The 144,179-nt window shown below is 30.5% G+C and overlaps 14 protein-coding genes, 1 long non-coding RNA gene and 1 other non-coding gene across 26 annotated transcripts; 6 read left to right on the forward strand and 10 right to left on the reverse strand.

Annotated features, from left to right (window-relative positions):
• Positions 1 to 4,518: 4,518 nt before the first annotated feature.
• LOC112712463 (protein S-acyltransferase 8) lies at positions 4,519 to 9,464 on the reverse strand. Its single transcript, XM_025765358.3, has 5 exons — positions 8,911 to 9,464; positions 6,513 to 6,698; positions 6,044 to 6,343; positions 5,677 to 5,910; positions 4,519 to 5,415 (listed from the first exon to the last, which is right to left on the reverse strand). The coding sequence occupies exons 1-5, from the start codon at positions 8,953 to 8,955 to the stop codon at positions 4,888 to 4,890; spliced, it is 1,293 nt and encodes a 430-aa protein (XP_025621143.1). The 5' UTR covers positions 8,956 to 9,464; the 3' UTR covers positions 4,519 to 4,887.
• Positions 9,465 to 13,703: 4,239 nt separating this feature from the next.
• Positions 13,704 to 18,234, forward strand: LOC112712464 (histone-lysine N-methyltransferase ASHH1). Of its 2 annotated transcripts, none has more exons than XM_072203965.1 (11): positions 13,704 to 13,905; positions 14,509 to 14,538; positions 14,655 to 14,740; positions 14,903 to 15,059; positions 15,324 to 15,410; positions 15,514 to 15,598; positions 15,694 to 15,787; positions 15,920 to 16,118; positions 16,571 to 16,605; positions 17,217 to 17,703; positions 17,834 to 18,234. In XM_072203965.1, exons 2-11 carry the CDS (start codon positions 14,536 to 14,538, stop codon positions 18,092 to 18,094), a joined length of 1,494 nt encoding a protein of 497 aa, XP_072060066.1. In that variant the 5' UTR covers positions 13,704 to 13,905; positions 14,509 to 14,535; the 3' UTR covers positions 18,095 to 18,234. The 2 variants fall into 2 exon arrangements, with proteins under 2 accessions (XP_072060066.1, XP_025621144.1); XM_025765359.3 differs by having other exon boundaries at positions 13,713 to 13,905; positions 14,673 to 14,740.
• An 82-nt stretch (positions 18,235 to 18,316) lies between these two features.
• On the forward strand, positions 18,317 to 20,307 carry LOC112712466 (phytosulfokine receptor 2). The gene has a single exon (XM_025765360.3). The coding sequence runs from the start codon at positions 18,930 to 18,932 to the stop codon at positions 20,160 to 20,162; it is 1,233 nt and encodes a 410-aa protein (XP_025621145.1). The 5' UTR covers positions 18,317 to 18,929; the 3' UTR covers positions 20,163 to 20,307.
• A 12,215-nt stretch (positions 20,308 to 32,522) lies between these two features.
• On the forward strand, positions 32,523 to 32,595 carry TRNAR-UCU (transfer RNA arginine (anticodon UCU)). Its single transcript has one exon. It is a non-coding gene; the product is annotated as a tRNA-Arg (tRNA).
• Positions 32,596 to 38,135: 5,540 nt separating this feature from the next.
• Positions 38,136 to 41,823, reverse strand: LOC112712468 (probable serine/threonine-protein kinase At1g54610). Its single transcript, XM_025765362.3, has 7 exons — positions 40,956 to 41,823; positions 40,216 to 40,500; positions 39,803 to 40,120; positions 39,496 to 39,717; positions 39,176 to 39,270; positions 38,968 to 39,067; positions 38,136 to 38,666 (listed from the first exon to the last, which is right to left on the reverse strand). The coding sequence occupies exons 1-7, from the start codon at positions 41,397 to 41,399 to the stop codon at positions 38,343 to 38,345; spliced, it is 1,788 nt and encodes a 595-aa protein (XP_025621147.1). The 5' UTR covers positions 41,400 to 41,823; the 3' UTR covers positions 38,136 to 38,342.
• A 1,417-nt stretch (positions 41,824 to 43,240) lies between these two features.
• Positions 43,241 to 46,451, reverse strand: LOC112712469 (light-harvesting complex-like protein OHP2, chloroplastic). Its single transcript, XM_025765363.3, has 2 exons — positions 45,120 to 46,451; positions 43,241 to 43,632 (listed from the first exon to the last, which is right to left on the reverse strand). The coding sequence occupies exons 1-2, from the start codon at positions 45,578 to 45,580 to the stop codon at positions 43,518 to 43,520; spliced, it is 576 nt and encodes a 191-aa protein (XP_025621148.1). The 5' UTR covers positions 45,581 to 46,451; the 3' UTR covers positions 43,241 to 43,517.
• Positions 46,452 to 46,572: 121 nt separating this feature from the next.
• Positions 46,573 to 51,224, reverse strand: LOC112712470 (uncharacterized). 2 transcript variants are annotated; one of them, XM_025765364.3, is made up of 3 exons: positions 50,812 to 51,224; positions 49,183 to 49,806; positions 46,573 to 47,286 (listed from the first exon to the last, which is right to left on the reverse strand). In XM_025765364.3, exons 2-3 carry the CDS (start codon positions 49,728 to 49,730, stop codon positions 47,217 to 47,219), a joined length of 618 nt encoding a protein of 205 aa, XP_025621149.1. In that variant the 5' UTR covers positions 49,731 to 49,806; positions 50,812 to 51,224; the 3' UTR covers positions 46,573 to 47,216. The 2 variants fall into 2 exon arrangements, with proteins under 2 accessions (XP_025621149.1, XP_025621150.1); XM_025765365.3 differs by having other exon boundaries at positions 49,183 to 49,782; positions 50,812 to 51,186.
• Positions 51,225 to 59,475: 8,251 nt separating this feature from the next.
• Positions 59,476 to 63,058, reverse strand: LOC112712471 (uncharacterized). Its single transcript, XM_025765366.3, has 3 exons — positions 62,586 to 63,058; positions 61,294 to 61,374; positions 59,476 to 60,268 (listed from the first exon to the last, which is right to left on the reverse strand). The coding sequence occupies exons 1-3, from the start codon at positions 62,742 to 62,744 to the stop codon at positions 59,885 to 59,887; spliced, it is 624 nt and encodes a 207-aa protein (XP_025621151.1). The 5' UTR covers positions 62,745 to 63,058; the 3' UTR covers positions 59,476 to 59,884.
• Positions 63,059 to 65,237: 2,179 nt separating this feature from the next.
• On the forward strand, positions 65,238 to 68,063 carry LOC112712473 (UDP-rhamnose/UDP-galactose transporter 5). Its single transcript, XM_025765367.3, has 6 exons — positions 65,238 to 65,560; positions 65,912 to 66,155; positions 66,355 to 66,539; positions 66,620 to 66,820; positions 67,027 to 67,188; positions 67,494 to 68,063. Exons 2-6 carry the CDS (start codon positions 66,026 to 66,028, stop codon positions 67,782 to 67,784), a joined length of 969 nt encoding a protein of 322 aa, XP_025621152.1. The 5' UTR covers positions 65,238 to 65,560; positions 65,912 to 66,025; the 3' UTR covers positions 67,785 to 68,063.
• A 979-nt stretch (positions 68,064 to 69,042) lies between these two features.
• Positions 69,043 to 71,452, reverse strand: LOC112712474 (small ribosomal subunit protein uS13z/uS13y/uS13x). Its single transcript, XM_025765368.3, has 4 exons — positions 70,727 to 71,452; positions 70,382 to 70,542; positions 69,975 to 70,163; positions 69,043 to 69,358 (listed from the first exon to the last, which is right to left on the reverse strand). Exons 1-4 carry the CDS (start codon positions 70,727 to 70,729, stop codon positions 69,253 to 69,255), a joined length of 459 nt encoding a protein of 152 aa, XP_025621153.1. The 5' UTR covers positions 70,730 to 71,452; the 3' UTR covers positions 69,043 to 69,252.
• A 759-nt stretch (positions 71,453 to 72,211) lies between these two features.
• On the reverse strand, positions 72,212 to 82,863 carry LOC112712475 (protein GIGANTEA). Of its 8 annotated transcripts, none has more exons than XM_025765371.3 (16): positions 82,435 to 82,764; positions 81,893 to 81,985; positions 81,654 to 81,789; positions 79,322 to 79,393; positions 79,108 to 79,162; positions 78,808 to 78,950; positions 78,331 to 78,605; positions 77,477 to 77,532; positions 76,988 to 77,228; positions 76,752 to 76,902; positions 76,307 to 76,516; positions 74,657 to 76,204; positions 74,269 to 74,337; positions 73,812 to 74,030; positions 73,117 to 73,209; positions 72,212 to 72,967 (listed from the first exon to the last, which is right to left on the reverse strand). In XM_025765371.3, the coding sequence occupies exons 3-16, from the start codon at positions 81,753 to 81,755 to the stop codon at positions 72,668 to 72,670; spliced, it is 3,534 nt and encodes a 1,177-aa protein (XP_025621156.1). In that variant the 5' UTR covers positions 81,756 to 81,789; positions 81,893 to 81,985; positions 82,435 to 82,764; the 3' UTR covers positions 72,212 to 72,667. The 8 variants fall into 8 exon arrangements, with proteins under 8 accessions (XP_025621156.1, XP_072060070.1, XP_025621154.1 ...); XM_072203969.1 differs by having other exon boundaries at positions 79,088 to 79,162; positions 82,435 to 82,716; XM_025765369.3 differs by lacking the exon at positions 81,893 to 81,985 and having other exon boundaries at positions 81,654 to 81,870; positions 82,435 to 82,863.
• Positions 82,864 to 100,546: 17,683 nt separating this feature from the next.
• On the forward strand, positions 100,547 to 106,475 carry LOC112712476 (carboxypeptidase SOL1). 2 transcript variants are annotated; one of them, XM_025765373.3, is made up of 15 exons: positions 100,547 to 100,945; positions 101,492 to 101,564; positions 101,684 to 101,779; positions 101,951 to 101,981; positions 102,077 to 102,133; positions 102,523 to 102,618; positions 103,138 to 103,260; positions 103,471 to 103,575; positions 104,098 to 104,144; positions 104,377 to 104,502; positions 104,601 to 104,703; positions 104,930 to 104,992; positions 105,321 to 105,404; positions 105,674 to 105,737; positions 105,975 to 106,475. In XM_025765373.3, exons 1-15 carry the CDS (start codon positions 100,813 to 100,815, stop codon positions 106,286 to 106,288), a joined length of 1,515 nt encoding a protein of 504 aa, XP_025621158.1. In that variant the 5' UTR covers positions 100,547 to 100,812; the 3' UTR covers positions 106,289 to 106,475. The 2 variants fall into 2 exon arrangements, with proteins under 2 accessions (XP_025621158.1, XP_072060072.1); XM_072203971.1 differs by lacking the exon at positions 100,547 to 100,945 and adding an exon at positions 100,950 to 101,348.
• Positions 106,476 to 107,152: 677 nt separating this feature from the next.
• On the reverse strand, positions 107,153 to 111,142 carry LOC112712478 (S-adenosylmethionine carrier 1, chloroplastic/mitochondrial). The gene is made up of 12 exons (XM_025765374.3): positions 110,932 to 111,142; positions 110,433 to 110,537; positions 110,254 to 110,336; positions 110,080 to 110,156; positions 109,587 to 109,677; positions 109,034 to 109,087; positions 108,863 to 108,958; positions 108,663 to 108,752; positions 108,472 to 108,523; positions 108,145 to 108,206; positions 107,971 to 108,051; positions 107,153 to 107,794 (listed from the first exon to the last, which is right to left on the reverse strand). The coding sequence occupies exons 1-12, from the start codon at positions 110,963 to 110,965 to the stop codon at positions 107,690 to 107,692; spliced, it is 930 nt and encodes a 309-aa protein (XP_025621159.1). The 5' UTR covers positions 110,966 to 111,142; the 3' UTR covers positions 107,153 to 107,689.
• Positions 111,143 to 117,278: 6,136 nt separating this feature from the next.
• Positions 117,279 to 121,861, forward strand: LOC112712479 (probable choline kinase 1). Its single transcript, XM_025765375.2, has 8 exons — positions 117,279 to 117,607; positions 117,804 to 118,216; positions 120,395 to 120,516; positions 120,611 to 120,806; positions 120,909 to 121,026; positions 121,126 to 121,173; positions 121,289 to 121,389; positions 121,493 to 121,861. Exons 2-8 carry the CDS (start codon positions 117,860 to 117,862, stop codon positions 121,628 to 121,630), a joined length of 1,080 nt encoding a protein of 359 aa, XP_025621160.1. The 5' UTR covers positions 117,279 to 117,607; positions 117,804 to 117,859; the 3' UTR covers positions 121,631 to 121,861.
• Positions 121,862 to 123,412: 1,551 nt separating this feature from the next.
• LOC140175441 (uncharacterized) lies at positions 123,413 to 124,819 on the reverse strand. The gene is made up of 2 exons (XR_011866242.1): positions 124,498 to 124,819; positions 123,413 to 123,656 (listed from the first exon to the last, which is right to left on the reverse strand). It is a non-coding gene; the product is annotated as an uncharacterized lncRNA (long non-coding RNA).
• A 1,955-nt stretch (positions 124,820 to 126,774) lies between these two features.
• Positions 126,775 to 137,121, reverse strand: LOC112712480 (probable aquaporin NIP5-1). Its single transcript, XM_025765376.3, has 3 exons — positions 136,368 to 137,121; positions 128,206 to 128,690; positions 126,775 to 127,323 (listed from the first exon to the last, which is right to left on the reverse strand). The coding sequence occupies exons 1-3, from the start codon at positions 136,599 to 136,601 to the stop codon at positions 127,119 to 127,121; spliced, it is 924 nt and encodes a 307-aa protein (XP_025621161.1). The 5' UTR covers positions 136,602 to 137,121; the 3' UTR covers positions 126,775 to 127,118.
• Positions 137,122 to 144,179: the final 7,058 nt, after the last annotated feature.

Consider the following 144,179-nt stretch of genomic DNA (forward strand, 5'->3'; position numbering starts at 1 on the left):
AGCCACTATGTAATACTTAGAATTTATATTTTTGACTGAGATTTGATATTCTAACGAAGAAATAATAATAATAATAATAATAATAATAATAATAATAATAATAATAATTGAAGGTTCTTAATAGTTTAGAGAAAGAGTTGTATCTATGGTTTTTTTTTTAATTTGATTAATTAATTTTTAAATCAGAAAATAAAATTTTACTTCTATTCAGATTACAAAATAGATTATGTAGAAAAAAGTTTTGTTTTATTTCAAAACAAGTAAAAGTAGAAGAAGAAAATGACGTAGCTATATATCATAATTCAGCTACTTTAAGCATGACGTAGTTATATATTGTATTTTGTTTTCAAATATTACATGTATCATTTCTCAATGATTCAATATATAATTCTATTAGAGACAAACTAAGTTTCTTCCTAAGCTTGATTTTGCTAGCTTCATTCTCTAAACTCACAACACACTAAGTGCTCACACAACTTAGTAAGGAATATCTCTCAGGTACATGATACAAAACGGAAATATAATCAAAAGATACTTGACATAAATCTTGACTTTTCTCTTCAAGTACATTTCTTTATCTTCTCTCTCAATGGATTTTTCTTGATGCCTTACATATATGCCTTTTACCAGTGAATAAAATTCAAGAAAGATAAAACATACAAACAAAATATTCAATAATAAACTACGAGAGAGATGATGTTGAACAACTTTGAAGTTATAAGATAAGTCGGATTCAGCTCTTCTCATATGCAGCTCTTCATCTTAATTAGCGGAATGTTTCTTTAATATAGAGAAATACTATCCAAAATGTTGAATTAAAACAATAGAAAAACTCTCAATAAAACTTAGATTTTGTTAGTTCATTCTCCTTTTTCAAATTGAAGTTGATTTCTCCTTTTTTTTATTGAGTTCTTTTTCCAAAGCTAGGGCTTGTTTTCCCTAAGTCAACTCTTTGAATATCGAACCAATTGAAGTCTTTCTTTTCTTTTCTTCAATCAAATCAGAAAATTAAAAATTTAAAATTAGAATTAAACAATGCAGAATACATTGGCAGCTACAACTTCATTGGTAACAAATTCTTAATGAATTTGATAAATCAAAACTATTAACCTTGTGTTTTTGTCCTAAACAATAATATTAATCATTGATTTACAATAAAAAAGATAGACTCCATTTTTCTTTTACTACCCAAAATTACATGTGCAAAGGAAAGAAAGATTTAACAAATATTTAACTAGTATGTTAATGAAAATATTTCACTTCTTTTTTCTAATTTAGCTTAACTTTAGCAAATCACTTTTGGCTTCCGTTTGACTTGGCACCTTCAAGATTTACTTTTCTTTTTTTTTAATTTGGTGTTTAATGAAAAAGTGAAGCACTTTTTTTTAGTTAATTGCTTCACCTGAATTGCAGAACTCCACTTCTTTCATAGTTTCATGAGTATAATGGGCTAGACCAAGAGTTTAGTCTAAATAGTTAAGGTTTAGATACTTGGTTCTATTATTTGGCCTGCACATTAATACTTGAACTTGCAACACTAAATAATATATCAAAAATACTTTTGGGTATCAATCTAATTAAAATTATATTTGTTATTACCAAAAATATTATTATTATTTACTAAATTCAATAATAATAATAACAACAACAACAAAATTTGTGTAACTTATAAACTAACAAATTTTTTTTAAAAATTTAGACATTAATAAAAATATTTTTAAAAAATTAAGACGATATAAATACTCCAAAAGATTTTAAAATTTAACAAATTTATCTAAACACTTTTTATTACCATGTCCAAGATTTTTCCTTGACTAATTTAGAAATAAATTAGGTCGGGGCAGTGGTTATGATAGGCGATTCTCCTGCATAATAATAGTCTTCCTATATTTTCAAGTTTTTTTTGTAACACTTTTAAGTTTTTTTAGTAATTAAATTTAATTAAGTTGATTTAAAAATTATGAGAAGGTACTAAGTTGGTTTAAGAATGATGAGAAGGTAAATTAAAAAAAGAGGAGAAAGAGTTGTTTGTGTGTCGTTATTATTAAATAATTTCGGTGTGTTTTAAATTTAAAATAGAATCTCGCTAGGGAACCAATAGAATATCTGTACAATATGTATAATTGGCTGTTTATTTGGCCTAATATGAGTTAAAAAATAAACATCGAGAATAACTATTCAGATATCAGGGATAATAAACATTTGTTATCTTACTGAATTAAACATCTTTAAATCTTATTGTACACATTGTATATATACTCCATTAATTTTCTATACTTCTTCTTTAAAATAAGGTGTACTTGTTTCAAGAGGAGGAAGAGGAGGAAAATAAGATAAAAAAAAGTCAAATGAAAAAAAAAAAGGAAAATGAAGAGATAAAAAAAGATGGTGTGGTAATGATAACGATGACGATAATTAAAAAAAAATAAAAAACTTCTGACGTGAAAAATAGTTATATATTCCATAAATAATTATTTCATACGGTCTCAAATTCAGTTTCTTACTTAAGTTATACCCAAAAACTATGGCATCATTCCAACCAATTTTACGTTGATTAAATACTATATGATATCTATTATCTAATACAATGATAATCTTTTGAAAAATTTTTTATCTTTAGTAAAAAAAAGGTCAAAATTAACTACTTTATTAGTTTTGAAATTTTAAATAATTTTTAATTAATCCACCAATCTTTTTAAATGCCAATTCTAGAAGTTTCATGCATGTATCCCATTAAATTAACTACTTTTGGTTTATTAAATATATAAATGATTCATTATATATATTTATTGTGTGTGTGAAAACAAAATAAAAATTACATGATTTGTCATGTAAATAATTATGTGCAAAAAAAAATACAATTACAATAAAGACACTCAATTATAAACAGAAGAAATAATAGTTAGTTAGGAGAATATAATATTAAAGAGTATTATTGAATGAAGTTTAATTTTGATCCACTGAATTGTAATTCAGTTGTATAATTACATTCGTTCATTTATGCGATTAATATAAAAAAGAGTTATTTTTGCTGATATGATATTACATAATTAAAGAACTATGTTACGTGCATACTAAAACCAGCTACTAATATAAAATATATGTTGAAATAAAATAAATTAAACTACATGTATGTGTATTTATATATAAATATATTAGTAGTTGATTTTAATGTACAAATATTTAAATATACGTGTAAAATTGACATTACATGAAAATTAAATTCTTTGGTGATTAATAGGAAAATGAAATCAATCATAGGTCAAATGCAATAGAAAGCATTCGATGAAACAACTTAACTTCATGGATGATAGAGTTAACAAGATGATCAACAATGTGATCATCAGCCAAGGTTGTCTCACAATAATGGAGTTGATCACCTGCAATGGCAATATCCATGCTTGTATCTTGAAGGTCTATCTCTTGACCTTCGCTCCTTATCCTTGAAACCGCACTTTCAAAATGATCAACCGCGCTATGCACATACTTAGCACATGCTTTTAGAGCCTCAGGGTACTTAGCTGATCTTAGTTGGTTACCTAGCAGAATTGTATTCGTTGCTTTTGCCATCTTCTCCAGGGAGATCCATGCTTTCGTGCCCTTCTTGATTGCGAGATCAAGAAGGAGCACTCTTAGCATTCCGGAGTCTTTCTCGGACGAGATCTTGGGGTCTGAAAGCATCTCTTGCGTGCATCTTGCTCTATCCTCCTTGTCTATTCCATTGCTCTTACAAACTAGACCAACCAAGGCAGAAACTCTTTTGCTTGGAGCAGAAGCCATTGGTTTCTTGGCATGTGCTACATGAGAGGTGATAAGGATCAAGCCAAGTACTGCGAATAATGATAATGTTGAGGAACTCATTTTGTTTAATGATGATAGTGATGAAGATTAGAGTGAGTTTTTGTTGAGGTTTTTAATTTTTGTGGAGAGGGGAGTCATTTATACTACACTATTTAACTATGAAACTCTAATTTAGGCTAATCAGTTTTTTCCGGCTTAACTTAGTTCGCTTTTTATAACAAAGTCATGATTTGATGCCTATATTAGCATTCGATTTTCAAGTCTAGTTGTCATTGTGGATTTGCTTCGTTTAACAAAATCCAATCATGTTAGATCATTGAAAGGTGAAAAACTGAAATCATAAATTAAACATTCAAATAACAAAATAACTAAATATTATATAGTTAGTTAACATAAGAATGTCAATAGTCTTGGTTTGTCCTATACAATTATTTCAAGAATAATTTATCCTGTGTTCCAAATCTCATTTTGCAAAGGTAAAAATTTATATGCAGTTGTGAAATTAGTTGTTGAAAGTCATTGATGATAATTTAGTCAAATTTGTCAAATTATCTAATACCTCTCAGCTGTCAACTTCATATAAAAACAACTACCCGGAGATTTTCACCTTTAGAAAGAATATTATAACAATTAACAAAGATGGTTTCACATAAACATCAAAGAAATGAAAAGCACTTGAAAAAAAATGAGCAGTTTTCCCAGGCCTAAAACACAGCATTTGTAGGGCAACTTCTTAAGTATTCTCAACTGGTTATTTACACAAAGAATAAAAGCCAACTAAGATAAGAATATAAGATGCAGTGATCCACAACATATTGATCTATTGAAAATTTTGAAAAATAAAATAAAACAAAATTAACCATAAAAACAAGACACTACTTTCTTTGTCCTCTCAAACAATTACGAACAAACATTTCTATGCTTTCCCAAAGAGCTAAAGTAATCACAAAAAAAGGTCAAAGTTTTTATACCAAAAGTGCCAACTAATTCAACTCCCATTTGTGTTATGGCAACTCTGGACAAGGACCATTTCCTTTGCTATCTTTTGTCTCCAAGTAATCCCACAATCTTGATGCTATGCAAATATCATAAAGACCGGCCGGCCCTGGTCGGCACATTTCCGGAGGTTGTTAGATAGCTTCTGCTTTCGGTGACATTTGAATCGGCAAGAACCTGCTGTGCAATTTCCAAGCTTTCATTCTTTTCCCAACTCGAACGCCTAGCATCCGACCGAATCGTGGGAGCTCGATGATCTAATGACAAAATGGAGTCAGGTTCAGATGTATTATGAGGTGGTCCATTGCTCCCTCTGCTCCGAATGTCCTCGTCAAGCTCTTCAATATTCCTACGCTGCGATATCTTCAATAGGTCTTCACCAATATCTAGATCATCTTCAACTTTGGGACGGCGATCTCCGTCCAAATCATCCAGTTCATGTTCCCGAGGAGTGACCGGAACAGGTGGCCTCCTTACCTCCTCTTGAACAAAGGCCCTGAAATTGTTCCTAGAGGGCTTTACTTTTGTGCAAAACACTTCTAGAAAGTTACCTAAACATCCCTGATTAAAAACATTGTTCCTGCTGTCAGCTCTATACCGGAAGTTTTCGTAGGTAGTCTGCAAAACAATAACTTCAGAATCAATTTCTTGATAAACAAGGCATTATGACATTATGTACAGCACCCAGAAGCAAGTACTTGCATTTCCCTTCTAAGATTACATAGGTGGTCCATTGTTACATCAACAATGACAAATTATGTCACTCCTTTTAGAAGCTTCCCAAATAAAATGGATATCACTCCTTTCGATTTTCTATATTCACGTTGAAAAAGCCTTATAAGGTATCAAAACAAGAAATGTAAAAAGATTTAAACTCACCTGGTTTGTGCCTATAAGGTACAAATGAAAACCAGTTAGTCCACCAACAAACCACAGAGAGATGAAACAATAAGCCATGAGTATCACAGATGCAGGGGATTCTTTCATGGCCTTCCAAACTGTGCCATCGTAGTTATCCACCCGAACCTTGATGTAGTAAGCTGAGATGGAAAAGACATAGATGCAGAGTAGAGTTGCTGAAGAAACAAATAGAAAGAAGTAACGGTAGTTCCTCTGCGCAGACGAAAAAAATAAATGAAAAACTGATAAGAACAAAGCAAAACTAGTAAGAAATAGAACATAAATGAAGAACAACACATTTCACATGAAAAAAAATAAATTAAGTCATGAATGTCAACTATCATACCAGACCAATACATTGTCCCACCCAAGGACAATGGTGGTCGAAACGCTCAACACAGTTGTTGCAAATGGAGCAATGCGAGCAACGCGGAGGTCGATACAGCATACACGTTTCACAGTACTTCACCCTTATAGTATGGCCATTGACTATTACATCTTTTGTTCGGGGAAACTGAAGGCTAGGCGTTTGTCGGCCACCCCCACCATCAACAGATTCGTAGCGAAACTCTTCCTCTGGTGGATGTGAATTCCTTGGAATAATGCCCGGATCACGTGAGGAAGTAAGGAAGAGAAGCATCAACACCTAGAGACAAAGACTGTGGTATTAAACTGTAGAAAGCAGTCTCATGATAACATATGATAACCTTTTTTAAATTTGGACCATTGAAATTAGAAATGAACAAGTTTTGACAACATAGATAAGGATAGAATCATCAACCAATAAACTAAGGGAAGAAGGCAATGATACTTACAAGAAAAGTAAATAGAATTGCCACCACTAGAATAGCATATCCTGAATCATATGAAGAAAATTGATGCCGAAGATGCCTCGCTACAAATACGCAAAAGATGATAACTGGAACAAGAATCAATAACAAGGTGATGAGAAGCGACCTAGCATCAGGCCCAAATATCAGCCTCCCTCCAAATATGAATTTCTGCAAAAATATTTGGAGAAGTTGAGAGTAAAATATGAGCTAAAAATCAGCAGAATATAGTTCACAGGACACTAACAGTTACCGAAAGAGACAGAATAATACAATACTAGTAGAATGCTACATATTTTCAAGAGGATGGGATCAGAAATTAGAAACAGTTCTAACAGAAGCTGCAGAATACAAACAATTTCCAGCAAAACTTTCCATAAATACACAAACACCCACAAAATATAATATGTCATTAGTAAAAAAATTATAAGAAGACTTTAATTTTGATGCACTAACAGGGTAAAACGTTTTACACAGCCGTCCAATCACATCTGTTCTTTCGAACGCTCAATGTAAAAGTAGTTATTTTTGTAGATGTAGCGTTACATGATTGGATGTACGTATAAAACTTCTTTACACTTTCAGTGCATCAAAATTAACTTTTTAAAGGAAAGAATATACATGCGGTGGAAGATAATAAATACTCTTATCATAAACAGAATGTATCCTACAACCAAATGCACCAAGCAACCACATGAACTGCAAAATGCCATAAAAACTAAATTCTTTTTTCACTCCAAAACCTTTGAAAAGGAGAGAACATATGATGCATGAGAAGACAAACAAAATCTTGACCAAGAACCACAAAACAATTCACCAAGTGCACCATAGAAATGGCCAATTTATATTCTATGGTATTAATATTTGCTTATTTTAGCAGTTTTTGCTAACAGTTAAACTATAGTCTGATGAACATACCCAAAATCGTATCATGCATTATATCATTTGGACCTTTTCACTGGGTAAGCATCTTATATATGGAAATAAAGCAAAGATGAGACAACAAAAACCACATGGAACAAATCAACAATAATCATTCATCGTTTCTCAACCATTGGACCACCACTGGAATCCTGTACATTGGAATTGTCAACAAGATTCTAGTTACAAACTTACAATCAAACATGTATGACGTAGCATTAATCATCCAACAAACACCAACAGCAAACATTGCCTATCATTATCAATTTCCACAAAAAGTAATTTAGCAAGCAGATAGTGAAGACCACTATCACATGCTAGTACCAATCTACCACTACCACACATCTTCAAAAGCAATCACACTATTATAATAAAGAAGATATAATATTCTGCTTGCTCTAATTCATTAATCATCCTAAGCTCACACTTTAAGTTTCTCATTCTTTTAGAGTTTATTCTACAAGAAGCCACTTAACATCATACCAAACATAGCAACAACATGGACCCACATATGTTACTAAAGTGCTCCAATCATTCCACGTTAAGCCAATATAATCCAACCTGTAACCAAATCTAAATCTCACCTCACTCAATTATCTACTAATAAACTTTAACTTAGCCAGGAGTCATTTCACCAAGAAAAGAGAATACAAAAATCTAACATGAAAGCCTATTCCAAAAAATTGAGTCTGCTAAATGTAAAACATGGATATCATCTTTGTTTCCAAAAAAAAAAAAACACACACACACACACATTAAATTAAACAAAAAACAAATAAAAAGAAGCAGCAGCAGCAACTCACCAATTATTGTAAACCTCACTAACATGATCTGTTGAACTACACAAAAACTATAATCCAAAAATTCAAACCAATAACTGAAACATACACTACACTGGATTCCAACTCCTTTCACTTACACAACTTGAGCAGCAGATATAGCAGAACCAGAACAATAAAATTTCAAATGCCACATCGACATATCTTATTTTCTCAGAAGTTTACCAACACTTAAATCAATTCAGAAGATACAAGACCAAGCTATTACTTCAGATACCACTCCAATATAACAAAGACCATACTTCATAGCTTACCACATAACCAACTGAAATCAAGAATGGAATCCTAAGAGCTCAATCAAATCAGTAGAATTCCCCCCAAAAAAGTATAACCTCACTCCACTGCCAGCTAAAAAATTCATCGAGCACACACAACCTACTTGTAATTTCAAAAAATCAAACTCAAGTAAAAGCTTTTTCCCACTTAGTTTCCACAGCTCAAGCAACCAGAAGTTCAGAACTGCCCCAGAAATTCAAAGGCACCCACTAGAACCCACCCTTAAGAAGCCTTCATCACCAAGCAAATCAAACACATACCCACAAATCTACATCATACCTAGATAGCATATCAAGCATAAAAAATCTAAATTTGAAGCTAATAATGGATAAAAAATTGAAGTTTACATTGCTTCCTTTCCAAACTTGGTACACGCGCTGCTTCGGTGCCATGAAGATACTACCCTCCCTCTTCCTACTTGAGTGCTAGAACCAGCAAGCTTTCTTCATCTCATTCTCCAACACCATTCTTCCAAACACAGTCACAGTGAATCGAAGTGTTGGATTCAGGGTCAAAAATTGTAGGCTTCGTTATAGAAAAAGCTTCATAGACAAAGAAAAAAGAAATAGGAGAGAGAAAAGGGGTGGTGTGTGATCCTAGAGAGAGAGAGAGAGAGAGAGAGAGAGAGGGAGATGGCGGTTTTCTTGAGTTTGGAATTTTTGGAAGTTTGGATTTTTTTTATTTTGTTGAGGAGTGTTTTGGTACAGAAAAAAAAATGTAGTGTGTGCACTGCAGATACAGCTAGAAAAGTGAAGAAAGATTGAATTTTTGAAGTTGAAGTAGGTATGAGAAGAAGAAGAATAAGAATAAGCCCTTTACTAACACCTTACTATTATTATTTTAATCTTTATCGCTGTCTTTATGACAGTAAAATATCTATTTAATTATTCTGAAATTTCACAATCTCAAAAAATAAACCTACTATTTCACAAAAATGGGGTCTGTGGTGGCTGAGTAAGCATGATCCAACGGTGGTGATGGAGATTGTCCATTCTCTGTCACCAGGTTTATGTCCCTTTTTATAAACAGGACAAAATATGTTACCGAAAAAACAAATCAAAAGAAAACAAGTTTTCATGGCGAGTAAAACACAATGAAATGTATCAGCATAGATTTTATGTTCGCAGAGTTTTAGTCAGATATGCAGATTAAAAAATTCAGATATGGACGTGTGGAAATATTAATTAAAGAGAATAATTTCATATATTTTATTTTAAAAGAGTGCTAGAAACAAATAGAATTTATAATTTATAATTATCAATTCGCTATTATGTATTTTTAATAGTATAAAATTAATTAATTGCTGATCAAATATTAATAAAAATGCTGACCTTCTATACTTTTATTTTATTTTATTAGTAAGATTAGGTAAATAAATATTCAAAAATATTATATACACAAAAAAATTATTATCAAATCAGTACATAAATATATATTATGTAATTTATTTTAAATATATATTTTATATTTTAACATATATTATATACGAATAGTTGATTTGGTAAATAATAAATATTTTTTATTTGTTGTAAGTTATTTTTTGATAAAAATTGTGATATATATACTTGTTATTTTTCATATATAAAATTAACTAATTTCTTTTCACCATTTAGATAAGATATATAGGACCTAAATCAATGAGTTTCAAATTAAATTTAAAGATAAAAAATTAATATTTGAATAAAAAGTTATTACTGAAAAATATTAAAGAGAAAGCATATTTTTCTTTGACACATCATTAAATAGTGAATTATTTTGATAGTGAATGTTATGGTACTTTTAAAACTATGTCTAACTTACTAAAAAAGGTAAATAGATAATATTTAATAAATTTTAAATATTTTATTTTTTATTTTAAACTTTTTATTTTTTATCTTTAAAAACAAGTTAGACAATTTAGACACTATAGAATTTACCTATTTTGATATGTATGAGAGATGATATTGTTAATGCCAATTATGTAAAATTGTGTGCACTTAAAAACAAATTTTTTATTTGAATGTTATTCTCTTTTTGGTATATATCATTCTCTTTACATCAAATCCCACACTTCTTTTAAAAGAAAGAAAATAACAGTTTTCAGAATGGCAAATGGGAAATGGTGCATGGGTCCAAAAAAGTGTAGGGAAGCAAATTGACAAAAGAGAAGTTCCAACCTGGCTTTGTTGGTCTAAGCCTTGACCATATGGCATAGATTCAGATGCTTTAGCATCCTTCACTTACCAAAATTGTAGCTTTATTATTATTAGTATTATCTAGTAATAAAATATAATGATGAATAATATTGTTCCATGACTAAGTGTTTGTTCTTTAAAGTTTTAAAGGCATTACCGAAATCTAGATATTCTCTTTAATTTGCAAAAGTCAGCTTTATAAGCATAGGCCATATGGTCCTTGATTCTTAACTGTGCCTTTCTTGTTTGCAAATTGGTCACAACACAGTAGTTTTTGGATAATGAGAGATGAAGAATAGTCTTCCTTTGCATAGTTTTTGTTTGCGTCAAAAAAAAGAATTGCCGTGACAAAAAAAAATGCAAAAATAAAAAAATTGGAATAACTTATTCCTCTTTTTCTTATATAATATAAATAAATAATACATATTTGGTTTGTTGCTTGAGTTTTTAGTTCTACAAAAGGTAAACATTTTTAGTATAAAAAAGATTGATTAATATTAGTTTAAAAATAAGATAAAAATAAAAAAATTGGTCAAATTTTGAGAAAAATATATACGTACTTAAATATTAAAAAGTGTTCTTGTAAAATAAAATAAAGTTGTATTTAAATTTTCATGGCTCTTAGTTCGTTTTTATTATATCACGCAGATATCTGAATATTAAAACTTTTAAAATAAAAAGGTTGATAAAATAATAAAATAGAAAGTTAATCATTTTTTAATTGAGATAGTGTGATATATTTAATAAAAATTTTAAAATTAACAATAATTAATTTTTCACTTTTTTTTACTTTATCAACTTTTTAATTTAAAAAAAATCTAAATTCAAATGGTAAATAATAAATATCTAAACCATGTGGAGTTTATTAGTATTTGTATTCTAAGGTGTAACAATAAATAGGGATCATGAGTTCTGGAATGGGCTGGAGTGAATATGAAATTTTCATTGGAGAAGGGTACTATTCTAATAGGAGTTAGAATTAGTTAACCAACTTTATGAAGTTCTACAATCTGTCAGGTTAACAAGTGAGAAGGAGGACAGAATAGTATGAAAATTTGATAGATCAGAAGTTTACTCTACTAACTCCTTTGTGTAGGTTTTGCAGGCTGAGACTCTCCCGGAGGATTATATGGAGAGAACTAGTACCACCAAGATTGATTAAATTGTGCATTATTGATTAAATTGTGCATTATTGATTATAGGGATATGATTTGTGTTTTATGTAAAAAAGAAATTGAGAATGATTTCCACTTATTCATTGGCTGTGAGTTTCACGTGGCAGGTGTTATGTGCTTTGATATACGCCTATAATAAATTTGGGTCTATTTCAGGAACCATTAAGCAACACTTTGAGAGTTGGACAGGAGCTCCTGTAAGAAAAGTCGAACGTAACAGGTGGCTGATTGATTTTTTTGCTATTATTTGAAATACGTGGTTGGAAAGGAATGCTAGGATTTTCAATAATCAAGAAACATGCGTTGCGGAAGTTATTACCAAGTCGATTAGGAGCTACAAAGAGTGGGTTGGCTTTGTTCAGTCTAGTTGTTGATGGCAATGTCGGAGATAACTTAGTTTTTTTGTTTAGTGTTTGTATTGTAACTCTGGACTTTGTAAATGCTCCACCTTACTATGTTGAACTTCTTATTTCAAAAAAAAAAGTCGTAACTCTACATAAACGTTTTTTTACTCTCTCATGTCCATGTGATCATTCTTTATTTCTCTCTGATCTTTTGTACTAGAGCTGCACACAGATTGATCGAATCGGATATAGTCTATAATTCTATTCGATTCGCATTGCATTTATTGGATTGGATACAATATCCGTATTTTTTTAAGTTGGATTCGATCTGATCCGCATACTTACGGATCGGATTGGATCGGATATCGGTTATATCCGCATAATTCAAAAAATTTGTTTTAAGGCCCATTTTTTCCTGTAAAAAATCTATTTTTTCACCGGTTGAAGCCTATTACTCCTAAAATATTATCAATAAAAGTTCTCTTGAATAACAAAAAAAAATAATAACACAAGATCTATGTTTAATTATTCTAAGTTAAAGTACAACACAAAATTAAAAACAAGATATCATAAAATTCATAAAACAACATACTAAAATTCATATCAAATTAGAGTTTACTTTCTTAAACTATGCTATTTATATGAGACGTGCGGATATGCAGATCTGTGAATCGAATTCACGGATATCACTGCCAAATCTGCAATCCGATCCTACCATAGTGCGGATCGGATAATATAGGTAAAATTTGGATCGAATTCGAATAACTATCACGAATATGCGGATATTATTCGATCCATGTACAGCCTACTTTTTAGTTTTTACATTGCACATCTAAAATTGTTTAAACAATTAAATTGCACATTTAGATAAGTTTAATTTATTGGATTGGTTTATAAATATTAAAAGTAAGAAAATGTAAATATTTATTTTGATTATAACACATAATTTTAAAATTCATGAAATTGATTTTTTATATTTTTTAAAATACAGTGTGAAAGTGAAAGTACATTAATAAGGGAATACACATAATATTATAATATATTTAATAATAATAATAATATTTAAATCTATTTTATTATATTAGGTTAGATAAAAATTTTATTATTTAAAAAATAATTTGATATTTAAAAGTTAAATATTATTAAAATATTTTTACGGAAAATATTTTTTATATCATAATTATGTAATTATGAGAAAGAATTATTTTTTTAGACAATATACAATTTTGTTGTTAATAACTTAATATATAAATAAAGAATTTAATTTTAATATATTAAAAATATAAAATATATAATTATATAATTATATTATTTTTTAATGACTATTCGTACAGTCGAAATAAAAAATAGTCATATAATTATGTCATTAAATACACATTTAAAATAAAATAATTTAATCGAATATCAAAATTAAATTCTAAATATAATTGCAAAAGAAAAATACAACTTTGATATATCGTAAGTTCGTAACATCTTCAGACTTGAGTCATCTTCGTCACCGCAACCACAGCACTTCGACCCAATACCTACGCTACGGTCACAGTTCACCGGAAAACCTCTTATCCGGCGCCGGAGAGGGGCTTCTCTTCCAACAGGAAACTGATATTAATAGCATTGGAGGATCTTCTGTCCCGTTTGTGCTGCCACAGGTTTGAACCTTTTAACAGTGTTCTAGGTTTCTACACCATTGTTTTTTCTTCTTCGTGCAAAGATTTGACCTTTGGAGGTGAATCTGTCTCTAACGTTGTTATTTTCATGTTATTCCTCAAAAACTGCGACCAAATTTCTTTGCCGGAGTTCTTAATCACTGCTTGTATTTAAGGCTAGCTTGACCTGAGTATCAGTACTGGAATTGTGAATTTTCAATTTTTGTAACTCCATGAAGTGTGAATGTGAGCTTAGGTTAGGGTCACTCTCTAGTACTTTGTGCCCCTTACTTTGATCTAGAATGTGGTGGGAAAATAACATCCTATCTAATTGACTAATTGTAAAGAGTGAATGAAACAGAAGGGGGAGGCCAAGACATGGTAGCACTTGAGTTCCTTCTATTAACCATGTCTTGTTTTCAGTGGAATTTTATTCTGATTGGTAAACTGAAGAGGAAAAGCTGAGACTAGTTTATCTACAGTGTCATCTTGCAAGATGCTGAGTTTGATTATCTTCTATTAGTTTGGATAAAGTAATTAGTTTATTGCTATCTGTGTATCAAAGATGAGTTGTGAACATAAGTTTCTTTTCTTAAATTTTCTCAGGTTGTAAGCATTTCAGCAGTTACTCGGATGGTAATTTCCTTCCACTCACTTCATCACTCTGTATCTAGTTTTCTCTTATTACTTTCCATGTTATTTTTTCAATAAACAAATGCTCCATTTTATGGCGTGCTGGAGTCAAGTAACAGATACTTTATCATTTGAAGGATCCTAATGTAGAAGAAGAGTTGCCCCAATACATACATATAAATCAGAATGAATTTTTTATACGAAGGTTAGTAATTTCATTGATGGTACATGTTTTTATTTTCCTTTCTCTTTGTTCTGACACCAGTTCCTGTGTTCATTATTTTGATATGCAAGTCTTTTTGTGCTTATACTAGATTTTAATTCCATTTATAAATAATTAACTTCTTGTATAATTTATCCTGCCCAGGCATAAGAAGCAGAAGGAGGAGGATATTGCTATATGTGATTGCAAATATAATGTTGACGACCCTGATAGTGCATGTGGGGACGGCTGCCTCAATGTTTTAACCAGCACCGAATGCACTCCTGGATATTGCCCATGTGGTGACCTCTGCAAAAATCAGGTTAATTCATGTTTATGTCTCTCGATGATGATATTTTGTTATGTATTAGTAATACCAATTTATAATTTAATTGCGAAAGATACCTGCTGGATCATAAGAATCTATTATTTACTGGTTATCAACCTGTCTATCAGGGGTGCTTGTCATAACTAGTTGCATATTGAACATTCTTGAACTGATTTTCCTATCTATTTTGAGACTTTGACAAACTTGGACCAAGATTCATATTTTTCTGTCCTTGTGTAATGAATACACTGAATACAGAGATTTCAGAAGTGTGAATATGCAAAAACAAAGTTGTTTAAAACTGAAGGCCGTGGTTGGGGTCTTTTGGCTGATGAGAACATTAAGGTAACATTACAGCGAATTACTTTTAAACAAAGTGATGTATGTCTACAATCTCTGGCTATTTAGTGTAGTAGTGTTGACGCTTCAATTTATTTGTATCATTCAGGCGGGACAATTTGTCATTGAATACTGTGGAGAAGTAATATCATGGAAAGAAGCCAAACGTAGATCCCAGGCTTATGAAATTCAAGGTCAAATGTTGACTAGTTCAATGTTTGTTACTTTCTGTTTGATGATTAAGTTTGTAACCTCATTTTCTTATCATTTTTTGGTTCTTGCTTTGCAGGTCTAACAGATGCATTTATCATTTGCCTTAATGCCTCTGAATCTATTGATGCAACAAGAAAGGGAAGTCTTGGCAGATTTATAAATCATTCCTGGTATATCAATCAAACAATATACTAAGATTAAATAAAACTACGTTGACTTGCAAATTATAGTAGCCACTAGTTATTCTCCTTGTTTCCCATTGCCTCAGGTTTGACATCAACTTACTACTTTTAAGTTTGCAGTCAACCAAACTGTGAGACAAGAAAATGGAATGTCTTGGGCGAAATAAGAGTTGGAATATTTGCGAAATATGATATTCCTTTTGGAGCTGAATTGGCATATGACTATAATTTTGAATGGTTTGGGGGCACAAAGGTTCGCTGCCTCTGCGGTGCAGCTAGATGTTCTGGATTCCTTGGAGCAAAATCTCGTGGTTTCCAAGTAAGCTTTTTCTATTAGCCACCTCAGAAAATAGTTAATGAATTGAAAATTTTATTTGTTCCTGAGGTTCTACTGCAACTCTTTAGCCATGATTCATGTAATCACCATATAAGTCATTAATTAACTTCTTTGGTGGACATTGTCGGGTGTATTTTTGCCTTTTAAAATTCTTCCTAAGGCATAATATTGTTGTGATCAGATCTTAAACATAATTAACACTGGACTTTTCGTGTTGGCAAGGCAGTGAGGTCCTCCGTTTAATTTGGTTATATACATTTTAATACAGTTGAATGTCTGCTCAACTGAGTTTATTGTTCTGGACAACTTTTTCAGTTGTAGTGAAGTACTAAAAAGAAAAAGGCATCTTGCTCTGCCTTTGTTTAGGTATATGTGTATATATCTCATTTCTCTTGATTCTTTGTTTTTTTTTTTTTTGGGAAAATTCTGAGCAGGAAGATACTTATCTATGGGAAGATGATGATGACAGGTAACCTATATTTTATGCGTTCGTTTATGATGTGGACTAAACAACAGTTTTCTTTTCTTTTTCAAATTAGTTATTGGCCACAGATAACACTTGCAATAAGAAATCTAATAAAATAATTCCGTTGAGTGCCTAAATCCAATCTTTTAGGTTTAGGGCAAAGTACAGTCTGGTTAGAGGTTGAATAACTAGTGCTGTAGCTATTGTGATATGTCACTAATGGGGAACTTGCAACTTAGTTGACTCAGTTGCCCGGCATGGAGAAATGCCCTTTATGCAACTTGGATAATATTCCCCATTTCCCCCTCCCCGTGCCCATACTTATAGTGAAAGCGAAAGTATAGGGAACCAATTTTTAGTTAGTTAATATTGGCCAATCTTTTTTTTGAAATTCTAATAATACTCATTTTTTGGAGAATATAGGATTTATGATTTATAATTTAGGGTGTAGGGTTAAAAGTTTATGATTTAGAGTCTAGAATTTAAGATAAACAAAATTTTTAAAAAGTTGGTTAATGTTGGGTGAAAAAATTTGGTTTCCTGGCATTTGTGTGAAAGTTAAGTCTCTTCTACTTTTTATATGAAACCGGCAACTTAAGTCTTGTTGGATACAGGTACTCTGTTGAGAAAATTCCTGTATATGACTCCGCGGAGGATGAATTGGGGACAGAAGTTCTTAAACGTATGAACTCAGACAGCTCTGGAAATGATTTTAATGGAAGAATAGGATCCTCCGTGGATAATACACTGAAAGCTGAGCAGCTACCAGAGTCCGGTGCTTTCAGTATTCCCCTTAATTTGGCTCAGATGAAGGATTTAGATGTCAAGAAGATTAAAACTGAAGTAGTAAGCGAGGATATGAAATTGGATTCTGAAGATACTGAACAGGCCTTCTCCCAAAAGAATGCAATGATCTCGCGTATCCGAAGTAATAGTGCTGCCAGAAACTATCACCTTGGACCTGGGTCCATGTCTACTAAACGATCCAAGGCATATCGTGGCAGAAAGTTAAAGAATCTTGTTCAGAAGAAAGTTGATGCCAAGTTTGCCGCTGGACTCTTGGCTTCAAAGGAAGCACAAGAGGAGATTCTAAAATATGAGGTTTGTCTTACATTAATATTTTCTTGTATGCTGAATACTGTTTCAAGAAAAATGTTTTTTGATTTGATGGAACACTTAACATGTGAAACTTTTGAAAAACGCTCAAACTAATCCTATGGTTTCAATGCAGGAAGTCAAGAATAATGCTACTTCTGGTCTCGATTCCTTATACGATGAAATAAGGCCAGCCATTGAAGAACATGAGAGGGATAGCCAAGACAGTGTATCTACCTCTGTAGCAGAGAAGTGGATTCAAGCTTGCTGCCTAAAATTGAAGGCAGAGTTTGATCTTTACTCCTCAATTGTCAAAAACGTGGCTTGCACTGCTCAAAGGTCTAAACCTCCCCCAGAAGCTGATAATGAAAACGAAATTAGGCTGTTGATGGGTTGAAATGAAGACATTTTAAACTTAATTTAGTATTTAGAAGGATATTTTGAATCTTACTCTCGTTACTCGTTTTTTATCCTTCAACAATTTCTTCATTATTTCACAAAATATATGGGAAGCTGGCAGGAATTTTTCTCTTGAAATTCAAACCCGTATAAGTTATCATCAATCTTTTCTTTTTTCGTTTAGCTTTTGAAAGCTTTATTGGGCTGTGTATCTCCATTGAAGTTATACTTTCTCCTTTATAAATTTTAAAACTCACGGATTCACTCTCTCTTGATTAAGCAAAAGAGCATACGAAATAACCTCTTAACAAGCATAATACAACTCGAAAGGGGTTTATTTCCTTTTAAACAAAAGTCCATAGATCAACCCTTTTCATGAACATGGTCAGCCCTCAGCTGTTTCTTTCGTTAAAGTGTCAAAAGTCATTGCAAAATCAGTCATTGTAGTCCACAATTGAGTACTATGTTATTTGAAATAAAAGTTGAGATACGAAATATTTGTGGCACATGTTGCTTTCGAGTTGAGTTGGTGACTCGGTGCTGCTACAATAAACAATAAAACCGAACGGGAATCAGGATCTCCCAAAGGGAGGTGGTAGCAGATAACATCAGCAATCAGCATGATAGTGTTATATATATATAACTGAACGGTCTTTTTCACCAAAGCCGGTTGCCATCCATTCAAAGTATTGTTTCTTACTCGCCGAGATTGGAAAGCAAAAGACAGTGATGACTGGTGAGTGGAGTCTACAGCACGGAAATCGTTGACTGAGTCTAAGAAAAACACACCACACTTTCTTAGAAACAACGCCGCCCCCAGTCCCCACCTTTCCATGGCCATACCCATTTCTTTCTCTCTCTCTCTCTCTTACCCCGTCAGTATCTCACTTTCTCTCTTCATACACCCTTTCTCTCTCATGGAAAAGGCACTCCAAGCCGTCTTGGCCGCCGCCGGCACCTTCTTTGCCGTCACCCTCCTCTTGGCCATCGTCATCCTCGCCTGCCAGCGCCGCAAGGCCAAGACCTCCATGCTTCTAACCCGCCACGACAACCGCGCTACCAACCCAACCCGAACCCGAACCCGACCCCTCCCAAACACTGACCAATCGTCCGTCTCCGTCGTAGATGCCAGCTGGTCCTCCGATCCCAACCTCAAGATCTCCCTTACCGAGCTCGCACGCGCCACTGAAAACTTCTCTCCAAATCTCATCGTCGGCGACGGCAGCTTTGGCCTCGTCTATAAGGCCCGCCTCAACGACGGCACCGTCGTCGCCGTCAAGAAGCTCTCCCCGGACGCTTTCCAAGGCTTCCGCGAGTTCCAGGCCGAGATGGAAACTCTAAGCAAGCTCGATCACCCAAACATCGTCAAGATCCTCGGCTACTGGTCCTCCGGGCCCGAACGCTTACTCGTCTACGAGTTCATCGAACGGGGAAACCTCGATCAGTGGCTCCACGAGCCCACCACTGGGCCCAACGACCACATCTCCCTCAGCGACCTCCGTTTACCTCTGTCATGGGAAACCAGGGTCAACATCATTAGAGGCGTGGCCCACGGGCTTTACTATCTCCACGGGCTTGATAAGCCCATCATACACAGGGACATCAAAGCCAGTAACGTGTTATTGGACTCCGAGTTCAAGGCCCATATAGCTGATTTCGGGCTTGCTCGGAGGATTGACACGTCCAAATATTCACACGTGTCAACGCAGTTTGCTGGGACCATGGGCTACATGCCCCCGGAGTATGTTGCTGGGGCCAATGTGGCCAACCAGAAGGTGGATGTGTATAGCTTTGGGATTTTGATGCTTGAGACGGGCTCAGGGCGCAGGACTAATTTGCCAGTGAAGTTAGGGGAGGAAGATATTGGGCTGGTCCAGTGGGCCCGGAAGATGAAGGAGCGAAATGCTGAGATGAATATTGTTGATGTGAATATTTCAAGGGAAGGTTTAAGGGAAGAGTGTGTTAAAGAGTATGTGAGGATTGCTTGCATGTGCACTGCTGAGTTGCAGAAGGAAAGGCCTGAGATGCCTGAGGTTGTTCGCTTGTTGGATTCCATGCCGCTCTGAGCCTCCGCCGCCAATGCCGGAACTAATTCGCTTGTCCAGTTCAGGTCAGATCATAAGAGATATGTACATAGCTAATACAGTGTATTAGTAGAACTATAGATATATTTCTTTGAATGATTGATTAATAAATAGTTTTGTGGCTCTACCCTTGCTTGAAACATATTCATTCATTTGTTTGTTTCCTTAATTCTTTGTTGTTCTAATGTTCTTCTTGCCATATGTCAATTGAGTTTCCACAAGGAAGTGAGAATTTGAAAAGAAAACAGGAAAAAGGAAAGGTTCAAGCCATGGCATTTCTCTCCAATTCTCAATAGAATTTATATATTCATTTTAAGTGTGAATACTATGTTATATCCAACTTTTTCCATGACAAAATATAATGATCAAGGGATTGTTTGTGAGTTAGAAACTTAGAATTTAGGTGGAAGGAAAAGTGGAAAACGTTTGAAGAATATATAAGATTGATCAGCTTTTAAATTTAGCTTGTTTTATTTTGTTAAACATTTGTAATATTTTTCAATTATCTAGTAAGCTATCTATAACTATTATATTTATTCCATTAACGTTTTGATATTACACTTATATCAAATATAATATTTTTAACAAAGATACTATTAAACTCTTTTGATAAGCCAATGTTCCACAAGTTTAGATTTTTATTATTGTTAAGTGGGAAAAATATTTCGATCGACTTACAGATACATGTTAAAATTAACTTTGGATTGGAGCCAATTACATATTCCGTTAAATACTCTCTATTAATCAATTGAGCTCAGCTATGTCGAAGAAGAGGTCAACCGTATCGATGATGATGGTCAAAAAACCGAATCGAAGACAAAGTTTTAATCTCTAAAGAACAAACAGTTATTTAACTAAATTAACCGCCAGAATAACGTGTCAACAAATAATTGGACGAATTGGCCTATAAATTGACAAGAAGCAGATGAAAAAAGGATTGAAATCTTTTTAGAGAAAACACTCACACTCATTCACATTTTCTAACAACTTAGTAAAAGAATTTTTTTTAAAGGTTCTTTCCATATCTTTCAATTGTACTTTACTATTTTTGCATTTTTTTCATGCAATTTATCTTCTTTGCAATGTCATTTCGTTTTTTTTTAAATTCAACAACTTTTATTCTTTTTCGACTTCATTTTAATTTGTCTTTTACTTTTTTAAATATTTTTATTTTTTGTAATTTAATTTCATTTTTATTCAAGTCATTTAAGTTTTATTATTCATTTTGAATTTTTGCAAAGTTTAATTCTTTTTTCTTTGTCATAGTCAAAGTCATAGATTTTAATGCAAACGAGAGTCTAACCACCCTAAAAAATAAAAAGTAGGTTGTAACCTTAGAGTAACTCCAATAAAATATTTTTAGAATATTATTTTTGATATTTTTAAAAAATAAATTAATTTAAAACTAAAATTTGTATTAACATTGATAGATAAAATAAAACCAATTTTACTTTAGAAAAATAATATCACTCTAATAAAAATTAATAAAATTTTGTCATTTGTATAGCTATTTTAATGAAATAATTAAAAATAATATAAAATTATAATTGAACTGAAACCAAACATTAGAATAACAAATTTTATTTTTAATTTTAAATTACTATTCATAACATATAATCTCATAAATATTATGTGTTATTTTGTGACACCTAAAATAAATTGAACTTAAAACTGATATCAAAGATATTCTTAAGAATATCCAAACTTTTATAAAGTCAATTATAAATTTATAATCACATTTTAAAAGAATTAGCTAATAAATATTCTTAGAATATTATTTTTTGAACTTTTTTATGTATTTAATAGCTAGATTGAAAGTGTATAAAAAACATAAGATTTTGATTAATAAAAAATTTTATTTTATTACTTTCTTAAGTTAGCAAAGCGCTATCTTCAATTTATGTAGGACTTTTAATATCAGTTAGGGAGATGAAGCTCTGCCATATTCAATAAGAAAGACTGCATTGACCTCAGATACTAGCGGCGGCACTTCACCTCTGACCAAGGCCTTACAAGAGACGACCAACGTACGGCAGTGTCATTGGTTTTGCTGTGAACCAGAGCTTGTTCTCTGTCCGGTTTATGGCTGGATTGACCAAACTCAAGGGGAGATTCATGCCAATTGCTGTGAGTAGTAGCAATAACAAACTAGTCCTTTTCGTTGGCTTCTGTGGTTAAGGAGCCGATGTATATTTTGTTTTTATAGAAATCAAATATACTTAGGAAGAAAATGAGAATTAAAATAATGGTATTTTAATTTTTTAAAATCAAATTTATTTAAAAATAAGTTTTTAAATTTTAAACCAAATATATAAATACGATATTTTTATCTTAAAATTTTTAAAAATTATTTATAATTTTTCTAACCACACCGCACGCTAACAGAAATAGAGATGTTTGTAGCCGGACTAGATTTAATTAGATTTAGACACAACTCCAATAGTCTATTGAGTTTATTTTGACTTAATCTAATATAAAATTAGTATATATAAATTTATATAATAAATTAATACAATTTTATTTTTAAAAATTAAATTTAATAAAATATTGTATCATATAATATAAAAAATTTAATTAAAATATAAAAATATAATATTTTATTATTAATTTTACTCTAAATTGTATATTTTACTTATAAAAAAATAATAATTTCAAATTGGATCGGACCACCCGAAATATAATTCGAATCCAGCTCTAAAATAGCAATGGATAAAAACAACAAAGTCAAATCCAATAAAATATACCTCAAATTTAGATCGAGTTGAGTTTTAAATACCCCTAAATAGAGATATGTTGTGATGTTCTATATGGACCAAGAATATTGAATAATGCAGCATATTCTTGGTTTTCCTTTTCAATAGGATGTTGAGGTGTAGAAAAAAGAATTTAAATTTTTTTCAGAAAAGTGTCACAATTAACCTATAATGACCTCTTATTATTTATAAAATTCGTCACTTATATAATATATGTTAGAATAATAAGAATATATATATATTACATGTATAAACAGTTTTAATAATTAGTTTCGACTAAGTTGGTCCGGTTATTTATTGACCCAACAAAAATTATCTACACAAAACACACACAAATCACATTTTTTTTGTTTAAGATAATTTTCTTTCTTTTAAAGGGAAAAAAAATTTATTAGAAAATTTAGTAATGACATGAAAAGATGGTTATATCGTCCAGATTTTACAGTATATAGATTCTTTATTACAGCATCAATTTTGATAAATAGTTCTAGTGATCTCGATAGTATTTCATGTGTTTACCTAAGTTCAAATGATTATTAAAGAACTTTGGCATAAATAGATTGAAGGATCACCATGTATATCCTAACTCAAAAAATAAAGCAATGTCGACATAAAATTGTCAAGTGGAAGGAAGAAAACAGATCTAATTCAAGGGTAGAGATTGATTCATTACAGTCCGAATTAGAGACACTTACCTTATCAAGAATTCATGACGGTGAAATCATTTTAGAATTGGAAGACAAACTTGAGAAAACAGTGCAAAATGAGAATCTTATTAGAAGAATAAATTTAGAATCAAATGGCTCAAATCTGATGATCAGAACACGACTTTCTTTCATCAGATATTCAAAAATTGTACCAGGAGGAACCGAATTTGGCAACTAAATGACGGTAATGGTGGAGTGGCGACTTCTAATACTGGAATTGCTTCCGTGGCAGAAGCATATTTTAAAGACATCTTTTCCTCCTCTTGTCATGAGAACCCTGAATTTTTTTCACTAGTTTGGAACCTAAGGTTACAATTTTCATGAATCGTAGGTTTCAAAGACCAGTGACTTTGGAGGAAGTGAAATGAGCTCTATTTAACATTCATCCTCAAAGTGTTCCGGGAGATGACGGTATGACAACAAATTTTTTTAAAGCTTTTGGAACATCTTCAGTGATGATGTTTTGCGAACAATTAGGAGCTTCTTCTCAGGGGGCAGAATTTTGAAGGGCTTTAATCACACTCAAATTTGTCTTATCCCCAAGATTTCATATGCTAAAGATATGATTCAGGTCAGATCAATAAGCCTATCCTCAGTCTTTTATAAGATTATTTCTAAAGTCATTGTACATAGACTTCAAGGTATGATGAACAAACTAATTAGCCCTACATAGAGCGCTTTTATTAAAGACAGATTAATTTTTGATAATATCTTAATTGCCCATGAGTGCATACATTACTTGAAAAAGAAAAAACGAGGGCTCACAACTGAAATGGCTCTAAAATTAGACATGAGTAAGGTATATGATAGGGTGGAATGACACTTTTTTTGGTTTATTTTGGAGAAGTTTGGTTTTGACTCCCGATGGATTATGTGAATTCAGAAATTGGTGACAACTGTTTTTTATTCTGTCATTGTGGAAGAACAACCTATGGCTTTTTTAAACCAAATAGAGGTATTCGATAAGGAGACCATTTATCTCCCTACCTTTTTTTTTCTGTACAGAAGGTCTATCCTTTTTGTTACACAAGGCACAATAAAACAGACTAATTCAAGGTATTCAGGTTCATAGGTGATGCCCCAAGGTCAATCGCCTCCTCTTTGCTGATGATTCCATCTTATTCTATAAGACTAATCCTGAGATATGTTCAAATATTTTGCAATTGTTGACTTATGAAAGCATAAGTGATCGGCGGGTGAATCTTAATAAATCTGCTATATTTTTTTAGCCACAACACTCCTTCTTCTATTCGTACACAATTGGCTAACTCTTTAAATATCAATCATGTTGGGGTTCAAGATAAATATCTGGGCTTATCTTCTAGGATCTCTAGATCTAAAAAGGCTTCATTCAGTATGATCAAAGAAAAGGTGCAAAAGAGAATCCAAGGATAGAAACGCAGTCTCTTATCTTCGAGAGGTCAACAGGTATTGCTTAAGGTTGTGGGTAAAGCTATTCATATCTATACATTGTCTTGCTTTAGATTGCCTAATGGTTTAATTTAAAAAATCCACTCTCTACTCTCTCAGTTTTGGTGGGGGCAAAAATGTTCTAAAAAACGGATGACTCGGATTAGCTAGGACACTATGACTCGTCTAAGAAGAGAAGGAGGTCTTGAATTTAAAGACCTTAGAATTCAGAATTTGGCGATCTTAGGCAAACAGTATTGGCGACTGGTAACACAGCCAACTTCTCTATTATCCAAAATCCTGAAGAAGAAGGTACTTTAGAAATAGTAATGCTATAACTGCAGAAACTGGAGTCTTTCCTTCTTAGGGATGGATGAGCATATTGGAAGGTCGAAAGATAGTTGAAAAAGGTCTTAACTGGGCGTTGGGTATTGGAGAGAACATCCGAACCTTTTAGAATTTGTGGCTACCTCCTCTGTATCCTCTAATAATATCGGCAATGCCAAACAGTCAGATTATTTCCAATCTTATTCCACAAGTGACAGATTTGATTACTGAAAATGGAATTTGGAATCAAAGCTTCATTTGAGAATTATTTCCCTAAGACGTTTCTGACATGATTCTTGCAGTTAAAATTCATGGGAGTCATGACTAATTGCAACTGGATTTAAACAATTCCAAACAGTATGATACTGTTTCAAGTTACAAAATCGGCTACTTATTTCACCACTTGCCTCTTGAACTTTGCCTTATTAATCATATGCAGCAGAAGAAGCCATGGATTGAACTATGGAAGCTAAACTTGCCCCACAAAGTTAAGATCTTTATTTGGAAAGCTCGACATGGCCGTCTTTTGGTTCTTGCTCAGATTCACCGCCGCTGCCTATCTACATTGCCAACATGCCCCTATTATCAGGAAGCAACAAAAACGATCACTCACTATTTGTTCTACTGCTTTACAAGTAAAGAAGTATGGTACGGTCTCAAAGTTTTCTTAGAGACTGTCTTCCCTCGTGATGATTTCTGGACATGGTGAATTGTAGCAATAGAGATGATTAACTCGTTGAAAAATGCTGACCGAAATTCTCAATTGTTTGCCATCATTTGCTAGCACTGTTGAAAAGTACGCAACCAGTTAGTCTTTAAAAGCTGCACTTCGATGTCATCAGCCATTCTCACAAATTTCGTCAAGTTGCTTCGTGTAATCCAAAAAATCTCCCTTTTAGCTTACTGTCTCCACGAGAACAATTCTTAGTTTCACTCAATTTACCTTATTATTTTCTTTCTTCTAGCTTATTCTTAGTTTGTCTATATACCATTGGATATATATCATCAGTGTATTTTTTTGGGAGATTTTCACTTTTTGCTATGCTATCCTGTTTTGAATACCTATGTATTTCATTTTTCACTGATTAATAAATTATAACCTACTATCTTTAACAAAAAAAAATAATTTTCTTTCTTTTAAAGGGAAAAAAACTTAATCTTAATCCTAAAAAAAATATTGCACAACAAATGTTGATAACAACTGACAATAATAATAATAATAATAATAATAATAATAATAATAATAATAGAAGAGACATAATAATTCTCTCTAATTAAATAGTAGTATACTACTACCAAAGAAATTCACAATAAAATATATTTGTTGCACATCAAATTAAATTAAATAAAAAGGACTAATTGTGGATTGGTGGTTTTCGTTGTATGGATGTATAATCTATTGAAACTAAATCTTTCTTACTATTATTATTGTGTTTAAATTTTTTATCATCTCTTTTTTTTAATGTTACATCATTAACTTCTTGTAAATTTTAATGTTGCATCATTAACCTCTTGTAAAGATAGTAGCATAACAGATTCTTTTTTTTCTTGAGATTGTTCTTGAACAATGTGTTTTTGAACAACATTTTCATTATAAGGAATTTGATCTTCTATCATATGATCTACTAGAATATTATCTTCATGATGTGAAAAATTAGTAATAGTTTGTTCTATATTAACTCTATCCGTATAAAAATTGTATTAAACAATCACTCTTGTACATGGAGAGGTTTGACAAATATTTTCATTCTCAACAACTTTAAGAAAACGATTTCTCTCACTTTCCACACCATACTCTAAAAACCTTGCGTTTCTAGATTCAACTATTTTACTTAAGTGAGAGGAACATAAAACCAGAAACTCTTAGACTTTTTTGCATAACCTATAAAATAGGCACTTATCGTCTTTGGGTCTAACTTTCTTTCTTGTGGATTATAAACCCAAATTTCAGTAGGACAATCCCAACTGCGTATATGATTAAACCTAAGTTTCCAACTTTTTCATAGTTCAAATGGCGTTTTAACAACTGCTTTAGTTGGAACTCTATTTAATATATATGCGACTGTCTTAAAGACTTTGCTCCACAAGGATAAAGGAAGATTGGAATTGTTAAGCATATTCCTCACCATATCCAGCAAATTCTATTTCTTCTTTCAGCTACACCATTTTGATTTGGTATGTCAAATCTACACCATTTTGATCTGGTATGTCAAACATAGTGTATTGTGCCACAATACCATACTCTTGAAGATACTTTGCAAATAGACCAAGTGTTTGTCCACTTCCACAATATATATCTCGTAAAATTCTCCACTTCTATCTGATCTCACGCTTTCCGTATTGTTTCTTTACTTCAACTTTATAAACTTTAAAAGCGTCCAATGCCTCATATTTATTATGAAACATATAGAGATACATATATCGTGAATAATCATCAATAAAGAAGATGAAGTATTTCTGACCACTTGAGGACATATCAGGACAATGTATATCAGTGTGAATTATTTATAATATGTCATAATTCTTTTTAGCACCCTTTTGAGACTTTTTGGTTTACTTACCCTTAATACAATTCACACAAGTATTAAAATCAGTAAAGTTTAAAGATTCAAGAACTTCATCATTTACTAATTTTTTCATTCTCCTAATAGAGATGTGTCCTAACCTACGGTGCGACAACATGGAGGATTTTTTATTCATAAAAACACCATGCATAACCATTAAACATGATGGAATATTATTGGCAAAATGGACTTTAAATAAATCACCAATTAAAGTATCATATCTAATAATATTAAAATTTTTAATATAATCAACAGTATCATCATTAAAATTTATATATAATCCTTGTTTTATAAGTTTAGATAAAGAAATCAAAATTTTTAGAAAATTTTGGAATATAAAAAGTTCTTACTAAATCTAAAATACAACTAATACTTAATATAAGTCTAAATGTTTCAATAGTTTCCACACGTGAATGCATCCAACTGTCCATATAGATGCTCAGTTCACTTTCTATCGGTTCCTTTTTTTTATGAAATCCTGCATAATATTTGAAATATGAATTTCAGCATCAGAATTAATCCACCAAGTATCATGACATATTTCAATAAAATTAGATTCAAAACACACTGAAGGAGTAAAATCACAAAGGTAGTACATTTCTTCTCAAGCCAAACTTTAAACTTTGGATACTTCTTTTTCATGTGTCCTTTCTTTTTACAAAAGAAACAACGTACACCTTTTTTTCATAGGATGGGATGCATTATCCTTTCTCTGACTCATTTTTTGTGCATCTTATTATGAATTTACTTTCTTCTTATAAGTTTATTTTTTACTATTCTCATTTGTCACCAATAATCTATTTTCACCAAATTTTTGAATTAGCCTTCCTTCCTCTTCAACACACATCACTAGTAATTTATTAATGGACCATTTTTCTTTATGTATGTTGTAAGAAATCTTAAATGGTTTGTACTGAGTAGAAAGTAAATTCATAATAAGATGCACAAAAAATGAGTCAGAGATCTCAACTTCTAAAGCCTTTAGTTGTGCTGCTAATGCTATGTCTCTCAACCTCAAGATGTGTTCACACACACTCCTTACGCCAGTAAGCCTCATAAATGATAATTGTGCTATTAGAGTGTTTGCAAGTGACTTACTAAAAGACTCAAATTGGTGATTAATAACCTTCATGTAATCCTTGATATTCTCGCAATAAAAAATTGAACCCTAAATACTAGTTGAGATACGAGACTTAATGAACATCATACTTGTACAGTTGGATTACTTCCACTATTTTTATAATGCTACCTCAGTCCGAGTACTAGCATCAGTAGGTGTTGGAGGCTCTTCCCTACAAAGAATATAATCAAGGTTTACACACCCTAAGTGAAAAAGAACCTTATCTTTCTACTTCTTATAATTGTCACCATTTAATAAATGAACTTTAGATACAGTTTTAGATATTATTACTGTTGCAAATAATAAATTATGCTAATATTACTCAATTTTAAATAGACATATCAAAATTCATAACATATGATAATACATGTCAATGCAAGTTATATCAAATTAAATATAAATTATAGTGTCATTAAAATTTACTTGTGGACAAAGACTTTAACACATAATATTCACTATATTGACTAAAGTGTTGAAACTAGAAAATAAAATACTACTTAATATTCGTGGGCTAATTAAGAAATAAAATATTTTCTATTTCAACCTAATTAAATGTGAATGAGACAATAAATTTCTATGAGTAAGGTCATCATGTTAATATTTATGTGATTTTTTTAAATACAATTATTATCAAAAATACTGTGATTACTCTAAATTATGTATTAATTACAATATGCGAAAGAATTTATATAGCATGCAAATATAATTATTATCAGATAAATAATTTCAATGACATACATAATAACAAAATAAAAAAATGCTCCAGTGGCTAAACATTTTAATAATACTTGGAGGATCCAATTTTTTTTGTTTTTGTCAAAAGCTGAACCAACAACTTGACCCAACTCCAAACAAAACAGAAATCCTTGCTCAACCCAAAAAATCCAAAAATCCGACCGGATTGAACTCTTCTCCCTCATAACAAAGTTTAAATTTTTATTTTTATAGCAATTCAAATGAAGCCCAGTGGACCAATGATCAAACTAAACCATATAATAATTGCAGCAAGGGAAAAGGTCATTGAAACCTAATGTCACACGCGTTGTTTATTATGCTGGTAACAGTTCTTCGTGCACGCTGTCTCTCTTTTCCCTTTTTTTTGAGTAAAAAATAAATAGGTCTTTGATCTTTATAAATGTGGACATTTTCGTCCCTCAAAATTTAAAAATATATTTAAATCCATCACCTTATAAAACACGTGACAATTAGACCCTTCCGTCGAGTTGGGATTCAAAACGGCAACGAAACATGCTGATCTGAAAGGGTAGAGTGTCAAGTGTCCGTTTTGATTGCTGATGTGGATGGAGAACAAATTTTTAATGGAAAAATTAGTCCTTGCATCCATCATATGTTTTCTCTCTCCGTCGCAACTCACCTTGGTCCGACTCTGTCACTGCTCTCATCGATTCTGCCACCGGCCGCCACCTCTCCTACGCTGATTTCATCCGCCTTTCAGAAACCCTATCTGCCAACCTTACATCCCTCTTCACGCTCTCCAAAAACGACACCGCTTTGGTCCTCTCTCCAAACCTCTTTCCACGTTCCTATCCTCCACTTCGCGTTCCTCTCCTTCAACGTTGTTGTTTTGTCGGTAAATCCACTTGCCACGAGCTCCAATCTCACGCGCATCATCCGCCTTAGAAAACCTACCATCGCAGTCGCCACATCATCAGCGACTAACAACCTTCCCGATGAGTTCCGTCACGGAACCGTCCTCATCGACTCGCCCGAGTTTGAATCGCTCGTGATAGCGAGTCGATCCGGTGCCAAACTCGAACAAGTGGAGGTGAGTCAGTCTGACGTGGTAGCTATTATTTACTCTTCAGAAACCATAGGGAAGGTGAAGGGAGTGATGCTGACTCATAGGAACCTAATTGCAGAGGCCTGGTTTGTGAAGATGGGTAACAAAGTCATTTCCAATCTCAAGCACGCCCTTCTTCTAGAAACTTCTTTGGGAAAGAGGAAGCAGCAGCAACATAGCAGCACCATCAAGAACAACAATAAGGTAACCATTGACATTCTTTCTTTTGAAGTAGCCGATGTCATGTCCAAAACGGTTCACCTTCACAAATTCCTTTCGGATTCTGAGGTGTCGAGGCTCAGGAATGAGATCTTGACCTCTGAAGCTATTAGGAGCCTCGTTTCCTCCGACCATTCTTATCTCCTCGACCTTGCTCTCGTCGAGAAGCTTGACGAGTTGAACCGCGTCGCCGGCGTCGTTTTCAGGTTAGGGAAGAAGTGTTTTGTTCCTGCATTGCAGGGATTTGAGCATGTGTATGGTGACATTGAGAGTGGGGTCATAGATGTCAATGAATTAGGGTTATTGGTTAAGCATATGGAAGGTATGGTGAGGAAGATGGATAGGTATGTTAGTAACACTAAGAATTTGTATAGTGAAATGGAGGTTTTGAATCAATTGGAGCAAGCTATGAACAAGTTTCAGAATAATTAAAATATGGAGAGTAGGAGGATCTTTGAGCAGAAACTCGCATGGCAAAGGCAAGATGTTAGACATCAAGGACTAATTTGCCCATTAAAAATTTGTTATCCATCCACATCAGCAACCAAAACGAATACCTAACACTCTACCCTTCTAGGTCAGCATGTTCCGTTGCGGTTTTGAACCCCAACTCGACGAAGGGGTCTAATTTCACGCGTTTTATAAGGGGAGGAATTTAAATAATTAAATGTATTTTTAAATCTTGAGGGACGAAAATGTCCACGTTTAAAAAAGTTAGGGATCTATTTGGTTTTTACTCTTTTTTTTAATACAAGAATAAAAAAACTTATGAGAATTATAGAAAATCATGCCATTAGAAAAAACAACTCCCACATAAATTTAAAAAATTCCTTAAAAAGTTTTATCTATTATTCTCTCTTCTCATTTAATTTTAATTTCAATAATTTTTTTATTCTAAAATTCATATTATGTATTTTTTTAAAATATAAATAATAAAAACAATGCACAGTGATTTAATTTTGAAAATGACAAGACAGAGATAATTTTGGTCTGATACTATATATTAGTAATTTACATATCTTCAACCATTGCCAATAATTCTAAATTATGATTAGAAACTTTCAAGTCTTAAACCACCAACTTAGATAAAATTAAAGTATTTTGTTATGATGATTAGAATTGGAGACCCAAACTTTATGAATTTTATGAACAATCGTATTTTTTTCTATCAAAGAACAAACTAACTGTCAATATAATTAATTAATAAAATTTCTTAATAATTATAATACAATTCAAACTAATTTTTATATTAACAAATTAGACCATAAATAAAATAAAAATTCAAACATTTTTTCCTCTTAAACACAGACATGAAAGAAAAGGAAAAGAAAGAAAGGTAAATGCATAATTTATCTCCTTTTTTCTGTTTCCAAATTGTGTGTGATATATTTCAGAATCTTCAAAGTTATTTATTATATAAAATGCTTTACAGCAAATAACTGCGCCCATGGCCTAATGGATAAGGCGCCTGACTTCTAATCAGGCGATTGTGGGTTCGAGTCCCACTGGGCGTGATTTCATGTTTTTCATTTCTTTTGTATATGCCCCCCAAAACAGGCCCAGTATAGATGAAAAGTTGGGCTTTTAAGTGGACAACTTTCGATCAAAGAATTAAAAACCAAAAACGGTTCTAAGGCTCTCTTGATATAATTTCACCAAAAACGGATATGACCAAAAGAAAAAATAAACAAAAATGGAAGGTTGGGCAAAACTAAAACAATTATTTGAAATATAAAATTCTAGAGGCATGCCGTTTGAAAGCTATGCTATAACTTAATTAGCTAGCTAAGAGAGCCTCACAATTAAAACTTTATTTTAAGCTGATTTTGAGTTTATCAAGGATCAAACTCTTAATTTTTTTGATTTAAAATTCTAATATCATGTCATAATACCACTCATTCTAGAAGTTTATGCTGATGGAAAAAGATAACACTAATGGTTATTTGTGTCCTTAACGTTTAAATCGTCCTATTTGTATTCCTAATGTTTATAAAAGTGATTTAATGTTATCTTACTATCAATTATACTAACAAATCAGATTATATTTTTCAATTATTTTCACTTGGATGTATTCATTCTCAATTAAGTTTCACTTGGATGTGTTCCATTTTAATATTATACCGACTATTTGTGTTTAGATTCAATTATATCCCCTAGAAAAGTGAATTATTTAAATGTTGTAGGAATTAGTTTCAACTTTTGATGAGCTATTTTTCGGAGTGGATCATCGATTATATCTCAGACATTTATATTCTAACTTCAACAAGAGATTTTTAAAACTCAAACTAAAGCATTTATGATATGTAATTGACTCACTTTTACAAACATTAGAGATATAAATAGGATGATTTAAACGTTAGGGACACAAATAAGATTTACTCCAAACGTTAGGGACAAAAATAATACTTTACTCTATAATATATTAATTATCAGTAAAAAAGTTATAAAAAAATAAAAAAAATTATATTTTTAATATGTTTATTATGCATTTATTAAAAAAATTACTAAGAATATTATTATAGCCTTAATATCTATTCTATAAATATATTTTAGCTAAACATTTAAAAAAAAAAACTTGGTGGTGCGTTTTTATTGTCTTGAATTCAGTTGTGCTCCTCAATCATAATTATTGCAGATTTGTAGCGCAATTAATGAGCTTGAGCATTACCTTTACCTTTTTCTCTTATTGTTTGTTTTGATAAGAAATCGTAAAGAACACACACAAGCTACTATATGTAAATATCAAGGTTTTCAAAACTATACTAATCGTCTGATAGAATTAGAGATTTAATGATTTAAAATTTAATGGAGATTTAATAAAATATATATCTCTTTAGGAAAAAAGTATTTTATTATTTTATTATTTTAAATCATTTAATTATTAAAAATTTATATCGATTTTACTAATTAACCAAATTTTATTTTTTTTTATTTTTGATTAATTTATTCTCAATCAATTTTTTACTTAGATTGAATTAATCTAGTAACCGATTTTCAATTAACTTGAATTCGAACCATGATATAGAATATATTTGTGTTTGTTACGATTAGCAATGAAAAGTCCTACTATGAAAAAGAAAATTAAAATTTGAAATCTAGAGAAGATAGATTTTAGGACTTCATCCCCACTATGTAAAATGCTAAAGGGCATTTGGAATATTCATTAGAATTGCTTGGAATATGATTTCGAGAACCGCATAAAGAAAAGGCCAAAAATTAAATAAAAAATCATGAAGCTTCATTGATATTTATAGTGGTGGGTTGCCCAATTAATCCATGATGGTAACCTGGAATATAATTAATCAGCATGGCCCCTTTATTTCGTTTATCTTTTTGGTATAGAGGCTCCTATTTTTGGAGTCTACATATACATACATCAAATTGATAAAGAATAAGAATATAATAAATAAATAAGATGCTGACCCTCAAAGAATTCTCTGAACATGTTGAAAATGGAGTATATATCATCCAATCAAACTCAAATAGCTTCAATTTTCTTTTACCATCTATGTATCCTCAACCTCATGATGATTGTTGAATGGACCAAATCTTATTAGCCATTTAGAAGCTACAAATATATTTGTGTGTATACATATGAATGGAAGCCAAAGTTTTTATTTGTGTTATAAATAATTTTTCAGTAATAACAAATAATTTATCAGAAAATATTGGTGTCACCCACTTTTAACAACCAATAACTATAATGATAATGGTGATGATAATGATAATGATATGAGTTTGGTCAATTATATATAATTGTATTAGGTAACTAACTTCTAAGGTTTTTGTTTTATATTTTTTGGTTGTTCACATATTTTTCAGCCCAACAAGTCAATAATTAATCTGTTGCGGATCTGAGCTCTATTTAAGAATCTGCCTCTGATCAATGAGTTGTTGCATGTACAAGTTGGAATTCGAATTCGAACCCCCGACACTTGCTTAAACAGACGAGTGAGTTGACCACTCAACTAACCTAAATTAATTCATTTTATTTTAGTTTTTTTGTAATGTTTGATATCTACATGGAAATTAAAACCCAAGGCCCACAAAAGCCATAAGAAGCTGATATTGACATAAAGTGATTAGAGATAACTCCATTTAATTTACCTCTTTTTAACAAGAGAAATGGTTGGGGGATTGCACTAGCTAGAAGCTCCCCCATTACTAAACAACATAAATGAGAATGCATCATAGCTTGCAAATGGAAAATTGGCATCTGTTCAAAGCAAAAGCTAGTGCCTTATCTTGGTATCATAATTCACAAACAAAGCAACCACCTTGGTCCCCCCACTAAATATGGTGGGTCCATACCCTTACCATGCGAATTCATCACTAGGAAATATTGGTCCCAACTAGGGTTGGCTCCTCTGTTGACTTTTCATTCATGCATAGTGTCATTTGAGTAGTTTGATTCTTAATGTGTCTATTGATTAAGTATTCCAATCAAATACAAAGTACTAAGTACTAAGTATAGTATTTCATTATTGTTTAAATTTAAAATGAATAAATTAAAATATAATTTATTCTAAATTTAGTAGTTTAAACAAGTATGCTCCACCTCTAAAATTTTCAATGACCCTTATGATTTCCCAAAATAAAAAAAGTAGCTATCAAACATCACACATGGGATGCCACCACTATAGATCATGGATCATGATGTAGTAGTACTAATCCTCTCCCTCTAAAATCCCATGATCACTTTTTGTCCTATTATTTTTTCCTTCTCAGTTGTATTTTATAGATATATATATATTCCTGTTCCATGCAATAATAAGAGAAGGTTTCATTCTAAAGCATTTGGTGATGGAGAAAAGCAAGTCATTCCCTGAATACTCATGCTCTTACTCTGAGTTTGGATTCAGAGAAAGATCCAACTCATATAGTTTCAATGGTCCAACTGAGAAAGGAGGTGGATTTTCTGCAGCAAGTGATCCTGAGCTTAAGAGGAAGAAGAGGATCAAGGCCTATAATGTGTTGACATCAGAGGGGAAGCTCAAAACCAGTTTCAGAAACAGCTTCAAGTGGATCAAGAACAAGTTCAGTGATATCCGCTATGGTGTGTGATTGTGTGAACCATTAGAATTGCCTACAAGCAAAGGTAAGAATATTTAAGGGAAACAAAAAGTGTTTTCAGATCATCATCAAAAGTGTTTTCTTGGTTTGTAAGAGTAAGAGAAAACAAGCAATCTAGCATGCTTTGTATGAAACAATCAAGAGTTCAAAATGTATGTATGTTCATAGGAACTATGATTAGTAATAGTAATATAGACTTCTATTGTTGTCCTTATCTTTAGTTATTCTCTTTTGGTACTCTAATTCTTTTGCCAAAAAGACCTGAGATATAGTAGAAAGGATTTATATATATATATATATATATATATATATATATATATATAGCTGATAAAGTAACTAAAAACATTCATATAAAGCCTCCTTGCACTTGTAATTCACTTTTACTTGAGAGTTAAGACAACCATTTTTCATTCCTTCTCTTTATTTATCATTTCTTTTTTATTTACTTTCTTGGTGATGGTATTTGTTGTCAAGCTCCAATATTCTTTCTGGTCAATATCAATCTGCAATAATATCTTCAATCTAAATAAAGTAAATGAGCAAAGATAATTGGAAAAGTCATTTATAGGATACAAATTTTCCTTTAAGAATACCAGTGACTGATTCTAAGGTTCATTCAATTTTTGTTTTTGAATATATCACTGAAATACTCTCAAGAATCTAAAAGTTTTCTTTTATCCTATGCAAAAGAAAACGAATTACTGTTACAATTTGGGAACTTGTACTTGGATTTGACCCTTGGAGTTTATTGCTCAACACATGGTGCCAAGGGAAGGGATCTCAAAACTTACAATAGTTCCATTTTCATCATTGGTTCTTTGTTCTGCATATTATAGAACTCTAGAATCCAAATTCAATGGATGTACTGCATCAATAGCATATGAAGAAGAAAATAAAACGACAAAGGAGTAAAACAAACAACTAAGAAAGTTAGGGAGATTTTGAGCAGCTACTAGAAAGTAGGAGTGTTCAAATTCAAATCGACCCAAATTAAACCGTCCATTCAAACTAAAAATCGATTAAAACCATACTAATTTAAATTTGATCGGATTTTAGTTTTGACAAATCATATGGATTGGATCGAATTTTGGATCTATTCTTCGAAACCAATCCACTCCAAACCATACAATGTAATATAATATTATTCTTTTATTATTATATTTAAACTTTTACTTATAATATATTCAATTTATTATACACTTTTATCATATTCATGTATTATTATTATATAGTGAATATTTTATGAATTCAAAATTTATTTATTTATTTTAATGAATTTATAATTTTATTTTTATTATGTTATTGTTGATTTTTTAAAATACTATTCAAACTTGTTATATCATTGTTAGTTATTTATAATTTGGTGAGACTTATTATGTATATTTATTTTTTTACATTTACAAAGTCACAAATTTAATGCAATCCAAAACGCTTGAAATTTGATTGAATTGTTTAAAAAAAATTATCCAATCCAAATAGCATCTTAAATAAAATTAGTGTATGGATAAGATAAATGTTTGACACAAAACTAATCCAAACCGTACGGTGATCACCTCTATTAGAAAGTGACATTCCAACTTACTGCACTTCTTGCATTATGTAAACAACTTGAATTATCTTAACCATGATTATAGGGAAGCTGCGGTTCATTTTGACATGCAATTTACTAGTTTTTGTAATTATATTACAAGTAATCTTTTAACGATAATTTGGTATGTAAAACAGAGAATTCAGTACATAATATTCAGGAGAAGAATGCTAAATGACCATCAAAAGTTATTGTTTTTGACTATCAGCTGGTCATCAATGTTTAAAAATATAACATAAAATATGTTATTAGATTACTAGACTAAACAAATTAACCTGAAAGAATTGAGTTAATAGTTAAATAATGGCCAAAATCAATAAATTCTGATGACTCCTAACATTTCTCTACACGGGAAATAAGATAACCCAGATAAGTATGATCCAAATTTGATAATGATATAAAAACCAATAAGTATTTACTTTAACCATTGATGATTAATGATTCAGTGGAAAACAATCAATCAATTACAGGTTCTAATTGAATTGAACCAATTGTATGTTTCTAATTCTATAGGTACAATTTTTAAGGGTCAATATTTGAGATATAGTAACTAATTGCAAGGTGGTTTTACAATATCCATAAAAAATTGTACAAAATTTTCTAATCAATTTCAAAGAGTAAATAGTCCTCCCTCTTAAAGTTTCTAAATTCTCTGGTAGAAGCACTCCTGAAACTGAATCTGTTGTAGTCATCATTCTGGGTTGCTTTTGGTTTTGACTTGGGTAATGGAGGAAGGTACCTTGTAATTTCACCAACACTGCCATGGTGATGGTATTTTGGGGCCACCTTTTTATCTGAAACCAAAAGTGGAAACTGCTCCTTAGCCACACCAGGGTTTACACTAGATGAGGTACTGCTTATGGTTGCGCTACCCGGTTCTTCGCTTGGAATGTAAGTTTCAGGTTCCACATTCCTTCTTGAATCCTAGATATTATGTGAATTCAATACCTCAGTACTTAAGCAATGAATCAACTATCAAAGTAGTTGTGCTAGAAACATATGCATAACCAGAAAAAGAGAAAAGAAAAAAGAAAAAAAATCAGATGGATCAATGAACATCAGAGATGTATCAGTCACACATGATATAAGGTGATAAAAATATTAATAGGAACTGAAACCATCATGTAAGAGTTGCTAGTTTATCATTAGCATCATCTTATGACCATTTTGCCTTGGTTTATGCATGAAAATCAAAGATTTCTAAAGCACAATGTTTGAAACTTACCTCCTTGTTAGACACAGTATGTTCTATCTGCCTCTTGGGAGCTAGACTCTTGCGACGCTCCAGGTATGTACGAGAACGCCTGATTTTAGAGTTCATGTACCTAGAAATATTAGTAAAGCAATGAGATTCGATTTATATGTTCATCAAACTAGGAAAATAAAAATTGGATTGATTGATCAATGTCATATTTTGAGCCAAAGTGACTTACTTGATCTGTTCTTTGGCTTGATCATGTTCATCTTCTTCTCTGTGGATTACAGGCAAACCAGAGAGATCACAGGCCAACGGGCTTGTAAAGAAAAACTGCAGGCCGAAGATAATTGTATATGAGAAGTTTGGAATAGCTTACTCATGCAATGATTTTACTTCCTAGTTATTCATTAGAAATTGCAATCTGAACTTAATATTATATGGGACACACATGAGCTTGCTTGCTAAGTCTACAATTGCTTCATGATCAACAAAATGAATGTTATGGATGTGTTGTGCACATTTTAATGGGAATTGTCAATAGATACTTGCACACACCGGATTGTTAAGAGCTTTAGATGCAGTTCCACGGAATGCCGGTTCCAAAGCAAGGAGGGTACATAAAAGCCCCAAAGAAGATGGAGGGAGATCCCTGAAAGTTTCTAGAAAGCTAGGTCGATACGACCTTGGAGGTCTAAATGATGCAGATATTTTAAATTTTTTCCAGTACTCCTCTGATGGTGTGCCACATAATCTGAAAATTCTATGAAGTTGCTCAACCTGGAAGCAGATATATTTCATGAGTAGTGGTAACATAGAGATACTGGAAAGTTGAAAAACAATGGCACAATATCAGCAGTATCACCTCTGTTCGGCCAGGCATGAGTGGAATTCCGGTGAACATTTCTGCAAGGAGGCATCCAGCACTCCATAGATCAATACCAACTCCATAATCCGTGGCACCTAACAGCAACTCAGGGGCTCTATACCACAGTGTCACGACCCGGCTTGTGAGAGGATGCTCATGGTTTGGACTATAATAGTTGGCTAGCCCAAAATCTGCAATCTTAAGCATTCCATTACTATCAATCAAAAGGTTTGATCCCTTTATATCTCGATGTAAAATTCCCCTCTCATGGCAATGCTGCAGACCAGAAAGCAATTGCTGCATATAGCACTTGACCTACAATATACAATTTTACCTTTTAAGATTATAAAGGAGAATTATGGGATCCAAATACTAAAATGGCAGTGAAGGGAAAGTGGGAAACTCCCAACCTGCGGCTCGGTTAGCCTCTCTTCAGAATGAGAGATAATTCTTGTCAAATCCGTTTGCATGAAGTCAAAAACTAGATATATACTGTATTGCATTCTTGAAGTGGCTAATCCTTTAAGTTTTAGCACATTAGGATGATCCAATCTTTGTAGTATCAAGATTTCTCTTGCCATAAATTTAATGCTTTCGGGCTCTGATGTATTGAAGCGAACCTTTTTTAGGGCAACAATTTCTCCGGTGTCCCGATCTAGAGCTTTATAGACATTGCTGTATGTTCCTTGTCCTACCTGCATAAATGTGTAAAACAGGCCAAGTCAACTGGCTAGCTCACATCAGCCATTCACTTCTCTAAAGTTTACCTATCAGATTTCGATGTCCGAAAAGAAGAACAGATAGATTGAAGCTGAATACCACTGAAGATTATTGCTTTTCTATACTAGACATAAATCAATAACATGGTTCCATGATTGCTTACAGTTTTCATAAAGTAACTGATCAGATCATTGATTAAACTTAAGACAACAGTTATAACTAGTAAGGCTTTGGACATGTGCACTAAACCAAATGTAAGAAGATAAAACTCTGGATTTCATTATTCAAACAAGGAAAATATATAAATAGCTCAGCACTATGAATTGAATGCCCAAATCATTTTGCATAACCCTTGAATCTTCATCCTAATGGCCAGAAGCCTTGCATAATCAAGATCAAAAGAGGGAACTGAGAAAGAGAAAATAGGGACCTTATCAATCATTTTGTAGGATTCAGCACTCTTTGGGACCAATCCACCAAAGACTTGAGCAGGAACATTATCAACTAGCCATTTGGGCCATCCATCAACCATCTCATAGTCATCCTCAAAAGTCTTCTTCTTTGCCAATTCTCTCTTCTTCCTCTCTCTAGTAACACCCCCTTTCCCCTTGCCACTTTCACCATTATTGCCACCAGGAACAGCAGCAAGCTCATTAACTCTTGCAAGGTATCTGGGTGGAGGTTGTTCTCTCTTCTGATGATGATGATGATGCCTACCATTAGCATCCTCCATAGGTTCATACTTTTGACCAGTGGATCTTCTGTGAGCAACAAAATCAGAATTTGACACATACCCATTTTCCAATTTGAGCCTGTCTAGTCCCTTGGGTTCATGAGCAGGACCTTCAAGTGTCTTGGCCTGAACACACCCCATAAAAGCACCTCTTCTTCTTCTTCTTCTTTGATACCTTTTATTGGAGGGACAGAGTAGAGAGAAGAAGTAGAATTAGAAAAAAGAAAAGGAGGAAATGGGGGTGGGATGAAATGATGAATGTGAAGCTGATAGTGACAGAAATGGGAAGAAGGAGAAGGCGGCCATGGGCGGCACATTTGGAATGTTGCTGTGTGTAGTTTGTAAATAAGCAAAATGGGTGCTTTTTCTTTTCTTGGGATTCACTGATGAGTTGAGAGTTGAGACACACTGAACATGTCTTCTTTCTTTGCTTTCTCCGCAGAGAGAGAAGAGAGAGAGTGCACACGTGTCTGTCATTGGGCAGACAGGAAATCCAGATATTCTTCTTGTGTGTGGGTCCCAACTGCCGGCAACCTCGTCAGAATTTTGCACACCAGATTCCCTCATTATTTCTGTCCTCTACTTTTTTTTATATATATATTATGTTAAATAATTTAATTAAATATTTTAAATTATTTGATAGTTCTCAAATCACATCACTGTTGCTTATTAATGATCTAATCAAGTTTACGTACTCCTATCTTATTATTAAAGCAAGAGTTTCGGCCAAAAAGAATTCAATTAATTGAATTAAATTGTGAAAAATGTTAAGAGACTAATATTTTTAGTATGGAAATAGAAAATTAATTAATGTTGATTAAATGTAAAATAAAATTAATAATAATCTTAGCTTATCAATTAAAATGTAAATTAACAATATGACTCTCAATCTGGGTGATGTGAGATATTTTTACTTCATGAAATGATCTTACCAATTAAATTTAACAAATGAAATGAGGGGAAACATAAAAGGCTTCAATTAAAGATAGATACTGATGTTATATCATCAACCAAGCCTTGCTTTTTGTAGCTATGATGTTCAGATATAATGATATTATATTATAGAGTAAATAGTAGTAGAAAGTTTGCGTTATTGAAAAATTTAAAAATACGATAAAAAATTGGATATTAAATATATATTTTAAAATTAAATTTTGATCAATTTTTATAATTATTATCAAAAATTGAGATATTTTTATTTTTAAATTTTAATAATTTTATGTTAAGTGATTTTTTAATTATTTTTAGTGTGAATGATCATATTTTTTTGAAAAGTAAAAAAATATAAAGATTAAATTTTGTTTTATTTTTGTTTTAAAACTTCTAAATAATTATTTAAATATTGTCAAAAAATTCGATTCAAATAAATAAATCATTTATTAAATACAAATTTTTTTTTATCATTCACAAAAAAATATAATACTTATTAATTATTTTTATTATATTTTCAAATTATTTAAAAACTATTTTCAGTTTTTTGTCGATAACATCTTTTGGGATATATTCATCTCCAATTGTCAGTGGTGCTTACTTTCTTGCGTTACAAAGCAATTTGCCGTTCTGAATAATATTTTTGACACCATTTCCCATAGTGCCAATTGGTACCTACAGCTTTAATTAGGTGTCATTTTTCCCTTTTCAGTTTTATTTATTTATGTTTGTTTATTTTCAATGTCAATAAAGTTCTCAATAAATAAATAATATTCCCTCCCTTTCCTTTCACCTCCTAACAAGGGTGACATCCTTGGATCAATCCAACATTCTAAATAATTAAATGAAAAAAAGACAGTAAGATGGTAAGAAATGCTAATTTAACAGCTAAAAGTCTCCCAAAATCTACAATGATCTATGAAAAATTGTTGGTTGAGTTCCTGTTTGTCAAATTAGCATTTCCAAACATTGTTGCCATTGCAATTTGCAAGGTGTGTTGCAAGTTTAATGCATCAAATGTGAAGCATTTGTTATATATACACACACAAGAGTTGAGCATAGTCAAACAGGAAAATCACATTCTTGTTATTTTCTTTTATCACCAATATGAAGAGAAAGCAAGCAAGCTTGCTTGCTATAAAATGAAGATGAAACAAATTGATCAATGTTGCTTACACTAAGGAGGTGGTAACAAGAAAGTATTAACTGTATATAATGTACTCGCTCTATTCCCTTTTATCTATCCCTGTCATTCTTTGGTACATCGGTCCGGCGATGTATAAGAAAGTGACAGGGAAAGGTAAGTAAGGAACAAAATATTTATGGTGTTCATTCCAAATCTAATATCCCAAAATTCGAGAGAAGGATCTTTACTTGATCAACAAAGTCTGAGCCTGTTGCATATTCTGTTAACAACCCAACAGCAAAACCAAACATTGCCCATCTGTAAGATAACAAAGTTCAAGATTAAAAAGTCAAATAAATAAGGCAGAAGCTTGCATAGATGTGATAGAATGTCCTAGAATAATAAAGGGCTATGAGGTATTATCTCAAAAGAATGGAAAATGGTTAAGCACAATTTGGCAAGAAAACAGAAAAATTATGCTTCTTTGATAAACAGCTGTAAAAATTTCAGTGGGAAGGGTAAAGAATGCAGCAAAAACCACCCAAAGTAAAATAAACATGACTGCCACCACACAATGGAGCCTTTTGCAGAACAATATATATTGTGCTTTACTGAAACTTTGACTAATTGTTCCTCTAAGACTTGAATAAAAGGGATTGTTTTGCCAAGAATATTGGAATTTAATATTACACATCCACCACTACTCATCTTTAACCCTCCTTTGTGAACATCTTAATCCTCCCACTCCCCGGATAATGCAAATAATGGGGAGTCGCAAAGTTAGATTATGCTGAGAAATCACTGCACGCTTAATATATAATGTGAATGTTCTAAAAATACATATACATATGACGGGCGAGTGAAAATTTGATCCCAAGTTCTGACTTTTGCACAAGTCAGCACCACTAAACTAACAATTCATCTTTGATATTATGAAATCTGTAAGGACTAAATGTTGTGTTTGAGTGAAAATAAATTTATTTTTTGCAGGTTGGGTCCAGTAGGGCCACATTGAGAGGTTTAAGATACGGGTAAGGTTCGAATCGAGGGATTTAATGTCGTAGATAGAGTTAGGGTGGAGCTTGATCCCTGCCCTACACATTTGTCACCCCTAACCTTTTCACCATTAGATGTGGTGTGACATCAATCCTATGTAGGTCGCCACCTCATCCGATAGTGGAAGGATGTGTCTGTTAGCTTAGTGTACAAGGTAAAATGAGCAAACAAAACATCATTTCACTTAGCATGGTTCTTACTCCAATGTGTTCCCCCATGGTTGCACCAATTTGTTCCCAAACAATTCAATTCAGTTATTGTAATGGTTAACAAGTTCTACTATATTGGGCCTAGCTTAATTAGTAGAGTAGAGCAAAGGTAGGTAGTTTATTAGTAGAAAAAATAGTATAAATAAAGGTGTTAACCATTGTAATTTGTAACCAATTGGATTATGTAGAAATTGGATTGAATTCTCTCCTCATCTGATTTCTATCTTCTCTAATTTCTCTCTGGTTCAGTAATTCTTCTTTCTTCAGTAACTCACTTTTCCAATAACAATCATACATAAACTCACTGTTTCTATTGTTTTATCACATTTCTATGCCTAATTTCCTGTACTCATTATCATTACAATCAGAATTACCATTATTTGTAGAATTACAAGAGCTGCAAACTGAAATTCAATATTTTGAAGACAAATTAGTAGTCTATTGTTCATGAATAAAAAGTAAAATTCAACCCTAACTCTTAAACAAAAAAGTATGAAGTCATAAACCCTAACAACAAAAAGAAAGACTTTTTTCCTTTACCTTCCATTGCTAATCTCATTCTTGCCAATGAAGCCAAAGACAGGAGCTTGATCAGCAGCTTCTTCAAGCTTCTTCTGTTTGAAGTATTCCTGAAGCTCCTTGGCCTTTTGCCTCTGAAACTCTAGTGTGACCACATTCTTATCATCAGAAACAGCAGAAGGTGGTGGCTTCTGTGGTGGTTGTGGAGGCTGAGAAGAAGGTGGTGTGGGCTTAATGGGCTGAGGAACAGTGCCACCAGAAGAAGAAGAAGGGTCTCTAACAGGAGGAGCCACTGGTCTTCTGATAGGGCCTTCAGTCTGAGAGTTCCTTATGGTGGAAACAGCATAAAAAGGCTTGGAAGAAGAGAATCTAAGAGAGTAATATGAGGAATGTGTTGGTGGTAATGGTGATGATGAAGATGTGCATGATGATGAAGAACAAGTTGGGAGTTTGATGCATGGGAAGGAACATGTCATAGACATATTTTCCGATGATGCTCACAAACAATCCTCAAAGATTTTAACTTTTTCAAGTTGGGTTTGGAAGTGTGGATGTAAAGGGATCTTATCAGAACAACTTGTGTGGACAAGGTGTGGCCAAGTGGAGAAGCAACTGCTTTTAACTTACTCCATCTCTTCTTCTCTCACAACTGGAAAAAAGTAGAATTCCACCATCATCTATTGGATTTTGCTTACTCTCTTGACTTTTATCAGGATGCACCAAAATATATATAAAAAGAAAAAAGTAATTAATAAATTAATTTTATTTTTACAAAAAAAAGGAAATATATACCCTTAAATCATATACTAAATATATATATATTTTTTGTCAACGAGGCTTAACCTCAGTAAATAAACATTTTTTATATTAGTTAAAATATGTTTTCTCAATTATGTTAGAATTAATTAAGGGTAAAGTATTAAATTACAGTTAGACATAATCATATTTTGGTCTTTAAAGTTTAAAATGTCCTATTTGAATAAAAAAAGTTTTATTTAGCTTCAATGTAATTTCATCGTGAAGTCAAAGTTAAATAATTAATAGAATGTTCTACATGACAACAATATAAGAACAAGATCGATAATCTAGATAATAAATATAAGTTCCGGAAGCACAAAATCAACCGTGGATGCATCAATACATTTATTTATCATTTTTCTTACAATTTAAATGAAATATTTTCTATAGAACTAAGAAGAATGATAAATAAATATATTTGATACATTTATGGTTGATTTTATACTTTTAAAGATTGTACTTGTTCTCTATATTATTACCCTTATTCTTGTGTGACATTTCATTAACCTCACATGAGACTAAATTAAAGTTAAATGAAATTTTTTAGATTTAAATAAGACACTTTAAACCTTTAAGAACCAAAATATAATTACATCTGACGTAGGGAACCAATTTAGTAGTTAACAAGGTTTTTTTTTCTAGTCTATTTAGCACATCAAAAATAAACAAACTGGTCTAAGGAAATAGTATTTTGAAATTCCAACTTGCAATACCAAGCTCATTACAGATTTACAGCCTCATCTTGAGCAATTGCAAGGTAAGAACATGAGTTTTCTCCAATAAAAAAATTAAGCAAGACCCACCCCCGCAAACTTACATTCCCATCATGACAACCCTGATTCTTTACAAAATTTTACATTTGTATTACCTTTCTTCTAGATAACATACAACAAAACTAAAGCTATATCCCACTGGCTGGAGTTGGCTACGTTGTGAAAACAATGTCATTGCACCTTTTGCTGGATCATATCACCACCCAACTCAAATCTTCTAGAGAACGCCATAGAATATAACTTAACTTCTGTTAATCCATATAAAAATACATAATGTAGCATAAAAATGATGAATCAAAGGTAAAGAATTCACACATGACAAGAATTATACAACAAATTGTTGAAGGGTGAAGGAGCAAAATTTAAAGCCGCAGCAAGCAATTTATAGACACAAATAATCGCTTAATCAAGGTGGTGTTGGTGTATGTATCTCCACATGACTGAAAAATATTTGCTCCATTTTTGCCTCAGGTCGAGTGATGGATTGTGTTAGCAGTGAATAACCCGATGAATGTGATCTGATCCTATCATCAATTATGACTCCGCTTTACATAATCGCACAGGAACAAGTCCTGCCACTTCCATTTTCAAATTCATCATCTGATCCATCATCCTCACTGCAGTTGTAAGATAATCCCATATTATTGAATCAATTCAAGTAGGTAATAACACGTGAAAATGAAAAACAAAAAAGAGCCCATATTATTGAATCAATTCAAGTAGGTAATAACACATGAAAAACGAAAAACGAAAAAGAGCATCACATGAATACTGCTAGAAACCTTCAAGACTCATTCACAACAAAATCATCAAGTATATAAACACACTCAACACAGAATACATGAAATGAACGGTTCTGAACCTAGCAAAGTACAGATCGGGTAATAGACAGATTATAAGAAAGACATAAACAAGGATAAAGCGTAAAATAGAGATCGAATCTCAATGTTCCCTGTCATTGCAACATGCTAATTTACTGGAGAAAAAACAAACGAGATTTTCTGTTTTCCTTCTTCACTATATATTACACCCAACAAACTAGGGAAATTTTATGTTTTCCTTGTTCTCTATATATTACATCCAACAAACTAATGAGATTTTATGTTTTCCTTTGGGAGCAGCCATTTTCTGGAACCTGCATAATGCAAGAGCTTGTTCACCAGGCAGCCCCATGGGATTTGTATTGAGAATCACTGAAGTGACCTAGGAGGAAAGTATAGACTGAAGATAAACTTGAGTTCTAAATGTTGTATTAACATGGAAAAGACTTCGTGTGTGGACATTTAATTTGCCAGTGTTACATCGGCAGATTATGACAGGGTATGGGTATCATTGTTAGTGACATCCTGGCCGAATTAAAATTGGAACAAAATTACATGAGCTAAACTAAAGGGAGAAAGTGTAAGAAAGAAATTGAAATTTCTGTGGAACTGTGGGTGATAAAGAACTATTTAAATGAACAAAAGCTATATATTTTTGAGTAATTGATCTAAAGCAATTATTTTTACGCATGCCTATATGAACACATTAGACATACATACACTGTCTGATGTACTATGATCATCTGTTAGGCCAATCTTGCAAGGCTCATAAATAACATCTACAGGTTTGATCCTTAGTAGGCATAATGATTTAGTCTCCAAAAAGGTTGCTGTGAGTGATTATGAACTGTTCAGGAGTTAATAAGAATTTTGGTAATAAGATTTTTGGCAAAAAAATATTGCAAAACTGCTAACAGCTAAAATCCTAATAAACTGATATTTGAAGAGTAGAATAAATGTAGTTCAAATTAGAAAAATTTTCTCAGAGTACTTACTTATAATAGGGTTTCTTTTTCGATTAAAAAAACAAAAACAAAAACAACAGGTGCTTATCATACCTAACTTGTGGAACTTTAAAGCCATTCCCAAAAATTTATCAATCACAAATTTGCATCTTTTACTGTCAAAAAAGAAAGAAGAAAAGACCAGCAGAACAATCCCCAATAATACTTGCCATTAGCCCCTTCAGAAGCAAACAATAAAGCCAACTATGAAATGAGTTCTAGGGCAACTCCCTACTAAACTCCATATCTGACAAGTAAATTCATTAATTAATGAACAGCATTTCTTTACCCAAAAATAGTGTATTGCTGATGACACAGAGAGAATCAAATGGTAGATGAGCACACAATTCCTAAGGGGATTCTATTACTCTTGCAGTCTTGTTCATGTTTCTCCAACATCATAGCACAAGTATGAAAATTCTAAAGCAACCTCCGTTTTTGTGCTATTTCCAATAGTATACAAAATGTACATAGATCAACCAAAATATAAAAAGTACATGTCCTAGTAGCAATTATCAATAATCATCTTAGCATATCTGATTCACTAGCATCAGCTGCACCTAATAAAGTTCAGGCGCTCCTAATGATGAAGTCTGATAAACAGGACCTTCTAATATATGGCAAGGGGACAAATAGAATGATTTTTCCTTTAATAACAGCTGAAATAGAAAATAAAATATCCAAATACCTGGGCTCAAATTCTCGTATTTCAACAAGCTCACTACCACAAGCATCTGTCCACTGCACTCTCCTCCTCTCTGGTTGGGCACCAGGAGCATCAGCTACCTTTCCATCTGATGCTTCATGTTCATTAGCAGCGTCCACTGATTTATTAATTCGCGGCCTTTTCAAGCTACTTTTAAGTACAACCTTTCTGTTATCATTCTCATTATCAATTTGAGTAGAGGGATCCTTTCCCTGGTTGGAAACAAATGACCCTGAGGAGACATCATGCTGTTGAGCAGGGCCCACTTTGAGCGGAGATGGAGTGTCATGCCCTGCAGAAGTGCGACCAAAGCAAACAAAGGAGGCACACCCGCGGGGAAGGTAGTTCTTTGTGGAAGCCAGCTGGAGCTGAGTGTCAGATTCTTGTTCTACCAACTGGTAATGGTTCCACGGCGCAACTCTCATGGGTTTATCCTCACTCCTCTGACCCAGCAGAAGAAGGCTCAGGCCCTTGCTATATCCTGAAGCCGAAGACGAGAAGAACCCTCCTCCTTCTACTGCCAATAGCATCAGTTCTGCTCATGGGCACACCATAAAATGATTTCGATTTGTGGCTCCCTCCCTGAGAAGAACCAAAGAAACAAACCTTTCAAGAAGAAACAAAAAAGAATTGATTATCAGATTTGAGATCAGAACGACTTTATATTGCTTCAAATTTTTACACTTCTGATCTACTTTAACTATTTCTAACAATATTTTTCGTTCCACTTATTCCTTTCAGCTATCTAAAGACAGAATATGTTCAATCAAACAAATTTAACGTCCACACATTTCGCAGGGAACATACAAACTTGAAATGACTTGGGAATTAAGACAAGGACAAAATACAGAACTAACACTACCGTTAAGGCTTCCTCAATTTTCTTGAGGCTAAAACAGAATTCAATTTGATTCAACGTCTAAGTTTTTGTTCTTTTTAATATTTTTCTTTTGAAACAATCATGTATCACATGTCTTCGAATATCGTATAATAAACTATATCAAGATTAAAGTCCCAACAGCGTTGTGCATCTGTTGTACAAAGGCCCAGATAGTTAGAAGAGGGACCTCAAAGGCTCAAATTCATTGAGTTCCGTTCTCACTGAAATTATCAAAATTATTAACATCATCAAAACATAACTCAATGAACACCCCCATCCATCTTGTCTTAATCATCAATGTAAACCGCCATAGATATTCTTGACCAACACAATGAACATGCACAACAATACAATCATCATCATCATCAACAACAACAACAACAATAGAAGAGGAAGATATCATCATCTGTTCAATGCAAAAACTCGCGAAACGCATGGTACCCGGTTCCCCTCGCAAAATCCAAAATTGCAGAAAAAGAACAAATCACGAAAGCCACACCAAGCTCGTTCGAATGCTGGAGAAACAGAATCATAAAAACGCAAGCAACAAACAATAGAACACTCTTAAATCGCACTCGAGCGGAGTTAATAGTTATTCCAAAAACTCACACATTCAAATCCAACAAATAAATTTAAAAAAAAATCAAAAGCGAGATATCAAACTATCAATTTTCTCTGAGTTTCACCGGAAACAAACGAAAAATTCTCAGATCGAAGAAAGCTAGAAGTACCAAGAGGAGCAGCGATGAATCAACGGCGGAGGAAAGCGGCGCGTGGATCAACGACGACGAGTAGCAGCATGTCTCTGTGCGAGATGATGGCAGCTACACGAAAACCTCGGCGAGAATTGAATTGAAGTATTTAACGCTCAACGCAAAACGAAAAAAGGAAATTAATTAAGAAAAAAATAAAAAATGATTTGGTACTACTATATCGTCTAATTTATAAGACACAAAAAAAAAGATTTAATTTATATTTACTTATTTTTAGTAATTAAATTTTGTTCTGGATCCAATTATTTAAAAAGAGGATGGGGATAGCGACGCACACGGCGTATGATAGCGACGTGACCCCGTTTTTCAATGTGAGCTTGTAGTAGCAGTGGTAATGGTATGTTGTGTGTTTTATTTTTATTTTTAATTATGTATTCTTCTTTATCAATTATGTTCAGTATATATAAAAAATATGTCACTAATTCAATTATTTGTATAATATATATTAAAAATAATTTAAAAATATATATTCATACATAATTACATAATAATTAATTTAGTCACTATTTTTTATTGCACACAACATTTTTTCTTCTTTAATTTTCTCTTTTCTTTTGGCACTTCTACACTATTATGATAAGTTATCTTAATAGTGGTTTTTGTAGTCCTAGGCTAGTATAGTGCCTTAATTTTTTTGGTGTTGCACTACACCTTATTAAATGTGCATTAATGCACTTATGTACACAAAAAAAAAATAATTAATCAAATTTGCTTTTTAAATATTATTTATTTTTTAAATTTATTTTAAAAATATTTTAATTAAATTTATCATCCAAAAATTTTAAGTTAGTCACATTAATTTTTTTATTATTTTTGCTACTAATAATATTAAAATTTACTGATATAACACATTAATTAAACTCTAAAAAATTCACTTATTTATATATAATTATAAAATTAGATATACATTTAATTTATTTTAAAACTTTAAACATATTTTAATTTGATAATTTATTTAGTGTTTAATTTTTTATACACAAACATATTTTTATTTTATCCGAATTATTATAGAGTTCAATAACCAATATAGAGGAAACAAGAGAACCCTTTTGATTTTAAGAAACGGTTTGTGAGCTCTCGTACGAACAATAATCATCATTGAATATAAATATATGTTTAATTTGATTTTTAATTGAATGAATAATGAATCATACAATATATTCTTTCTTTTATTATGGACAACCACAAAACAAAACCATTTTTAAGTAATGACATTTAATAGGTTATACAAGCTAAGGACGACAGAAATAATGTCAACAAAAAAATTGTGTGCGGGACTTATGTGATACTGGGACTCGAATTTTAAATTTTCGACTACGTTACATGAACACTAAAATAAATTAAATTACATTATATTTATATACAAATATATTAATAATTAATTTAATTTTAATAATTAATTTTAGTATACATATAATATTTTTCAATAATATAGACCAAATTAATTTATAAAAAAATTTATAAACCAATTTGAACATTTACTTAAAAAGAAAATTTACCTTGTGTTCGGAAAATTATAGAAAATAGTAGCCAAATACCCTCCATCATACGCACATTTTTCTAAGCATTTAACTTTTTGTATTGATGAATCATAGGGTAAAGATAAGACGTACGTCAACTAAAGTGGTCGACATGATGAAATTGATTTATGTTAGATTCACCCCACACAAAAATCTCATTTCAAGAAAATATCTCCAAAATTGTTCGGATAAGTCGATATCTGTTTACTAAATACAAATCTAACGACTAATCAATGTGTTGGACTAGATAAAGAAATTTCACATTTTACACACACTCTCTCTTTGTAAATTTGACATTTCTAATTTTCTATGTTGCTAATAAGGATTAGGGATAGGGAAACATTACTGTAAAGATTTGTTTTGTACAGATTAAATTTTTGTGGTTAAAAATAACTACATGTGTATATCAACAATAACACTAATATTATTAAATAATTTGTATAGTTTAAAATAAAATTTGTATTCTCTTCATGAATTTACATCTGTATGTTATAATTGACCATATTATATACACTGACTAAGGCAATGTGTTTCTATTTATGCTTATGTTGAAGGTGATTTTTTTTAATATTTAATTAGTTGTTATTTTGTGGATAAAAGATGTTCTTCTTTTGAGATAGTAAATATGAACATTAATTATTATGATCTACGTAAAACCACAGATTAGATAGCATATATAAATTGCATTAGTCTCTAATGATAGTGTGGGAGCATAATTGAAGCTAAACCTGGTGCATAAATGATTGAGTGGTCAAAAAGGTATAATAAGCTAAGGTACCTGTCTTAATTTTTTTTTACTTGGTAATTGCTGAAATAATTTTTTTTACAAGTCATTTAGTTTATAAATCATATAAGTTGAATCAAACCCAACAAAAAGGACGCTCACCCATTCGAGCGTGTTAATATGCGATTATACGCGTTATTCAACAGTTTTTATAGCGCACTTCGCGTTCCTCCTCCTCCTCTTCCTTCTTTTTCTCCTTTTTCTTTGAGTTTTTCCTCTTTTTTTTCGCGTGTTTTATCTTCATCGTTGTTTTTTATTACTTTGTTGCTGCTGCATTTTTCCTCCTTTTCTTTCTATTAATTTTACAATATTATATATTTTTTTTTTCTTTGTTTGATTTTTTCCTCCCAAAAAGAATTATGAAAATATAAAATAAGAAGATGAAGAAAAAGCAGCAGAAGATATAGAGGAGGAAGAGGAAAAATTTTAGATTATGCAGAACTTATCAGCACATATACACCGAAAATTCTTAAACAAACACTCAAATATCTTCGTGGTACACTCAAATTTACTGCAAATACAAAAAAATGTGTTCCTCTAATGCTGCATTTTTTTGTTCTTCTTTTTTTTTCTTATTTTTTTTTCTTTTAGTTGAACGAATGTAAGTTCATCATCTTTATTTAAAGTAATTTTATACCATTATGTCTTTCTTCTTCTTCTTCTTTGTTTAATTTTTTGTTTTTATTTTTGTTAAAAGAGTAAAACAAGAAGAAACTTGAGAAAATAAAACAAGAAAAAAAATATGAATAAGAAAAAGAAAGATGATAATGAAAAAGAAGAAGAAGAAGCAGTAGAAGATGAGGAGGATGGAAAAGAAGAGTTTTAAATTATGCAAAACTTATCAGCACACATACACCAAAAATTCTTAAAGAATATACCGAAATATCTTCGTGTTATACCTAAATACAGAGAAATGTTTTCTTTAATGCAAAACTTTTACATTACATTCAATTCAAACCATCAACGATGAACAACAATTTTCACAAATAAAAACAACATTATTCAATCACAGAATCATAAACTACTAACGAAAACATTAACTAAAATCGAACCACACCTCAGCCACTTGATTGGATTCAAAATAATCAATTTCGTTTTGGTTCAATTGACAATCTGAACTTGAATTATTCATTATCTTCAACAACGAGATAACTAATGATAGAAGAGAAAGAAGAAAAGCAAGAAGGAGAAGAAATTCCAATAAAAAAGAAGGAGAAAAAAGATGAGGAGGAGGAAGAGGTGGTGTTGGTGAGAGAGTAAAACAAGAAGAAATTTGAGAAGGTAAAAAAAGATGAATAAGAAAAAAAAGAAGAAAAAGATGGTGATGATGATGAAAGAAAGAAGAAGAAGCAGCAGAAGATGAGAAGTAGGAGGAAGAAAAGTTTTGAATTATGTAGAACTTATCAGCACACATACACCGAAAATTCTTAAACATACACCCAAATATCTTCGTGTTACACCCAAATATCTTCATGTTACACCTAAATTTGCTGCAAATACAGAAAAATATTTCCTCTAATGTTGCATTTTTTCTTCTTTTTTTCCTTCTTTCTTTCTTTCTTTTAGTTATAAGTTCATCATATTCCAAGTAATTTTGTACCATTTTGTGTTTTTTTTTCTTCTTTGTTTGATTTTTTTTGTTTTTATTCTTGTTAAAAGAGTAAAATAAAAAAAATTTGAGAAGATAAAACAAAAAAGAAAAAGATAAATAAGAAAAAAATGATGATGATGATGATGAAAAAGAAAAAGAAAAAGCAGCAGAAGATGAGGAGGAAGGAGAAGAAGAGTTTTGAATTATATAGAATTTATCAGCATACATATACCGAAAATTCTTAAAAAATACACCCAAATATCTTCGTGTTATACCCAAATTTACTGTAAATACAAAAAAATATTTTCTTTAATGCAGAAATTTTACATTACATTCAATTCAAACCATCAACGATGAAACATTATTCACCTACAGAATCATAAACTGCTAACGAAAAAATTAACTAAAATCGAACCACACCTCAGCTACTTGATTGGATTCAAAACAATAATCAATTTCGTTTTGGTTCAATTGATAATCTGAACTTGAATTATTCATTATCTTCAACAACGAGATAAGAAAGAGAATGAGAAAAAGAAAAGAGGAGAAGAAATTTCAATAAAAAAAGATAGAGGAAGAGGAAGAGAATGTGGTGTTGGTGACGACGATAACAAAGAAGAAAAAGAACGTGTAGTAAGAAGAAGAAAAACATGCACGTTTTGATTGAAAAATCATATCTAATAAATTAGGAGGCACGTCTCATGTGACATAGAATATTTGAATTTGTATGACTTGTACGAGTAAAAGACTTGAACGTGGAAAATAATTCTTTTAATATAACATTAATTGTTACCGTTTAAACAACGTTAAACCTCATAAATAATAAATAAATAAATAAATAAATAAAATACTCATACTAAAATGAGTTAATATTTAAAATGATCACTGAAATTTGACTACCGACTCAATTTGACCCTCTAATTTTTAATTGATCCAATTTATACCCTGAAATTTTAAGGCGTGGCTCAAATTGGTCCTTTCGTCCAACTCCATCATCAGAGTGATGACGTGGCACCCAAACCTCACCACATGCCTCTCCTTCTTCTTCTTACCATCGCCATCACCACCTCCCTTCTACCAACACTCTCTCTCCGCCAAAAAACAACAGCATTCACAATCTACCAACACCCACATATTTCCACCGCCATAACTTTGAAAAGCATAACACCTACACTTATCATTCCTTCATGACTGCAAGCAGCAAACCAATGAACCTAACATCGTTATGGACAACATCATAAACCACCATTTGTGAAAAGAGCTGCAATGCTTGCTTACCATGACCATTCATCGTCATGCCGCAAATAACGGCACCCCAAGAAATAACATCCTTATGCACAATTATGTTGAAAATCTTGAACCCCATTTTCATGTAACCACACTTAACATACATGTTGAACAATGCATTCCAAATGTTACCATCAATCGCAGGTCACACCACCCATTGCTCCAAATTTGAAGTACCCTCAGAATCACCCTCACTCATTGCACCATCTTTGTGTTTCTATTAAGAGGGATCTAAAGTGTGGTGTTGTGTATCTTTTTCTTTTTCTATTTCTCTTCAATTTGTTAATGTTAGTGATTGTTAATGTTGTTTGTTGGGGAGGGAAGATGTTGGTAGAGGGAAGATGGTGAGAAAGAGAAGGATCAAATAATAGAAAGACCCTTCATAAATGGCGGTGAAAATGTGTGGGTGTTAGTGGGTTGTGAATGTTGTTGTTTGTTGGGGGAGGGAGGATGTTGGTAGAGGAGAAATGGTGATGGTGATGGTAAGAAGAAGAAGGAGAGGCATGTGGTGAGGTTTGGGTGCCATGTCATCACTCCGGTGACGGAATTGGACGAAAGGGCCAATCTGAGTCACGCCTTAAAATTTTAGGATATAAATTGGATCAATTAAAAATTAGAGGATCAAATTGAGTTGGTAATCAAATTTCGAAAATTATTTTAAGTATTAACTCTACTAAAATATAAGAAAAAATTTATAAAATGTCCTAACAACTTCAAAAAAAATTAAAGAAAATAATGATAACAACTTAAACATTTTCGTTATAATGATTGATTATTAGCTCCTTACTCATTTTTAGATTAGAGAACTCCCTTTTTATCTTAAATCAAAGCACTAATCTTTTATCTTATCACCGTCAAGCAGTGTATTAAGTCTCTCTAAATGCTAAAAAGTCAATATTACCGGTTACCATAACATCATCTTACCATTTTAGCACCAATGTTTGAGTGCCCCCCTCATGTATTATTTTAATCTATAATATCAATGTCGGAACTCTAGTGGGCACACACATCAGTTGCATGCGTTAGACATGAGTAAATTGACAAAAGTATAAATAAAAGAAATTAGAATTAGACAAAACTACACGTTAAAGATACTTAAATAAAAAAGTACGAGGAGTTAATGGTGACAATGATACAATAGAATTAAATTAAAATTAACATCAAGTGATAATTAAGTTAATCAATTTTTGATAATTTTTAATTTAAAATTCAAAATAAATAAAAATTTGCAACAATTACAACACCACAAAATGATCTTTCTCTCTCATGTAATGTGGTTTCTTTTTCGTCAAGTCTTTCCTTCTCATCGGTGAAAACTTCGCCAACAACATCAGCCGTCGTCGCCAGAGCATCGGACAATGCTACCCTGCACCCCGCCAATCTCAATTCCGATGGCGACCATTTGTTAGACTTTCAGGATTTCATAAAGTTCATGACCATCAACAAGGATGATGATCTCAGAAAAGCTTTTGAAATGTTCGTGTGGGAGAAGGAAAACACGGAAGCTTCATCGTCATCGTCAGCTATCACTCTGAAGGGTTTGCAACGGATGCTGCAGCAGCGTAGTCTTGAAAGTTCATATGATGACTGCATCGCCATGATTGTTGTCTTCGACATTAATCCTAATTAGTTACTTTTTCGTCTTACATTATCACTGGATGTTCAATTCACTAGGTATGTAAATGGTTATTTTAATTTTTAATTGGATAGTTATTTTGTTTGATTCAATTTAAGTATATACAATTAACAAATACTGGATGATCATTTCACTAGGTAGTTGGATGATTATTTTAATGACTACGTAGGTTTTTTGAGAACGAACTTTTAATGCCAGATAGGGGAGATAATTGATGAAGATGGAATAACAGACGGTTGAAGGAAAGAGAAGAGGGTATTTGAATAAATTCTATTGATAGATTAGAGTTGGAATGATTAAATTTTTGAAATAATTGTTTGATTTTTTTTCGTATATTGGACAAATTTAAAATCTATTGTACACATTGTCAAAATTCTTCGGTGTCTCCTTAGCAGAATTCTACTTAAATATATAAAGACACATTTAAAAGATTAATTTAATAGAAAAAAATATTATACTGTTGATAAGAGTTTAATATTTACAAATTTTTAATTTACATTTTCATTCTTCCAAAATAATCTTTAGAATGTACTTTGATAATTATTAATTTTTATATGTATTTTACTCTTTTATGTGTATTTTTATCTATTTATTCCATTAGTTATGCAATGAACAAACATTAATAATGACCTAACATCCTTTTTCTTTTCTGGGTCTCAATTATGTAAATCTATCTATTTTTTGAATTTTTTTTAATATTCAATTGTTAGAACTTAGAAGTGAATTTTTTAAAAAATAAATTATGTACTATATGCTATTATGAACTTTTACAAAATGTTAATGATGTTTTGACTTTTTATAATTAAAAATTTATTTTTATAAAACATCAATGACAATATAAAATATCAAAATATCAAATATTATTCTCATATTTCACAATAAATTTATTCATGTAAAAAAATTGCCCTAAAGTCAAAATTTAATGCATCTAACCATAAAATATTTCTAGGCATCAGCTTTTTTTTTCCCCGCGTAACATTCAGGATATGGCCTTTCTCTTTCTCCCATTCTTATGTTTTTTTTCTTTCCTCCCATTCTTATGTTAACACAAAATGTTTTATTCTTGTAAACCGGATTTTAATCATTTTATACAAGGGGAAAAATGAAATTCAAAAAATGAATTATTCTTCAAATAAATTATTTTAACCAACCGTCTAATTAGTAATTACCAAGTTAAACAAAAAATAACTTTTAACCTTTAACCATTTTTCAAAAAATAACCAAATTCTTTTAAAGGTTTTTGCTCGAAGAGAATTAGGACAAGCAAAAAAAAAAAAGAGAGATAGCAGGCAGTGCAAGTAATCAGAACAGGGAAAACACCAAGTTAGGAGAATATTCCATGGAGCAATTCTACACTTAAAGAAAGTGTGCCATTGCACGAAAACATAAACTCTCTCTGCCATCACATAAGCACAACAGCACAAGCAATTCCAGATAGTTATAGTAATACCTTTCTTTCCTATTTTCCTTGCTCCTTCTTTTGCATACTCAAACTTTAACTTTGTGGTTCCAAGTGTAGCTCTTTTCTTTCCCTTTTCAATTGTTTCTTTGCAATATTTTGGAAATATCAAGCTTTGACCTGGTGGCAAAGCATAAATACCAAGTTCCTAAACTATTTTTCATCAACATCACCATCACAACCATCTAGGAACTTAGTTTCAATTCACCCATGAAGAAATAAATTACAGCCTAAATGGGGTGTTTTTATTCCTTCTCTTGATAACCCAACAAGAAAAGATCTGTGGAATCACATATTCACACACTAGGGAATAACAGCATAGCAATGAAAAGAAAAAGGAAGGGATCAACTAAAGATGCCCGAAGCTGTAAATTACCATATAGGGGATCTGAGAAAAGGACAGATTTACATAGGAAACTTCAGATAGAAGAACAACATTGAGAACAGAGGAGATACATGGGGCAACCATGGTAAAAATTAAAATAAAATGCTTTTAAATTATTTCAACCAAAAAATAAAAATAAAAAAATAAAAAAGCTTTACACAGAAAATTAAGATCCAAACTAATACTGATCACTTGGATAACATAAGCATATCAATAGGTTAATAGAACTGACTCGACCTACCACCGTTTCTTGTTGGATGTGACGAGCAAACACCAGATACTGACTTCCAACGGATGTTCACATCTATTGCAGGTAATGCATAAGGATGGCCAAACACGGATATGCAGTTGATAGACCAACAGACACGACTAGTCTGCGTGCATGTCCATGGCAGAATCGTTGGGATTGAATGCACTAGAATCCCTGCTTTGTTGGTGAACAAAGCTTGGTTCATTGTTCCTATTTCCATTCACCAAGGAGAGGCCACTAGGGTAATTCCCACCCTCGCCAACTTGATAGTGCTGAAGACTTGGACGGATAGGACTTGACAAAGCATTTGAAAACATAGAATTCTTTGGTTGATTATCACATTGTTCAGACCGGAGTCCCTGCCCCATCATTGTTTGGACAGAAGATCCTGAAGTTAATGGAAAGCCGGAATTAGTCACATGCATTACTGGTTGACATTGTTGGTTTTGTGGTGGTGCTCTGGGCGACACAGATGGCTCCTCTCCACAGTAATCAAGCTCATTCTGCAAGCAGTGGAATAAACTTTCACATATGCACTTTACAACCAAGAATAACAAATCCAATAATCTCAAAGCCTAAAGGCATCCAAGAGCAGCCAAACATTGAGTATCACACTTTCCCCAAAACATCTACATATCTAAATAGCCACAAACACACACAACAACCATAATCGATTTAATTTTCAGGGTAAGTTATCAGTCTCAAAAATATTTTCTATCCTGTGTAACTACCCTTTTCGATTGCCACAAGATCATCAAGTTCTCAAGTTTCATAATCATATTCACTGTAAGATTTTAAATGGTTGATCCAGCAAATCTTCAAAGTGGCATAAGATCTACAATTATTTTTTCTACCTCTAGCAAGAAGCAGCTTTAGGGCAATTTTGTACTGTCTTGAAGCCCACAAGTAAAATATACAACTTCAAATACACCATTTCACAGAAACTAAAACTAAAAAGAACATCTCCATACAAACCATCTCTTAATTTAAGAAAATAAAAAAAGAAAGATAGACAGGATTGCAGAAAAACAGAATGAAAAGCAACAAGAAGTGAATTAGCCTACTTATAGATACAACAGACAACTGATAAATAAGCAAGCATCGTTTCTCCACTGAATGTTTCTTAAAACCATGAAAAACTTCAACTGATAGTTGAGGAATGAAGACAGCAAGACTGGTATAGCATTTCAAAACTATCTTGTACCTCTTTCTCCATGGGCAGTAAAAGTACTCATCCCTGACCATGGGTGGGATTTGGGCCAAATTCTACACAAAATTCTGTGCTGCTTAGCTTAGGCCCTTCAAAAATTCAACAATCCCAAGAGAAAACCCAGCTCATGATCAGGTCAACTTCCGTAGACCACGCACTTTCTTTTCACTAACTTCCACTTCTATAGTCCATATATCTCTCTCATCCCCTTTTACCCCATGTGTGTGTTGGTGTTGTTTGCTAGAGAAATACACATTTCCCCCACTAAGCCACTCTCAATCAGCAGAAGGATTTATGAAAATTTATACATGATACTACCTGAATGTAGTTAAGTATATCAACTGTTGCAACCCTTGATCCTCCCTCTTGTTGTCTCCAGATCCACTGACAGAGTTTTTCCTAAAATCATAAAGGGATCCAAGAAAATGAAATAAGAACCAAGAAAACTTTCAAAATTGTTCAATGTTTCTCATACTAGAACCATAGCTGAAAATGTTTAAAACTTTAATAATCAAAGGAGGAGAAAATGGGGACAAGAATAAGGGGTAATATTTTCCATCACAAGCTATCCCAAGTTCTTGAATTGAAACCAGGCTCCAAAAAGCAATCACCAAAGTCCATAATAATATTTAGAAAAGCAAACATGTATGAAAACCAGCTGAATGTTAGCAAAATTTCTGGAAAGTGGAAACAGAATATATTTTTGGACACTAATAAAGGCAAGCAAAAATTTTGCAAAAACTTCAAACTTCTAATCTCAACCATCTCAATTTCATTTGAGAAAACATCATTTTACAACAATGTAAACAAACCTAGGCAACAGTACTTTCAAGTTTCAGCCTACAAAAACACAAGAAATCAATCAACGGTTTACTAATTTGATATCACCTGATATCTGATTATATACTCAATCTAACATGGTTCAGCGAATCAAGATAAAGTTATTAGGTTAAATCCACTACATTAAAACACAACAAACAAACCAGCAAAGAAATTAACAGAAATAGAATTCAGCAAAAGAATCTTAATGATTTTATTTTCCAAAACAATCATCAGCAATTGAATATCAGCATCTGCTAAATTGGAACTCATGAGCACAGGCACATAGTGATTATTATACCTGAATATGAGCTGAATCCTTTAATCAAATATTACTAGAAGGACTTGTTCATTCACCTTAAGAGCTATTAGCCAAATTTGGCCACATATTCAATAGTGAAGAGGCTAAGAATTGTTAGCATTCTTTACTTCCAACAATTAAAAAGGTTTCCCTTGGTTTTAACAATTTAAAACCCTAAATATGATTCAGAGAAACACGCAAAAACAGAAGAGCATCCGAACATGATACACTACAAGTCCACTTTTCATGCCATTCAACCATAACAATCCAAGGGATTTTTCAGCCTAGGCACAATTTAAAATTAAGATTCAAATTAAAACCATAAAAAAATAATTTTATTATTTCTAACTTCCCCAAAAAAGAAAAAAACACGGAGAACAGCCCTAATAAAACCCAAGGGCAAAAACATCAAAGACCCAAAATTCCAAAAGCTAAAAATCTAAGATCTTTGAAGCAACAAAACAAGAAAAAGTGAGAGGAGAATAATTACAAGACCGTGCCGTTCACCGGCTTGGAAAGAAAGCTTCTGTTGGTTCATGGCGTGAGTATAGAGCTGCGATAATGAATTAGCGGCACTGCAAAACGATGTATACATGGTTCGATCCACCTCGTCGAGGCTGGTGGCTATCGACTTTCTCTTCTTCGCCATCTGAGGTTAAAAACCCTTCCTTTTTGTGATTTGGACGGTGACCTAGCCGAGATTTTTCGGCTATATGGAGATTCTGGTTTTCTGTGTTTCTGAAACACAAGTGGGGGAGAAAGAAGGAGAAGGAAGAGAGAAAGAAGAGAGGGCTGAGAAGGCAGGTGCTTTTGTGCTTTTATAGGGACTGCTAACAAAGAAGAGAAAGAGACACATGCCAGAGCAACTATTCACCGCATGCTATGCACGTGATTTTCTTTTTCTTTTTTTTTTTTAGTTTTGTTTTTTATTATAGAAATAAAAATTGAAAAAAAGCTTACTACACTAGATTTTTTTTCCTTCCCCAAACTAAAAGGAAAAAGACGGGAAACAAGTCACCAAAACAAAAAGACGGGAAACAAAATTCGTTAATAATAATAATCTACATCCAAGAGATTTCACTAATCAAATTCAATCAATTTATTTTAATTTTCTTTATATTTACGTATTATTTATATATAATTAACTTTTAAATATAAATAACTTCTTATTTTAACGTAAACGACAAATATTTTTTTCTTCATTTTCATCGTTATCTTCGTCGTTATTGTTATTGTCGTTATTGTTATTATCGTTGTTGAATTTTTGCCATGCACATTTTTTTCATGATTCAGTCTTGTGTCTTGTGTTGTGTGTTTGTTTTTGAATTGAATTTATGTATCACAATTATTATGATATTTCGGTTCATTTCTCAATTAATTGTGTTGCAATCTATCATGTAATTTTAGTTTATTTCTGAGTTAATTGTGTCGTAATCATTATATAATTTTGGTTCATTTCTAAGTGAATTAAGGTGCATTTGGACTAATTGTCTTGCACAATTCAAAACTCTTTCTCTTCACCTTCTTATGCAATAAGAACAACAACAAAAGAATGACGATGAGGAGAAAACACCTGAAGAAGAAAAAGGAGAAGAAGAAGGAGAAGTATGAGGAGCAGGAGGAGGAATGTGAAGAAGAAAAAAACGACAATGACACCATAATGTAAAACCCCGCGCATGAACATAAATGACTTGGGTATAAGAATGATGTGGCGCGCCGCGCGTGTAATCAAGCTCTTTAGTTGGTTAGACTTGGATGGCAATATTATTTGGATGTGTAGCAGATTTATTAATAGCTAAATTAGTTCTTAAAAGATAAAGTATTTTTTAAATTGGTGCTCAAATATTTTTTTAATTAAATCGGTTCATTAAAGATTAAAAATTAATTATATTTGTTCTTTAGTCACTCTATTAATAATTTTTATGAATGAATAATATTGTAAAACGTTGATTAATAACATACATGATACCTGACATATCTAATTATATATTGACTAAATATGTTTATGAAAATATATTAATTTAGTTTTTTCTTCTAATTACATAAATTCTATTCCTAATATGATCTATCGACTAAATTGATAGATTTTCAAAACATATTTGATCAACTTTTAATTGGATATATTAGGTGTCATATATGCTATCAATTAATATTTTACATCATTAATTATTGACAAAAATTATTAATTAAGTAACTGAATAACAAATATGATTAATCTGTAATTTTTAAAAGGTCACTTTAATTGATAAAATCTTTAAAAAACAAATTTACAAAATGTTTCATATTTCAAGAATTAATTTGACTATTAATCACTAAAAAATACATATAAAGAGTTTTAATGCCTTTCTTTTTTTTTAAGTCTATAGAAAGTAAACCTATTCTAAAAAAATTAAATATTCTTAAAAAAATTAAAATGGCAATAAAAAGAAATTTATGAACTAGTTTGTAATTTTAGGCTATTTTTTATATATGGAAATTTTTTGTAAAATTAGAAAATATTGAATTTTTTAGAATTTTATCAAAATATAAGAATAAAATTATAAAAAATAATTGAATGAGATTTTTTTAAAAGAAAAATAAAAAATTGTTCAGTGATTTTTTTAATTTAAATCAGAAATAAGTTAGTGAGTTTTTAATTTTTTTTAAACAAAAATTAAAATCAGAAGAAGTTGTTAAGTGAGATTTTTATTTTTTGTAATTAAATAAAAATTTGTTGATGGTAATATTTAATCCATATACTTATAAACACCAAAACGGATTTTTTTTTAATAATTCGCATTATATATGTCAGCTAACATATTTAATTAGATACTAAATAAATATATTTATAAAAATTTATTAATTTAGTGATATTAAATTATATTAAAATTATAGTTTATATAATTAAAAAAATATACCTTATAAATATATTTATTTAGTATCTGATCAGATATATTAGATATCATATATGTTGTGAATTAATATTTTATATCATTAATTATTAACAAAAACTCTTAAATTAAACGACAAAATAATAAAAATAATTAATTTATAATTTTTAAATAATTAATTTAAAAATAATCAAATCTTTAGCAACTAATTTGATCAGTAACCTCGATTTTAACACTCATAATAAAAATACAGATGTTACTTCAATTAATATGTCTTTAGTTTCTTATAAACACTCCACACTTATATTTATTTTTTCTTCCGAATAAAATTATCGCAAAATTTTCTTTTATGGTAGCAGATGAATTTGATGAACGAAAACTGTATAATGTAGTGATGATATTTTTAATAATAATGATAATAAATCTTAGTAATTAGTAGAGAGAATAAACATATGAACTTTGGCTTCTTCTTTCTTAATCTTAAGATAACATTCCATTCACGCCATGCTTCATTGCTTCACCATGCAGATTCTTCTCTTCTTCGGTGCTTAGCAATATCGTGTTCCTATATCTCAATGCTCCAATGCCATTCACGGTTTGCTTCTTCTTAATCCACAAAAACTGAATTCAATCTTATCACTTTCTCATTCCTTATTAATTGATTTTCACCGATACGCTTCTGGATCTGGGAACCGATTTGGATCTGTTTGTTCGTAATGAATTAGGACAATACGATTGTTAAATCAAGATTTTTTTATTTTTTTTATTTTTATTTTTTTGGTATAACATAGCAATCGCCCAGAAATTCCAAGCTGCAATTGGAATTGGAATTCTTTTGGCGTAGAATTGTATTGGTTTTGTTTCGAAAGCTATTGATTGTTTTAATCATAGTGTTTATCTTTTGCACCCTCAAATGTTAAGATTTCGTGATCTTCCATTTTTCCAGGCTTATTTCTTTGTTCAAATGGATTGAATCCTGCACATAATTTCACTGTGTATGGAACACTATGGAGGCTAATTAGAAAATATTGGTGTTAAATTGCGAAAACTCGAAAAGAACATGGCTACAGCTACCAAGGCTGAAAAGAAGGCTGCAGTGGATGCAGCTGCATGGGTGTTCAATGTTGTCACCTCTGTTGGTGTTATAATTGTTAACAAAGCTTTGATGGTCACTTATGGCTTCAGTTTTGGTAAAATCCCTTTTCCAATTTCTACCTGACATTTCTGTTATTGCTCTTTGTGTTGTCTTTCCCCTTTGAAAAAGTTTAATTTCTATGCACTGATAATTTGAACAATGCATGGAAGGTGAACTCTGTTTGATATACCATATAAGGATTTAGTCTTAGTTTCTTGGATTCTCTTAATAACATTTGGCTATACTTCTCGCAGCTACAACATTAACAGGTCTTCATTTCGCCACGACAACTTTGATGACAGCCGCACTAAAGATGCTAGGATATGTCCAGCCGTCTCACTTGCCATTGTTTGAACTTCTAAAATTTGTGTTCTTTGCTAACTTCTCTATTGTTGGAATGAATGTGAGCCTAATGTTGAACTCAGTGGGATTCTACCAAGTGAGTTGGGATGTTATTTAGCTATTGGTCTATCAATAAATAGAGTTTGTAATTTAATTTTACCATTTCACCATTGGCAGATTGCTAAGTTGAGCATGATCCCTGTATCCTGCCTATTTGAAATTGTTTTCGACAAGATTCGGTATTCAAGAGACACGAAACTGAGCATACTTGTTGTCCTTATTGGTGTCTCTGTTTGCACTGTAACTGATGTGAGCGTTAATTCAAGAGGATTCATTGCTGCCTCTATAGCAGTATGGAGCACTGCTCTGCAACAATATGTAAGTGTGACATTCCTCTTCATGTGATGCATTACATCTGTTCAAACTGAAATGGCATGATTCAATCATAATATATTCATTACGAATACCTACGCACTACACACTATGAAGCGAACTAATGTAGTCTTATAAATTATGCTTTTAGAAATTATGGTATTTATTAAAATGTTACTGATGTGGGTGTTTCTCAAATCCTTTATGTGCAGTACGTTCATTATCTTCAACGGAAGTATTCGCTAAGTTCTTTCAACCTTTTAGGACACACAGCACCTGCTCAGGCTGGAACACTACTATTGATAGGCCCTTTCCTAGATTATTGGTTGACAAACAACAGAATTGACAAGTATGCTTTCAACTTTGGCTCCTTGGTAAGTACTGCATCACAAAAAGTTAATCTCAATCTATGGATATGTAGATAGGAGCATATTATGATGAATGACTTGATCTGTTAAGTCATTGATTTCTCCATCAAGTGTATGTATATAACTCAACTGCTAATGATTGAATTTCTGTGTATATAAATTAAATCCTTTCTTTCTTCCCATAATCTGTTATTTAAATTGAATCAATGGAGCCAACTCTGTTAGTTTCTTGTCATAATCTGCTGTCATTTTTGGATGAATAAGAAATTGATCCTAACTGAGCATCTCAATTCTGATGTTGATTTTGGCAGATGTTCATAGTTCTGTCATGCACCATAGCAGTTGGCACAAACCTCAGCCAATTCATCTGCATTGGGAGATTCACTGCTGTGTCGTTCCAAGTACTAGGACACATGAAGACAATACTTGTTCTAGTGATGGGATTCTTATTCTTTGGTAGGGATGATCTCAATCTCCATGTGATTCTAGGAATGGGGATTGCCGTGTTCGGAATGATATGGTACGGGAATGCCTCATCCAAGCCCGGTGGAAAGGAGCGATGGAGCCACGCTCTCCCCACCAACAAAACAGAACCACGATGATACTATGATTGTGATTTGTTGGTGAAACCTGAGCTCACCAAGAAAGAAAGAAAAAGAAAGAAAGAGAAATATAGATAGATAGGTCCTTGGAAAGAATTTTTTTTATTTGAAATCAGAACCCCTAGGGGTTCTAAATTATTTCAGCCCGATTTTTGTAATTCTTTGAAATTTCTTAGTTTTGGTCTCGGTGGATATTTCCTTGTAGGTGCAGGTTCCCTGCCATGATGAAACAAAATATTTATTATTCCGTTTAGCTAATAAATTCCTTTTGAAGCCTCAGTTTAGAGAGAGTTGAAGTGTATGTTTGGTTCTTCCATTTCTATCCAATGCTGACATGCTGTCAATAGATTAAATAGATTCTAAACTTTGTAATTCTAGCACCCTCGTCATTTGCCCAACAGGCCAACACTTTAGGTTCTGTTGTCATGAGACAAATACAGAGATAGAAACAGAAATTTGGGGGCGAAATCGGGTTTGGACGTAGAGACAGAGAAAATTAAAATTTAGCCAAAAATCTTGTTCACTTAGGACTAAGATCATTTTTTAAGTCAGGTAATATTTTTGAAGTCATGCCAACGATAACGAGGACGACGACAAGACAAAAAACAAGACAATCTCTGTTTGTTTTCCCTGCAATGCTGTCACCTCCAATGGCACCCACCCAACGCAGACACTAGGGCACAGTGGGAAGTTCAGAGCCCCCAGATTCAAGCTCCGACGCACCACCAAAACCTTAATGGTGCTGCTGTATCGAAAACTAGATGCTTGCCAAAGCTGAAACCATTGCCTTCCCTACCTAGCAATAATTTCCAACCATGGCCGAGTGAAAAAGACAAGGACAAAAAACACAGAATCAGGATGAAGATGAACAATTCCAGTAGATTTTGATTTGAATTTATGATTTGAACGAAGAATCGTGGTTAAGAAAAAGTTACAAGGTGAAAATAACAGAGGTCTTTTTTGTAACTTATATTTGAGACAATTTCTTTTATATGTCGGTCTCAAATTTTTTTGTCTTTCTGTCTTCATATTTCCCTCCCGAGGCAAAATCCAAATAATCCTTCTTCGGTTAATTCTCTTCATTTTCAATTGCGAATGCAATATAATACATAACACTCGTATAAGAAAAACCAAGCATAATAACAATAAAAAAAGTAAAGAACTCATTTGCTCAGGTAAAATGTACCCCATCGTAATTTTGGCTTCACTGCTTTTACTAAGCGTTAATCATTTGAAAGGATTTTGTTAGGCCAACTTCTTGTTAAAACGCAACTTAATACTATTGGATTGGAAGTCTGATAAATCTTAAAATATCATCATAATTCAACTAAATGGAAGCTTAAAACAAATAACCAACAAAATTGAAATTGTCAAGAGAGAGCATATAACCAAAAAAGGGCATCGGTGTGTAAAACATATGTCTGCCTCTTCAACAATATCTAATTTCCAAAACCCAAAATATAACAGTTTAACGCTTCTTCGAGACACCAACAGTCTTTCCCCTACGGCCAGTGGTCTTGGTGTGTTGGCCACGAACTCGGAGACCCCAGTAGTGCCTCAAACCACGGTGATTTCTGCAAAGCAGTGTCAATGTGTGTCGATAAAGCTGTTAGAACTTTAAAACTAACCAATGCATAAAGCATAAATTCATCAGTGATTGATTTTACTGCATATAACGTGATAAAAGAAATGGAAGGCGAAAAAATAACACACATTATATAATGAAATATTAGAACATATTAACTTGATGGTAATTTCTTTGGTGAAAAGTGAAGATTTTTTCTAAATTTAGAATGAACATGGGCATTGCACATGATAAATTTTTATTGGTAAATTTTTCCTATTCTGAAAAAAAGCAGTCTTCACTCTTCACCTTAGCATTACCCTAACTTGAAATATAAACTGCACTGTTGTAATTGTAACAAAAACTATCAATTTTATAGATCACATCATGATTGATAGCTAAACCAAAATATACAATCAACAAAAGCGAGTGACCTAATTTAATTTAAAGAGATGAACTTCATAAAAGATTCAAGACAAGTATGTCACCCATGTCTTGTACAACTAACTATATATGTGAAAAGAGACACAGACAGCGAGCAAATTCATTCCAACTTAGTTGGAACTAACAGGACAGAACAATTCAACAATTCTAAATAAAAATTCATTTAGAGTTATGAGTGAGACCTGATTTTCTTGAGTCTCTCCAAGTCATCCCTGAGCTTCATGTCGAGAGCGTTGGACACAACCTGGGAGTACTTGCCATCCTTGTAGTCCTTCTTCCTGTTGAGGAACCAATCTGGGATCTTGAATTGCCTTGGGTTGGCAACCACAGTCATCAGATTATCAAGCTCAGCAGCACTCAGTTCACCAGCTCTGCCCAAACCATCATCACAAGCAACAAAAACCATACCCTATCAGATAATTTGGCTTTATATCCTAATGTATATAATCTATAATTTCAATCACTAGTAAGATAACAAATGCCACAACTTATCTTATGATATCATATGCATATACAAGAACTGTTGAGTTGTTATTTATAAACCATAAATTATTTTTTAATCCAACATAAAAGGAGGAAGGTAAGGTACCTCTTGTTCATGTCGATATCGGCCTTCTTACAACAGATGTTAGCAAATCGCCTTCCGATACCTTTGATGGAGGTCATAGCAAACATAATTTTCTGCTTCCCATCTACGTTTGTGTTAAGAACACGAAGAATGTGTTGGAAATCCTCGTTCGCCACCAGAGACTACAATACCCGAGCCAAACCAAAATGTCGGAAACCAACAAAAAGGGATTCGAATATGAAGAGACAAGTAACAGTTACGAAACTACAGCAGCTAAATAAAAATTGCATCTTTATTTCAAATCAGCGGAACAATCACCACAATCAAAAAGAGAGAGAGAGAGAGAGAGAGAGAGAGAGAACGCACCATTTTGGATGGAGAGTGAGTTGGGAGAGAGTGAAGGATTGATGGCGCCGAAGCTGAAACTCTTGGGCGATTGAAGATGCAGAAATTCTAGGGTTTGGGAGTGAAATGCGATCTTATATAGTGTGCTGCGCTCAGGGTTTTGTTCACTGTACAGGGTGAACTATGATTTGAATGACAAGTTTGCCCCTCAATGTCTGCGTACTACGACAGCGTTTCGTATATCTTGGGCTTTCAATCCTTTGGGCTTAACCAAAAACAAAATAAAAGAAACCACTTTTTTTTCATTAGGTATCTATCATTTCAGACTACAAACACTAAGGTGGGTTTGGTACCATGAAAACAAAATTGCATTTAATTTACGTTTTTATTTTTAGAATTTTGTAAAAGAATAAATAAAACAGTAAGGACAACAAATAGAAGGTGAATATTCTAATAAATATTCTATAATTATTTTCATATAAAAATGTTTTTTTTTACTATTGGATGGTAGATTATTAGCTTTGATTTTGTCATTTTAGCATGTTATAAAAGTATTATCTTTATTTAAAAGCATAATTATTTTCTTTAAATCGTTATTCTTTTCTTATAAATCACTTTTAAAATATAGTTAGACAAATATATTCACAAAAAGATATTTTTAATATTTTCATTAGAATAAGTGCCTAATTAGAATCTCTTAAAAAAAATCACTTGTTTTATTGGGTATTTATCATAATACTAATTGCTTGTTAGTTTGTTGGCTCTTGGATGGGTTAAATAGGGATAGTTAACCTAAAAATCTAAGACTTTTCCATGTATGTCCACAAAAATCTGTTACATACTACATGCTTCGCTATCTATCTTAAGACATGTTTGTTTCTAAACCAAAAAAAAGAAAGACGTGTTTGTTTTTATTGAAAAATTGAAATGCTATTTCACTTCTTCTTTTAAAAATAGTATATTATTAGTACGAAAAATCAATACTTATTTTGAAAGAAGCAACGATAGGTTAAAACAACTTATTTGGAATACTAGGAATTAAAATTTATTCGAGTTAAATTTTTTTTCTTACTTTAAAACAACTAAAAATGAATGATTTAAATTGTTGTCAGAATTTCAATTCTCATTTTTTCTTCGTTTGTAACAGATTTCCAAATCAATTCTCACACTCTTCAAATTTAATATGTCAAATATAAAAAATTGAATTTCATTCTATTAATATATTACAATCATTCCAAAATTATAGAATTGAGTTTTAAATAAAAATGAATTCTTTCGTTAAAAAAAAAATAAAAATAAAATTCTTTTCTTATATTAAATAGTTTCCAAACAAGCTAACAATACCTCACAGTGTTCTCTTAAAAACGAGTTGCAACTTCTAAGTCAACTCACTAGGCATATTAGTTCCTTAATGTTTCATGAGAAAATTGTCTTGTTGGAATACCGTATAAATGTTGTTGCTATATTAAAACGTAAAAAAAAAAACCAAAGTGATGATGCCAAAGATTAAATGTCACACAACTTTATAGATAGATTAAAAGTAAAGCAGCTGAACACAGACTCATCATACAGTTAGATTTAAATGTCATTACAAGCCAAATCAACATAAGCAACACATACAACATAAGACAAGGATTAAAAAGTGGTTTTTAGTTAATGTACAAATTTCTTCTACCGAGAGCATAAGTACAATCATTAGCATGCAGTCCACTGTGAGAACTTCTGATCCAGGTTCAGAAACAGCACATTAAAGCATAATACAAAATTAGCTTTTCTTTTCTGTATAACCAAACTGGAATCAGGACTGTGGCATTTTTAACAGGACTAGCACATGATGTTACTTATTTTGCAAACCCGTTAGTTCCAAAAGCATAAATGACATCTGTTTCTATAACAAAGTCTAGGCAAAAAATTGTCATAGACTAAGATGGTTTTACATGATTTCACTTTCACTTTTCATGTTCATATGGTAATGGTACAGCCTAATTCTTTTGCTGCGGTATTGAGATACTTTATAGACAACTCATTCGAAAGTTGACTGTGAGCTTCCCATGTCAAGCATTTTTCTATGTCAGCTTGCCAGTCAGTGACATCCAAATTGAAGTATGGATAAGAGGGGTCGTGGATGCCGTTTATTTGCGGCGGTTTAGGACCAGATCTGATCGAACCTGTATGCAAGATGTCCCGAAGAACCGAAATGCTCAGCGCACGGACGTGTGCACTTGGATGGGAGAGGCATCTAACAGTGGCTGATAGGCGGCACTACAAGTGGTATATTCACAGAGAGATCAGTAAACAATCTATAGAATAATTAATAAAGCACATAAAACAAGTTAGAAATTCATATTCATGTTAAAGCCATAATTTCATTAACCATATGTTAGCCAAGTTAGAAAAAGATGTTTGGTTACCTTTAACAGGTTTGAAAGGCCATCCGCCACTGCCAATCCAGATTCGCCCAACTCGAGCACAGGCTGTACTGCTCTAGCTGTTACTTCCAGCAGCTGGTCATCATTATCAAATATTGAGAATTTGAGATACTAATATCAGTAAAAACATTGGAAATGCCAAATCCATCCTTCAAAGTGATAGAAGTTGGTGCTAAATGTTAATCGGTCACAGGATGAATGTGTGCATTGACTTATGTTTTCACACCGAACAACAACAACAACAACAACAACAAAGCCTTGTCCCACTAGGTGGGGTCGGCTGGTCAAATGACTCCGTTGAGTTCTATCATGTATCAAGTATACAGAGAGACCGTTTTCACACCGAACAACCATGACAAATATCTTGATATTCAATCAGTGTATAGAATTTTACAATATCAACTAATCAGATGCTGTCATGTGTATGACTTAATGACAATAATCAAATAAGTTTTTTGGCATACCTAATTTGAATGGATTTAAAGAGTTAACATAGAATTCAATGACAATAAATAATATAATCTAATAGAAGAAAATTCCTGTGATTATAACTTTCCACCATCATGTGACCAGGAACTGAGTCTATTGCTTTTTAACTTGTTAGTAAAGCAACTAGTTTCACTAGTAACTGAATTGAACTTCAAAATCAAAGAAAAGCTAATGTTGTAAAATGCTACCTCCAGCTGTGGTAAAGTACAAGCTTCTCCATCAACCAGCATACCATCTGTGGCTCGTAGCAGCAAATCTGACGCACTTGCCAAAATTACCAATGACTCTGCACTATCATGATTCCTCATTAGCTCCACTATCAGTTTCACGATCCGCTGATTGACTCTCCACATCTTCTGACCCAGATCATCATCCTTGGCAATCCATGGCTGCAATTCCCTCTCCGCCTGACAAGCAACAAGCCGAAGAAAGTGACTAAACAGATGAAATTTTCGAAACAAAGATAATACAGAAAAAGACAACTGATAAAGAAAGTATAGGTGAGATCTTCAGCATCAGATATTTGAACTTCATAGGCATTATGAGGCAATTCTAAAAGTAATTCTTAATTCTTCTTGTCAATTATATACTCATTCTTTTAAATTATGATTAAATAAATTAAAGGTAATAAGGCGAAATTTGGACCTGAAGAACAACTGCTGTTGCTGCTTTTGTTGGTGACGCTGATACAACATTGCATAATGCATCAACAACCTACATAAAAAAATAAATAAATAAAATAAAACCCAGTAATGATCCTTTTTAGCAGCACTAAGGAAATTAATGACATATCTTGCTATCTGAATCGACTATAAAAAGCTTTTTAATGTCTCTTATTGGGGTATCGTCTTTGTCTCATTTTCAATAATCTTTTTCTCCTTTTAAAAAGTCTATCTCCCCATGATTAACAAAATCATAATTGTTATATCAACAAAAGTTTGGTTTCAGAACTCTAGGTCAATTTAAAAGAATAACCAAAAACATAAAGAAAAAGGATAACACAGTTTGTAATGTACAATTTGTGCACTTGTACCTGCCTCCAGCCCTGTTGGGCAGAAGTGCTTTCTGCACAAGGTTGAGTTTCAGGGGAAGCAATCAACTTGTGCCATAGTAGTGAAACAACAGAGAAGCATAATTCTTGTTTCTCTGCCAGCATGGATCTGAGGAAAATTTGTGCATTGCAACTCAATCCTATATGTCTGTCCATTGTAAGAAAGTTGGCGAGATCAGAAGCATCCAATGGGAAACCTGTGACACCTTTACCTAAGGTACACCCTCCTGATGCTTCATTTGAACAAGAAGTTTTATCAGGTTTGCGGTTAAGTTTTGAGGGACCTGAATCTTCCAAAGTAGTAATAGATGTTTGCCTAGGGTCAAAGCAGCTACTACTTTCACACTGATTGTGTCTTTTACTATCAAGAGAAACAACAGAGTCCTTCCAAGTAGGTGCATGAATTAACGTAGCTTCTAATGGCTCTGCTTTGATAACTATAGACGCTACCGCTTTGCTATGAATATCTATGAGATTATACAAGGATGATGCTCTGGAGTGAATTTCATTGTCCCATTTGCACCGAATCAGAACAGAAAGAGCACGCATGCAAGCTTTGGACCGTCTAAATAGTTCAGAGACATGCGCAGCAACCATAGCTGCAGCGACTATCTCATTCGAGCTGTAACTCCATGGGGTGCCAACTGATGACGGCTTCAATGAAAACAAAGCCTCCAAAATTGCTAAGATTCTGTGAGTATGGCGTATAGCTGAATCTACGCCGTTCTGCAACTCATGTGACGTTCCATTTATTCTAAAAGGCTTGGCTATATCTTTTACATTGTTGGAATCTGAATGATTATTCCCCCGTGAAATCAGAGGGAACAATTGAAGCTCACAGGCAAGAGCACAAACAGCAGCCAGAACATAAGAATCAAATGCTGCTATAGGACCTTGCTTCTTCATTTTCCTATTTCTAGTTTCTTTCTGAATTTCAGACACAGCATGCAAGTCCTCAATGATTTCCTCGGCTGAATAATTGTCCTCACCTCTCGGCCTCTTGCTTCCGCTGAATTGTGCTTCATGACTAACGCAGACAGTTAAGACTACGAAAAGCAGGCGTGAGGCGAGCTCAACAGAAGCACATGATTCTAAGAAAAGTGAATGAACCATCGTGCGGAGTTCTGCTACAGCAAGGTTTTTGGAGGCAGACCCCACTCCAAAGAGGTACTTTGATTTTCTGTTTTGTTCTCTAGTGGTGTCAGACGGAAAGGTCCTCTGAAGAATAGCTTCCACTGTAGCAGCAAATATTTTCATAAGACATGCCTCCGATGGGCTTCCGCGTGGAAGGTATTCGAGGACCTTAAGTAGGGGGATGTATAAATTCCATGATAGTATAGGAGGTTGTAGTGGAGTTGCAACTATAATCTCTGGAAGATCAACAGCTGAGGAACTTGTAGGAATCAGGCCATAAGCAGCTTCCCAAATGGTGCAAATTCTCCATTCAACCTCTGGGCCATGTGCACACAGCATGGATGCGATGCCTTGTGCAGTAGCCTCCATGGAGGCTTCTGCTGCAGGAACTTCTATCTGATCAACACTTATAAATTTCAGCATGTGGAAAGAATTTTTCTGATCTGGTTTACAAAATAAGAATGAAAAAAATATATGTAACTGACAAAAACTAACAACCTGCTTTTTGTAGGAAGAGATATAACCACCCAAAGGTTCATGTTGGACTTCTACTCCATCAACTTGCCTAAGAGGTGGGAAAAGTAATGCGGGCTGGGAAAGTACACGAAAAAGCAAAGCTGCTGCGGCATCAGCAGCTATGCCTGCTCTCATGGACATTGCAGTCCCTATTGCACGCAAGAAATGCAAATGCATCCAATTTCTAGGAAGCTGCATCAAAGGAACAGTAAAGTTCATCAGCCAATTAGCTTTAAGTCTTTCACAAAGTTTCTTCAAATGAAAACATCACAATACACAATTATTTTAGAAATAAGAGTGCAACTTTTATTCTTGATCCAAAAATCAAGCAACTTACTCATACTTGCCAAAATATTAACTTAGGTTTTCATTAATGTAGCAACAAATTAATTTGTGATTTTGCTATAAAGATTTTATAGCTTATTACCCTTATGCCTGAAGCATAATCTTCAGCAGCTCGAAGAAGCTCCACAAGCTGTACAGCAGCATCAAGTGCATCTGGGGCCCATGATGGTGGTGCTTCTAAGAGTCCAAGAAGAAGTCTCTGTGTAGCACTTGGAGTAGCAATGGCATAGTATCTGCAAAAGTCATGTGTATACATTTACTCAGGCAGATGACTCTATGAACAAGTAAATAACCAAAAAGTATTGAGTTTGGAATAACCTATGAAATAAGCGTGCATATGGCTCTAGAGCTGGCAATCCAGCAACTAGATGCTCATCTAGAGCTGTTGTTGGTGGAGGAAGCAAAAGGGCAGGGACAGCAGCTGCTGTTAAAGTAGCAGTCTCATAGCGAGCAACTTCATCATCACACACACTTAATATAACACCGGCACCATTGGCAACAGCCCATCTTGGAGTCGAAGGCACAAGTTGAGGATGCTTCCCAGAACCACGTGAAGAAGCTAAGAGAAAATTAATGCATGAGAACATTAACTTAGGAATAGTCTTGAAAAATTAATAGATCAACAAGATCTTATCAATTTTGGATTAACTGAGAAAGTGGTAGATGTGATAGTGTAGATAAAATAGAAACAGGGAAAATGAACATGAACATGTAGGCCAATGCCTACTCCGTGTTATGAGGCACATATTATGATGCATAAATTTCATTGACAGAACTTCCATATTAAATAACTGGAATTCAATGTACCAGTCGTTGGCGGCTTGAGTTCTCCTGCAGCATATTTACCCATAACACCACTGCACCTGTGAACATAGATGGCAAGATCCATTGACATCAGCAAAAATGTACTTAGTACCAGGAATAACGATAATATGGTAAACAGGAAATTGTTCAAATTAATAAAGTAGAACAAAGAAGAAATTGCAGACCCTTGGCATCAGTTAAAACATACACGATACAGTTCCTAACATGTCCCCAAGGATAAGGCCTAGCCCAGTCAACACCTAGGATGTTTTTCCTCTTGGTTACATAGCTCTAGGAGTGGATTCCCATCCTCTTATATGTTACATATTAAATAAATTGTTCTTATAGTGAAATAATTGCTGTTCTAAACCTATTTTAATTTCCCATGGTTACTTGACAAAACTTTTGAATGCAGTGTATAACTTCACATAAAAGGATTAAGAATGGCAATTGGTACTCCACTCGAACTAACTTTCAAACATTCCCTCAAATCAGCAGGTAGATCAACACATAAATATTGTTGCAAGCGCAATGGGATCAACTGACATAGGTTGGTTTATCTGATCAGTCGTTTGCTCACATATGACCATGACTTGGGTTCAACTCTCAAGTTCTCCTAATGGTGGTGAGCTATACATATCTCCGTAAACACTCCTTGGTTTGAAATTTGGTGTTTGTTTTAGTTTGGTTTCTGAAATTTGTGTACCAAGAAATATGGTTGACTTTAAGGTCAAACCTTCAATGGGCTAAAGCACACATACATACAAGATTAACATCATCTACCGAATTCAATGGGCTAAATAATATGCTGCTAGCTCGTTATGCATATTTCGGACATTTTTTAAAAGAACACCCACCATCTGAAATAGTCACTTCTAATGCCTACAGGTGCAGCCAGCAATATATCAGTAATCCATGGGGACAGAGGCCTTATTGGTTTTTTCTCTTGCTGTATCAAAGAATTTTGAACAGACTTCCCATCAACCGAGTCACTAGTGGTCGCATGGCTGCCACTGCTGCTTCTTTCTGATTCACCATATTGCCTTTCGGTCTTGAATATTGGGCGATTGTAATGAGTTAAAATTCTCAAAATTTCACCACACGCCAAAGCCCATTGTTCTGAGTATTCATTCTGCGAAAATATGCAAAGCACAAATGTAAAACTCTTTTCAAATACTGAAGCTGAATAACTGCCATATTTAGTAATTAAGAAACTAGAATACAGAACAAGAGTAGATTCGAAAAATAAATAAAGGCAAGATGAATTAAACAGCAAGAAGACTTTAGTAAGAAATTGAATTATACATCCAAATCAAATTATGAAGCAATTATACCTCACTCTTCGGGGAGACTAAAGATATGAACGAAGCGAATGGAGGGCTGCTCTTATAGTAGACTATCGTGCCATCAATAATGCATGAAATAATTGGAAGTACAACTGCATGCCCATGCTCTGGATGATGAAGAACAAATGTTGCTGGACATACAAGCAAATACATAAAGTAGTTAACATGTAGTAGAAGTAAATTAACTGTAATCTGAGACTAACATGAATTAAATGACCATGCCCATCAAAAATAAATAAAAAGACAAATAAATAAAAATTAAACTAACATGGGATAGAGCATAAATACCCAAAACATCGTCAAAGAGAAGTATTTCCTGTGATGGATAACGGTTACGGATCAACTGCCAAAATAACATGTAACAATGAGTAGTTTTCATAGAAACTATTGGATTTCTCTTGTCAAAAAGATATTTCAACAAAAAAAAAATGAATATATGAAAATAACTAGTGTATATTTCAGTTCAAGAGGTTTATTTGTAACATAAGTGCATTGTTCATACCTCAGCAATATCGTCAGCAAATTGCTCTGATGTAAATTGAATGAAGAACTCAACATATGCTGCAATTTGATCCTATGGAAAATAAAAAATAATGTCATAAGACCATGGAAGCAGAATTACAAGAAGCTTCTGCTCTAGCAAACATTGCAAGGTAGTTATACAATTCTTTACATGTGAATTTGGAGATAACGTCAAAAAATAACAATCTATTAAGTTATAAAAGAAACTGCCGAGAAATTAAATTGAAAAAGAATTTAAGTCATTGGCATCATTGTGTTATCAACATATTATCCCATTTCTGGGACCTTTTTTCTTCAACAGAAGAAATACAAGTAGACAGGACAAGTGCCCTCTAAAGAAAATCAAAATAAATAAATAAACAAATAAAATACAAATAGAAAACAGGAGCTGCACATCAAGTGAGCAAAGCCCGCAGTCCTCTCAAATCCAGCACAGAAAACCCTCTAAAACAAAGATTAGTTAAGCTACCATTAAGAAGTTGAGAATAATACAACTACTGCAATTAAGTCTTTTCCTGGTAGGTGTTGTATGACTGATCAAGCAAAGCGCATCCTATCATACACCACCATAAATAACAAGACTTCGAACAGTCCCTCAGAAATGACCTATGAGAATGTGCTCCAAACTCTGATGGTTAATCAAACAGTCACCAAGCTTCCCAGAGTACCACACTTGTAGCCTTGTAGGTAGTATCATTCCAAGATTAAAATATAGAGATGAATCCGTACATCTAGATTCATTTATTGTCCGCATCATTTCAATTTATTCGAGATGCTTATAGTCCAAGTTGTCAAATAATACAACACTGAAGAATCTAACATCTCTTTAGAATTGATTATCTCCTAACACAGATGGTTTTGAAACTTTTGTTTGGATTTTCCAGGAACTTGAGGCGTTTAGGTTGTTGACATTTCAAGATCAAGTTCTTGAATATCCTTGTTTCTGTATTTTCCAACTAGGAATGATTTCAATTGTCAATCCTCACAGAAATCAAGTTTCTTTAAATATTACACATTTATTTGGTTTTCCATACCCTAGCATTGCTCAATAACACAGTTACTAGTAAATTGGCCACAACATATAGTGTCAAGGCTTCAGCATCCTAGTAACTAAACAAGGATGGATGTGTTCAAGTTATAAAATTACACTGTTCACCCATTGCCTGTTGAATCTGTGGCTTACCACTAGGACATATTTTGTAATTCCTAGTAAAGAAGTTCAGCCTTTCCAATAAAGCCTACAGGAATCTTGCCGATTCAGCCTGAATTTGAAGCTACCCCTACCTAATCCACTTCAAAAAACTTTATGGATATGTAATTTCTACACTTTCAACAAAATTCCAGAAAATAATTTATGAAAAAAATGGAACAACTTTAGAAATTTCCAGAAGATTCATAAGATTAAACACATAGTTTTTCAATACCAATGAATGAAATAATAATAATAATAATAATAATAATAATAATAATAATAATAATAATAATAATAATAATAATAAGATACTAGTAATTTCTACAGTATAAAAGTATCCAACTGCAATATGATGCTTCCCAGGAATATTTTTAAAGTCAAACTCCGGATAAATCATCAATCATAATAAACAATTATGAACACCATTAACAGTTTACAAGTTACCAAGCTTTTTTCCTTAACATCTAATGGAAAATATCAAACTTCCCTACATTCTATGTTCTCACAAGAATATTGCATCAGTGCCACACAGAACACTCTATGCTTCAGCTAATATCAGCACTCATCCGTCACACACGCTGTAAACCAAAAATTTGTGCATGATTGAAAATTCTTAGTTAGCAACCAAATTCGGCTCAATAAAATGTTATCAAACTATATCTCTTCACATATGGAATGATCCCATCATGCCACTGACCTATCATCCTTCCATAGCTCTACTCTTAATAAAACATCTGCTACCTTTCCCAAAGAATATTCATAGAGAAATTAAATTCCCCAAATGGCTTTAATTCTATAAGCCTTATAACAAACAGTGAAGCATCAAACGAAAAAATAATTATTACAATACATACATACACACACACAAATGAATATAGATTCCTTGTCAGTAATATTGTATTTACATAATCATTCAATTTTGTATTATATCATCATCAAGTTTGAATTTTGCAAAAAATATTTCAAAAATCACATATATAGACATGTTGAATAGACTATGAGGTATTTCCAGAGGCTCTACCCATTTGAAGTGCCTATGAACTTCAAAATAGTGCAATCTACTTCAGAATGAACAACTAAACATTAAGCAATGAAAACGAAAAAAGCAGTAAGATGATACCTTTCTTTGTTGACCGTCCGGTGGGGGAGGCCAGAACAACGAGGAGTATTGAAGTCGGTCGATCCACCTTTCATTGGAAGCAGCCATTGAAGAAGAAGACATCTATGAACTCTGAAGGTTGTTCCCTTCTCTACCACTGATTACCAAAAGCAATTATCCACAATCCAGCCAAAACATGCTACCAATCAAGAATTAAGATATCGTAATTCAGCATTCCCTGCTTAGCATCAACTTTTTACCTTAGTATCCAATCCTTTCACCGAAAATTCTTCATTCAACTAAATATATTCCAGAAAGAGGGGGGAGGGGGTGATCTTGCTTTTGACAAAAACCTGGTAGGTCTCAGAAAACTGTTAATAGCTGTTTAATTCAGAAATTTTAGCTGTTTCTATGTGTGTATAAAATTTTAAAACTAACAATTTATTTCTGAGTTCCTTTTCACTATAAACATGCAAGAGAGTCTTCAAATCAATTTAAATAAAATAAAATAAAACCTCAGTAAAACAGAACAAATTATTCAAAAAATAGTACAGAAAATATGAAAAAAAATAAATTCAGAGACAGCGCCTTAATATCTATGAACAACTAAGATTCACCGCATAAAAATTTAAAAAATTAAAATAAAATAAAAGAGGAAGGCCACTAAGGTAAAAGCACAAACACCAGGAACGCAGCCAAACAAGTACACAAACTAAATCATCCGAAAAAAAAAACGAAAAAAAAATTGACAGCTGAAATTTCCAAAAAGGAGAAAAACGGGAAAAAGGAGAGAGCTATGTACCTGAGCAGTTTATAATTTCTATTATAAGGATGCGATCTCTTTGAGGAACTATCTTTGCTGATTTGGAAGGGTTCACAAAACTATTAACTGAAGCACAAAAAAAAGGGGGAAGTTTTCTTTGTTTTTTCCCCCGAAAATTTAACCGGAATAAAATTTTATGGAAGAAAAAAAAAATTCTGGAGGGATGGTGGTGGTGGTGGTAGTTTTGTGCTTCACAGAGAGAGAGAGAGAGAGAGAGAGAGAGAGAATGAAAGAGAAGATCTTTAGGAGCTCTCACAACACAAGCTTAGATTGAGTGCATACGTGGCAATGATATTTTCCTCTCACCTCACAGGCTCTCTGTCACGTCATCATGTATGTATGTATGTATGTGTACTCTCTCATGCACCATCATCATCTCATATCATATCACATGACATTGTTTCAAGTGTTATTATCGCTACTACTACTACTACTAAATACTAGTTTAATTACTATATTTCTTCATGTGTAATACCATATGTTGATTTCTCTGATACTTTAATAATTTTACATTTAAATAATATTTTTACTTTTATAAAATATAATTATCACTTCCATAATATTATATATATAACCTAGCCTATAAATATAATATTAAAAAATCGGTATATAAATTTGAGAATAAATGATATAAAAAATTAAAGTGACCTCTAATATTATACCAATGTTTTAAAAGGCTAAAATAGATAAGTTTACATATATGTCTTAAACTAAATTTATCCTATGGTTTTTTAATATAAATCAAATCAATTGGATTCAATTTACCATATATGTTATATCAATAATAAATGATTTACTATTTTTACAATATATACATATAAATCGAATTTAGTTAATTTGATTTAGTATTAATATAGATTATTAACATTTATTACTTTTAAGTTAATTTTTATTAATTTTAAAATATAAATGTCAACAAAAAAATAATCTTATTTAAATTCAAATAAAATATCAAAAAATAAAAACAAATAACAATAGAAATCTAACTTTATGTTTTAGTTTAAATTTTAGAAAGTTTACATTTTTATAACTTATGAATGTAAAAACGAACATTAAACTATTTTTGAAAATTCATTAAAAATATTACTTGATTTATTAGCATCTTAAAAATTATTATCGTAACTTTGATGTTAAAAAAATTAATATAAAATACATTTTCTAAAGTGGCATAGGAATTAAAACTTAAATATTTTTAAAATTAGAAAAAATAAATAGGTATACAATATATAATGACCAATTATATTTATATAATATATAATTTAAGAAATAATTAATATACTATAGTAATTAAATTATTATTTAATTTGTAAAATTAAGTATAAAATTATTATTTTGATGATGTTACTTTTAATTTAAACTTGGAATTTTTAGAACATAAATTCATTAAAGTATAAATAGTAAATCGAATCAAGTTAATTTCATTTACTGTTGATATAGCATATATACTATATCGTAATCAAATCCAATTGATTCAATTTACATTAAAAAATCGTACATCAAATTTAGTTGATTTGATTTACATAAATTTATTTTACAACATGCATATAAATTAATCTTTTTTGAAATGTTGGTGTAATATTAGAGATTATTTAATTTGTTTATATCATTTATCTTAAATTTGATGAATTAAAATGTCTTCAATTTGATATATATATACTGGGTTGTTTTCTATTAGAGTTTTTTACTATTGAAATTGATAATTAATTTTCAACAGTTTGTAAGACCTCTGATTAATGAAAATACTTGGCATAAGATTTTAATTTTATGTTGAAGAGTAGAAGACAAAGGTCAAACAATAACCAATATATAGATATCTTTCGGTTTAACAAGTTAAAGACTAATTTGCTGTGATATTGAGTTTCATTTAAGAATTTGTTGTTGGCCAATAAATTACTGCATGATGCATGCAGAAGGCAATATTCGAACTTCCGATACTTATTTAAAAACTAGTGAACTAACTATTAAATCAACTCAATTTATTAGTTAAGTATAGTATTATTTAATTTCAAGTAAAGTCAATGGAACATAGTTTATAAAAAATGATAGAAGCATATTTTATAAAGGTAAACAATTTTACAATCTATTATATACAAGGAAGAATGAGAAAATTTTGGTATGCATTTTTTTAAATATATTTATTTACATGTAGCCATAGAATTGAAAAAAGGACATTTTATTATTTTCAAATCTTCGATCCAGCGGTATTTATTTAAATTGTAAATTAAAGCTTTTACAGTTATGAGTAATTTCATATTTTATTTTATTTTAATATTTAATAAATTAAAAAAAGACAAATTACAATCACCATAAATAAAATATTAGTCAAAATTATTCAATTATAATATTTTTAAAATAATTATATTACGATCCTCTATTTATTCTATATTAACCACTATAAAGTGTTGAGGTATCAAAACTTATATATAACCGCTACACAGAATGTAATAAACTGTTAGGTAGTGCTTATTTTGAGGTATTGATATGGAGACTGAAAACTGAAATTTAATATTATATTTATTGGCGCTAGTATTAAAATTTAAGTTTCTATTTACAAAATTTTAGTATTTTAATACCTCTAAAAAATGAAGATACAGGAGACTAAAATTTATAGAGATAAATACTGAAATTTTAATAATATTTTATACTTAAAATACCTCATTTCAATTAATGAATTCTAATTTTATTTTTTGTGCAAATCAAATTAGAGCTTAATTCTTATTTCAATCTCTATCTCTCATTTTAGACCAAACACAATACTAAAATTTATTTCAACTTTTATCTCTCAATCTCAGTCTCTCTTCAAAATCCTATCTTAGAGACAATAATAGTTTGTAAAAAAACGATTTTAATACTTAAATTACAAACACAATGTAGCAATTGCAAAAATATTTAAATTTTATATCTACATTTATTAAATACATACATAAATTAAATAAATAATTTTATTAAAATCTAAATATTATAAAAATTTATATAAATTTTAAAAAATATAATATTTTAAATTAAAGTGTAGTTAAGATCTAATTTTTTTTACTTATCCCACTTTATTCGATTGATTTGAATACACATATTCACTAGTGTAATAATAATAATAATAATAATAATAATAATAATAATAATAATAATAATAATAATAATAATGAAGATCACTATCAAATATTGGTTGTATAAAGATAAAGGCTCTTGGGAGGGGGATGGGAAGGAGAGGGAAGATTGAAGAACAAGAGATATCCATTTAAACATATTTACTATAGTGTATTTATAATTGTTATGAAAATTTGATAATACTTAAATATTATTGTAACTAAAATTAAGGTTATCTCTTTATATTATTTAATGATGTTTTTATTTTGAAAACAAAAGTGTAAACATTTTAAAAGGTATTAATAATAATATAACTTAAATTTAATAATATTTTAAGTGTTATAAAAAATTTATAATTATTATAATTAACTATAATCTAAGTAAATTTCATCATATACTAAATTCATTTTTTATTCACCGTCTACAAAATAGAAATATAAATATGAGACACCACAAAATACGAGATATTTAAATATATTAGCTATATATATATATATATATATATAAAGTATTTTTTAATAAAATAATATATTAATATTTTATTAATACAAGAATACATATTAATATTTTAAGTGTTTTTAATTTTTAATTATATAAAATATTTAAAAAAAATTAAAATGTTAATAATTAATAATATATATTTTTAAATTTATTAAAAAATATGAATTAAAATAATAAATTTGATAATGATACGTAATAATATTTAAATATATTTAAAATATATATTTTTTATTAAAACATTATTAAACACAGACAGTGACAGAGCAAACAAGTATCTTCACGGCAACTTGGTGCTTCATTGCTCAATGTTTTCTACTTCCTCTTAATCAGGTAATCCACGTAAATCCGTAATAATAATGGGGTAGAATGACGGAAGTGCCCTCCACGTGATGTCGAAAGTGAATCTTATATTCAGAAAGTTGGAATAAAAGCCACAATGGGATGGAAAAGGAGACGGCAGTCAATAAAATATTGTTTTGTTTTTTTGTTGGCATTGGTGCCTTGCTTCGTGTCTTGAGCTGTCAACTGTGCTTAGATATTTGTAAACCCATCACGTAGGATTTCTAACGTTTATGTTTATAGGTAGCTAATTTAATTTTAGAGAAAAATAAATAAATAGATGATTGATTTTTTGTCCTATAAATATTTAAATTTTTTAAAATTAATTTTTTTAATTTTTATTTTAAATTAAACATATCAATTTCGAAATTTAATTTATCTTATTTTAAAAATTTTATATTCGACTAAATTAATACAACAAAAATTACGTTTAATCTTTTTATTATGTCTAATCGACCAAGTAAATAAAAAAATTGATGTGTCTAAATTTTAAAAGAGTCAAAAATTTAAATATATTTTAAAATTTTTAAAAATTTAAATATTTATAAATCAAAAGTTGAATGACGTATTTATCCATTTTCTTAATTTTATATGTTAAGTTCCTGCTTAATTATTTATTTACTACTTCATGCTAGTCATAATCGATGTATAGGGAGACACTGATACTTTATTTCATTTCCCAAAACGTGTTTGTACCTCAATTAATTAATTAATTAAAAAGTAAACATACCAAAATCAAAATAATACTTAAAAATTTATATCCTTCACAAAAATAATCTTAAAAAATATTAATAATAAATAAGTTTATAAAAATTTGAAAAAATAAAAAAATATATATTAAATATATATTAAAAAATTTAAAAATTATATTTTAATATAATTGTTTACGAACATCATTAAAAATTTATTTTTTTTCAAAATTTTATAACCTCATGTCAAGTGAATTTTTGTGAATTACTAAAAGTTTTTGAAAAATAAAATATATAAAAATCAAATTTGTTCTAAACTTTTTTTATAATTTCTAAATATTTATTCAAATGTTGGTACAAAAATTTAGATTAAAATTTATTAAATATGAAAAAATTATCGCCTATAAAAAATATAATATTTATTAGTTATTTTTGTCGCATTTTAAATCATTTAAGACTGTTTTGTCAATAACATTTTTTGATGACATTTTTTGGTGTTTGAATCTTTTGAATACCAAATTAATTAATAATTAATTCTTAATTAACTTGACGAGTTTAACTGATATATACTCTTAACTAAAATACATATTAATATTACATTAATATAAATTTTTTAAAGTTTTTCTTTTAATAGATTTATTAAAAACTTAAGTTTTGCATATTTTATATAAAAAATTATTTTTTTTACTATTATTTAACCATTAATTTAATTTTTTAGTTTAATTTATTTATTCTAATAATTTAATAATATATTTTATTCTATATTTTTAAATATTACTGACTAATTAATAATAAAAAATAATAAATTTTGATCCTTCTCTAACATTTTTTGGCTATTAGTTGACTTAAATTTGTTTGATCATCCTGCTCCTTTCATTTCTTTTTTTAACTATCAAGTGTATTTGACATTTAGGAGTACATGATTATCATTCATATATGTATAACTTTATTGGTGTGCATAAGGTCCTACTCCATCATGTAATAATGACTAGTACCAAACTATATATAGGTTTATTTTCTAATTGTGTGTACTATATACTAACTACTTTTATTCATACAAAATAATTTCTAATATTTTGCTGAAATTGATTTAATTTACTCAAGTTATTTTTTTAATTATTATTATTATTATTATTATTATTATTATTATTATTATTATTATTATTATTATTATTAAGTAAAACATCTTATCTACTTCTACTATATATAAAGAAGATACGAGAGAAATATAGTGCACAATTTTTTTTCAAAATATTTTTATAAATCTATAAAAATATAATTTGTAATGACTAAGACTTGAATATATGACTTTTTAATTTAAACATAAAAAATACATATCATCATTTTAAAATTATTGAAAGATTGAATTTTTGACCTTTCGAATCTAGTGCAAAACTTCAGCTGATAGAAAAAAAGTAACACTAATGGTTATATCTTTAATATTCTATAAACCTCTATTATACATATTGTACACATATTTTATTGGCTCCTTATACTTTTTTTTATTATTATTGCACATATTTAATTAATTAACAAGTAGATTAATAGACCTAGTAAATATTAATATATTTGTTAGTATCAATTAAAAGATATCACTACCAATGAATAATAACTTAAATGACATAATTTTTCTATTTTCAATTAAGAGATTGTGGATTTAAATCTCCTATCTTTAATAAAAAAAAACTGTAGTTGATTGAGATTACCACACTAATTCTTCCTTTTCTAAAGCATGTATCTTTATTAATATATTATTGATTGATTAAGTCAAACCCCATTATCAAAATTCAAAACTACACTGGAAATGGTTTTCCAGTTGCGGTTTTGTTGATGCACGTTCATACTACGTCAACAAGCATTAAGCATATACCCAAAATTAACTACGACATAATTAGTGTTATGCTTTTAAATATTATTGGCTCATATAACTCATAAGTCATAATCTCATATACCATCTCGTTGATTGTAACCCATTTGTCCGTTAACTTCTTGGTGGTATATAATAATTAATAAGTTCGTCAACTTAATCATTTAAAACATAATATATATATTAAAATCAGTCATTAAAACCAACCATTAATATATAATACATATTAAAATATAAAATATATATTAAAAATAAATTAAATAATATATATTTATATATAAATATATAATAGTTAGTTTTAATATATATATATATATAATATTTTTTATCCAAGAAAAAGGTGAACTTTTATTTTCTAAAGGAGCGGAGCTAGGTTACATATGAAGGGACAAAAAAGTAGAGTAGAAACAAAATTAATTTCAAAAAGAAAATGAGACTAAAATTAAAAATGTAGAGGGACTAAATTTAAAATTATATATAACTTATACAGAAGATTTGAAGAATTAAGGTCATTGTCTTCCTTTTCTTCAGCTGCCTGAAACTAATTATATAATTATATTACATGTATATAAAAATTAGTTATTAATTAACTACATAAATAAAATACATTTAAAAATGAAATATACTTTGAAAATATGACAACATATATATATATATATATATATATATATATATATATATTATAACAGATTTGGTGAATTTTTTTTTACATAATACTTTTGAATCAGATATCTCTTAATAAATATCCATAATAATATTTTCTTTTCAACAATAAATCTAAGAAGAGTAGAGCTTCAAATAGAAATAAATATAAATTAATTAAATTGGGTTAGTCTAATAATTAACTTACTAGTTCACTTAAACAAATGTTAAGAATTTGAATTCTGTTTTATATATATAATAATTTATTAATCAATAACAAATTCTTAAATAAAACTTAGTATCACAGCCAATTAGTCTTTGACAATAATAATATATATCACACAAATTTCAATTACTAAATAGAGGTATGCTTTTTAATTCAATCTTAAAGGAAATTTTTCTTTGTTCAGTGAACATTTTTAATTTACTTTTATATGCTTTTAGATAAGATATTTTCCACTCTTAGTAAATTGTCTTAATTAGATAATTTTTAATTTTAAAACATTATTAAACAAGCATAGTACATATTAATTAAAGTGATAAAGCAGCAATTATTTAATTTTGTTTGGATTGAAAAAAAAAAGAAAATAGGATAAATACACCCAAAAAAGAATAGCGATTAGCATATGACATGCAACATGTTTTGACTCCTTGTACAGCTTCTGACAGTAGAGAAGAACACTACAACAGTACATGTACAACAGTACAGTGTGGCACTCCAAATGCTTCCTTTGCTTTTGTATTTTTCTGTCTCATAATCTTAATGATTATATCATTCTTCATTCACCTCCTTTGCTGCACATGATACCATGTACTAGGCAAATACTAATACACTTTCTAAAGATAGAAAGTACAATATTCTTTTCTATAATATGGTTACATTTTAATTAGAATAAGAAATTATTTTTATGAATTTAAATTATCTATATAAAGCATATTAAGTATATTATCAAAATTTGTCCACATGAAATACAACAGCGTTTAACTTAATAATGAGCGTTTTAAGTAACAACATGCATATTTTGCTCAATGAGATAAAAAAAATATATTAAGAGTATAGATCAATGAAAATTCTCTTAAATATTATTCTTATATTAACATTAAATAAAATAAGAAATAAATATAATTAGTTTTTTTCTAAAATCTCATATATTCTTGTGAGAAAATAATTAATGAGAATGTTTAGCATGATCCTTGGATATTAGTGAAAGCAATAACATTATATTGTTAAGGGTTAATCCAGTAATTATGAATGCCAAATATCTTATGAGTATCGGAGTATGAAGCTTTCAACTTTGCCAACAATGGAAAAGAACAATCTAGAACCATGACAAGAAAATAAAAGCTAAAATAGCACTACATGGTTATTAATCGAATGTGGTCGGTATACGCAATCACAAAACCCCAACAGAATTCGACACCTTTCAATTCCACGCCCGAACTAATCACTTGCTTAGCTAGCTACTAATTACTTATTAATTCCCTCTTAGTATCTATATCATTATACATGTTAGGTGAATATAAAAAATAATTATTAAATTATTTATATTAATAATACATACATTTTTTTATTACTATAATACTAATTAGAACATTGATGATGGTGAATAAATTTGTGTTAATTAAAGAAAAAAATAAAAAGGAATGGACAAATTTGCATCACAGGGGAATCGTGACATGATAACAACCGTACACGTGTCCCAAATGATGTAATTAGTAACACTTTATGTTAACATCATGTGTTAGTGTGGTCTTTGTGTCGGCAAAAGATATGCTATTAAAGTCTCTTTGGACGGTTCTTATGGTTAATACTTAATAATACTTAATTAGCACTTTCTTCTTCTCAAATTAATTGTTTTTTTTTTGTCTTATCTTACTACACTCACACACATTAAAAAAAGATTTTGATTCTATATTCTAATTCTGAGTTCTGAGATTTAAACTTTGGTGCAGCTGAATGAGAGATCTATAAATTTTTCATTTGTGCCAAGTATCAACTGTAACAAATTAATTGTTTCTCTTCATGTTTTATGTCTATTTTTTTAATTTATCATAAAATTGGTCTATTTTAAAGAAAAAAAATTAAATATCAATAAATTTTATTATTTTTTATTAATATTTTAGTTATTAATCTAATTTTTTTAGTTTAATAATTTAATAATATATTTTTAATTCATACTTTTGAATATTATTGATTAATTGCTATTAAAAATAATAAATTTTACTGATTTTTTAATATTTTTCTATTTTAACTATGTTTTTATCTGAATATATTGATATTTTATTAAATAAAAAATAAAAATAATTAATCTAAAAAAAAGTATATAAACTTAAAATAATTAAGAATCGTGCTATTACCGCTGACTTGGTTTTCCATTAAAAAAATCAATGACCAATCCCTTGGGCCTTTCGGGTTACTCCTTTTATAGGTTGAACTTTTTCATCAATTATTACTCTCTTTCTATGAATAATTGATTTTAAAAGCATAAATATTTATATAACAATATCTCTTATTTTAGAACTTTAAAGTAACAGTAATTAATTAGTTTCATTTATAATAATTTTTAATTTTAAGTAAATATTTTACAATTAATTAAGAACCGGGATTCCGTTCAAATCATCATATAAAACTCCAAAAAATGATTACTTAGCTTGTGGACAAAGAAAATATCTCCCTTTATTTATAAACATTTTATTTTAGAGAAATTTTGGGTAATTAACTATTTTTTTTAACTAACACTTAGTCAATAGCTTTCTTTTATTCTCTTTCATTCGCACAAAGTGAAAAATATGAGATAACATAGTACTATATTAGTTTTTTTTTTTTTTCTCTAATCATTGTTCTTGATGTCGTGCCCATGTATGTTGTAGGTTCGCTATAAAATGTTATGTACATGTGAGTGTGTTTATTTATTGAGAGGGCAAAACACATAAACAAGCTATTAGGATTTAGAATTTACTAGTAAATGTTTTAAATACAAAGAGAGAATATGAATACCGTCCTAAACTTATGTAAATCAAATCAATATAATTTGATTTATCATCATTCTATGTAAATCGGACAATCTCATTTGATTTATCTTAGTTTTAAATAAATTGAAGCCATCAAACTCGATTTACTACCAAAATATATAAATTAATTCGATTTACGTTCATGCATGTAAATTCGAATATAATTGATTCGATATATATATGAAGAATGTAATATATGTAATTTGAATTAATATGATTCGATTTATACTAAATAGTTTATTATGATAAATCGAAGCTACTAGATTCGAGTTACTTAAAAAGAAATAAATATTAAATCGAAATAATTTAATTCGATTTACTTAAGGAACAACTCCTATATAAATATGATCTTAACGTGAAGGATTGAAGAGAAGTGAATCCACAATGGTTCGTGAAAAGAGTTTTATAGTTCTTGTGCACTACAAAGGCACGATTAAAAAAAAGAAACAAGCGGGTATAAAATTTACTAATAAAATTTCGTTAAGTGTTTTTATTAGACTTTCTATGAGCTTTGTTAATTTTCAAAATACCGTACTATAGAAATTGGGACTGCATGGAATGAAATTGACAGAGAAGTTATATTATAGAATTTCAATTTCTGTTGTTCACGATGGGGTGAAGTACGACTCTTTTGTGATAGACAGTGACGAGGATCTGCAAGTTTTATTTCACTGTCGTTGCCAGTTTTCGAAAGTGAGAATCCCTGAACTATTGGCTAAGCTTGTGGATGTGGTCTCTAGCTCAGGAAGGTCGAACCGAAATCATCAATCAGTACCAACGGTAGCAGCCTCCAGTTCAACCCCTATTGGTGTGTCTTCGTCTCTGCCTGTAATGGCATATACGAAAGATTTGGTGACATCTCAATCCTTCGCAGCCGATCTGAACCACGATGAGATTACTGATGTAGGTGCTAACATCAATACTCCTGTTATGATCTCGCATTTTGTGGAGGTTGGAAAACCGGATGTGGTGGAAGATGTGCTAGGGGATGACAATGATGTCGAGCCCGCAATTATTGAAGATGACAGCGATGATGACATAGGGAAGAGTATTCTTGTCGAGACTGGTGAAGCATCGAGCTCGGAAACTCATCAGTACTCATCGCACTTTTCGACTATAGACTTAGATGTGATGAGACGTAAGGGGTTTCCGATGTAGAATCTAGTTTTGGGGCCAAAGAATCGCAAGATACTGCAGGTCTAGCTGAGTTTCAAGTAAGACAGCAGTTTCAGAATAAGAAGGAAGTTGTATTGTGTGTGGAGACTTATAGCACCCGGCGGGAGGTTGAGTACAAAGTCCTGAAATCAGACAAAGCCAAGTGCTACGGAAAGTGTAAGGAGTTCAGAAACAGCTGCAGATGGTTGATTCGAATCACTCTACGGCAGTGCAAGAGTATCTGGGATGTCAGACGGTATAACAGACCTCATACATGTTTGGCCACCTCAATCTCCAGTGATCACAGGAAGCTTGACTATCATGGATATTTGCTTTCATCCTTCCTATATCAGAGCTAATGTGGCTGTGTCCATCAATGTACTACAAAATGCGACAGAGACACATTTTGGGTTTAGACCTACGTTCAGGAGGGTTTGGTTGGCTAAGTAGAAGGTCGTCGCGTAGATATATGAGATTGGGAGGAATCCTATAATGAGTTTCCAAGGTGGGTATTTGGTGTGCAGATAACGATGCCAGGAAGTATTGCAGTTCTGAAAACAAGACCTGTGTGAGTTGGAGGGCAGGTTGACGGGTCGTCAGCATTTTTCACATACTTTTTTTTGTCGTTTCCACCGTGCATCGAGGCATTCAAGTATTGTAAGCCATTGATCAGTATTGACGGAACCCACTTGTACGATAAATATGAGAGAATTTTGTTGGTTGCAATTGCTCAGGATGGAAACTCTAATATCGTTCCCATTGATTTTGCTCTAGTGGAGGGTTAAAATACGGAGTCATGGTAATTCTTCCTGTCTCACTTATGACAGCATATGACTCCTCAGCCTGGCATTCTCATGATATCAGATAAGCACAAAGGTATCAAGGCCACCTTGGTGGCACTTGATGGAGGATGGGCTCCACCATCTGCTTATCGTGCATTCTGTATTAGGCATGTCGTTGCGAATTTTGCGCTGAGTTTCAAGCGAAAGGATGCAAGGAGGCTTCTAGTCAATGCTGCTTATGCGAAGATTGAGGTCGAGTTTGAGTATTAGTTTGACATCCTCCAGACCAAAGACCCGACAATGTGTGACTGGGCCAATAGGATGGAGTATGAAAAGTGGATTCAGCACCAGGACAAGGGTCAAAGATTTGGCCATATGATTACAAATATTTTCGAGTGTGTTAATTCAGTGCTGAAGGGTGTTAGGAACCTTCTAGTTTGTTCCTTGGTGAAGTCCACCTACGGGAGATTGGCGGAGCTCTTTGTACGCAAGGGAAAAGAGGCTGAGGCACAGTTGAGGACAGGTAAGCAATTTAGTCAGTCACTTGTGAAGGTAGTGGAGGCAAATCTAAAGGCATCGAGATGTTTCATGGTGACACTATATGATAGGATAATTTGGAGTTTAATGTGGCTGAGACTACTCCAACAGGTAACTTCTCACTTAGTGCTTACAGAATCTCGTTGAGAGATCGAACTTGCGACTGCGGGTATTTTCAGTCACTTCACTACCCATGCCGCCATGCAGTCGCTTGTTGTACATATTCTCGCTTGTGTTGGGAAACTTATATATGTCCATGAGGTATATTGGCTCAGCACGGTGTTTAGTGTCTACAGGATAGGATTCAATCCTCCGATTCCATAATGCTTCTACCCACCATATGATGGTCCAACTGTCATCTCTGATCCCAGTAAGAAACCTGCATCTGAACGTTATCCAAGGAGCACTAGAATTCACACTAGTATGGATAGGGAGGAGGCCCTGGGAGGTTTGGAGCAACTAGCGGAGTTTAGTATTTTCTTTATTGTGTTGCCTTTTTTTTATATGTATTATGCTTTATTGTTCTTTCGCAATGTGCGTGACATTCTATGTTATGTTTTTCGTATTTGTAGTTGTATTTTCCGTGTTCGTTAACATATGATTGCGTGTTCTTTTTCATCCCGGTGTTACTTTCACTTTTATTCCGTAAAATTTCAACTAACTTCAATTACGAACATCTTTACTTTATAGTTTCCAACCTCGTTCAGGTATTATATAATGACATAACATGATAACATAATAACATGATAAAACACCATGATAACCTAATACTAAATAAATGACACAACGATAATCACATAGCATGATTACGTAATAACACGATAACATAACATGATAACCTAATACTGAATACAACAACACAACGATATTCACGCAGCATGATAACATAATAACATATAACATATAAGTCAATCGAATAGTCAGAATAGATGTGACTCTGTGAAGCAATGGCGTGGGTGCCTGATCCTCTGTGCTTTCTGGCTGCGTTTGTTTTTGTGGACAGGACACAGAGATATGGATAGTAAATATCTAAAAAATATTTGGATAGAGAGACATGGACACTAGACATAGTGTCTCCAGAACAATTTTTTTAATTTTTGTGTCTATTTTTAAATAAAGGACAATAATGGATACATAATTTGGGAGGGTAGGCACAGATTTTTTTATGAAAAGTTTTTCCTTTTTGGTCCATAGATAATTATTTCTCCTCTTTTAAAAATCATAATTTGAACTTCTTCTCTGCATCGTTATTCTCAGAAAGGTACTCTCTTCTCTTTTTTTTTATTTCTATGTTCTTCTTTCAATTGGAGTAAAAAGATCAAATTCAATACCTATTAAATTTCTTAATTTACACAACAAAAAATTTAGAAGCAAAAAAATACAAAATTTAAAGAAATACAAAAATGAATTGTACCCACAAAATTTTAAATATTGAGTTGCATAAGAGAGACTCGATTAGCAAAAGCACAGTTTAACAGGTATAATAAGTATTATTCCTCTACCATCCTTCAATAACTGGAGAAGGGTAGGCAACAAGGAAGGAGTGAGAGATAGAGGGAAGGAGAAGAGCGTACGAGAGATATGTCTATTTTAGTCATTTTACATAATATTTTAGTCTTGTTCATGTGTATCTAAACATAGTATTAGACATTACATTAGTATCTTGTACATTATATTCAAATACAATACATAAAGAATAATTTTTAGTATCTCTATTTCATTGTCTCTGTTTCAATATCATATTTTTTCATGTCCATAAAAACAAACGCAGCCTCTGAAAACTTCTAATAAAAACATACTTTAATATAAACTATATTACAGACCAGAATATAAATAATGTAACATTTAATAATTAAATTAAATTAAGCTTAATTAACCTAAATTAAGTTAAATCCAAATATAACATATTTAATCTAATATTTAAGATATAAATTAAAAAATTAAACTATAACTAAACTTGTAGTACCTCGTTAATCTAACATTTAGAAATTAAATTAAATAAAATTGATTCTTTTATAACCTTCTACTACCTAGTTAATCTAATACTCGAAACCTAAATTAAATTAAATTAAACTATGACAAAACTTTTAACCTAGCAAAACTTCTAACATTTAAAACTTACAAATTCTAATCGAACCTCATATCACTACTCTAACTAATACTTATTGATCACTCCTCCAACTTGCATTTGTAGTCTTTAATGTTCTAACAAATTATTAAATCACTATTCTAGCTACCATTTAAAGTTTAATAATTCTAATAACGCGTACAATCAAATTCTAAGCGACTTAATATCACTAACAATTATTTATTTCTTAACGAAATTAAATTTCATTAACTAACCTCTTCATGGATGCTACCAGCAATGTGGGTGACTCTATCCAACCGATAGATACGATTTGAGTCGTCTTCTATTTCAACAGTTTGAATATTATCGTTTCTTTTCCTAACTTTTCTCTAGAACCAACGTTTTGAGGATGAGATTTGGTGAAATGTAATTCAAAATAAGTAAATTCGGATTGTTTATATAGCCATATATATACATATATATATATATATATATATATATATATATTACCACTACCGAAAATTACTACTAAATCGAAGCCATTAAATTCAAATTACTAAGGGCATAAACCATGGTATTAGATCGAAGTATCTTGTTTCGATTTATTATGAATAGAGAAAATTCAAATTGTAATTCATAATAAATTGAATCTACCAATATCGATGTACATATACACCTAGTAATTTGAATCTTGTTGATTTGATTTACTACTATAATAAATAAATCGAATTTAGTCAATCCGAATTATATATAAATGTGATTAAAGACATGCATGTAACCTTTTTTTTGTTTTAGGAATCCATATAATTTTGACGTTCAATTCGTTTTTTTTATGTGATTTACCCTTTATTAAAATGTAGTTGTTTAAAAAAATTATTATAAATTGAGATTTTGAAAACAATAATCTTGTATTCATTTAATAAATTTAATATCATTTGAATTAATATTAGTGAGTATGAAAAATGAATAGAGTTTATGTTAGATTAGTGAGTCTGAAAAATGAATAATAGAAAATCAGTAAATTACATTGAGTAATATCTGGTTTAAGATTTGTTTTAAGTGAAAAATAGAATAGACAAAGAGTGAATATTTTTATTAAATTTATAAAAAGGATGTATATCGTACATGGCAAACTTTTTTTGATAGATTTTTTTTTACCGAAAAAAAAAATCATTTTTCATCCTAATATTACTTAGTTAGCTGCTAACTAATTTAACTATTGAAAGATTAACTCTGCAAACTCAATTAACAAGTAACTAACTAACTTTTCTAAATAATTAAATACATCATCAGGTGCTAATAAAAGATAAAAAAAAAACTCTGGATAAGGGTATATATATGTTGAAGCAAAATTGAGGCCACATAAAAACCGCAAGTAACTACTTAACTCACCATGGACCATGCTACTATATATAGTTGGTACTTCTTGTTTCTTCTTCTTTATATATAACGAAACTGAACAAATGGACCATCACAACACATACCTTATCCTTTTAAGCAAAAATATGCTTTTATTTATTTTGTTTTCTAGACAATAAGTTGAAGGAGTTTGGTATTCCCACGTCCATGTTACCCTCCATTTCACTTCAGTATTAATTCGTTGGCAAATTAGGTATTTAAGGGAGGTAGCTGCAAAAGCAGCAATGTTTGTATGCTATCTTGAGTTAGCAATAATAAATTTAAAAATGTTATTTATACATTAAAATATGTTATTATAATTTTTTTATAAATATATATAATTTAAATTATTTTTAATATATATTTTATATTAATTGATTAATTTTGGTGACTAATTTATAATATATATCTAATATGATTGAAATAAATTATGTCTTTTTCAAAAACTATGAAAAATAATGTCATGAAGAAGAATACTAGATAACTAATAAAATTTATTATTTTTAGTCAGTAACTAGTTAATAATATTTAAAAATATGGAATAAAAATATATTTTTAGATTTAAAAGAATTAAACTAATGACTAAAAATGTTGATCAAACATAATAAATTCGGCTAGTTTTGAGCTTCTTTCTATTACAAATGAATGTGATAATTTAATTTGTTTAATTTTACTTTATTGTTCTTTACGAGTAAAATCGTTATCCTTTGAAACAAACAAACAAACAAAGATTGTTTTTTGGCTGTGAGTTTATGTGGCACATGTAGTGCGTTTGGTTGATGTATGTTGATAGGTCTTGAGCTATTCTGGAAACTGTCAAAGGACTATTTGAAAGTTGGATTGGAGTAACTGGTCGTAACTCGGAGCATAAGAAGTGGCTGATAGGTTTATTTGCGATTATTTGAAACATTTGGTTGGAACGGAATAGTATAATTTTCCAAAATTTAGAGACAAGTGTTGATGAAATTATAAACATGTGGTTTTAGAGTTACAGAAAATAGTGTATTGATCCGTTTGATTGTTGATAGCTATGCCGGAGATGACAATGGATTATATCCCTTTTACTATATTCATTGTCTTGTGTTTTTAGATGTACCTTGTACTCTCCTATTCCACTTTCTATGTTAAGCTTACTTTTTGTTAAAAAACAAAAACCCCTCAATCTTAAGTATCATAACATACGCATATTACTTACTCATGGAATACAATACTAAAGAATTCTTTTTCAATACTTAACCTATTCATCAAGATTCGAACCCGAATATAACATATTAAGACACATATTAATAAGATTTACAAACATAATATTGATAAAATAATATGAACATCCAATCTATCGGAGTTGCAAATTGCACTACAATCTTATCCCATCCACTTTTAATTCCTCAAATAGTCTCGTCCAACTTAAAAAAAAAGAGTAAAGTATCGTTTTTATCCTTAACGTTTGGGGTAAGTCCTATTTATATCCCTAACGTTTAAATCGTCCTATTTGTATCCATAACGTTTGTAAAAGTGATTCAATGTTATCCTGCCGTTAATTACACATCATGAACGTTTTAGTTTGAGTTTTGAAAAATCTCTTCTTGAAGTTAGAATACAAATGTCTGGGATAGAATCGATGATCTACTCCGAAAAATAGCTCATCAAAAGTTGAAACTAATTCCTACAACATTTACATAATTCACTTTTTTAGGGACATAATGAATCTAAACACAAATAGTGGGTATAATATTAAAATTGAACACATCCAAGTGAGACCTAATTGAAAATGAATACATCCAAATGAGAATAATTGAAAAATATAATCTGATTTATTAGTATAATTGATAGTAGGATAACATTGAATCACTTTTACAAATGTTAGAAATACAAATAGGACGATTTAAATATTAGAAACATAAATAAGATTTACCCAAAACGTTAGGTACAAAAACGATACTTTACTAAAAAAATAGTAAAATATATATATATATATATATATATATATATATATTATCCCTAACATTTTTTGGTTTTTGTTCAGAATCTCGTATTTCTTAAAATGTTAAAAATTTTATTTTGGTCGAAGAAAAGGAGGATCAATAAAATAAGTTAACGAAGCCCAAATATAGCAGAGAGTTGGATCTGACACAATTTTTGTAAGAAAAAAAAAAGTGGCCTAGTTTGCTTGAAGTTGAAGATGTCACGTCACGTGAGAGACACGTGATGATCAACGATAATCTAGAAGAACAAACAACGTTACAGCGAAAGGCTGAATCCGACACGAACGTCGTCGTCCCATGAATGAAGATGAAGAAGCTGTTGTTCTCAATTCTTCTCTTTGCTCTCACAGTTTCTTCTTTTCTTCTTCCCCTTTCTCTTGCTAAGGGCGCCTTATTCAACTTCGCTTCTTCTTCTTCTTCTTCTTCTTCTTCAGGTTCTTTATTTATTTATTTTCGTTTATTTGAATCTTGAATCTAAGTTTGCATCACTTGCTTTGTGTGCATGTTCCTATTGTGCTCTTTAATCTATTTACGGGAAGGGAAGAAATGGGTCATTGTAAATTCGAGCTTTTTAATAGTCTTTGGTGGTGAAAATGGTGGGGTTCTTTTGGTTAAATCCAAATCTGGAACTCAATTTGTTTAGGATTTCGGAGTTGTTATTTGTATTCTTTGTTGATAGATTCGAGTTGCAACTTCTTAATGTTCTGAATTAGATGTGAGAAAATATATTTATATATATGAGAAATTTCTATACCCTTTCTTCCCTGCATGTGATTTTGTAATTGAATAGTTTTTCAGAGTTTTTGAAGTGATTGATTTTGAAGTTTGAAGTGAAAGGTCAGAACTTTACCGGAGGGGGGGGGGGTAGAGTTGACATGGATTTGATTATTTGCTTTATTCAGCTAGTTCTTGTTGTTTAACTCTGGACTTTCTAAAATTGCAAGTTCTTCTAACTGCTACTTTGTTGTTGGTACTTGAAGATTTTGATAAGTGTATTAATACAAGTCATGCGAGGCATTTGCTCGAGGACGATGTAATAAGGACTCAGACAAGGTAATCTTAATCCATGATTTCCCTGTATAACTATGGTCTAGTCATTTCTATCATCTGTTGTAGCATTTAACTTGCAATAAGATTTCATGTTCTATAGTATTTGAAATGTTGTTTGGCAGTGTTGATTTGGCCAAAGGATACATGACAAATGCTGACCTTGAAAAGGCCATCAAGCAATTCGGACAAAGATGCAGCAACATTTCTAGGATATACAGGTGATTCTCATATCTGTGCTTCTTTTCTTTCTTGATTGCGTATATCAAAATTATGTAGCTACAAACGACATTAGAGATCGAAATATATTATTTACTAATGGCTTTCGTGAATGAACATACTGACTTGAAATTTGTTTCTCTCTGTGAGGGATTCTTGGATTTGGCTACTAGTATTGGGAAGAGTGTGCATGGATTTCCACTGGTAATTTCTTTCCTTTTCGTAACATGCGTATTATTGGAAATATTTGTTTCAATTTTAAAAGCGAGTGTTGCATCCCTTTATTTTCCGACGTGTAGTGGGTGATAGAGATTTCTGACAAGCCAGGAGAAGAAGAGACTGAACCTGCATTTAAGGTGAGTGTTTTGTACTCAATGCCAGTTAAGCAAGATGCTTATGGTCCCTTTTTTTTTTCAATTTTTTTAGGCTTTTGACATACTAGACTTAAAAGATGTAAAAATATTAAACAAAGAGATGTGAAACTTTACTACTTACATCTTATTTGGGTTTTTAACTTAATGGAGAATGCATTCTTTTCCAGTTCTCCTTTTCTTCTTTGTTTTCTTAGGATTTTGATATACATAACCTAATGGATGGACTTTCTATACTCATATGGATTAGTAGGCTTTTTCTATGTCTTTATGCTCCACACCATATTTCTACTTTTGGCTTGTTAAATTAATTCCATAGTATATATTGAAATTCTGTATTCTGAAATTCTATGACCAACATCATGCTGATGCAGTATATTGGAAATGTACATGGAGATGAACCTGTGGGCCGTGAGCTTCTTATATATCTGGCTAATTGGTTATGTGACAACTATTTGACAGATCCTCTGGTATTTTGCTTCCACTTTCTGCACATAAATATATGCTGATCTCTTGCCCCTTCGATGTGGCATGCCAAATCCAATTTTCCCTATTGTTTTTCTGGTATTGCTAACAAATTATTGGAAGTTTTTAAGCTGTTGCAATAATATTGAAAACACAAATTATAGTTATTGGTAAAATTTGAATTATCCTACATCCTTTTTGTTTCCAATTTTTTTCGTTGAAACTTATTTTATTTAGTAAATAATAGAAAAGAAATAGTACTAGGTATATATCAACTCATGATTTCTTGAGAAAACGGAGGGGGAAAAAACACCATCATTTCAGTTTCAAATTTTAGATGAGCAAATGCCATGTACTTATTTTATATGTTCATTTAATACATGGATATAAGCTACAAAATCTACAGTATGCTGGAATCATTTATCATTCTCAGTATTCAAATCCTGCATTTTTCAGTCTAACTCTAGTTATTCTATAATTTGATCTTTGTGCTTAAAATGCCAACCTTCTATGAAATTTTTCAGGCAACATTGATCGTGGAGAATGTTCACCTTCATATACTTCCATCAATGAACCCTGATGGGTATAGTTTAAGAAAACGTGGTAATGCAAATGAAGTTGATTTGAACCGGGATTTTCCTGACCAGGTATATCTTTTCATAGCAAACTAATCTATACTATAATGAGAATCTTAATCTAAACTTAATGTTGCCTTTTATCGATGTTTTTAGTAGTAGGACCATGTGCTTTTTCTTTCTGGATAATGATGTATTGAAATATTTTTGTGTTATAATGTATATATTTCTAGAGATCATGTTGGCATTAACCTCACGTGTCTATCTCAAATGAAATTACAGTTCTTTCCCCTGAATTATAATGAGGATTCTCGGCAACCTGAGACAAGAGCCATAATAAATTGGGCGAAGGATATTCGATTCACAGCATCTGCCACTTTGCATGGGGTATTACTTCTTTGGGATTCATGTAATATTTTTGTGATGTCTACTCTGGGCCGAGATGTTTATTTTCTGATTTTATTCCACTTATGCGGATCCTGCTGTAGATTAAGTTAGACTGGTTTGGTTAATGGATATAAGTATTGTTGGTAAAAGTTATTGAAAACTTTTTTCTTTTCAAAATCTAGAAAAAAAAGGTAGCCAGTTTCCAGTGCATGCTTCCTGCTTTCTATAATTCTGAGATCATTCTTTCTTTTTTCCAGGTAGTTTTTCGTTTACAACTTTGTTCTTTAAATCAAAATCTCTGTTAGGAACTAAACTGAATATCTTTTTCCCATGTAAACCCAACTTATGTTCATTTGTTTTTCATTCTGTAGTTGAAAGACCAACCTATGTGATTCAATCTTGTACTTGATCTTGTAGAATTGATTACAACTATAAACTAGCTGCAGATTTTGTTTTCATAAACTATTATATCTAGATTCTAGTTGTGAAATTTACTCATGGATTGTTCTTTCTTTACCTCAGGGAGCACTTGTGGCAAATTATCCTTGGGATGGAACTAAAGATAGAAGGTGGTGAATTATTTTTCCTTTCTTCACATGTCTTAATTTACAACTTCTTAGTTGGAATGTGGCAATCAAGCTTTCACATGTTTTAATATTACCACTTGTTAGATGGAATATGGTTATCTAGCTTTATTTCTTGAAGATCACTTATACTATGTTAGATTTGTCTCTAATTGCTTTCAAACCATCTTGAGTTCTTTATGACATGATATTGTCTTTTGATATGAATGGATTACAGTACGAGCTATTTTGGATGTCCCGATGATGAGACATTTCAGTTCATGGCAAGTATATATAGTCACTCTCACTACAACATGTCTACAAGCAAGGAATTTCCTGGGGGGATTACAAATGGAGCATCTTGGTATGGTTATCCGAAAGCAATAACTTGAAATTAATTGCTGAAGTTTATGTTCTCTTCCCAATATGTTCATAAATTATTTCAGAAGATACTCACTGCAGGTACCCAATATATGGAGGAATGCAAGACTGGAACTATATACATGCCGGATGTTTCGAATTGACTTTGGAAGTCAGCGACAATAAATGGCCTAATGCTGCCGAGGTTGGTTCTTTCTTCCATATCTGAGCGTTGATAAAAGCCAAACTTTAGAGTACTACATTCCATTCACTTCTACAACTTTTACCACAGTGTCTGCTCCATCAGATAAAAAAATATTATCCATTTTTTATGATCTTGTCTTTTTCTTTTTCTTTTTTGTTTTTTCCTGTTTAAATTGCAATATCTTTTCTTAGTTCTTGACTCCTGTGTACTGTATGTTAATATGCAGCTTCCTATCATTTGGAGATACAACAAGATGAGCCTGCTTAATCTTGTTGCAAGCCTTGTAAAGGTATACTATTTCTGTTTATATACTTTACGCCTAAAGAAAAGATGTAAAATCTCAAACCTCTATCCTCTTCTTTTACTCGAAACACTCAAAAACCTTTAGTCGGTTCCTTAAGCCACTAGAGAGAGGATGTAAGAGAGAATTCCATTGAGTGTACATAAGTCACCAATACCTTGTGTTCATTCTGTTATAGTTAGTTGAACATAGAGAAGGTGACCATTTCAATTTCAAACTTATATGTGAGAGATCTGTTGTAAGATTCTTAGGTGTTCTTCACTTCTTCCCATTGATTTTTATTGGATTGCTTAACTATTTGTTATCTACTCTGTAGACCGGATTGCATGGAAGAATATATTCTTCGCATGATGGAAGGCCGTTACCAGGCATTATTTCCATCACAGGAATAAATTACACGGTATGTTTGGATGTACATCGCATCTGTTTCTATTTTTGTTCAATTAATACATGACATCTTAGTTTGACGCGAGTTCTTGAAAATGCTACATTTTATATCTTATCGCAAATATTTTTCGGATTCCACAATGTGAACTATGTTCATCCTAATTTCTTAGACCTTTCAAATGTTTTTCATATCCTATAGCTGATCCTTCCACCATTAAATTCTGACATCATTGAATGAGTGTTTGACTTTGAGCTTCATTTTTATGATGTACTAACCAACAGGTTAGAGCTGGAAAAACCTTTGCTGATTATCATCGCTTACTTGCCCCAAAAGATAAATATGAAGGTAAAATGATATATTTTGGATTATATTGTTATAATAATGTATCATGATTGAAGATTACAATTATTGGGCAAAAAAAGAATTATTGTTGAACGAAAAAGAAAAATTTAAAATTATCTCAAATTGAATATTATCATGCAAAACTTAGATATATATTATCTTCTTGAATATGATATATATTATCCTTAAGTTCTATAATTTTTGTAGAGTTTATAATCAATTTCTTAATCTAAATTGCAGTGGTGGCAACAATGCCCGGCTACAAATCGAAGAACACAACTATATGGTTGGATGAAGGAGCTGTGTCACTGGATTTTGTTCTTGATCCTGAATTCACTGTCAAAGGCAGTGTACTACAAAATGACTATGATTGCAATTGTAACAATAAAAGAACACTAGAATTTGTTCATTTTCTTGGGGGGTTCCATTTGGAGTTGTACTTGATTTTCATTGCTACTTTAGGGTTCTTATGCTTATTACTTCTGAGGAGAGGAAAACTAAAATTTTCCACACAGAGATTGTCACCAGTTGCAAAGAGAACTGCTGTGGTTTGAGGCAATTGATAGATTTGTTGTTTGTATTATTAAATTTTGTTGTATATTAGGGTGGGTGAAGAAGGAAAGACCTTTTTCCCATGTAATATGTAAAAATATTTTTCATATGGTTAATGTAAGTTCAAATATTACATAAAATTAGTTAGTCCTATGCAATTACTTTTTGCAGATGGCTAATGTTACTCTATTCCTTTGTTGATTTATTGAAAGAGTTATGCCTATATTTATAATTTATGTAATACTCATTTTGATCTTTGAAATTGGTTTGATGAGTCAATTTAGTCTTTTAACTTTTTAAAATGATTAAGTTCGCTCCTTTAGAAAATATGATTCTTATTAGTCTCTTGGCTAAACTTTTGTTGTCACATGTTACTGTAATGCTAATATGGACAAGTAAATGCCACCTTGGTATTGCAATGGTTACTTTATGATGATAACTTTGAATTGTGATTAATTTTATTTGCAAAAGTAGTTTATGAAACTTAATTAACCACAATTAAAGAATGTTCGTGTGCAATTAACTATTACATGTTGAAGTCGCACTAAAAATGATGAGACTTACTGACTAAAAGAACCATGTTTTTGAAAGTGTAAGATTTAGTTTGTCATTTTAATATATAGAATACTAAATTGACTCATCAAACAAATTTCAAGAACAAAATAAACACTACCTCAAATCTTATATGAAAGCAAATAATCTCGTAAAAATTGATGTGAGCTGATTTCAATATTTCATAGCAATTTTTTCCTCGCACTTCAACCATGCAATATTGAGGAGCTAAATTATTTTGTAGAGAAACTTTTTTTTTTTGGTCAATAGAACATATACACTCCCTATTTTTCACACATTACATACACTCCGTCTTAGGAGTCAAAACTTGGAATATATATTTTTTTTCAGTATTACAAAACTTGGAAGATGTTTCTGGAATTAAGGTCACTACACAAACAACATTGAATTATTTCATTTGTACATGGGCCTGATGCCACTAGTTCTCAAAGAGAGATCTAGAGGCTGTCTGACCCATGTATTTTTTGGGACTCATAATTAGGCCCAAATCTCAAACATGACCAAAGTCCTTTTGTTTTTGTTTTATGTGGTATTCCCAACCCAATAAGTGAATGATTAATATGTCCTAGACCTTGGCCCGACGGATTGGGGAATACTGTGGGAAACAAAAAAAAAAAAAGGCAAGATTGAAGACACCTTACTTAAGTGGACTAGTGAGCTAACTACTAGACTAACCTAAGTTGGTCAAATCCCTTTCTTTTTTACTATCGATCTTTTGGGCTAAGCCCTTTAGGGAAATATTACCCAATTCAATGATCAACGGCAAACATGAAATTAAAATTAAATCAATCCAATTTGATCAATAAAAAAAAAAGAAATCAATTGTGAGCCTAAGCTTTTGGATGCCTCTGAGCAAGAATTTGCTTTGTCTTCTCAAGAACACCAAAAAATATTGAACCACCAATTCCTATCCACAACACTCTTGGCCCCATACCCTGCAGAAAAATAGACATGTAAGATTGATTTAGAGTTAGAATTATATAATAATGATTTTGGGCTCCGGCCCCATTTCAATACCCAAAAAAGAAGTTTTATAATAAAAACATAAAATGGAAATGAAAACCAAAAAAAGCCCTCAGAATTACAATGAATGATTACAATGTTACACTACCTTAAAAAGAGCATGAGTTCCTTCTTCTTTAACTATTGTGTTGACACAATCATAAATGCCTTTGTAATGGTTTTGTGATCCCTGATGTTAATGAGAGAGAGCCAAACATTACCATATTTCAAATCAATCCCATACCTTAATTTAAGGGAATAAACAAATAAAACTCTTAGGCACCTGAACCATTAGTCTTGTTTTTACTACATCAAGAGGTGTTGTTACTGCTCCAGTTATGGCACCTATCAGGTATCGAAATTACCATCCTCAGTTCATATATTGATTTGAATCTAGATACATTGGTATATGAATGTAACAAAGAAATCAAAACCACCATCATTATGGAACAGAGAGAGTATTAAACAAACAAACAATATATACCACAAAATTAAAGAAGAAAACATTCTTTTCTCAGTGATTCATGAATGTAGACTCAGTTTAAATGGAAGCACAAATATATGAATCCTTGAATACTCCAAAGCAAGCTTCTAAGGGATATGAAAGTACCGGCAAACGCCCCGAGCATAGCATTTTCTGGATCGTTTAGGTCTCTTTTCGCCTGCCAAGAACAGAAACACCCCCAAATCACTTTTTACAAGATTCTTATGTGAATAGAAAAAGGAAAATGTTTCATTTGCGTGTGTGTGTGTTTATGTGAGAGAAACAATAATAAGAAATACAATAAATAGTAGGCTTACTGCTAGCTTATAACCAATCCGGAGCTGCTCATAGATACAGAATTGTATGGCATCGAATGGTAGATCTCGCAATAAGAAAGACCCATATCCCTTCAATCTCAAAAAATCAAAATACAGATCAAGGATATACTCGACATTCATGAACAAAAACTGAACCAGTATTTAAATGTCCATTCCAAAAAAATGCAATTAAGTCATACCGCATAAAGACCTTTAAAACCCTCATTGGCAACGATAAGACGCACAGCAGCTGGTGCTGATTTAAATTGACCCATTTGCATCCTTTGCTTAATAACCTAGAATAAAAGGAACGGACTTCAAGATCAAGGAAGAAGGGGAAAATACTAAATCCAAGGAGCAAAGCTAGTTACCTCAGTTGGAACACGAACAAGAGAAGATGCAGCTCCTGCAATAGCACCTGCAGCCTGTACTCAGCTTATAATATCAAATAGCAAAAATGTTTAACTAATCATTTACATGTCCTCTAATATATCTTAGTTTTTATGGCACTATAAGTAGGACAATTTATCCTAAAGACATAATAAAAATTGATTATACCTATTTAGAGCAAACAAAAATATGTAACTTATATACCACAAATTTGTAAAGTTACACCTCCAACTATTAAAAATTCTCCATCGTATAAATATGTTTAGGTAGATGGTTTGGAAGTGCCTTTACCCTTCAATATTAGTATTACAGATTTATACTTGTGCTTTTGGTCATCTACTAATCTTGCTGCCACTCATGTTACTTATACCCTAAGGTTTATCCCAACTATGTAATGCTCAGAAACATCTATGTATCAGTATAAAAAAAATAAAATTGAAAAATGAAACGAATTTAAAAGGTAAAAGTTGTGTGTCAGGTGTCACCATAAAGATAATATGAATGCATTTTTAATAATAAAGAAAGCTAACTTACAAAATGAGCTATGGCACTGAGATTCTCAGGAAAGGACCGTAGCAATTTTTGCTTTGTGGGTTCATACACACCAACAAAAATCGCAGATGCTCTGTCAAGAGTGGATGGATAATAAGTTATTTATCGATACAAGGATTAACCTAGTAAACACAAGCCTGAGAAACTATAGCTAAGGATTGACATGGTAAAAGAAAAGGACAAAGTATTGCCACAAAGGAAACAGCATCTATAGACTTAAGTTCCCATATTTTCAGTCAGGGAAGAAAGTTAGCATAAGACTGAATAAGTTAAAACACTAGTGAGATATAAGTCCAAATCATTTAAATGAAATATTAAGCTACCACAAGGTAGAATGCATCTCATAAACTATGTATTCATGGGACAAGTTCTCATTTTAGTAAATTGAATGATTGATTATAAACTGAAAAATATTAGCTCAAATATGAATGCTTTATCAATGGCAAGGGTAAGGTGTACAAGAGAGTTCACTCACGGTAAGACACCAGCAAGATTTCCAGCCAACCCTGAATATAGACCTTTCAAGATAATTTGCCCTCCACCACGAGCAACCTAATATAGGAAGGAATGAGATGTAAAATCTTAAGTACAATGTAGATGTAAACACAGATGAAGTAGCCTTATAAGCTTACTCATATATTAAATTCACCTGCAATCGAGTTTTGATGGTATCAATGGGGTACAAAGCTGTTTCTACAACGACTCCGGCAACACCTCCAGCAATGCAACCATCTGCCATATCATACATATGTCATTGAACAAACACAACACTAATAGTACTATAATCAATGCCTCTACTAAATCTTCAACAGAAATAGCAATTCTTACCGTACATAGCACGTAAAACATCAAATGGCTTTTTTTTTCTTTTGCTGATGGACATGAAGAACTTATCTGAATCCTTTCGAGCAGACATTTTAAACTTCAATGCATCTGTATAGACAATGCATTTTATCAAACACCACAAAGGCAAGCCCCGAGTAAAAACTTCTGCCCATAAATTGACACTTCAATTTTCAAAAGCATTGATTTTAAACGCAATAGATAAGCTACTCATTCAGGGGCCTGAGAAGAAAGGGAAATGAATAACGAAAAACCACTATGGAGCATTCTCTGGCTAGCAATCTAACATCAAAAACCACAAACAAAAATTGAATTTTGAGGACAACCCATCTCAATCCTGATCCAGTAGTGGCTAGAACGATACATAACTCAAGCAAACTATTTTTCTAAAACAAAAAGGACAAAACTTGAAATTTTGAAGAACAGAAAAAAAAATGAAAATGAAAAGTTGAGGTGTGAATGAGGAAGAGAATAGAGAGTATACCAAGTGAATCAGTGTGGGGATCTTTGGAGCTCATTGTAAATGTGCAAAAGATCAAATCTTTTATGAGACAAACCAAATTTCTCCGACAACAATTGTTGGTGTAAGAAAATTTGAGAGGTGCGAATGGTGAAGCTGAAGCTCATGCAAAAGGGTTTTTGGTGGGTTTCTCGGAGATTATCACTTAACTCATAAAATTAATTAATTAATTAGTAGTCATTAAGGAAGTGTTCCTGTTTCACAAATCACAATAACTTTCAGTTTCAAATCGATAATGGGCCCAAATGACCACTAACAGAGTACAAGGCCCACAACCGACTGCTTTAAATAATGGGCTTCAAACAAGATAGGATATGGGTCCATCAATTGACAAATAATTTAAAAAATAAAAAAAAATAATTTGGGTTAAACGAGTAATCAACTCACTTATTTACTTAAGCAAATGTTAGAGTTGGGGGTTCAAATCTTGCCGGTGTTCGATCTTATTCTTAACATATATTTTTAAAATAAATTTAGAAATAGTATATATTATTATTTATTAAAATAAAAAATATTTTATATAATTAAAATAAAACATTAACAATAATTAAAAAATTAATTTATATTTTAATATTAAAACATTATTACGATTTATTTAAAAAATATTTTATATTATATATATATATATATATATATATATATATATATATATGCGTGTTCTGTATCTTATTCCATGTCATATCGTGTCAGTGTTCGTGTATCATAAGAAGTTATTAAATAACTATGATGCAGATGTATGGACACTGACACGGACACGGGACACAGGACACGACACGACACAAGACACGTTGACACGCGAATTTTAAAATCTTACATGACACGGGGACATGCATACATATAAAATATAAAGTATTTTTTAGATAAACCGTGATGATATTTTAATATTTTATTGATATTAAAATATAAATTAATTTTAAAATTATTTTTAATGCTTTCTTTTAATTATATTAAGTATTTAAAATATTTTTTGTTTTAATAAATAATAATATATACTATATCTAAATTTATTTTAAGAATATATATTAAGAATAAGACCGAACACGCTGGCATATGATGGTATTTAGGTGTGTTTAAGTGTGTCCGGAAAAAAAATTTTATTTTTTATTGAAACACAATTTGGACACAGCAAACAAGCATGTCGGACGAATTTCGATGAGTGTGTCCAAAATGTGTTCGAAACGCAGACACGGCTCCCCTTCGTAGTTAAATAATTTTCCTAACAAGTGTCGATACCAAATAGGCAAATCCTTTTAAGTTTTTGGGCTTCTCTATAGATGAGTAGTATGGGAACTTGGGATGCCAGGTGTTTTAATGCTCTCTCTCTCATCTTTTGAGCTTTTAGTGTATGCAGGTTTTTCCACTCTGCTCACTCCGACTCTAATTAACGATGGAAAAGTATATCTAAATTGAAAAATAAAAGTTTAATTATTGATATTTTTATAATTTATATTCAGTCTTATTATTTTCAGTTATTCATATATATAGATGTAGCATATGAGAGAAATGGCCATGGAGAACAAAAAAAGTAAGTTCATAAGATAAGGAAGGATTATTAGTGTAGCATTTAGAATTGGGGTATAATTTTAATTTGACATTTTCATGAACCATTACATTAAAGTAAATTATAATAGTTGAATAAGAAATGAATATTAACCACACAAATAGAATATTTTAAATTGATCTTTTAAGCTCTTCAATATATTTTTTTATCATAGATAATTTATCTTTATTTTGTGTATTCCAGCACTTTTCATAAAAGAGAAGCTCTCTCTCTTGTAAAATTTGTAATTACAAATACACTCTAATATATAGTAAACGACAATGAATATCATCCAAATAAAGATAAAAATATTATATGAACATTAATGTACATATGCATCGATCTTATTATATACAATAAACCTATATAACTAAAAATATTGGTTACGTTGACATCTAAAATAATATTATTGATCCTTAAATTTAACTGCATCTTCATTTTTAGATATCAACGTAAAATGGTGGGACATATATATATATAGATAAGACCAAAAAAGTTTATTGTCATACGTATGCATGACAAGAAAATTAAACACATAACCAGTACTAATAAATTAGGTTCATTATGGCTTCAAGTTACAAGGATTCAGAAAACGAAAGTTTTCAATTTAAAAATTGCTAGCTATAATAATGTTTGATAAAACACTTGATATATAAGTGCCTTATTAAAAGGTTATGGTACTTCTACTTTATTAGTAGTGCAACAACACAATATTATGTAATCTATAGATAAAATTAATGAAAAATAGAATTCCATTTTCTAATATCTTTATTCTCTTTATTTTATGCATACATAGAATGATAATAAAGATTGATGAATTTTACTCTTTTATCATAAAAATTATAATATTATCATAAAATTATTTATTCGAAAAAATTAAATTAAAGTACGTATAGAAATAATTATATATCTAGAAATAATTAGTATGTAACTTTTTTAAAATTTTGAGAGAGATAATTTTACCAGCTAAGTAGTCCTATTAATACTCAATACTATAAGAAGAATTATTTTCTGTAATATATATAATATATATTTATATTTTTTAAAGAAAAGAAAGTCGGTTTTATTTATTTAATTATATATTTTGTGCGAGGATGATCCACACGTGATTCAGGTGATGAAATTAGAAATGGAAGCATGTTAAAATTATCATATTTTGAGAAGTTGATCAAATCCAGATAGATCACGTTCATACTTAGCCCACTTCTTATTTACTTTTCACCTAACTTTCTTTGCATTTTCGATCTTTTATTATATATATATATATATATAAAAGATCTGATTATTTATCCTGGAACAAAAATTAAGAGTAGTACACAATATGACAAGTCCATATAATATATTTTAACTGCACTTCCCACAGCTTCATGCATTTAGTTCTCTCATCTCTCTGCTCCTAAACAATAAATTTGTCTCTACATGATTAGAATAATATTTTAAATTAGTTTTTTTTAAAATATTATTGTAGTCACATATTTCAATTAGTATCATTTTTTTAAACTTTGATTTTGGAGATAAGCTAATTTTGTATCAGATGATTGTTTATATAAAAGAATTGATATGAAAATTTTTTAAGATTATTACATATTTATTATTAAATATTAATAGAGACTAAAATTAATAAAATGATATAATTTAAATAATTTATAAAATTATAAAGAATATATTAAATTTATAATTAAATATAATTAAAAACTATTCCCTAATATTATTCACATAAAAATTATATTATTATTTTATACATAGTTTTGTAATTTTTTATTTAGTTTTAAATTTTTATCGCTTATTTTTTTAATTTATATATTTCTTTTAAAATATTTATTATATTTAATTTGGAGAGAATACTAATATTGTGATTAATAATTAGAATCAAGATTCAATTATTTTAAAAAAAATTAAGTTAATTTTATAACTATTAATATAAATTTTTTATACTAATATTAAATTATATATATAGAGAGATTATTTTTAAATAACAAATATGAAAATTAATTATTTTTATTTGTGCAATAAATTTAATATATAATTAAATATAAAAGTATGTATATTAAATTCTTTCAAGTTTTAGATAATGAATATTAAAATTAATTATTATTAAAAAAATAAACTCTTCTTTTATATGAAAATAATAACTAAAAAATTTATTATTTAATTTTTTTATCTACGGATACCTTGATCTTTTTAGCCAATAAGACTTTTATTCCTTGCGACCTTTTATAAGAGTAGTTTAATTCTAAAAAATTTTTCTATCATAATATATAATGTCAGGACAAAGTCGACATAATTTAAAAAAATATATATTTTCATAATATTATTATAAAAAAATTAATAAATTTATCTAATAAAATAAAAAATTAAACAATAATTTAATAATTAAAATTTATTGAGAATTAAAGTATTTAACTTAATAATGTTACCTAAATAATTCTCTTTAATAATTGAAGAAAAATAAGATAAAAGAATGTTTAATTGAAAATATAAATATACATACATACTTTTATTTCTTAATTTTTGTCATAACCATAGCATATATTTATCCATTTAAGTTGTCTATAACATTATCTTTTAAATATATATATGATAAGATAAAAGCAAAATAAAATATAAATTTGATGAGCAAATAAAATCAATAAGTGTGACGACACTGATGATAATAAAATTTGTGTTGCAGACTTTTTGGCATGTGCTGGTACCCCACAGACATAAATGAGTTGTGTACCTTCCCATGAAACATCACCTCTCTTTTTTTTTTTTTTCATTTTCGCTATTTTCACGTAATAAACAAATCAATAAACCATTTAATTAATAGACTTAAACATCACGATTAACCCATTTAACTAATTAAAATAATGCATTTCGTGTATAATTTTCCTTTCAGTTTTTGGGTGCATGCTAAGTTGCTAAGTGTGCTAAGATTACTTATCTTATTTTCTATTAAAATATCCCAAGATATCATTTAAGCCAACATAGTGACAAACTTATTGCTCACCCTAATGTGACAAGAAAAATTAAATAAAATATCTTACTTATTATAAAATTTTCAGTGTCCCTTGCATGCACTCGTTTTCAACGCTCATTGCCAAAAAATCAAATGAAAAACTCAGTTTTCAGTTTAATATTTTTTTAGATAAGGAGAAAAATACATTATATCCTTTCTCTGTCAATGTGCATACCAAGAAATAAAAAGAGTGTGTATTTATTTATTTTTTTTAATTTTTATATGTATTTTTTGTTTTTGAATATATAAAAAAGTTTTAGCCGTGTAAACTGATTCTGAACGGCTTCATATGTGTCCACAATCAATCATACGTGGCGTGAAGGACGCGGTTCTATGTTCTAACGTCTAAAGGGATAAATTTGACTTTTCCTTATTCTATTTTATCTTATTTCTTTACATTTTCTTTCACATATAGTATTATAGTAGTAATTAAATGATTACCAATGAGATCACCTGTAACAAATTCCAAGTGAAATGATTTCATATATGAATTTATTATTTAACATTATATTATATATCGTAATATCATTTATTCCATCATTATAAATTAATTCTAAACTAAAAAATTTGTTAAATAATGTAATAAAATAATAATCTTAAATCACCTTTAGTCATATAACATCTAATTAATCCACCCTAAAACCCATAAAATATATAACTTAACCAATAAGATAGCTTGTTCTAGTAAGTAAACTCTTCTTTTGACTTATATGTCTTGCTTGCTACATTGAATTATATAAACTGAATTTTTTCTGTATTAATTATAATATGAAAAAATTAATTTAGATTGTCCAAATGATCAGTTTATTTGTCTGTTTAAATAAGTATCATGTGTTTGAATTTATCCCGTCTTATATATCTAACAATTTATTAGCCAATAATAGATTTTTGAATAGAATTTAAAATTGTAACGAATTAGCCTTTAACCTGTCAGACTAAAAAATATTATAAACAAAAAAATTTATAATATAAAAAATTATTAAAATTTTCTCTTACATTAATTAATGTACTAATCAAATAATAAATTATTAATAAATATTTATAACAAAATCACTTTAGAATAGATGATGTAAATTAATTAAAAAGAATAAATTATTTTATTTATTTTTAAAACATCTAGTAATGACTCTTAATATATTATGCGTATAGAACCTGCATAGCTATCTATAAGTTTGACTATTATATATATAGTTACCCGTTATTACTTGTGGATCACAGGATCAGATTTCCTGACTCATTACCTGATTTTTTATTAAAAATTTAGGAGTTAAACTATTTACACTCATCTAAACTTTATCGACATAATTAAATAAATAAAAATATTATTTATACACTAAAATTAATCATTAAAATTAATTATTATATATTTATATATAAATATGTATAATTTAATTTATTTTAAATATATAAATATATATAATTTAATTTATTTTTAATATTTTATATTTTAATATATATTATATTTTAATAATATTCATAATCTATATATAATTAAATAATGAAAACCAACGTGTAGTTGACAAAGATAATTAATATTTTGATACATTATCTAAAATTATTTTACATATATATGTAATTATACGATAATATATTAATAAATCGAATTATTTTTTATGTTAATTATGTAAATAATTATTTAAAAAAATAAATATAATTAAATAATTATATAAAATATTGTATATTATCATTACATCAGAATTAAACTAATAATAACAAAAATACCAACAATAATAATAATAATAGTATAAAGTAGGACTCCAAGTTGTTCCTTGTGTCTATAAATAGAGATGGAAGGTATCATTGGTACCATTTCTGAGTTTCAGTTTCTCACAAAATCTCTATAAAGAAGAAGCAGCTTTCATCACATCATTTCTTCTTTTACTTCTTCTTCTTCTTCTTCTTGTCATCATCCCTCACGGTTGTCGATTCCTGCTTTTTTTTTTTTTTTTTACCTTTTACTCTTTTTTTCAACAACCCAATTCCCAAAACATAAACTTTTTTGGTCTCTTTCACGAAATCTTCACTTGCACAAGGTTGCTTTCAAAGCTTCAAACTTCAAATCTCCATTTTTGTGTCACAACAGTTTCCCCTGTTTTCCTCAGGTGAGTTTCCCCATAAAAAAACTCTATCGTACTTTTTTTTTCCTTTGAATTTTCAATAATCAGTTAAAGGGTCATACAATTATGCTATTTTCTCTCAATTGGGTCCTCAAATTTTGAATCTTTTTCTGATTTTATCGTGCATGCATGGAAACCACTAATAACTTCATCATATCTATCTCTCTGTTTTTTTTTTCAGCTTCCCCTGTTTTGAAAAAGAGCTCTCTGTTTTTTCTTCCTTCTTCGCAATCAAGAATGGCCATAAAGACAATCGAATTGTTGAAGGGGTGTGCTTCCCAAGAAGAGATGATGGAAGTTCTTGCAGCTGTGGCTTCCGATTTGGGTGATGTGATCGAAGATTTGAACAACTTGCAGGTGATTCCACTGAAAGGTGCAATGACCAATGAGGTTTTCCAAGTAAATTGGCCAACCAGAAATGGTGGCGGCGGTTTGAGGAAGGTTTTGGTTCGATTGTATGGCGAAGGTGTTGAGGTTTTCTTCAACAGAGAAGAAGAAATTCGAACCTTTGAGTGCATCTCGAATCATGGACAGGGTCCAAGGCTTCTTGGAAGGTTCACCTCTGGCAGAGTTGAAGAGTTCATTCATGCTAAGGTTTGTCATAATAATCTTCTTTTTTATTATTATTTTTGTTTACTTTTAATCTTTTTTTTCTAATAATTTTTATAACATGTTGGGTGTTGAGATTAATTATGATGCAAAGAATATGATAAGTCAATCATCCAATGACATGCTTTTATTTGGAAGACTTTTATGTTTGTGGAGATTGAGTCTACTAATAATTTTTAGAATAATTATCCATCTTAGTGTTTGAAATTTTTAAAATTAAACACTTTAATCTTTTAATTTTAAAATACATAAAATAGTACAAAACAGGATAAAACAATATAGTCGAATTTGATTTGAAAAGTGAACAAAAAGTTTAAAAATTATTAAAATAATTTCTGAAGTAACAACAACAATAAAGTCTTATCCTACTTGGTAGTTAAAATAATTTCGAAAACAATTTTAAAAATTTTAAAATAGTTATTTTAATGATTAAACTAATCAAATTAGAGGAGAGTTTATTGTCTAACAGAAATAAATATTCCTGGGTAATTATTCTAATTTTTATTGATGTAAGAATAATTCATTATTTAATATTTATATAACTTTTTTATACTTGCAAAGTCATAGTAGGGTATCAGCATCCTTAGAAAATAAAAAGTATAGTGAATGAGGTTTAGATTGATGGTTATATTTGAGTTTTGAGCTAATTTAGTCATACAAGTTGGAGTTAATTTATGTTTTCTTTCGAACTTTATCCTTGGAAATTTTGCTAAAGATATTGGGGAATTGCGGAAAAGTTGGAGAAAGTTTGACTTTATATTCTGCACTAGAAAACATTATCACTCTTTTCAGGGGTGATATTTGATGGTTGGACATCTTTCCAATGATGATACTCTCCTGAATAGAAATTATATTTCTACAATTTTAATATTAAAAATATATATTATAATATTAATAATATTTCAACTAAACAGTGTCTTTAGGTGGAAAAAAACATCCATACCCAAAAGAAATCAAACATGTCCACACACAGCCTAATTTTTACTTTTTAATAAATTCCTTTTTGAAGGGGTATAGAAAACATTGAAAATATCAATATATTATTATAAGTTTCATATATACCCTTAAAAAATTAAATGCATAAATTTGGTTGCAACTTGCAATAATTATAATCTAATGTTTGAGCTTTGAAGAACATATGCTCAATTTCAAAGTTAATGTTTGAGCTTTGAAGAACATATGCTCAATTTCAAAGTTAATGGGAATTACTAGTCCATTTTACTTTATTCTGTAGTAGTCAAATAGCTTTTCTTTGTTCTGAATTCGCCATTTTCTGACTTTATTCCCATTTTCCTTTTAGCAAAGAATGGTTAGTATTGCCTATTAATTGTTTTTGGTTCAATAATTTTGAAGCATCTTGAAGATATTAAATTGAATGCTTGACCCAAAAGAAGATATTTAATTGGATGGTGCTGAATCACTAGAATGAGATCAGATTCTCAAGCTGATTCTTTTTTTTTCTTTCTTTTTTTTTTTTTAGCAAAGGTGCCTCTTTTTTTCTTATTCTTATTCCTTCCCTGATTGATTGATATTTCTGTTTGTGGTATTATACTAATTACTAAACCAATTTGCTTACATGAATTGAAGGGTATCTTAAAAGTGTTGAGCAAATATGGAATTATCAGACTTGGAAGTCTTTTTGACTTGGTGTCTATTTCATTCATATTCATTTATACTATAATATTAGATTATCAAAGCAATTAAGTAATTTAGGAACTAAGGTTTCCATTTATACTTCCTTCAAAATATGCAAATGAATGTAATAGTATCTCCCTTTGAACTAGGCACTTCATTCCTCTATTTGAGTTCCAGAAGTGAATACAAACTATATTGAGTAATACTAGGTAGACAAAAAAAACAGCCAGAACTTGCCTTATTTAGCATTCATTAATTGTCGCAACAATTAATAAATGCTAAATAAGGTAAGTTATGACTGTTTTTGGCTGATTTTCTTTGGTTACCAGACATTTCCGATATTTCTGTATGATTAGTCCTTTTCATTAGCTGTTGATGACACTTTGAATTCGCAGTCGACTGAAATCGATTCATCAAGTCTTTCTAGAAGTAAAAAAGAATATGTATAATTTGATTAAAAAAAGCAATATTATTTGCATTTGTAGCATAAGTATTGTGTATAATGTGCTGTTTTTCTTCTCCTTCTAGACTCTCTCAGCTGCCGACCTCCGGAACCCGGAAATATCTCCTTTGATAGCCTCTAAGATGAGAGAGTTCCATTCGCTTCACATGCCGGGTCCTAAGAAGATTCAGCTATGGCAGAGACTAAGGTAAACATAGATTTCTGAAGTTAAGGTGTTAGAATTATTATAGCTATGCATAATCAAAATTCTAAAATGTTCTCCCCTATGTTGTTATTACCAGGAATTGGCTTAGTCAAGCCAAGAGTTTGTGCTCTGCTAAGGATATCAAAAACTTTGGTTTGGACAAACTAGATGAGGAAATAAATATGCTTGAGAAGAAGTTATGTGAAGGATATCAAGAGATTGGTTTCTGTCACAATGACCTTCAATATGGTAACATAATGATGGAAATAGAGACAAGGGCAATAACTATCATTGTAAGTTATCTTCAAATTTCTCTCCTTTTTTTCCCCATTTCTTATGTTATTTATATGATTTGAACTTGGTATTAATCTTATCTTATTTTCCATGTTATATAGGATTATGAATATGCCAGTTACAATCCTGTTGCTTATGACTTGGCGAATCATTTCTGCGAAATGGCGGCCGATTACCACACGGACACCCCTCATGTTCTGGACTACAGTAAATATCCTGGTAGGTTTTTAGATTAGATTGTGTCAAGTTTGTTCTTGAGTTATTATTATGAATTCTAGCAAGATTTTTGCTGATACAATTTTGACATTTTTATGGCAGGACTAGAGGAGCGCCAACGCTTTATTCGAGTCTATCTGAATTCAGAAGGTTCATCCACCAACCTATTCTTTCTGTCAAAGAATCAATACTAGCAATTAGAATTCCAAAGTTATCAGAACTTGAACATGTTTGTAAAATTTGTTTTGTGAATCTTTGTACACAGGAAAGAAGCCAAGCAAAACTAAAGTGGAGCAACTACTCAACACTACAGAGAAATACACTCTTGCAAACCATCTATTCTGGGGTTTGTGGGGGCTCATTTCTGTAAGTTTTTCCAAAACTAAATCTTAATTTTAGTGTGTGCTAATTATGATTTATGCCTATTATTGATTTATGTATGCATGTTTTGTTTTGTTTTGTTTTGCAGAGTTATGTTAATAAAATTGACTTTGACTACAAAGAATATGCAAGGCAGAGGTTTCAGCAATATTGGTTGACAAAGCCTGCTTTGTTGGATTCAGAAGGCAATGTTTCTGAAGATGAAATTGTGGCATCCTTCATATAATTACCTTCTTAGCCAAGTTAATCTTAATTAGTAGTATTTATTCAATAACAACCTCTAATGGCATGATCATATGCAGTGTTATATTTGTAAATAATATAATCACTGACAATGTGTGATGAATTTTTGTCATTTTTTTTTCCTGTTTTTACTAATATAGTTGCTTATCAATGATCAATCCCTCTCTCTGGGGATTGAGATGGTGAATGAAATTGAGAATTACTAGTTATGTTATTTGCAATATCTTGTTAATTTTCTGGCTCTAACATAGTTAAGTAAGAACTAAACTGATGTTATGATTGGAAAAATTTAAATAAGGATGGGATTGTATACAATAGTTTTAAATATAAAAAGGTTTAATTACTCTATTGGTCTTTATAGTTTTGTGAAATTTTTAATTAAGTTTTTATATTTTTTTCTTTTAATTGAGTTTTTGCATTAAATTTTTTTTAATTGAGTCTCTATACTTTTTTTTTTCTTTTATGTAGGTTTCTGTACCAATTTTTTTTTTAGTTGAGTTCTATAAAATTAAACCAATTACTGCTAAGAGGGACTTAATTGAAAAAAAAAATTAGTGCATAGATCCAATTAAAAAGAAAAAAAGTATAGGAATCTAACTAAAATTTTCGCAAAACTATAAGGACCAATAGAATAATTAAACCATATAAAAAATAAACAGTATTGTGAATTGCTTATTCCAATTTGATCAATTTGCTCAAAAATTTTTTACATCTATAAAATTATCTTTTAAAATTTAAATAAGTATGAGATTGTAATAAATAATTATGGCAATTATTTTATTTCACTAATATATATATATATATATATATATATATATATAGTTGTTGTCTAAATAATTACTATTGCCTTAGAGAAGCTTAAATAGGATAATTGAAGCAAAGATCAATTACAGATTTGATCAAAATTAATTATGCTAACATTATGAAAAGATAAAAATCGATCATAACATAAGAATTCAAAAATCAAGTCGACTTGTTGAATTGGGAGAAAGTATAGACAAAAAAAAAAAAAAATACTTTCAAGCATCACAATTAGCTTAAAATGTTCTTTGAATAGTTACACGTATAAGATGCTACTTTTTTCAATTATTCATTTTTCTAAAGAAAATTAAAATCTCATAAAAAGCGAAAGAGCTTTTTTCTTAAATCAAGATGCAATATAATAAGATGAAATCCAAGATTCTTGAAGAATAGTGTTATAGGATTCAGCAATGACTGAACAACCAATTATTCCCATCGCCAACATTGCAATTCTCAAGTTAATTACCATGGATTAGACTTAATATAAACTTAAAAAATATTGCTTAGTGTCATTATATGGAATATTCTTCGCTTAATTTAATTTGTTTCTCCTCCTTACACCGAGAGCTACAAGTATAAATACCACTATATAAACAAACAAAATAATAACTTCTTATTGTACAAAAATAATATTGTTATAGGATAGTTTATTATTTTGGTTAGCCTTGCCTACCTCTTAAATTTGACGAAGGGTTTGCTATGCTGCTTAACGTTTTTTTTTTTTCTTTCTATTATTTGTATCAGAATATAGGACAGTTTTTGTTCTCTTCTTTGCAGGGCAGTTAAAAAGAATAACATGTTTAACTAGAATTAAATATTATTATTTAATGAATTATTTTATTTTGTTTGAGCGAACTGCATTAGGCGTTTTTTTTTGTTGTCTACGATATCTTCCAATCCGATAGATTAAGGACTAATTCATTGTAATTTTTGCTCTCTGTTGGGTTTGCTTGGTAGTCATAGATAAAGGCAATGTTTAAATTATTTGCGAGTTACGTTCATAACAAAAAAAACGGTTGTATGTCAGTTTACACGGAATTTATTATTGTAAATATATATGTAATAACATAAATAATAAAATTAAGTTGGGTTAATTTAGTAGTTAAGTCACTAGTCCACTTAAATAAGTGTTCGATTTGAATTCCAACCCATTGACCAGCAGTAAATCTTTAAATAAAGTTCTGATCTGCGACAGATTAGTCCTTAGTCTGCCATGTTAGAGAATACCGTGAGAAACAAAAAAAATAATAAATAATAATATATTACAGCAATAATTTTTTAATTATTCAATTATTTCTCTCAATGCCCAATATTAAATTAATATTTTTCATAATTCTAAAACTATTTTTCATGTAAATATAAACATAGTTGTGAATGAGTAAAGTTCTAAAATTTTGATATACAAATTGGAATAATGGTACAATTAAAGTCAGGTTATAACTCATTATAAGAAAAAGATTACAGGTCTTAAAATTAGCGAGGTGGGGGTAAATTTTAAGGTTAACGAGTTATAAGTTATTTAGGTGAAACAGCATAACTTTTTTGTAAAAAGAAAAGTCTAGGGTCAACAACTTTATTAAATTCTGACCAGCATGTAACCAGCAAAGAAAAGTGAGCTACTGGATGAAATCTCACACCAATCTCACACCATTAAAATCATCATTGATAGCTATTTGATGGTTACAAATTACAAAAATTATTGCCCCCTAGCATTTCTTTTTGTAAAATTCACTAGTAAAATGTAAAAAAAATTTGGGTAAAAACTCAGGTGAAGTCGATTTTACCGTGAAATTGATATTTGAGAGCCGTTAGATAAAAATTTAATCAAATCAGTCAAATCATCTAATGGCTCTCAGATATCAACTTCACATCATTGTTAAACCAAAAACTTGATTAGGGTTCGCGTTAGAGTGATGACATTAAGTGTCACGCTATAGATGAGTTGTTCAAATGACTAATTTGTCCCTAATATATAAACACAATACGGTGTCGTTGAGTTTTAGGAGTTTAATTCGCAAGTAATATTTTTATTTTTGCTAATTAACTTACATGGACATACTTGGCATAAAGTTTCTCGACGCATTTCCTGAATCTTTTGGGATCAGTGGGTTCGAGCAAATGACATTCGGAAACACAACAGCTCATAATGCATGTTTGCCTCTTTTCGTGACTATATGAATACTGTTGCCTGCATTGCTCGATACAATTGTTCAACTTAGATGCAATATAATAAGATGAAATCCAACTGTTATAGGATTCACCAATCACTGAAAAAACAACTATTCCCATTGCCAATATTGCAATTGCATGTCTCATACCATTATTCTTAGCCATTTGTCTCTCTTTTTTTTATATGCCAATTATCTCTCAAGTTTACCATAGATAGATCTGGCTTTATATAAACTTAAAATATTCCTTAATGCCATTATATGGAATATTATTCTTCGCTTAATTTAATTCGTGTCTCCTCCTTATACCAAGAGTTACAAGTATACATACCAATATATAAACAAAAAATTTAATTGTTTTTAGTAAAAAATTTTAATTAGTTTTTATATTTTTTTTTGATTGAGTTCTTATACCATCTTAGATTTTATAATCAAGTTCTTGTAACGACAAAAATGTTGAAATTAACGAAATATTTTATTAAATAAAATGAATATACATGATACTTAATTAAATATTCTGTATAGTTTAACAGAATATTTTGTTAGTTCTAATATTTTTATCATGATAGAAACTTAAATAAAAATAAATAAATATAAAAATCTAACTACAAATTTAATAAAATTTCTCATGGTACAAAAATAATAATGTTGTTAATTATACGATAGTTAATTATTTTGGTTAGCCTTGCCTACCTCTTGAATTTGATGAATTCATGAAAATAAAACGCAATGATATAATAATGCTAGTTGAGTTTTTCATAATAAGTTATTATATGATATAATGGTATTAATCAACAATGACTAAATACAGGTTAAAAGAATTAAAACAAAAGCTAGTTGTCCAAAAATAATAACATTACAACAAAAAATCTAATATGGATCCAGAGTGCTCTGATCTGTGCAATAATATTATGTTATCCTTTAAAAAGATAAAGATATTTCTCTCCTACTAAAAAATATCTTTCCACATAATCTACACACATTTAACTTTTGATCTCATTTTTTTTATGTATTAGCCAAATATATGAACCTTTAATCACAATATATTACTAAAAAATTATATGGGAATTGTTTTATACCATTTACTTCATTTGATTGATGTTAGCTTCTATTGCTTATATATAATTAAAGTATTGATACTTAAACATAATTGAAACTAATGATAACAAATTAAACCGAAAATAATATAATATAATCAAGCATAAATTATCATCATTTGATTAACTAAAATTTTTCTCCATCCGTCAAATTAAATAATTTATTTAAGGGTAAAGTGTTCTTTTGGCCAATATTTTTTTAATGTTTTCAGATGTATTTATTTTTAAGAATTATTATTTTAATTTTATCTATTCTCTTATATTTTTTAAGCGTCAATCATTTGTCATTTTTTTTCTGTATTTATTCTTATCCCATCCAAAAACTTAAGGGTAAAAATTGAAATAATTCAAAATATTGAGAACAAAAAACATTATTCGAAACACATATTCATTATTTTTTTTCTTCTTTTTCCTCTTCCAACCCTGCCGCTTAAAAAAAATACAGACCTAAATACTTATAGAAAAAGGCTAATTTTTTTAATATAGATTGTATGTTATGTATTATTATTATTATTATTGAAATTATTAGTATTTTTTTAATATAGTGTTAATTTTTTAAAATTATTATTAAATAAATTGGATGATGAGATTTGTTGAGGGATGAAAAAGAATATGAAATGAGGGTCCGATTTCAGTGCATATAATTTTTTTTCAAACACGACACAAATCCATAGGTTCAATTTCAACATTTAAATTTTATAATTGTTTAAAAATAAAATCGGATAAGCACAAAATCAGATGCACCGACGTGTGGATGCACAAAATGAGAATTTATTATTTTTTATTATTATTTTTAGTCATAAATTTAATTTTTTTTAGTTTAATTATTTAATAATATATTTTTATCTTATATTTTTAAATATTATTAACTAATTAATAATTAAAAATAATAAATTTTACTTATTTTTTATTTTTTTTATAAAATAATCGTATTACGTAAAATAAATTTAAATCTTTTAATGTGATTTTTTATTATTTATTTTATAAAAAAAAAAAAGAACAAATTATTATAAAAATAATCACACTTGATCTTTTAAAATAAAAAGTTAAAATTTAGAGGATAGACACAACAGTAGTTCTTACTATAACTGAATCAAACTACAATACAAGCATGACATAGTCAAATCACGCTTCACGCCCATTAGCGTGAATGATAACGCAAAACAAAACACACCATACACTCTTTTTTGTTTGTTTTTTTTTTCCTCTTCTTAGTATCTTATCATTTTTTTTTTCCATGGATCTGAGATGCACACTATACACACTTAATTTCACATAACTAAACATAGCATAATTAACCAAGGATCCCCCCACACATTTTATTTATTTAATATATATGTGGTCCTAATAATATGAAACAAAAAGGGAGGGGGAGGTAGCAGCATGTGTATATGTGATTGATAGGCTAGCCTGCCCTGTCACGGAAGCTCCTAGTCTGTCGCGGCGGCTGAGCATCGCTTTCCTGCAGCTTAACCAGCGTATAAACGCCGGCGCCTGCAAGGGCACCCAGTGTTGGCGCCACCAAGTACAGCCATATGTGTTTGTAATTCCCTGCCGCTACCGCTGGACCCAACGTTCGAACCGGATTCATCGAACCGCCGCTTGTTGGCCTAACCAATTATTCAACACATACATTCACCTTTATTTCTTAATGCTATGAGAAAAAACGAAATCCTCAAAAAGATTTTTAAAAATAGACAAAATAAATCTATCTTCTAAGTTTATTATATAAATGTTTGTATCAAGTGGATGCATAAATTGATTTTTGATAATGATCAAGTGATACCTTCACATTCTAAAGTATTTTTGCTCTACTTTTGTCAAATTCTTCATCAAGTGAGAAGAATTTGATGTTTCAAGCTAAGAGTTGCTGCATGACTAAAAAATAGCAGAAAATCAACACAGTTTTGCATAATAATGGTGGATCGCACTTACAAATAAGAGTGATTTTTTCTTCAATAATGTTCAGTGCCAATAAAAAATCAGTTAAAACAGTCTATAATTATTTTATTTAGAATACTTGTATAATTTTAAATGTAATAAATATATAATTATAAATATTATGAGTATGAAATTATAGATGTTATGTGATATAAAATAATTTTAAATATTCCCTTATATTGTTATACATACTACAAGTTAGTGCTATCTTATAATTTCACTTAGGAGTTAATTAACTTAACCTACTGACACGTCATCTAACAGAATGGAAAAACGGTTAATTGCTAACTACCACTAGCTCAATCAGTTTCTAACTACTAATAACTGGTTTACAAGCTGACTCATCGTCCCTTAAGCTCCACTTGGTCTAATAACTTCAATAGAACAAAATAAAAGGAAATTTTTTATTTTTTCAAATTACGAAAAATACTAGGAGTGAACATTTTTAGCTTAAAAAAATAGAGAATTAGTTTAAATGTAAAGAAAAAATCGTAAATGAATGAATGAATCAGAAAGTAAAGAAATGAAAGGTTCCATAATTACGAACGTACCCTGAAATGAGAATGTTGAGCAAAACAGTGGCACCAACAGCTATACCAGCCAACTCTCCAACAGCACGAGTATCAGTGGCAACGGCAGTTACAACAAACATGAGAATGAAAGTGATGATGAATTCAGTGGCAAAGGCCTGGCCAACAGTGATGTTAGAAGGCACGGTGACGCCGCCGGAGAGGTAAGGGTGGTAAACGCCCTTGAGAGCAAAGCAGGCGCAAATGGAGGCAGAGACTTGTGCGGCAATGTAGGCAGGGACATGAGTCCATGGGAAGTGGCGAAACGCGGCGAAGGCGATGGTGAGGGATGGATTTAGGTGGGCGCCGGAGATGTGGCCAATGGAGAGGATTATGAACATGACGGTGAGGCCGGCGCATGCTGCGTTGCCCATTAGAGTCTCTGCTCCGTTGTACTTGTTGTTCACAATGGGCCCTGCTGTTGCTGCAAATATCAGTATGAATGTTCCAACAAACTCTGCTCCAACCTGTTTTGCATTTTTTTATATCTTCATCAATAACACTTCTCATATTATCATCATTTTCTTCAAACATGCATGCTTTATGATCTTCCCATGTCACTCTCTCTTATTACTATTAGACTATATACGAATTTTTAATTCCTCTACCGTACCTTCATAATATTTGAAGGTTCATTTCCCTGGTTTTTTACATTTTTATTGTTTTAAGTGAGTATTCATGACCTATAACATTGATATGATACAAAACATCATAGAAGATATATAGACATATAAATTTTAAAATTTTATAAAATACAGAAACATCATAAAACATTATATATATATAAAGATTTACGTGATTATTCATAACAAATTTGTCTTAAAGTAAAGATTTTTTTTATTTAAAGTTCAAATTAGTTTTTAAATGATTATTCATTTTTAAAGTGATTTCTAAAAATATTTTTTGAATTAAATTTATCCTTCAAAAATTTTAAATTAATCATGTTAATTTTTTTTTATCATTTTTATTATTAATATAATAAATTTATGAAATTAGATCAAATCAAAATCTAATTGAGAAAAAAATTTGAGGCATTGAAATTCCTTAATTTAGGGGTTGATTTAATCTAATTTCATAAATTTATGACGTTAGCTGAAGATTAGAACTACTAGTTTATGGTGTTACTTAACATGCCATATCAGCAAATTTTGATCTCATTAATAAAAGAAGTGAGAAAGGATTAATGTGATTAACTTAAAATATTTGAAGAATGAATTTAATTAAAAGTTTTAGCGTTTGTTTTCAGGTACTGAGACAGAGACTGAGAGATTGAGATTTAGTATCGTGTTTGTTGGTTCAGAGACTGGTACTAAAATTTCTGTCTCTGTCTCCAAAATTTCAGTAATTCAGTATCTCCAAAAAGTAGGGACACAGGAGACTGAAATTTTTAGAGATGGAGACTGAAACTTTAATAACATTTTATACCTAAAATACTTTCATTTCAATTAATTAATTCCAATTTTACCCTTTGTGCAAATTAAATTAGAGTTTCATTCTTGTTTCAATTCCTGTCTCCCATTTTGCACCAAACAGAATACTGAGATTTGTTTCAATCCCTGTCTCTTAGTCTTAGTCTCTCAGTCTCAGTATTTCTGTCTCTGTCTCTCCACCAAACGCTACCTGAGAGACAGAGACTGAAATGAGTTTTAGTATTCTGTTTGGTGCCAAGTGAGAGACAAAAATTGAAACAAGAATAAAACTCTAATTTAATTTGCATAAAGGATAAAATTGGAATTAATTAATTAAAATGAGAATATTTTAGGTATAAAATGTTATTAAAGTTTCAGTCTCTGTTTCTAAAAAATATCAGTCCCCTGTGTCCCTACATTTTGGAGGTACTGAAATACTGAAATTTTGAGGACAGAGACAGAAATTTTAGTACCAGTCTCTGAACCAACAAACATGATACTGTGTCTCAGTCTCTCAGTCTCTGTCCCAGTACTACAAAACAAACCAAACGCTACCTTAGGGACGAATTTGACTATTTACTCATTTTTTGTTGTTGCTTATAGTATCTCTTCAGGAGACCAAATACTAATCAACCGCAAATAAACTTTATTTAAGGGTCTATTATTGATCAATGAGTTATTATATTCATAATGCAAAATTTGAATCTAGCTATAACACTTACTTAAATAAACAAGTGAGTTGATTATTCGACCAACTCAAGTTGGTTGTTTTTATATAAAGATAATAATTAAAAAATATTAAATAATTTAATATATTGAATTAAATTATCATATAATATTTTTTAATTATAATATTTATATAAAGATATTTTTATATGAATTGTTATCCTATTTTAACTCAATTTAATCGCATTGAAGGATAAGGCTAAAATTAGCATAAATTTTTAAAATTTTCAGTTTAATAAATACAATATATTTTAAAAAATTTATGGAAAATTTCAAATAGTTTTAGTAATTGCATATGACCGCCTCATTGAATTCTTGCTCAGTCCATTAATGGTCTCGTTACTTCAACTTGAGGATAACTTAAAATAAAGAATCAAGAGTATAGTACTATTAAAGTTAAAAAAAAAAAAAGAAAACATCTTTTAAACAAAAAATTATTTATTTATTTAATATCTTAAAACTTGTTTTTCGTTTTACTAAAAATTTGTTTTTGTATTCTTAACTAACAAGTGATCTAAAAATATTTGTTATTAAAACTCATCATATATTATCACTATTTTAACTATTTTTTATATTTAATCTTTAACTATACTAATTTATAAGCATATCAAATGAAAAATACTATCCATCTCAGATGAAAATATCAAGTAATAAATAAAGATAAAAAATGTGCATTTAATTTGCGTTTTTTATTTTTATTTTTATTATATTCTACTTTTAGGATTTTTAATAAAAAATAGTAAAAAAAAATAAAATTTTATTTTCTGATTTTATCTCATATTTTTTTATATATAAAACTTAAAAAACCTAAAATATTAAAAAAAATAAATAAAAATACAAACCGAATGAACTTTGAATTTTTTTTTTCCTTTAATGTTTGCTTATTAATCAATGCCCTTTGACTCTTATTGAGAATATAAAAGAGGAAATTACTTACAGAGAAAGTAACTTTTAATGTATTTGATATCTTATCTTTCCTATTAATATTTTTTTTAATTTTTGACAAATATCCTAAGAACAATTTTATTAAAATTCTAAAAATTTAATACAAGGGTTTGGCCGGAGAAATCAACAAAAGAATTCTTGAATCGATTAGCATTTCTGAGAATATATATTTTGTGTTTGAAAATAACTATCCACCCTTAAAACGTTTGTTTCACAAATAATAACTATTTAATTAGCAAATTAATATAATTAATTAAAAATAATTTGACAAATTAATTTTAAATTCGTATAACTTAATATAATAATACATCTCAATCATTATTATTTAGCAAGTAATGAAGTCAAAGAGTAGTAAATGTTGGGTCTTGGGTGTGGCCGATGAGACCAATGAAAAAAGACCTCGAATTGAAGAATGAGAAGAAGGCTAGTAGCAATTAGCAAACACAAAAAGTCAAAGGATAGAAAATCAGTGCCGCCCTAAATGCATAAGAGGTCAAAGGAAAGTGACTACTCAACTCCCCTAAAATTTTTAAAAAATAAAAAAAGAAGAAAAAGAGAAGCTACTAGTAATAACTAATAAGTCAACGGGTCAATGGCAATACAGTAGTAGATAGTAGCAGCAACTAGCAAGAGACCCAATCGATGAAGACGGGAAAGCTAAAATGCTGAGTTGAATTTTGAATTAAACCACACCAAGGAACAGATAGTCAAGGGAGATGGCTATTCGGCTAAGAAAATCCATCTGCTTTGGAAGAAAAAACATTATTATTATTATTATTAGAATTTTGCTTGTTAGAATTTTGCTTGTTAGAAATACATTTTTTTAAAATAATTAAAAGTCCAATTAATAATTTACAAATATAAAAATATCATATTTATATTATCAGTTATGTCCGACTTGATGTGCTTGATTTAGAGGTACACATGATTCGACCCGATCCAATCTCAAATATTTTAGGAGCTAATTTGGTGTGATTTTATCGAATTTAGAGTCGGATAAGGGTTTTAAAGATAGATCCGATCATTATTTCGAATCGGATTCGGGCCATGGTTCGGGTCACCCAAAATCAGCCCGGTAGCCCAGTTATCATACCCAATTAATATTTTGTGTTATTAGGGATAGACCATAACTATTTTTATGTGGAATTTAAGTATTGTAAAGTTTAATATTTTGTGTTATTAATTATTATAAGACTATAAATTAATGTTTTATGTTTAGAATGCATAATATTGTGTTATTTGTATTGATTTAAATATTTGGTATTATTAGACAATATTAGTAATGATTGTGGTTATGCTTTAGTATTGATTGTGGTTATGCTTTAATTTTGAAGAAGCGTTGGTTCTTATTATATTTTTCTAAGTGAATTTTATCATATTAAATAATGGTTGGAGTCTTGAAAATTTGGATATTTTTACATGCTAGCTTACAAGAAGGTATCAACGTAATGTAATATTAATGGCTTGGTTTTCACCCGGTATTATTGTGACCCGAAAGTGTTTTAGTTTCATCTGGTTTAGGGCCAGATTCGAGTCTAATAAATAGACCCGGTGTATATTTCGGGTCGGGTCTGAATCACATCAAACCCGGTTTTACCTGACTCATGTGCACCCCTAGCTCGATCTTATTTGTCTGATTTGGTGTGCAAAATTTTAACTGTTCTTATAAATATGCTCATATATTTAAATATGAGATTTTAACGGAAATGGATCCTTTCCAGTTTTTTCAACACTTGAGAAAATGAAGCATGATCTCTCACCTTTAATTCTATAAGTGTGATAAAAAATAAATATGAGAGAGAGAGTAATAAAGGATTAGATTTAACAATTGACACCGTTCAATTTTTTTCATTGGAGAGGATCCACTCCCAATTTTAACAACTCCAAAATAAAAGGGACTAACCGCCCCACAAAAGAAAAAGAAGTTACAAAGTGATGTGATTCAGTCAATACTTACCCAACCTCATAGATGTCGGATATGATAACGTAGTTCAGCTCTACTTATTTATTAACTGACTCATAAAATATCTCCTAATAATTTTTAAGGGAGATCTCAACAACTTCTCTAACAAAAAGATACGGTTATATACCATCAAAGGTGGAACTACTCTAAAAGATGATTATCGATTCTACTATAAATATATTGAGATCCTCATATATATTCAAGTCCCAATCTACTATAAATCTACTTAAAGTCTTTGTTAACTTAAGCATCAGATACCATTCCTCACAATAAGGGTGGAAACACGTCAGGTCAGGCCAGACTTTACTCTTAACAAGCCTCGCCTGAAGTCTATTAAAAGACCTGATACTTTTTTTTATAAAAATAAAAATATTATTTAAAAAATTATTTTTTAATAAAAATATTTATATGTAATATATCGTATTTAATATTTATAAGAATTTTTAATTTTTTAAATTATTTAAAATATACAAAAATATTTATAATAAAATATAATAAATCTAAAATATCTCATAATTTTATTAATAATAAAAAATTATTTATATATTTAATTATGTTTTAATAGGCTCAAGCAGATCTGACAGGCTAACAAGACTTATTAATGAGTTTAAGTCTGACTTATTAACATATTAAGGTTTTTAAAAGAGTTTGAATCTGTGCCTATTTATAACAGGCCAGACTGCAAGCCGTCTGACCTTGTTTTATCCCTACTCACAAATTGAATATTATTTAAAAAAAAAATCTGTACCTCACGTTTAAGTCTAAATCACTGTTTAAAGTAATTCTCGAAATAACTACTATGTAACAAATCAAATGATAAAGATCCAAACTCTAAATAATCTATGAGACTAGGATGATCCATAACTCGTATTGAATTAGATAATCCAAAAGATTATATTCTATGTCAAAAAAAAAAATATTCTCTACAACTTTTTTATTAATAGAATGATTGGTGCATGTAGCATAAATAATATTCTTTTCGTTTTTAAATAAGTGTCAATTTTGTTGACATGCTTTTTTATTTTAAGTTGTTGAAATGTGTTAGTGCCTATTTTTTCAATTTCAATGTTAGAATTGGCAGTTTTTGTTCATGTTAAGTAGGTCTCTGAAATAAATACAAAATTTAATAAAAAAAATAAAATTTTAAAATTCTAATGTACTAAGTATATCAATAAGTATATCAATACTATATTAAGAGTAAAAAATCGTTTGAATTTTTTAACTTATATTTTTAAGATATTCTTCAATTAATTTCTATAAAAATTTTATCTAAATAAAAAAAAGTCAAAATACAAACATTTTAATAAATTTTAAAAGTGAATTCGACATTTATTGGACGCAATGGCTAGCTCTTTTCTTTTGACTGGGATTGATGGATGATGATGATAATGAGTTCATGATGAGAGAGTTATGGATCCACACTCATTTGACTCTGTGTTTTAAATCTATAAAAATATATAAATTGACAGGCTTAGGCTACTATTGCTCAATTATTATATACATTATTCAAGTTATTTAAAAAATATATATATATATAGTTTTATTTTTTAAATATTGTTATCATCTGATTAGAAAGGGAAAATGACAATCTCTCTAGCTCCCACACACATACATATATAAAATAATTTACAAATTTTAGTTCATTTATTTTAATACTGCATATTATTAATATGTAAAATATTTTATTTTAACAATCAATAATTAAATTTCGTTTCATATTAAATTAATTGGATATAGTCCTTTTTAATTAAAACTAAAGTGTGGCGTAAAGATTAAGGAATTAGTTATTGTAGCTTATATCTTTTGTTAGTTAAGCAAAAAGCCAAAAATACTTATTAATTGGGACAAAAAGCATATAATAATTTAAATTTGTTTTTGTAACTTCACTTCTTTTTGTATGACTAATTTAATATATATTTGTAAGACCAAGCGTATATTCTATTATTATATTTATAGGGATTAACACTTACATCCGTAAGTATTAATCACATAAAATTATTTGAAAATAAAAAAATGTGGAACTAAAAGCTAAATATTTATAGAAAGGATTAAAAACCAAAATAACATGACATTCAAAACAAAAAAATACTGATGTTTTTGTATTATTATTATTATTATTATTTAAATATATATTTGGACGTTATCGTTGTAACAGTAATAGAAACGGTTTACTTTGGCATTCACTACATCACACGCTTCTTTTTTTTCTTTTTTTAATTTGATAAAACATGACACATTTATAATAGCATAGTTGGATGATAATTGAAAAAGTTATATTAATAATATATTAAAATAATAGATATTTTCTAATACTTTATAGTACATATTGTGTAAAACTGTTTGCATTATCAATCAATGTTGTAAGACAACTTAATCATATTGTGTAAACATTATTTTTATATTATAATAGATCAAAGTTATTGGATTCATGTTTTCTCATCTTAACTTTTCATATAGTTTAGTAATATATTTTTATTTTCACTAAAAAAAATATATATTGACATTCGTGTTTTTTCTTTTTGTTATATACACCGTACCGTACGTTTTAATAAAATTATCCATTTGGATGAAATTATAAAACCACACTATTGATGAAACATTCCCAATCAATATAATTCATAGAGATATATATCCTTAAACCAAAACAATAATCATGATAACAATTTTAACAATAATAATAATGAACAACAACAGTTCTATGCATGTCTGTTCAAGATTAATTGTTCACATGGCTCCAAACACAGACATTTTGCATTATTTTATTAGTCTCCCATTCAAGCACTTCACTTAGAAATTATTGACTAAAAATATTGATTAATATAAATGAAAATTATTAATCTTTGAGATTTTTTAATTTAGTTATTATCATTAGAAATCACTTAATTAAGAGAAAATGCAACAATATATAGAAATTAAGACGTAGAAATTCAGGTGCAGTTGACTTCACGTGAAGTTGATACCTGAAAGTCGTTAAATGATTTGATTGATTTGACTAAATTTTCATCTAACGACTCTTAGATAACAATTTCACCGTGAAGTCGACTTCACCTGAGTTTTCACCAAATTAAGATTAGTGGATAATTAGTGAATTAATTACGTACCTTTTGAGCGAGAGACACATTTGGCATTGGAACACCAACAGTGAAATCAGTGATGCAACTATGGCTCTTACTCATGGCAGCTGGCAAACACGTGCCGCACCTTCCCGCCATTGTAAACGACGGTTCGTGTGTCAGCGAGTCCACTCGAAGCGACGTGAACAGCGGCCCTCCCGGAGTATCCGGCGTCGCCGGCATAGGCGCCGCTGTTGGCGTCCCGGTCTCCGATTCCGGCATTCTTTTTTTTTCTTTTCAATACAAGGTAATAAAGAAAGACTTAACTGATAAAAATGATAAGGATTGGATAGAATAGTGGATAGTGATACACCTAAGGGTTAAACACTACATGATTTTTCAAATTTGGGGATAAAAAAGTAATTTTTTGGGGTTTTTTTGGAGATGTTAAGGTAGAAAGAGGAAAATATTACATAATTGGTTGGTTTTTATTAAGATTTTTGCTAAGGAATAGAAGGGGAGAAGGGACCCAGGTTGGCGATTACAAAGAGATGATGATTCTATGTAGAAAATGGAACAAGAGACATAGATGATATGAATTTGGTGTTGTTAAGATTGGAATAATGGAATCAAGGGAAAACTTGTGGTGGTGGCTGTGATCCAATTTTGAAGTTTGAGAAAATGGAAAATCAAAGAAAAAGGTAGTGAACAAGGTGGAGGAGAGAGCTAAAGGTGGCTTAACAAATGGGGAAATGAAAAGTAGTTGGTCAACGACGAGTGAGGGAGATGGAGGAGAAGCCATGGGTTAGTTAATCCCTACTTATATGAGTTTAATTATTTAATATATTAAGTGATTTGTATTAGTTGAGTGGTCAACTCATTTGTTCCTTTAAGTAAAGGGATCTGTGATGGCAGACTTTATATTACCAAAATTAAATTATTAAAAATATCATAAAAATATAAAATATTACATAATTTTCCGATTAAAATATGTTTTATTGAATAATCGTTTAAGTTATAGAAAAATGGTTATTTTTTATATAATTATAATAGTTAAGATTAAATGTGTTGATATAAAATGATTTTATGCTGATTAATATAAATATAAAAATTAATTAATTTCTATGATATATGAATTAATAGTACTAAATAATAATAATTATTATCAAATAAAGAGTTAAGGTAGTGGTTATATATGAAGGTTTGAGTCGGTGAGTTGCTTGCATGATACCCGAATACAGCACACTTTGAGTGATATTATAATCCAAAAGTCAAAGGCCGTTCTTGCATTATTGCTTTATTCTTTATTATGTGATAATTATGCAATTTATAATGTTCTGTTACGTGAATTTGTATTTTTATGAATATTTTTTGTTTTCATCATTATAAGCTAATTAGTTTGATACAAAATACGGCGAACCCACATCGATTAAATTGCACTAATCAAATATTCTGTATTCTTAGGTAGTTTTTAGAAGAGAGATAGATACCAAAAAATTTATATTAAGAGACAAAAATTTAGAGATAGAGACTAAAATAAATTTTAGTATTTTGTTTGGTGTAAAATGAGAGACAGAAATTGAAATAAGAATAAAATTTTAATTTAATTTATACAAATAATAAAATTAGAATTAATTAATTAAAATGAGGATATTTTAAGTATAAAATGTTATTAAAATTTCAGTATCTGTCTCCAAAAATTTTAATTTCTGTGTCCCTATTTTTTGGAGTTACTAAAATACTGAAATTTTAAAAATAAAAACAAAAATTTTAGTACCAATTTTTAAACTAACAAACATAATATTAAATTTTAGCCTCTTAATTTCTATCCCAATATTTCGAAACATGTTATCTTGAACTCTAGTAGCTTGCACAAAGTTTCAAGGAAAGCACTCTTTGAAATTATTTTTTTCTTTTTTTTAAGAAGAAAAAGTTCTACCTTTTTAACAAATTAATTACTCAAGGATTTACCAGCGAATAAAATTACAATAATAAAATAAAATTATAGCAATAATTTGACTTCCAAAAATAATTTTATTAATAGTGTTTTTGTGTTAAAAAAAAGATTAATTATATCATTCTTCAAAATTGTTAAAAAATGGTGCACTATGTAGTCATTTCCGTAATAACACGTGCTATTAATTAAGATCAAATTATCATGGAGGACTTTATGATATGTAACTTGTGAACTAATAAATGTGTGTAACTGTGTTGAAAAGTTTAAATATGAATTTTTTTTGGGTGACTTAAATAAATTAAAAAAAAACAAACAAAATAAAGGAACTATTTAAATAGAAGAATAGTTCCGTTTAAGGTTAAGTGTTTGTTTGAATGCTATTATTTTGATAAAAAAAAATTTAAAAGAAAAAATATTTTTTTATTTTTTAGTATGTTTGGCAAATTTTTAATAGTAAAATTTAAAGCACTAGAAAAATAAAAAATTTCTTTTTTGAGAAGTTATAATTTACATCTTTTTTAAAAGATATTTTTTCCTTAAAAAAATATGTTTTTCATGTAATAAATAAACAAAAAAATACTTTTATGTTGTTATACCTAAACATAATTGATAGATAAAAAAATCTTTTTACATGAGATACCAAAACATAAAATTACTTTTACTTTTTCATAAGATCTTTTGAAAAAAGATAACTCGAAAAAAGATGTTTTCCTAGAAACTCACCCAAACAAACTCTTAAACTTCTTTCAAGGTGAAGCAAGCTTCACGTGAGAAAGTTGTAACTTCATTGCCATCTTTGTCATAGTGTCTGCCACCGTGTTTGCATCTTTCATAATCAAACGAAAGTTAACACGCCAATTCCAATGCATGATATCTCTTATTTTGAGCACCAATGGATCAATAAACCCAAAACCATCTTGGTGATTAGTAACAAGATTAAACACTTCCACACAATTCGTCTCACAAATAACATATCGTTGACCCACATCTCAGGATAAGAGATATCCTCTCTAAATAGCAAATAATTCCCCCTGAAGAATACCATTACTCTCAATCATTCCCAAACACCTCCTTTGTCAACTCTCATTACAATCTCTAATAACACAAGCAAAACCAATACTATCACCCGAACCAGGATAACTAGCATCACAATTAATCTTGAAAGTACAAATGGATAGAGAATTCCAAAAACCATTTAGAGTAGAAAAAAGAGACATATGTTGTAATTAAAAAATATTCCTAAACTCTTTTTTTGAAGTTAATGCCAAACAAATCACTTTTTCAGAGGCCAAGTTTCATGAGGATTAAAGATGTCATTATTCCTTATTCGCCATATCCACCAAAGTCCTGAAAAGAACTTGAACGGATGCTCTGTTATGATACAAGAACCAGTTCTTTAAATCTAAAAGATGACAAGAAATATCCAACCTATGTCATATAAGCTGAGCTTTTGGACAATCCCGAATATAATGTAAAACCGATTCCTAGCTAGAAAGACATTTTTGGCACATATCCGATGACAACATCCCTCTTCTGAAACGAAAACTTGCAGTAGGAAGAGCCTTCTTAAGACACAGCCAAGTCAAAAACTTGTGTTTTTCTGGAACAAGCTGGTGCTAAAGCCAAAGTCAATTCTCCTGCTCCTCCCAACCAAAGAGCTACTTATACAACCACAAGTAACTATTGCGTGAGTCATAGACTTTGACAGCAGACCTAAACCAATACCAACCCACTTCTGGACTTACTTGCACATCTAGATTGTAAAAGAAAATATTATCTTTTAGATTTTGAGGAAAAAAAAATAAAAATTTAAATATAAATTGATATTATAGATAGCTTGATGGAGTCTAAAAAAATTTAATCTAAAAATGTTATTATATATTAATTAATCACTAAAATTAATTATTATATATTTGTATTTAATATATTTTAATATATATATATATATTTTATATGAATGATTAATTTTAACAATTAATTTTAATGCACATATAATAGAATTGAATTTAATTATATTTTGATAAACTACTATTTATTTCTAAATACAGGTCAGTCGTACATGACAGTCTACGCTCGATTGGGCGAGGCTATCAAAGACAATATCATGCTATATAAAAAGATAAAAAGAAAATCAAGTATGTCGATTTAGTCCTTTAAAACTGTCAAATAAGTTTTTCATTTTTTTTATTTCTTTTTGAAATTAAATAGTAGTATTAAATTATTAATTAATAAAAAGTTCAGAGTGTCTAAGTGGGTTAGGCTATAAATATCTTGTCGAGCTTCTTCTATTTACATTTTATTTGGTATGATAAGAACAATTTAATTAAAGAAAATACAATTAAGTTTTTTTTTATTTTTTTATCGAGTAAACATTCAATCCGATTTCTGTTCATCTTTTAAAAGGACAAAGTGATTACTGTCCAAAAAAAAGTACATCCCAACTCCTGTCTTTGTGTGTTGTTAGACATGGCGGTTCTTCCGTGGCTTCCAACGTTAAAAACAAACGAAATTAGTGTACATATCATTTAACGGAAATGAACTGGCCATCAGGTATCCATTAAATACCAAGTTGGCAAGTGAAAAATAGACAGGAATCGATCTGTCCCTTTCTCCAAACGTTGTCATTTTAAGTGAGATTGAAACGGTGCGTTAAGTGCATGATTTGAGTTTCCATTTAACTCCTCATTCTCTTTTCCCTAATTACAGAATAACCAATAATCTTTTCATCTTTTTTCTAAAGACGACAAAACTATGACGTTCTACCTAGTTATGGAATTGAGTAAGACGCTGACAGTGTTATTGACACGCTTCAAGTGACGTTTCAGACGACATCACTAACGGACGGTCTGACGACGTTGACAGAATTTTTTAGTGCAAACTTTTGAAGTAAGTAACGGATTCTTTGACTAAAATATTAGTGAAATTGTGTATTGTATAATTAATTTTGGAAGTGAGTGTTTGTATTTTTTTTTTGGGTTGGTGTCGCATTGCACCGATGGAGGTTGGTTTAGGGTTCAATGTTGCTAATTTTGGATTTAGTTTAAATGTTTTAGGAATTATCATGTATAGTTATGGCAAACAAATTAGCATCATGTAATATGTCACTTTATATAAATAATCAAACGAGATAAGAAAATATTCATTACCAATGCTAACTAAAAATTTCACAGACGAGCCATTGGGGCATTTTGCCATCCAGAGATCAAGATGTTTTTTCTTCATGCACTAGAATTCATATATAGAAAACGGAAAGTAAGACCGTAATTAGAATGCATCTTCCTATATTAAGTCATAAAAATGCAAAATTTTGCACAATAGCATGTTACTTCTAAATGATGTGACCAATAAAAAGTAAAAACCTACTTAGGACCTATAGACACGAACCATATACTTTTCTAGCAAACAACAGCATAATATAACCACAAGGAACCTAAATTAAATGGAGACTGGTAATGAAAATGTTTGTGAATGTTTTAGGAATTATTATGCATAATTATGAGTTTTTTTTTTCTCTATATGTGCATAAGTTTATTGTTGAATTATTATTAGTTGTGGTTTGATAAACTAGTTAAAATCATAATCATTTATTTATAGGTTGTAATTTAAAATATCAATTTTTTTGTTTGTTTCAGATAAATAATTTTATGGTTGTTCCTGTATTTCATCATGGAAGGAGTTTTAAGAGAAATTCATAAGAGGTATTATGTTATCTTAATGAAAAAGTGCATAAGTATCCACTCATAAATTTAGACTATGTTAATATTTTTTATCTAAAAAATTTATTTAAAGAGTTAGGCTATACAATATATAAAGAGGTGTACTGGTTTGATAACACTGCTAAAGACATAGAAGCTAGGTTACATGTTATCAAAGGTGATACTGGGATAAACGAGCTGAAGGATACTTAGAGAAAAAATAAATGCAATAATGAATTTTATCTTTACTTTGATCACCCGATAAATGTCCCTGATATTTTTTATGATGGTGTGGAGTGTGATATTATTGTGCTGAGTGCCTATAGGCCAAAGATGAAGAGGAAAGCAGACCTAGTTGAGAAAGATATGAATTCAAATAAATGTAGAAAAACTTTTCAAGTCACTTGTTCCAAGTGTGGTCAGATAGAACACTGTTACAAAACTTATAACAACGCACTTCAAGACTCGAATTGAAAATCCATGATAAAAAAGGAGAGAAGGACAAAGAAAGGGACTTTTCAATTTGTAAAGTCAAGCCAAGCTAACACTGAACATGTATAATTCAACAAGTGATGAATCACTATTAAAAAATATTTAAGAGGTTAACTGTCCTATAAATATACAGTTAAGAAGTTAAGTGTCCTAATTGGTTGAGGGTTGTTGTATTCTAATCTTGCAATTTGATGATTAAACAGGTTCTCAACTGCCAATACAGAGAAATTATATTAGATGCTGCTATGAGTTTATGCCAATCATCTTTTTTTCATTTGACATAATACTAATTTAATTGTTACCCTAATAGTTATCATTTATGATAGGCTAAGGCAAAGAAGAACAAAAAGAAACTTCTCAAAATATTTACAAGAGGAGAAGCAATGAACCATAGTCAAGGAGAAAAAATTAATGTCTCCCAATCTGCGCCTCAAGCAGATGATGCAAAAAATGATCATAAATTAAATTTATAATCTCTATTTAATTTAATTATGAATTTTGCTATGATATTATTGAGATGTGTTAATTTTTTTTTGAGCATAGCTTGCAACAAGGTTCAACACCAATCTTGCACCATACTTTAGAGAAAAGCAGCAAATTATGGGACCTACTACTCCAATAGCACAATACTCAAGTCAGATGAACCTAAGACTAACTCTATCTGTTGGTTCAAGTCAATCTGCTTCAACGAACCAAGGTGTAGCAAAAGGAGTATCAATAGAAACTATAGCTGCAGCAACTTTATTAAGAGCAGTAGCAAGGCTTTTTAAGTTCATCCCCACTCCAAGGATTAGGCCTCTCAACAAGAATTGAGTAATTGATCTAGTTTTATAAGTTTGGGATTAGGAATAATAGATATTTTAGGCGATAACTTATTACTAACACTATCTATTTTGGTTATCAAATTACAATATTGATACAATATTTTATTACTTGCTAGAATAACTATGTTGATTAGAGACCTTATGTTGCCCATGCTTTTGTTATCATATAATTAAGTGTTAAGACATGCAACCAATGATATAATGGGTTGAATACTCTTTTGGATAACTATATTGATAAGGACTGTTATGCTTTTCTTATTTTATTATTATGGTATTATGTGTTAAGTTTCAAGTTTTAACATATGATTTCTTATTTTGTTATCTTGTATAATATCTAATTTCATTACAAAATTATGTATATTACTGCATTGTTTAAAACCAAATAAACTTTCATATAAAAACAAAAGCAGATTAATTATATTTATATTTATGCATCAAAGGTGATTGACAGCAACAAATGCCATAACTTAGGCAACTTAACAACTATGATTACAATGTTTCACAATATTTCAGAAACAACATATGATCTTTCTAAACTACACCACTAAACAGGTTTGTAATTAGAATTCCAACAACAAATGTCAAGACAACACATTTAACATTAGTACACTTAATTTGACTAAAATTTTATCTAGCTTTCTTTAAATAAATTTTTAAGTCAACCAATTTTTCTTCTAACTCCTTAATTTTATTATCATATGCACGAGAGTAACTTTTTTTATGATTCTGATTCAGCTTCAAATCTCCGAACAAAAGAGTTTTTGTAGTATTTTCATTGAATAATACAACATAACCATCAAGCCAACAAAAATAGTTGTAATGAGATTTTGGAGTCTACAAAATGATATTCTTTTATAAGAATCTAATGAAAAACAAACTGAACATAATTTTA

This window comes from Arachis hypogaea, chromosome 9 (genome assembly GCF_003086295.3).
Source record: "Arachis hypogaea cultivar Tifrunner chromosome 9, arahy.Tifrunner.gnm2.J5K5, whole genome shotgun sequence".
Lineage (NCBI taxonomy): Eukaryota > Viridiplantae > Streptophyta > Magnoliopsida > Fabales > Fabaceae > Arachis > Arachis hypogaea.

Coding starts and splice junctions, on each gene's coding strand:
- LOC112712463 (XM_025765358.3), bottom strand. CDS start 8,955: ATGGCACCGAAGCAGCGCGTGTACCAAGTTTGGAAAGGAAGCAAT. Junction 6,699..8,910: donor AAGTTTGGAAAGGAAGCAAT/GTAAACTTCAAT, acceptor ATATTTTTGCAG/AAATTCATATTTGGAGGGAG. Junction 6,344..6,512: donor CAATTCTATTTACTTTTCTT/GTAAGTATCATT, acceptor CTTTGTCTCTAG/GTGTTGATGCTTCTCTTCCT.
- LOC112712464 (XM_072203965.1), top strand. Junction 14,741..14,902: donor AATGAATTTTTTATACGAAG/GTTAGTAATTTC, acceptor TATCCTGCCCAG/GCATAAGAAGCAGAAGGAGG. Junction 17,704..17,833: donor AGGAGATTCTAAAATATGAG/GTTTGTCTTACA, acceptor GTTTCAATGCAG/GAAGTCAAGAATAATGCTAC.
- LOC112712466 (XM_025765360.3), top strand. CDS start 18,930: ATGGCCATACCCATTTCTTTCTCTCTCTCTCTCTCTTACCCCGTCAGT.
- LOC112712468 (XM_025765362.3), bottom strand. CDS start 41,399: ATGGGGTGTGTTCAGGCCAAGACACTTGAAGGTCCTGCTCATGAACCC. Junction 39,271..39,495: donor CTAAAGCTCTTAACAATCCG/GTGTGTGCAAGT, acceptor TTCGGCCTGCAG/TTTTTCTTTACAAGCCCGTT. Junction 38,667..38,967: donor ATACTGTGTCTAACAAGGAG/GTAAGTTTCAAA, acceptor CATAATATCTAG/GATTCAAGAAGGAATGTGGA.
- LOC112712469 (XM_025765363.3), bottom strand. CDS start 45,580: ATGTCTATGACATGTTCCTTCCCATGCATCAAACTCCCAACTTGTTCT. Junction 43,633..45,119: donor AATGAGATTAGCAATGGAAG/GTAAAGGAAAAA, acceptor GTTATCTTACAG/ATGGGCAATGTTTGGTTTTG.
- LOC112712470 (XM_025765364.3), bottom strand. CDS start 49,730: ATGCTATTGGCAGTAGAAGGAGGAGGGTTCTTCTCGTCTTCGGCTTCA. Junction 47,287..49,182: donor ATACGAGAATTTGAGCCCAG/GTATTTGGATAT, acceptor TTACAACTGCAG/TGAGGATGATGGATCAGATG.
- LOC112712471 (XM_025765366.3), bottom strand. CDS start 62,744: ATGGCGAAGAAGAGAAAGTCGATAGCCACCAGCCTCGACGAGGTGGAT. Junction 61,375..62,585: donor CCGGTGAACGGCACGGTCTT/GTAATTATTCTC, acceptor TTATGATTTTAG/GAAAAACTCTGTCAGTGGAT. Junction 60,269..61,293: donor ATATACTTAACTACATTCAG/GTAGTATCATGT, acceptor CACTGCTTGCAG/AATGAGCTTGATTACTGTGG.
- LOC112712473 (XM_025765367.3), top strand. CDS start 66,026: ATGGCTACAGCTACCAAGGCTGAAAAGAAGGCTGCAGTGGATGCAGCT. Junction 66,156..66,354: donor CACTTATGGCTTCAGTTTTG/GTAAAATCCCTT, acceptor TACTTCTCGCAG/CTACAACATTAACAGGTCTT. Junction 66,821..67,026: donor GCACTGCTCTGCAACAATAT/GTAAGTGTGACA, acceptor CTTTATGTGCAG/TACGTTCATTATCTTCAACG.
- LOC112712474 (XM_025765368.3), bottom strand. Junction 70,164..70,381: donor GATATCGACATGAACAAGAG/GTACCTTACCTT, acceptor TGGTTTGGGCAG/AGCTGGTGAACTGAGTGCTG. Junction 69,359..69,974: donor GAGAGACTCAAGAAAATCAG/GTCTCACTCATA, acceptor ACTGCTTTGCAG/AAATCACCGTGGTTTGAGGC.
- LOC112712475 (XM_025765369.3), bottom strand. CDS start 81,755: ATGTCTTCTTCTTCAATGGCTGCTTCCAATGAAAGGTGGATCGACCGA. Junction 78,951..79,107: donor TCTCTTTGACGATGTTTTGG/GTATTTATGCTC, acceptor TTGTATGTCCAG/CAACATTTGTTCTTCATCAT. Junction 74,031..74,268: donor CAACAGCAGTTGTTCTTCAG/GTCCAAATTTCG, acceptor GTTGCTTGTCAG/GCGGAGAGGGAATTGCAGCC.
- LOC112712476 (XM_025765373.3), top strand. CDS start 100,813: ATGAAGATGAAGAAGCTGTTGTTCTCAATTCTTCTCTTTGCTCTCACA. Junction 103,261..103,470: donor ACCGGGATTTTCCTGACCAG/GTATATCTTTTC, acceptor ATGAAATTACAG/TTCTTTCCCCTGAATTATAA. Junction 104,145..104,376: donor GATGGAACTAAAGATAGAAG/GTGGTGAATTAT, acceptor AATGGATTACAG/TACGAGCTATTTTGGATGTC.
- LOC112712478 (XM_025765374.3), bottom strand. CDS start 110,965: ATGAGCTCCAAAGATCCCCACACTGATTCACTTG. Junction 110,538..110,931: donor TCCCCACACTGATTCACTTG/GTATACTCTCTA, acceptor TTGTCTATACAG/ATGCATTGAAGTTTAAAATG. Junction 107,795..107,970: donor GAACTCATGCTCTTTTTAAG/GTAGTGTAACAT, acceptor ATTTTTCTGCAG/GGTATGGGGCCAAGAGTGTT.
- LOC112712479 (XM_025765375.2), top strand. CDS start 117,860: ATGGCCATAAAGACAATCGAATTGTTGAAGGGGTGTGCTTCCCAAGAA. Junction 118,217..120,394: donor AAGAGTTCATTCATGCTAAG/GTTTGTCATAAT, acceptor TTCTCCTTCTAG/ACTCTCTCAGCTGCCGACCT. Junction 120,807..120,908: donor CAAGGGCAATAACTATCATT/GTAAGTTATCTT, acceptor CATGTTATATAG/GATTATGAATATGCCAGTTA.
- LOC112712480 (XM_025765376.3), bottom strand. CDS start 136,601: ATGCCGGAATCGGAGACCGGGACGCCAACAGCGGCGCCTATGCCGGCG. Junction 128,691..136,367: donor ATGTGTCTCTCGCTCAAAAG/GTACGTAATTAA, acceptor AATGCAAAACAG/GTTGGAGCAGAGTTTGTTGG. Junction 127,324..128,205: donor CTCAACATTCTCATTTCAGG/GTACGTTCGTAA, acceptor ATAATTGGTTAG/GCCAACAAGCGGCGGTTCGA.